The following is a 144,179-nucleotide window of genomic DNA, read 5'->3' as shown; positions in this document are numbered from 1 at the left end:
AGTTAATGATAGTAGTGTACTACTTAGAGGAGCCACATGCATGCTAGTTCACAATGGCATGTTGCTGATCTTCTCAATAGGATGTCTGACTCTTTCCATGGTAAGTGGGGAAGGTTTACAAATTCAGACAGGCTTATCATCATTACTTTCTTTAGGCCTCATGTACAAACATTTGTGTTCATTCATCTGTAAAATGATGCGCAAAATATGGAATATGGCCACTAACCACGTGACATTAACTTATTTGCTGTTTTTAAATGTGACAGTCATGGTGGCCTCACTGGAAATGGCTTATTACACCAGAAAAAGGTCTTTTACAGATTTTATGTGAGTGTGTGTGTATGTGTGTGTTCATCCAGGATTTTATGACATTGGCAGTGTGTTTGGGATCCTTGCCATACTAACAAAGAAGTCCTTGCCAATTAGGTGTTTCCAGATGGTAGTGTATGGTGGATCAAATGCTGATGGTACTTTTCTGTGGTCATAATTCAATTAAATTTGACAAGATCTCCAACAGCACAGGCTGATATGGAGCCCCAAACCATGACTAAGTCAGATTTCTGTAGACACTCACTGTATCTCTCTCCTGACATTCTCTGTGCGTACTGATGACAATTTCAAGCATAAATTTCAAATTTGGATTCATTCACAAGACCTGTTATTCCTGATTTTAAGTCCAGTTCTTGTGTAATTTGGCATACTTTAGCCTTTTCTCCCTAAAATATCTCCTTGACTTGCATTTCTGTTGAAGATTAAGTGAACAACAGATGCATTTATCACGTCCTGTGTTGTTCCTGTATCATTCATCTGCTGTAGATAATGTTTTTTTCCCCATTTGATAACAGTTTGCTAGTAACTAAGTGTCTAACACTGGTTCATCTGATGCCTTTGTATTGCTTGATATATTCAGTTAGTCAGGTCACTTAGCAAAAGAAACATTCCTCCAAAATGCTCAGGTACAAGAACTGGCCTGAAAATGGGACAAAAAAGCAACCAATGTCCAGAGAAAACCTTTAGAAAGACCTTCAGCAAGTCTATAGGACTGTTGCTCAAGAAAAAAAAAGTCTGGCTCCCAGAAAGCAGGGTGGATCAAGACTTTGGCACAGTACAGTATCTGTAGCTCATGTACACAATATTTAGTATTAGTGTGTGTTCATACTGCTAACAGTTACAGAGTCTCCTACCTGATGAAGCTTTTGAAAGCAGCTGATTGAGGATTAATGCAGAGTGGTACTCTACTTCCCTTTTGCTGTTCCAAAATGAATTGATGGATAATTTCTGTAAGAGAAACACGCAATCATCATTCATTATTAATGATCCTAATGTAAAGCCATTGTGAAGTTATTATCTTGCTGCAGTCTTGTTACCAGTGTTACCACTCAGAAAAAAGAAAATCATTGCCTTAGCACTGGTATTGGAGTAGAAGAAATAAAACAGGATGCACAGAAGTCAAGGAGTTTCAACGTTTTATCCTGAAAGTCTAATATTTCAAGCTGTAGCAGCATGTCCCTCTTTATATTTGGGAATCTCTGAGCTCCTGCAATGCTTTCTCATCAAAATAGCAGTAAAGCAGCAAATTCAAGGTACACAACAAGCCCAAGGCTAGATTTGCACTATTGTAGAGTCTTTACAATACTAAGCACCTTGGGGCGACAGCTGCGATTTGCTGCTATGCCAATAAAATTGAATTGATAATGATCTCCATTGTTAATATGACAGTTGGGTTAAAATGTTTGTAAGGAAGAAGCAGACTTTCAATTTTTAACCCAAGTGTCTGTCAGTCCTATTAACTTATTTTCATTTATCAAAGCCAGGGCTGCAGGGTTTATTTTTGTTGATGTTTATGCGCCTTGCAAATAGAAACAAAAAGAGCAAACAAATTTACCTTTGACTTGTCTTACAGAGCTCAGATTCTTCTCAAAGCCATCATCAAACTTGGTGTTAGTGATGGGCTCAAAGTCACTGGTGTACACGCGACCCGAGGATGTGGTATAGCAGCATTTGCACATGCACGTGTGGTAGCGAAGTCGACCCTCGTCTAGATAAGGATGAGCCAGGGCATCTTTAGCTGAAATCCTCTTTGACTGGAGACCAGATACAAAAGTTAAATGTGTTAAATTTTAAACTGTTACTCTTCAAATACAGGCAAGAAACAATAAATAAAGGACTGGTGTGAAAATCACTGAATGGCCCTTTTAGAAAAGGCACAGATTAAACTGTCACATCCCTACTGGACTGTGAGAACACTAATACTACCTCTAATAGACTGACATGACCATATCATTATCTAAAAGCAGACTGTGTGTAGCCACAGTAACCTGGTTTCACCAGTGTCAAGGATGGGTTTGATGAAACTGGACAATGATAGAAATTACAGGATCAATGATAATGAAAGTGGGCTTTCATTATTATGGTTCAAACTATGTTTATTATTCCCATGTTATTGCTTCTGTTCATCTGGCCATAGCGTTTTCAGTGAGAGAAACGTTTTGTCACTCATCCAAGTGACTTCTTCAGTCTTACCAGACAGCAGATTTTCCCCAACCTGCAAGTTGAATCAACTTTTTGGGATTTCCTTACCTGAGTAATTGAGTATACATTAAGACATATGTGTATTATTGTACACAAGCTACTTAGTGAAAGGGATTCATTTACAAAACATAATGTAAATCAATATATATCAGAATGCCTCACCGGATCAAACACCAGCATCCTGCAGAGAAGGTGCACTGCTTCGTGGGTTGCTTGGCTGGACAGTGTGTACAGAACAGGAAGGGATGGCTGTAAACGAAACATCACACCATTTAGAATGTTGCCCTCTCTTTCAGCTTCTGGCACATCTTACATTCATATGTTTCTTACAAGTACAAGAGGAAGAAGTGAACAACAAGCCAACAGTACAATTTTAGATTTAACAGCAATGTTACAAATATATTTTCCAGTTTATCATCTATAGCAGGGGTCGGCAACCCTAGGCACGCGTGCCACAGTTGGCATGCGAAGGGTTAACTGATGGCACGGCCATAGCTGGACTGGCCATTGGGCATACCGGGCATTTGCTCGGTGGCCCGATGATTTTTTTTTTTTTGTAACGGTATAAACAATGAAAGGTGTTGGATTGGCCAGAAGCTGGCCAGTGTGTGAAAATAACTCAGTTGTTTGGTGGTGGCATCGCGGAGCTTCCACAGATTCGGTAAAATTAACAAGTGGTGGAGGCCAGCAGGTGGATGAGAGAGATCGGCGGCAGGACGAGGAGAGACCCGAGGCGGCCGCCGAGGAGAGACCTGCAGTCCATCTGGGTCAGATATAAACCAAGTTTAGGTTTAGTTTATTTTCGTTGTGCTGACTTTTTACAGTCAGTTACAATAACTCGTACTGCGTACTAGCTAGCATGAGTTTCTATACAGCTGGGTGGGTGCTATGTTACTGATAATGAACTTTATTTAGTTCATAAGGTTAGTTAGTAGAGTTGCCAACTGTCCCGTAAAAAGACGGAATCCTCCCGCATTCAGAGAAATTATTACGCGTTTGGTGTTGAGCTGAGAGGGGACGCAGTTTGTCCTGGACTTCAGCTAGAATGAAAAAGACACAAAGGTGGAGTTATTCTGTCGTTACGCTGCACAGCTGCCTCTTCTCTCATTCTCTCCCCTCTCTCTCCTGTTGCTACTTCAATCATGAAACTGATCAATGATCAGCTTTTCTCTCTTGTTTGTTTATCGCCCACTTTGCGCCAGAAAGAGGAAACCGCCGGATGTCGCACTAAACAACAGCAGCACGTTTAAGCTTGATCAGCTGTTGTTAGAATTTATTTAATATTCATTTCTAGTATCAGCTGGTTTTTTGTCCCAGTCCAGCCCTGGGCTCTACACGCAGTGAATTAATCTGAGAAGTTGCATCAAAAAATAAATGGCCGCGCCAGCGGTGCACATTGCCAGCGATGCACATCGCCAGCAATGTGCACCACTGGCGCGAGAATCCCCCGCCGCCCTCTCCTCCCTGTGCAGCAAGCAGCAGGTGCACCTCGCAAACGGAGGGCGCCCTTACTCCCAGCAAATGGGCGATAGAAAACCGATCGGTGCCTACGCCATTCCCGATATGCACTGGCATGATGTCGGGGCAGCATGAGTACGAGTAATTATTATTTTTATTTTTTTTTTACGATGCCGTGATACTGCCCTGGGCAACCGCCCGTATCAAAAACCACTACTGCTTCTGTAGCCCCATCCAATACTCTCTGGTATGCACCTAGTTGGTCAAGAGTTCATTCTACAGCAAAATAATGACCCAAAACACAAGTCCAGGCTATGTCAGAGCTACCTCAGAAAAAAAGAACAGGATGGTAAGTGCTACATCCGACTTGTAGAAACATTTGTATCATTAACTAAACCTGGAGTGCACAATAAAATTATTTCCAGATTAAAAACAGAATCCTGTGGTATAAAAATGACAGGACTGCTTCTGTTAAAGTGAAGTGGGAAAAAGTAGGCAATCTGACAATTACGGAGGAGTGTTGGGACCACATATGTAAAACTGCCTGTTTCTATTTAAAAACATAGTAATAACCTATTAAAGCAAACTTAAACTGGCAATTTAAAGTGATCCACACTCACTATTGCCCTAATTAACTTAATTTCATCTAAATTTTCATCATAATGCATAAAAATATTCTGTGTACTTTTTTTTCTTGTTTTTCATTTTTACTGCCATGGAAACAGAGTGAATGCCAGTAGGAGGCAGATTGCTACCTACTGGGAGTCTGCACTTTCAATGTTATCCCTTGATAAAGGCAAAGAAGTGAGGCATCGCCTGCTAACTTTAGCCACCATTTCCCTGCTTTTTGGGTTCTCTCGTAGATCTGTATGTCCTCGTAGATATGCTTGCATAAACCAATGGATTATAACATCCATCTATCCAACCATCCATCCATTTTCTTCCGCTTATCCAGGGCCGGGTCGCGGCGGCAGTAGCCCAAGCAGAGAAGCCCAGACCTCCCTCTCCCCAGCCACCTCTTCCAGCTTGTCCAGGGGAACACCAAGTCATTCCCAGGCCAGCCAAGAGATATAATCTCTCCAGCGTGTCCTGAGTCTGCCCCGGGGCCTCCTCCCGGTGGGACATGCCTGGAAAACCTCACCCAAGAGCAATGTTCCCAAGGGCTGTTCGATATAACGATATATATCGGATGACGATATAAAAACATCTATCGTTTTTATTTTACGCTATCGTTTGTTTTGTGGTGTCGCAAAATAAACTGTTTACGGCAATATTTTTTCACCGTTTTGATGGTCACTGTAGTGGCTATATTAATTTCTTAAGTTCTCTCTTTCTCTTATATTTAATATAGCCACACTACGGACGGACAAGCGCCTGTTTTTATGCGTTGTCATTAGCAACAGCGATGGTAAAACCATTGCGTGTCCGCTTGTTTATTTTCCACATAAACCTTTCACAATAAAGCTCAAGATCCTGTTGAGACTTTTCAAAATAAACTGAATCACGTGAAAGAGCAGATTATTTACAGATGAGAAGCAAAAAAGAGCCGCCAGGTGCTAAAAAAATAAACCATAGACTCAAATGTTAGAATAGGCTTTTCCGCCGTGTAATAAATACTCACAAAGAAAACGGCGGCGGTTACAACTTATGTCTAAAAATGTATAGTTTCATGCATCGGTTAAAACACTCGACTCCAGGTACACGACGCCCAGCAGGAAACACTTCACGCAAGTCGAGCTGCCCGAGATTCACAGAATTTACAAAAAATGTTAAAGTTTTGTGATTTATATCGTTATCGGGACGGTAGATGTCTTATATCGGGATATGAGATTTTGGTCATATCGCACAGCCCTAATGTTCCCTCTAATTTTTCATGTGTCTGAGCAAACACACAAACTCCCTGAGCGTCCCTTGGACCACTGTGAGCGACAGCAGACGTGTGCACTGTGGTCACACCAGCATCGAATCCATCCAAGTTACATGGTTTATTAAAATAATCAAATTACAGCGTTTACATTTATGTTAGACTACTTTTAATTAACTGCTTTAGCCCACTTACAATGAAAATGTAAAAAAATCTTGTTCATGACCTGTGTAGTATGTTAACTACACAGGTCACGTGTAGTTAACATACTACACTTTGTAGTTTCAGAAGTAAAAATAACTTTAACTCCAATTTTGAAAACACAACTTTCTTTTTCTTTCTTTCTTTCTTTCTTTTTTTAAAAATAAAGCTCTGACTTGTATTATGAGTATGAGTCTGTGGTCTGGGAGAGAGTCCTGTAACTCTCTGTCTGCAAAATACAGTATATAATGACCAATGTTGGGCAATTAATTATATAGTTACTTCTCCAAAAAAGTAACTGAGTTATGCAAACAACAAGGTTTTTTGCAGCTGTTTACCTAAAAATGCAGCAAGGGTGTTTTTTTAAATAAACATTTCACACTATTTACAGAACAATCAGCTGTTCTGCATCAAATTTGATGCCACACAAATTATTTGTGCCACTCCAAAAAATAATTTCTGTCCACTATGAGATGAAGGAGAACAACAGCCTGATACCTGCAGGCCTGACAACAGGAGATGTATCACTGCTGTAACTCCTGTAACATTCAGTAGTCGCCTCATTGTTCTGACACACACAACAAAACTATTGACTACACTACACACTAACTACGCAAGATTTGTGCTAAACGTCGCAAATCTCTCACATCTCAAAACACCGCCGTCACTCCTAAAACTTCCCCCTTCCTAAACAACTAAATGCCATGTTGCCATATCATTTTTTGATTGGTTGACATGGTACATTTTTCCACCAATAGGAAAGGGTGGGGTAAGTTACCATAGTTATAAGCAGTAGTAGTATAAGTATTGATTAATAGTAGACACAATATAAGGAATAGTTATAGAAACCAAGGTTGCACGGAAGTAAGGTTGTCTTGAAATAAGCTGACCACTATTATTGCAAATATGGATAGGAACCTGAATGTGGTTAGTTACATATATATATGTTATGATATTTTAGATTATATTTACCAAAATTAGGCCGTTGAGAGGTGTGGTCTACTCAAAATACAGCTATCCACGCCCAGTGAATTTTGTAGTGATTTATTTCTAAGGATAGATACTAAATATTCCAGTGAGTTCCAATATGCTTTTTTGGGCAGAAAAAGAAAAGGATGACTTCATTATTTAACTTTAGACAGAAATCATAATGGTGCCTTTTTTCCTTTTTGGGGGGGAATAGGACAGTCTGTATTTGTGAAATTTGCTGCAGGAGAAGCTGGATCCTTAGATGGTAAGAGATCAGTCAATAATGAAGGCAGTGCAGGACGGTGGTGTTGCCCTCACCACAACTGGACAAGCGAGATAACTAGTAGGATTTTGTACAGTTCCAGTTCATTCCAGACTTCCTAATGCTTGTTTTAATCAGTTATCATTACCATGGTATTAAATTCCTACTCATAACACAGAAACCGCCACAGGTATGTACTGGTAGTCATTAGTTTAAGTTTGTTTTAAAAGGTTATTAACATGGTTATTAATATGTTATTAAACAGGCAGGTTTGCATCGTGAAGCTATTTCCTGCTTATTACACAGAAACCTCCATAGTTGTTTCCAGGTAATAATCACATACTGTTTAAGTTAGCTTTAATAGGTTATTAATATGTTATTAAATAGAAACAGGCAGTTTTGCATTTTGCAGCTCTGTTTCCTGTTTATTAAACAGAAACTACCACAGGCAATTGAGTGGTAATAACTTATTAATTACCACATTATTACATTCTTGTTTCGGCCTTGTTACCCTGCTATTACCACTTCATTACAGAGCTGTGTTTCCACATTATTACCCCTTGTTTTTGGGCCCGTAGTATCCAATAAATAAATATCAGTGCATTACTTGGATATTAGGTGGTATTATTTGTTTGTTTGTTAATTTATTTCGAACATGTAAACAATATACAGGTACATTTAGTAAAGAAAATAAGAGAGAAAAAAAAATACTATACAAAATTAAGTCAATACATTTCAATATTGCTTCTATTCTGATTCATTTACATTTCGAAAGGGAGTGGGAAGAAGTACACACTTATTTAATCCCATCCCTTTGCCATAAGTTATCAGTAAATATTTAGTCACCTTCCTTACCGATATAATCTGTAATGAAAATAGTGAACAGATTTCTGATATAATATATACTATATACTACAATATCACATCCTGAAATTTTCTAAATAGAGACATTCACTTAATTTTAACATTTTGCCTTTCTTTGTAGTTGAAGAAAATCATATCTTTATAACTCTTTTTGAACTGTTTTATGTTTGGACATCGCTTCAATTAATTCCATATTCAAAGTGTTCCACAGTTTCACACAGAAACACAAAAGCTTTTTCTTGTAGTACGTACCTTCCCTGTTTTGAAGTTACAAAAACCCCTTAAATTATAACTTATTTAAAAAAAACACACTCTGAATATTAGCTGGCAGTTCGTTGTTTTTTGCTTTGAATAGAATTTGTGCTGTTTGGAATTTCACTAGATCAGCAATTTTCAATATTTCAGACTGCAAAAAATAGTGAGTTTGTTCACTATTTTTGCATATTCATACATATGTATGAATATGTCTTACGCGAGCTGTTATTAGTTCCAGACTAATAACAGGATAGCGTGTGGCTGTGAGTGCGCAGATTTGTGTGTTTATTGTGCACACATGAAATGGACCAACTTGTAATTGTGATTACAGGCTAGAAACCCTGTCCCTTTTGCAGTCAAGTCCATAGTGTTGTTTCTATGACAGGAGGAATTACAACAAAAAATAAAATTTAATTAACCTGATCTTTCAGTTTCATCTGTATTGTTTTGTCTTTTCACATAGAACAGATGCAAAAAAGCACTATTTGACCTGTTTGTGAGGTCCTCTGAGAATATGTGCACGAGCGCCTTCACATGCCGTCCTCATCGCCTCCATAGAAGGTGTCCCCAACAGGTCAGTGATTAAATCCAGCTACACAAAAGCACACACATCACAGTATACTGAGACACAACAGTTTGTTGCATGACTGTTTTTCTTTTTAAGGAGGAGGTTTTTATTTAATCCTGGTGGTGACTGGTAATGATTCTGTTTTTAACATTTTAACACAAAAAAAGGGAAAAAAGAACACACTGTTACTTTTATGTATCAAAATCTTTCCAGACAAAAAATTTCTCATGCCTTGCAGATTATCTTTTGACATCTTATTTAAATTAAGTAGCAACTACCTGCTGAATAGGACTTTGGGCTTGGAAGAGGATGCGTCGCCCTAGCAACTCAGCAAAGATGCAGCCTACAGACCAGATATCAATTGAGTTGGAGTAGTGGCGGCTCCCCATGAGGATTTCTGGAGCTCGGTAGTACTGTGTCACCACTTCCTGAGTCATGTGTCTTGATTCATCCGACTCCTCCACTCGGGCCAGGCCAAAATCACAGATCTGAAAGACAGCCATTCAGAGATTACTGCAGCTCTTTTTATCTTCTGATTTCTTTTTATTCATCTTTCTTCTGAAACCCATCAATCTTGCCAAGATTTCTTGTCTCCTCTCTGCCTCCCTCACCCACTGTGCTCCAGCATGTACAGTCATGGCCAAAAGATTTGAGAATAACACAAATAATGGTTTTCACAAAGTTTGCTGCTTCAGTTTTAATGAAGCAAAGTCCTTCTTTGCCACGAAAATGAACTTAATCGCCCAAAACCCATTTCAACTGCATTGCATCGCTGCCACAAAAGGACCTACTGAGATCATTTCAATAATCTTCTTGTTAACTCAAATAAGAAAGTTGATGAGCACAAGGCTGGAAATCATTATGATCATTATGTCATGCTGGTTGAGTTAGAACAGCAGACTGGATGTGTTAAAAGGAGGGTGATGCTTGAAATCATTGTCCTTCCTCTTAACCATGGTTAAGAAATGTGCAGCCATCATTATGTTACATAAAAAGGGCTTCACATGCAAGGACGTTGTTGCTATTAAGATTGCACTTAAATCAACCATTTATTGGATCATCAAGAACTTCAAGGAAATATGTTCAATTGTTGTGAAGAACGCTTCAGGGCGCCAGCAAGCACAGGGACTGTCTCCTAAAGATGTTAACTGCAGGATCAGAGTGCCACCAGTGCAGAGCTTGCTCAGGAATGGCAGCAGGCAGGTGTGAGTGCATCTGCACGCACAATGAGGTGAAGACCTTTGGAAGATGGCTTGGTGTCAAGAAGGGCAGTAAAGAAGCCACTTCTCTAAAAACAAAACAAAAACAAAACAAAAAAAAACAAACATCAGGGACAGACTGATATTCTGCAAAAAATACAGCAAGTGGACTGCTGAGGACTGGGGTAAAGTCATTTTCTTTGACAAAGCCTCTTTCCAATTGTTTGGGGCATCAAGAAGAAGGATTGTCCGCAGAAGAAAAGGTGAGTGCTACCATCAGTCTTGTCTCATGCCAACAATGAAGCACACATTCATCTGTGGGGCTGCTTCTCATCCAAGGGAGTGGGCTCACTCACAATTTTGCCAAAAAACACAGCCATGAATAAAGAATGGTACCAAAACATCCTCCAACAGCAACTTCTTCCAACCATCCAAGAACAATTTGGTGGAGAACAATGCCTTTTCCAGCCTCATGGAGCACAGTGCCATAAGGCCAAAGTGATAACTAAGTGGCTTGGAGAACAAAATATTGAAATGTTGGGTCCATGGCCAGGAAACTCCACAGACCTCAATCCAATTGAGAGCTTGTGGTCAATCCTCAAGAGTCGGGTGGACAAACAAAAACCCACTTATTCTGACAAACTCCAAGCATTGATTATGAAAGAATGAGTTGGCATCAGTCAGGATTTGGCTCAGAAGTTGATTGATAGCATACAAAGGTGAATTGCAGAGGTCTGGAAAAGAAGAGCTAACACTGCAAATATTGACTCTTTGTACGAACTTGATGTAATTATCAATAAAAGCCTTTGAAACTTATGAAGTGTTTGTAATTATACTTAAGTACATCACAGATACAACTGACACAAAGATCTAAAAACACTGAAGCAGCAAACTTTGTGAAAACAAATATTTGTGTCATTCTCAAAACTTTTGGCCATGACTGTAGTAGAGTTTCACTGATGTTTTGTTTCTCATGCATAAACATATAATTTCATAGTCTATGTGTGTATATTAATGGTTAACTTTTCTTATTTGGTCCCAAATAAACAATGACAGAAGATTACTTTTGAGGTTTGAAATCATACTTTTTTCTACCCTGAAAAGCACATGCAGTTTCTTCAAATACTCTCAATTAACTTGTATCTTTGTAAACTGAATTGACAGTGAATAAACTCTAACATGTTAGAAACCCCTAACTAAGTTCCACTCTAAATAATTAACGATGACTGAGTGAAGATGGTGGACAGGACCTTTGCCATACACATTTTAATTCACTGGTAGCATTAGATGTGAGAAATGAAATAGTAACATGGAAACTTTGGAAAAAGTACACTAGGTTGAAGCCAGGAATAACACATCTCTTATTCGAAGAGATGTTATCTGGCGAAGAAACGTGTATCTGGCAACTCAGTGCCAGGAACTGTAAACCAACAAAATTAGTAAGTGGGACAGAGAAAATCTAAACTTCCCAGTGCCAGAAACGGGAACCCAAAAATGTTAAAAAAAAGAACTACAGAGAAAAAAGAGTCACTGCCATTTGACGGACAGAGGAAAATGAAACTGGCATCTTGCTGCAAGTATAAATGGAGAAAAGAAGAGCTAATGAGGAAGAAAAGAAATGATGGTGCTGGCAACTTTTGCCTTTTGCAGTTAGAGCTGGAAAGGTTTTCACTGCTCACAAATCAAAGCCCTAATCTTAAACTTTTTAAACAGCCTCTGGAGACTGCAATGACTTGCAGTGAGTTAGCATTCCTGAAAAGTGTTTTGATGCATGCTCAATCAACAAGGTAAGTAAATCCCAAAAGGTTGATTCTGTTCATCTGGACGTAGCATTTGGGAGAACGTTTTGTCACAAGTAACTTCTTCAGTCTCAGCTGACTGCAGGTTTCCCCAAATTTATAGACAGTACCTTTGCACAATGACTGAAACTAGCCCACTGATGAGCAATGGGCTGTGAGGTCAGTTCCTTGATCATTAATTTGCTAATTGTCATGATGGGGATTGGCTGCAATTACAGCATTGTAAGATGGTGAAAGATGTACCCTTAGGCTCCCTCCTTGATTCAAAGATGGTCTTTCCTTTTTCATGTAAATGGCATCCTTGACTCCCCACTCAAACCAGTGTTCCTCCCTGTCCAGGATGTGTACATCCTCATCACTGAAAGAGTGTCCACTGGCCTGTAAGTGTAAATAGACTGCCGAGTCCTCGCCTGATGAGTTACTTCTTCTGTGTTGTGCCATCCGCTTCGCCAGAGGTTGTTTGGTTTCCCCGATATACATCATGGCAAACCTTCTGGCACTTCACAGCATACTCTACATTACTCTGTTTGTGTCAGGGGACCCGATCCTTGGGGTGGACCCATTTTTAGCGCAGCGTGTTTTGAGGTTTAAAAGCCATGGAGTTCAATGATCAGTGGTCTTTGATATGGGCTTTGATCAGTGGTTGTTGAACAATGGTCATGACAACTTGGATATTAATGATCAAGGAACTGACTTCACAGCCCATTGTTCATTTAGTGGGCTAGTTTCAATCACTGTGCAAATATACTGTTTATAAGATTGGGGAAACCTGTAGTCAGCTGAGACTTAAGAAGTCTCAGCTGACTACAGGTCAGTGACGAAACGTTTCTCCCACTGAAAACGCTACATCCAGATGAACAGAATCAACCTGTTAGGATTCCTAAAAAGTCACTTCAGGAAGAGTGAAGATAAAGGAGAAAAAATGAAACAGAGAATGTTTGGGTAGCAGATAGAACTGTCCAACTTAATGGACTGCATGTAATTTTGATACCTTAAGTTTCTGTTCTCCTAGTGGTGAACAGGAACAGGAACTTAAGGTGGCATCTCTGTGGCAACCGGGTCATGGTCTTTGATAAAACCAGGGTTTCGTATAATAGGTCATTGTGAAGAAGATCTGTTGGAGCTTGAATTAAACTATCCTTATTTGAGGTAGACAAGGTTGTCTATGAAGAGACAACTGAAAAAGAATAGAATATGAGGAGGCAGCATTACTGCCTCACAGCAAGAAGGTGCTGCGTTCGAATTCATCATCTTTATGGTGTCTGCTTCTCTCTGGGTACTCTGGCTTCTTCCCAAAGTCTAGATACTTGCTGTAAGTGGACTGGAAGATCCTGTGGTTCTTGCATCAGGAAAGAACTGTGTGGTCCAAGTTCTACTTTGTTTTTCCCTCTGGTCTGTTCTTTCAGGTATCAACTGGGCGATCGTGGCTCAAGAGTTGGGAATTCGCCTTGTAATCGGAAGGTTGCCGGTTCGAGCCCCGGCTCGGACAGTCTCGGTCGTTGTGTCCTTGGGCAAGACACTTCACCCGTTGCCTACTGGTGGTGGTCAGAGGGCCCGGTGGCGCCAGTGTCCGGCAGCCTCGCCTCTGTCAGTGCGCCCCAGGGTGGCTGTGGCTACAATGTAGCTGCCATCACCAGTGTGTGAATGGGTGGATGAATGGATGTGTAAAGCACTTTGGGGTCCTTAGGGACTAGTAAAGCGCTATACAAATACCATTTACCATTTTATTTTTACCATCAACTGTGATCTGTTTTTTGGATTTTTTTTTTTTCCATTCCTCTACAAACATCATCATCTATACTGTCAATAAATATTCATAGTTTTTATTTCTTTATCTGTCACATGCCTGTCATACAACTCACATAAAGAATCCTTGCCATAGAGATAGGGTTAGGATTAATGCTTGCCTGTCCCACACACCTTGAGCACACAGTTGCTGTTGACTAGGAGGTTGCCAGGTTTGATGTCTCGATGTAGAATTCCAGCAGAGTGAAGGTACTTAAGTCCTGGTGATGGTGGAGTAGAAACAGACAAATTCATGAATCATGATATCACTTGTGCAAACAGGCTGAGCTACATGTTCTTACACAGAAATTCACAGGTATCTGCTCATTTACAAATAAGGATGTTTGATATTTAAAAAAATTATACAGTGTTAAAATACTCAAAATTGTTACCACAACAGTTTCATGTAAAAAAATCAATCAATTCCTAACTGGCTGCCTCAGATCAGCTGGGTTTTTTCCCCCCTTAAATTAGTTTAGTATATCGTTAGCTTCATAGCATAAGTGCCTAAGTCATTTTTTGGTCAAATTGAGATTTTTGCCTAACTTTACTCCCCTACCACTGCTGCATCATCCTGTCCGTCTGTTTTCCGAAAACACAAAAAAATGACTTAGGCACTTATGCTATGAAGCTAACGATATTTAAACCTAGCAAAAGTTTTCTTTAGTTTAATAGAAAAAAAGAATACTGTAATCATACATACAGTATATTTTAATGTATAATTATCTTTCAGCCATGTTGGCCTGCCATCTTGAATATAGTGGTTGAGATGGATTTTGTTATTCCATCATGTTTTATGTGGCTAAAGACTGACCACACGTGTATCATGCCAAGAGCCAAAGAGAAAAGAAATTGTAAGCATTCACGTGCATGGAGGCAAATTTTAACTTGTGCCTACACCTTCAGATTCAAGACATGAAGGATCATACCTATGTTTTATCATCTGAGAAGGTGTCCCCTTAACCGTAGAAGCACACACACACAGACACACTTGACTTTCCTATTTTTGTGGGGAGTTTAAAACTCTTCTTAAAACATATTTATTTGCTTAAGCCTTTGGTACTTTTTAAAAGGTTGAATCTATTTTTTTCCTATTTTTCCAATTCTCTATTTTTAACATGTTTGATATTATTTTCTGTTTATGCTTCTTGTATATGTACACTTTGTGAAGCCTGGCTTTATTTTAAAGTGCTTTATAAATAAAGGTGCTATGGTACGGTATATGTCAGGGGTGGGGGAACTCCAGGCCTCAAGGGCCAGTGTCCTACAGGTTTTAGATATCACCCTGGGCCAACACAAATGAAACAAAGGATTAGTTCATTACATCTTGAGAACTTCAAGACACGCTGAAGAGGTAATTTAGCCATTTAAATCAGCTGTGTTGGATCAAGGACGCATCTAAAACCTGCGGGACACTGGCCCTTGCTTAAAGCAAAGAAGAAATTGCATGCAGAAAGTATCAAAGCACTCACACAAATTTATACTCCAATGCATGCATCGGAGAGCAACCTGGGGTTATCCAGCTAATTAGGTTGCTTTTGAAGGTAACATTGCAATGTTTATCCAATTGAATTGAGGTTTGCAAATGTGAAAAGAGTTAAGGCACTGATATGGAGATAAGGCACTGCATGAATGACATTATGATTGGGAGATGAGCTAATAGTTGAAAGTTTGAACCTAGATTTGCCTTAGTCAGTGGCAAAGGCATGCTCATCATCCTCTCGAACATTATCACTGTGAAAGAGCAAAAGTAATGCTGACTTTGTTCTGAGTATGTTAATTAGATAAGTATAATTCAACTGATATGATTTTTTGATGATTATTATCATTATTATTGTTATTCTCATTATTGTCATTATTATTAGATTCTGCTTATACTTGCCTCCTGTTAAATTGGATTTAAAAATATATCCTGCATTCAAAAAAGTCTAAAATGTGGACATTGCCACATTGCCTCATTTACAGTTCCACAAAGGTAAAAATACAAATGTATCCATGATATGGTCCAATCGAATTTTTTGATGTATAATTATTTTTGGAACACCTGACTGTGGGGGAACAGTGACTTAACTTCTGAATCCAGATCTGAGGACTGAGGTGAGTAAGAGTTTCGGGGGACTCACTTCAGTCCTGAAGGATCCCATATGGAAAAGATATATATAAATCTTATAAAGTTTTTATCTGTCTTGTATGAAACTTGTATGAAAAGCATACAAGAGTGAAAACACATATAAGATCCCTTGAAAAATGATATAATGAAACTTGTATGTTTTGTATACTTACTAAAAAAATATATGAAAGTAATGAGAAAGTGGCCACTTTCATGAGTAAATCATGTAAGCCTTATATGATTTATATATGATTTACTCATGAAAGTGGCCACTTTCAAGAGTAAATCATATATAAATCATATATGTTTTTACTATTTCTTTTCCATATGGGATAGTTTTGGAGTGAGCAGGAGTAGACTGGGAACTGTTGCTTGTGGGTGATATTCTGGGCGTGAAGTTTGAAATTTCAAGGCTATAGTGAGAGGCTGAACTCGCTGTACAACTGAATAGAGTGAAGCAAACAGTTCCGAAGAATAGATACGACAGATCGAAGGATGGTGAGAATGATTCTCTGAAAGTTCCTAGGTATGAAGAGGAGTCACTGAAATTGGGCTGTAAAGTTCTTAGCTGGATGAACCGTGGGACAAGATGCCATGGTGATACATGCTGAAAGGGTAAGTATGATTCTGTGTTATCTTGTGGGGGGATTTCCTTGTTTATGGGAATTTACACAAAAGTCAGACCAAAATGACCTATAGTGCGGGACAGCATATACAGAAACAGAACTGGAAAGTATGAAGTATTGTTTTCAGTTCAGTTAAATTCATTTTTTTTAATATAACACCAAATCACAACAACAGTTGCCTCAAGGCACTTTATATTAAGTTAAGTTAAATACCCTACAATAATACAAAGAAAACAGAGAAATCCCCAACATTGACTCCCTATAAGCAAGCACTTTGGTGACAGTGGGAAGGAAAAACCCACTTTTAACAGGAAGAAACCTCCAGCAGAAGCAGGCTCAGGGAGGAGCTGCCATCTGCTGAAGCCACCCTAAACCCTAAACCCTAACCAGTTGGGGGCGAGCGGATGAAGACAGGATAAAAGACATGATGTGGAAGAGAGCCAGATATTAATAATAACTAATGATTAAATGCAAAGAGCTATAAACACATAGTGAGTGAAAAAGGTGACTGAAGAAGAAACACTCAGTGGATTATGGAAATCCCCCAGCAGCCTACACCTATTGCAGCATAATTAAGGGAAGACTCAGGGTTACCTGTTCCAGCCCCTAACTATATGATTTAGCAAAAAAGAAAGTTTTAAGCCTAATCTTATTAGTAGAGAGGGTGCCTGTCTTCTGAATCCAAACTGGAAGCTGGTTCCACAGAAGAGGGGCCTGAAAACTGAAGGCTCTGGCTCCCATTGTACTTTTAAATACTCTAGGAACAACAAGTAAGGCCGCAGTCGGAGAGTGAAGTGCTCTAATAGGTACCATATGGTACTATAGGGTTGTTAAGATAAGATGTGGCCTGACTGTTTAAGACCCTGTATGTGAGGAACAGGATTTTAAATTAGATTTCGGATTTAACAGCGAGCCAATGAAGAGATGCCAATATACGAGAGATATGCTCTCTCTTTCTAGTCCCTGTCAGTACTCTTGCTGCAGCATTTAATTGCCAATTAATTTAAGGCAGGGATTTTTTAGGACATCCCAATAATAATGAATTACAGTAGTCAAGCCTAGAAGTAATAAATGAATGAACAAGCCTTTCCGCACCACTCTATGATATGATGTTTCTAATTTTAAAGATATTCCGCAAATGGAAGAAAGCAGTCCTACATATCTGCTGAATATGCGCATTAAGGAGCATATCCTGGTCAAAAATGACTCCAAGATTCCTGACAGTGTTACTGGAGGCCATTGTAATGCCATCCAGAGTAAGCATCATGATACAGCCTAAGGGAAACAGAATTGGTCCTAGCACAGAACCCTGTAGAACTCCATAATTAACCTGAGTGTGTGAAGAGAACTTTTCATTTACATAAACAAATTTGAGTCTATTAGATAGATATGATTCAAAGCACTGCAGTGTAGCACCTTTAATATCTATAGCATGCTCTAATTGCTGTAATAAAATACTGTTGTAAACAGTATCAAACACTGAGGTCTAGCAGAACAAGCACAGAGATAAGTCCACTGTCAGAGGATATAAAAGATAATTAATAACCTTCACAAAACCTTTCTATACTTTGATGAGCTTTGCAACTTGATTGAAACTCTACTAATTAGCCATTGCTCTGCAGAATATCAATTATCTGTTTTACCACTACTCTTTCAAGAATTTCTCAGATAAAAAGAAGGTTGGAGCCAAGACAGCTTTGTTAAGTAATGGCTTTTTAAGTAATGGTTAACCACTGCCAGCGTTAAGGCCTGTGGTAAATAGCCGATTAATAGAGATAGGTTGATCATATTTAAGATTTAAACATTGATTTTGATTTTAAGCAGTCTTGTAAGAATGAGGTGTAAAAGACACCTTTATGGTTTGGAGGAAATAATTGCTGAAGTTAAAGATTGAATTAAAATATCAATTGGAGAAAAAGAGTCTAAATAAATATCAAAGCAGTTGTACGTCTGTAAAATGGTTATGAGTAATTTTTTTAATGGTTAAAATTTGATTTGTGAAGAAGTTATGAAGTAGTTAATGTTAAAGGAATGTTTGGCTCAAATATGGCCAGATTTTTAGAAATGAGAGCTGTTCCATCCAAAGTGGGATGAATGTCTTCTCTCTTAATAAAACTAGGTTTCCCCTAAAAGGTTATCCAATTATCTATAAAGCCTACGTCTTTTTTGGACACCTCTCAGGCAGCCGTCAGTTTAAGACGAACGTGCTAAACATGTAATTCCAATTGGGGAGGGAACCACAAAAAATTAATAGTTCGACATTGTTTTGCAAAGTTACACACGGACTCAATATTAATTTTAGTGACCTCCGATTGATGTAACTGGGTGTTATTGTCGACATGAAGTATAATTTTATGGAATTTACATTTACCCTTAGCCAGCAGTTTTAAATTTCCTTCACTGTTGCCTTCTCTGGACGCTGGAAGACAATTGGGTGTGTCATTGAGTGGGGAACAGCAATTAGACACATGAATGGGTGATGTCACCCAGATAACCCGTTTTCCCGGCTGCTTGGAATAATCTACCAAGGGAGAGCTAACGGGGCCTACACTACCTTCGGCTGAACCGACTACAGGGCCCTGGCTAGCTATTTGTTTTTCAAGGTTGTGAAGCCGGGTCTCCAATTCAGTGATCCTGGCCTCCAGAGCTGCAAAAAGGCTATATTTATTACAAGGATCGTTATTACCAAAGGAGACTGAATAGTAACTAAACATCTGACACAATGAGAAGGAAAGTGTAGGAGGGACAGGTGAAGAGGCCATGCTGCTAACGAGTCCACTGCAAGCTAAGCTAAGCTAAGCAATCCTTAAAGACATAGTGAGTAAATACTGTGAAAACAATTAGAGAATGAATCAAAAGAGTGATATAAACGAAAATACCACTGTGCACTGGAACAGGAACAAGAAGTGATACTCTATCAGAGAAAGAGCCAACACCAAGTGCGAGCGCCACCCAAAGGATGGTGATTATTGTTCTGAAAAACTTGCTAAAGTTTTAAGAGAAATATAACAATGTGGGATAGATGTTTATTTGTTTTTTAATTCATTATAGCATATGAAAAACCTTTATATTACCTATATTTTATAATTGCCAGCCAGAATTCCTTCTGATATCGATAATATCAATGCTCAACGTTGCTTACAGAAAAATCATTAAGACAAAGCAATGTCTTGGCTTTAGATTGTGACACTTGGACTGGGTGTTAAAAAAAACAAAATTGCAAAAATACTGAAAGCTTTCAGGCTCCTAGTAGATTGACCTATGTTATAAATGTGAAAAGGCTTCTTAAGCTATCAAATTCACAAGTTTTGTCATCTGAGATTCAAACTCATCTGCGACTTTTTGGAGATGTACCTATGGTATCAATTTCAAAATGCTAGGCGATGTCTTATTTGAGTTATGTCAAAACTATTTAAAAAGTAAAATATGCAATTATTTGCAACTTGGAAACACATTTTATTCACAATAGAACAGCAAATATTTAAAAAGACATACATGCACAATTTTATGAAAATATTACCAAATTTTGAATTTGATGGCAGCAACTTCCCTCAAAAGCTGCAACAGTAAGGAACAAAAAGCTGGAAAAGTATCTGATACTAAAAAAAATAGCTTGAGAAAAATTTTACAATTAATTAGGTCAACTAGCAACTGGTTAGTAACATGAAAGACTAGCAGAGTTTCTGAGAAGTAAAGAAATATGTGCTTAAGGGACATGGCTAAACACCGACACTGGATGCTTTTTGGAATTCTTTTTGGAGAATATGCACACCGCATCCTCCAGACTAAAGAGGGAAGAGGCTGACCGGCTTTTAACACACAGAAGAAGAAAAAAAAAAAAAATCACTCCTCAGTTCACAGTCTACATCTCTGATGGCATTAGTGCCTATGAGATGGGAAGCATCTAAAAACCTGAAAGATATACAGGTTTTAAAGCAACATATAATTGTGGTCAAAAGTGTACATGTGGACTGGTCCTTCTATAGTACTTTATGTGAGCACTCAAAACTTTTTTATATGCTTAAGTGGGTTTTTTTTTAAATCTAACATTCACACTCTGGTGGATGCATCAAAGAGTAAGTTTGCATCTTGCCCAAGGGTATTTGGCACGCAGATTGGACCAGCCAGGGATCAAACCAACAACCTTCCGAGTAGATGACTTGCTCCATGTCCTGAGCCACATAAACTCATTTTGATGACTCCAGTGAACTGTTTATTTTAAAGGATGGAATGTGTACATAGCAAACATTTTTACTTGACTTGGGGTGGGGTGTGAATTGATCTGTTTTTTTTTTTCTCTAATCCACACAAAGTCAAAAGCAATTTTATACACATATACGCGCGCACACACACACACACACACACACAGTTAGGTCCATATATTTGGACACTGACACAAACTTTGTTTTTTAACCAGTTTATTGAAATATATTTCAAATATAGGTATATGATAGAGATGGACATAATGTGTAGCCTCTGAGCTTTTATTTGAGGGCATCCATATTGAAATTGGATGATTTTTGGATGATTTGCTGTGAACAGACAACATGTGGTCAAATGAACTCTCCATGCATTTGAAACAAGCCGTCCCTTAAGGTGCAAAGAGGAAAGAAAAAATAAATAAATAAAAACATTAAAAAATTGCTACAATATTACGAGTGACAAAATCTATAGATTGGTACATCCTGAAAACCAAAGAAAGCACTGGTGAACTCAGCAAGCAAAAAGTATCGGACGTCCACGGAAGACAACAGTGATGGATGATCACAGAATCATTTCCATGGTGAAGAGAAACCCCTTTACAACAGCCAAAAAAGTGAACAACACTAAACGAGATAGGAGTATCCGAGTCTACTGTAAAGAGAAGACTGCATGAAAGTAAATGCAGAGGGTTCACCTCCAAGGTGCAAGCCATTTATTAGCCTCAAGAATAGAAAGGTTAGATTTCACTTTGCTATAAACAACACCCAAAATAAAAAAGCTAAAAAAAAAAAAAAAAGTAGCCAGACAAAACCTGCCAAAGTTTTAGAACACTACAATTTTTCTATTTTTTTTTAATTGAAAATTATGCCGCTTAATGTGTCATTGCACTCTGAAATAAAAGCATAGTACAAATAGCAGTTGGAGTCAAAAAAAAGAATGAATTTATAGACCAAAATGTGTTCTAAACTTTTGACTCATCTAATTAGCCACCTTTGGGGGCTGCAAAATGCTGTGGTAGCCGTTTTGTTTCAGGGTGCCTCTCACCCTGTACAGGTCACAGACCTTGGATTCAGCAAAACAGCACCAGATCATCACACCTTCCCCCTCCATGTTTGACAGTTGATGCTACACACTGTGGAACCATCCTTTTGCCTACTCAATGATGTGCAAAGATCATGCATTTAAAGTTTTGATTCATCAATACCTTCTTTCATTCTTCAGTAATCAGTAATGGCGGTGTTTCATGGCCCAGGCAAGCCTCTTTGTCTTATTCTGACATCTTAGCAACAGCTTTCTTGCCTCAACTCGTCCTGTCAAACCTGCAGCTCGAAGTCTTCTCTTCATGGTTGAAACTGAGACTTGTTTACTACGACCACTATTAAGCTGTGCTTGAAGCTGTTGTCCTATGAGCCACCAGTCATGCAAGCTGTTAACTCTCAGAAACTTGTCCTGTGATTCAGTTGTGGCTTTGGGGTTGCCAGACCTCTTCCTGTCAGAATTGCCCCAGCTTCCGAGTGCCTTTTGAAGGAAACTGTACTTACTGACGCCTTGACTTTCTGTGCACTTTCTGTGTAGGAAAGACCTACATTTTTAACTGTTATGATGTTGTGTCTCTCTTCCATTGTTAATTGCCTTTTTCGCAACATTTTTGTAGCAACACACTACTTTCTGAAGTACAATTTTGCTCAAATGATGGTCACAACGGTATGGTACCACAGTGTGTTCCAACACTGCTTTTAAGCAGACAGAGGGGGTTGCACGTTATCTAAAAAAAGCTGGAAAACATGTACGAATTAGTAGCACCAGCTTTCAAGGTTTGATCAACCTCCACTGCTGCAGAACACCTTTAAATTGTGAACCGATTTTGTGTTCCATGAAAAAGGCAATAAGTGGCAATGAGTCTTTTACAGTGCTGTGGAGGAATTTTGGCCCACTCATCTTTGCAGAATTGTTGTAACTGAGCCACACTGGGGGGTATTCAAGCATGAAGTGCCTTTTTAAGGTCATTCCTCAGCATTTCAATCAGATTCAGGTCAAGACTTTGACTAGGCCGCTCTGCATTTTGTTTTTCTTAAGCTATTCGGAGGTGAACTTGCTGATGTGTTCTGGATCATTGTCCCACTGCATAACCCAAGTCCACTTCAGCCTGAGGTCAAGAATAGATAGCTGGACATTCTCCTTCAGTTTGTTTTGGTACACAGCAGAATTCATGGTTTATTTACTGCAGCAGGTTTTCCAGGTACTAAGGCAGCAAAACAGCCCCAGGCCATTATACTATGACCAACACATTTTACTGTTGCTATGAAGTTCTTTTTCTAAAATGCTGTGTTTTTTTATTACAGATGTAATGGGACTCAAACGTTCCAAAACGTTCAACTTTTACTTTGTCAGTCCACAGAGTAATTTCCCAAAAGTCCTGGGGATCAATAAGATGTTTTTGGCAAATAAAAGACGAGTATTTGTGTTGTTTTTGGGCAGCAGTGGTTTTCTCCTTGAACTCTCCCAATTCCATTTTGCCCAGTCTTTTTTTTCCTGAATCATGAACTCTGACCTTAGTTGAGACATGTAAAGCCTGCGTTTTGTTTTTGTTTTTTAATTGTTGTTCAATAAAAAAATAAAAATAAATAAATAAATAAATAAAAAAATAAAATAAAATAAAAAAAAGAATCTCAGTTGTTGTGGCCTGGACCTCGTCAATGTGCTCTTGGACTAATTTTGGTAGGCCAGTAACTCCTGGGAAACTTTGCCACCATTCCAAGTTTTCTCCATTTGGTATAATGGCTCTCACTACGGCATACTGGAGTCCCATAGCCTTAGAAATGGCTTTGTAACCCTTTCCAGACGTCAGTAACTTTGTACCTCAGGTGTTTCGTTAGATCATGGCACAATGGTCTAACGAAGGCTAAAACACTTTTTGAAATGTTTTAGCCTTCTTCACTTTGTCAGACACATTCTATATAAGTGATTTCTTCATTCTTCATTCAATCACACCTGAGTGTGCTTTGTGAAGCTGAGCTCAGCTTTCCAAAACGTGGTGTGGTGGGGGTGTGGTCTTTGGCCTGCTGCAGAGAAGGGGTGACGCAGTGAGCTCACAGGGCGGCACGGAGGCGGGGAGGGAACAGGTGCACAGGACTGTTTAATGAGGTAGACCTGTCTTATGTCTTTGGCAGTGAGGAGAAGAGGACACACACACTGGGAGCGACGGAATGACAGCGCCTGAGGCTGGTGCCAGAAACCGCAGGAGAAGAGACATTGTTTTGAATAAAGCACAATTATAAGCACAACCCAGAAGTGTCTGTATGTGGGTCCTGTGTCACAGTAGTTAATAACAGTTATTTAATGATTTAACAAGAGGGGCAATTTTTTTTTTTTTTTTTTTTTTTTTTTTAAAAACAGGACCAAGTAGGTTTGAATAACTTTCCTCCCTTAATCAATGAAATCATCATTTAAAAACTGCATTTTGTATTACCCTGGGTTATGTTTGTCTAATATTAACATTTGTTTGATGATCTGAAACATGTAAGTGTGACAAATATGCAAAACTCTAGCATATCACGAAGGGGGCAAACACTTTTTCACCAACTGTACATATATATTCGTACATGTACGTGTGCCTCCACTCCTTTTTATAGTGGTGCCATACCCAACCAGGCATGGTAGAGCCAAAGTCTCTGCAGCCAACCCAGCTGCTGGCACAGTTGTTGGCGGAGGCAGCCGAGACACTTGCGTCAGTATGCTTGCTAAGAGGTGGTACAGGTGTTCTATATTGCTAACCCTCAAACACCTTTCCCCGGTCCAGAACGGATAGTGCCGCTACAACTAAAATATAACAGAGTCAAAGTCGGGATTAGCTCTCGCCTAACGCATCCCTTAACTGGGAAGACAGATTGGCCAGGGTTTAATAATCTGTTGGGGCAGTGTGTGGAGATACGTTCACCACTGATAGGGGTGTGTAGTGTCTGCAATGCGCTCAGTGGTGACGCTAGGTGTACGTTGCCGACTCTGGGGAGGATGAGACAGCGGGGGCTTCTCAGGAGGCCCCACTGGCTCCAATAGTTCACTCCAAGAGAGATTTTCTACTAGAGCAATATTGTGATGACACTCTGGTCAGCCAACGACCAAATGATGAAAACTGTCAAGAACATGACCCTGACATAACACTGATCTACTTGCATTTTGTGTTTATTAGAGACTAAATGTATCAAGTGAGTCGTGACACTCACACAGAAGAAGAACACACCCAGTTCCTGGTGTCAAAAAGCCAGCTCAGAACTCCAAGGTGGGGCATATGAGATATGGAAAAACTGAGGTGACTAGTGCTCCGATTTTATTGGCCGGGGGGGGGGGGGACGTGTGCTGATGGTGTGTCCTGCCCTGAGTATCAGCTGGTGAACCAGCTGGCCATTTCAAAAGCACTGTTGCATAGTTTTTTGGATTCACAAAATCTTGAATGGTTTTTGAAACATAATTTCTTTTCGAAACTGGTTGGCACCCTTTCACCTCTTACAGTGCCACCACTGCTGACCCACACACACTGAAGCATGCTGAATTGGTTCATCTCCTGTTTTTACCCTGTCTGTCAGCTGTTTGCTGCCCTCAAGCTATGGTCATTGCCTACCAGCATACTTACAGTTACAAAAGGATATCTGGCGACTGAAGCAGGAACTTATGAAGGATGAGCTTCACAGATTTCATCTGTGGCCACCACACAAGCAAAGCACTGGCTTCCCTATGGATCTCCTGCTGTGCCAACATCGACAGGTGCAACTCCACCCAGTGCTCTGTCTCGGGAGCTCCCTGTGATGCCACATTCCCCTGGTCTGGTTCTGCCACCACTGGAGGACAGCCAGTCATAACAGCCAATCTCCTGGCTCTGGCTGATGAAATGTAGCATGTCCTTGGGGCAAAGCTAAAGTCTGAAGTCTGCTTCACACACTGCAAGTCGCAGTCGTGGTTCCTGGTAAAGGGCTGCAGCTGACTAGATGTCCAGTCTGTCTACACCCAGAGGTTATTCAGCTGGTGAACAAATTTTACCCGCTGGAAAATGTGCAGGACCCGGCAGTGCCCTGGGTTTCCTTGCCACTACTCCTCCAGGCTGCCTGGCTCCAGCACAGACACCTAGATGTCTCCCTCTTCTAGAATTCAGGCATCAGCATTTTTCACTGCCAGGTGCTGCTGATGCTGCTCCTGCTGCCCCCACAGCTGCATCTCAGAGCCCACATATGGTCATGCAACCAAGCTACCCATCACCACCTCCTCAAGGCCGTGTCTACCTCAAGTGATCGTTGTTGGCACCTTTATGGTTCAACACTTGGCGACCATATCTTTTGCTATCCTAAGAGCCGGTATGAAGGATATTACTCCGACCTCTCTTCAGCCGTTGAAACTCACCACAGCGTCTCTTCAATGTCGGCACTAATGACTTGAAACAACGTCAGTCAGAGACCCTCAAACAAGACTTTATGCACCTTGTGGAAAGTCTGCAGAACACCAGAAAGCAATCCATTAACTGTGGTCCGCTGCTGCCTCCCTGTTATGGTGACATAAAGTTCAACAGTCTGGGTCAGCTACACATTGACTTTTTAAACAAGATCACCTTCATCCAGAACCACTGAGGTTCAAGTACTGAATTAATCCTTCACGCATGTAGGACTCCTAAAGCATGAGGGAAAATCTCACTATCTGCGACTCCGTCACTAGAACTGATATTTTCTTGCCATCACTACTAAACTGCATAAACACTATTATACTGCTACTTCACCCGTTTTCTCAGTTCTAAAGTATTCATCTTTACCAATTCCATTGATTATAATGCATAAATTAAAAAAAAAAAAAAAAAGTCTGTCAGTATTTGTACAACCAGACTCAGTAATCTAATTACTATGCGCTGTAAGCCTCTTCCTCTTAAGCCTGTCTCTCCTGCAATTATTACCCCCTCAAACCAGGCAACTGTTGCCTGTTACCCCTCAAAACTTTGTCCACCAAGTTAGCACCATTTAGATAATTATAAGAATTATCTATATTGTGTGCAGTTTAATCCTGGTTATTTTAATTCCTTTGAATTACTATCTTATAAAATTCGATGTGAATATCCAGGTTGCTATATTGTAATTTATCGACCTCCAAATCCTGCAATAATTTCTTGAATTAATGAATTCCCTAATCTCCTCTCATCTGTTACTGTTAATTTAGATAAAATCAATTTGGTGGGTGACTTTAATTTACATATTGATGATCCCTCTAACTGCACTGTGACAGAATTTCTTAACATTGCAAAGGCATTTAATTTAGTGTAACATGTTACCGGCCCACACATAATGGTGGCCACACACCGGATTTAGTTTTTACTCTCGGCTTATCTAAAAACTTTTTTGTCTAATCTACTACTGATCACTAGGGGTGGGTTTTGATTATCGATTAAAATCAATTCTAGCTTGCATAACGTGAAATAGATTCATTAAAATCCTGAATCGATCGATCGATAAATATAAATTTATTTTGCCCGAAACACCAGAATCTCAGGTTAAACCTCACAAAATTTCAACAACCACTAAACATCTAAAACAATAAATGAGAGCAGGTACACAGATTCTGCACAAAGACATAAACACAAAGCGCGAAGATGTGGCTTTCTCGCCCAACGGCACGGACACGGTCAGGGCTGAAAGCCGACAGCTCACTGATTCTGATCCGTCAGCAGGTCGGCACTTTGTGTTTACGCCCCTTTTGCACTAGATTCAGAAGCTGCAGGTTTTTAATCTCTCTCCAAACAATATTGACTGAACCAGCAACAAGAGAAGATCCAAACTACACTTCACATTTTGCATCACATAAACATCGTCATGAATGCCCTCTTAGTTTGCTGTTTTGCTTCCACCACGATAAAAATCACACTTCATGCAGAGCTCGCGGTCTCTCGCTCTCTGTACTTCAAGAACAGGTTCCCATCCAAAAATCTTTTTTCTGCATTATTCGCTTGCTTATTACGCGCAAGTCAACTGTTGTTTCTTTTCCCTTTTACTTACTTCTGAAAAGAAAGCCTCATTTCTGCCGTTCAATAGGCTACTGAACAAATTTAAACTTTTTAAAATTATGCAAAATTGCAAAACGATTAGCTGCGTCTCTAATAAAACCTCTGTAACTTTGCTCTGCTTCACTTCAGCAGCATCAGGTAATATTCATATTTTGATTAATGACTTTCTTTCATTTTTGATCTACTGCAGAACATTTTTAAGGTTATCTGCTATAAAAGTCGCCTTCATGTTTTTCTGTGTTTTATCCTCCGTTACTTTGACACAACGGCATCGACTGTGATGCTTACACTTTTGATAGAGTCTTGCAAGTGTCAGCTTTCTTTTTATAGATATAAAAATATGGAAATGTACTGATATGTGATCAAAATTATAGTATTTCTGACTGAGACAAAATTTCCCAGATTAAAATCGAATCAAACCGAATCGTGGATCGAATCGATTCGGGACCTTGTGAATCTGAATCGATTCTAGAAATCAGTGACGTTACCCAGCCCTACTGATCACAAGCATGTAATCTTAGACACAGTTCTGCATCTAGTGTTGTCTTCCCAGAGAAAAACTGCTCATATTCGGAAGATGCAACTGCTATCATCATCACCCATCCATCCTTCTTCCACTTAAGGGCCAGGTCGCGGGGGCAGCAGCCTAAGCAGAGAAGCCCAGACCTCCCTCTCCCCAGCCACCTCCTCTAGCTTATGCGGGGGAACACCAAGGCATTCCCAGGCCAGCCCGAGAGATATAACCTCTCCAGCGTGTCCTAGGTCTACCCCAGGGCCTCCTCCCTATCATCATCACCCCGACCCAAAATTACATACCAAGCCCCAAAAAAATGACTGAAGGTGCATTGAGTGCGAGAGCAGCTGACCTGAGAGATAGGATCATGGCGAACCTGGAAAACCTGACCTTTGATGGCCAATTACCAAGACTATATGAAATAGCCTCTGAAGGTCTACTAGAAGATGTGAATGCAGCATTACAGAAAATCCCTAAAATGGCCATTACCAAAACGAATCAGCAGATCTACACCACGACAACAGTGATCACTTTTTTGTTTGGCTATAAGATGAACAGCCACAAGGATCACCATCCCCTATGGAGAAGGAGACTAGGGGCGAAGATCAATGTAGTGCAGAGGGAAGTTAGCAAAACTATTGGAGCTGCAGAAAGGTGTTATGACTCGATGCCCCACACATGGATCCTGGAATGCCTAGAACTATACAATATCAGGAATTCAATGGGGATGTGGCAAACAACACTAGAGGCCAACCCACGGAACATGTCAACATCACGTGTAGGAGCTACCAAGGAGATGATCTGTCCCAACTGCTGTTCTACATAGGCAAGACCCCTTAGTGAGATCATTTACAAGACCTACAAGCTACAGACACTGACTTCGGAACTGAGCAATCATCAGCCACCTGCTCCAAATGAATGACATCAAGCTGCATCCCAGGAGTAAGCAAGACAAAGGGGGTGTCCAAATTCATCTGCTGCATCCTCCTGAGGCCGCATTTGTAGACCGATTACCTCACAGTGACGCGCCAAGGCTGTCCAAATTTGTAGACTCCTCCGAATGCAGCCGACAAACACGGGTGTATCCTTTGTGGCCCACCATATCCCAGAATTCATAGAAATTCCAGTTTCTAACAATGGCAGTTGCTACTAAGTTTTAATATTACTCTTTCTGGGTCACAAATTAAACTTTTATGATATTTCAGGCAAGAATGTGGCTGTGCAAACTTCAAATATCTGCTGGGTTTATCAAGACATCACATATTTGCAAAAGTGCTCTGACATTTTCGGAGACGTCTGTTACCCAGCAGCTCGATAGCTAGCCGGGGCGATAACAGCGAACTCCCTGCACAACCCACCTTTCACTACTCAGGTTAAACATGATATATAAGTCACTTAGATAACTTAACAGTGTTATTGTTTGGCTTTTTCAGTGTTTTATTTGTTCATGAGTAAGTCGGTTTGGCTGAGATTAAAGTTAGTGTTTTCACACAGATAAATAAACGCCAAACAGAGAACTGATTAATCAGAAGTGTGAGATGATCGAGAATTTATGCCAGTGTCCTGTTATATTATAGACAGAAAGGAGCAGACAGCCAAGTTTATTAAACTCCACCGAGACAGCTGGTGATGCAAAACTGAAGGCTAGACCGTCCAATTTCACAGCCGCTCACTTCCGACCTAGCCGGCCTTTGGAGGACGACCGCGAAGGCCGGGTCCTCAGGAGGACTATGAATTTGGACACCCCTATAGATACACTGATTCATACCAGTAGGATCTACAGCAACGAAATTCTAATGCCGTTAGGACTGGGAAAAGTGTAGTCAGTTCTGACTACTATCCCCTTATTTGTTACAGAGAGAATTGTACTACCAGGAGGCAACATTGCAGACATCAAGGACAGCTACAAGTACCTAATCCCACAGGCAAATGGGAGCCATAAAGAGGCCGCTAGGAAATCTGCAACCTCCAAATACCTGCAGAAAGTAAAGCAAGTCCTGAGGAGTCAGCAGAATGGGAAGAACAAGATCCGGGGCAATTAACACCAATGTCCTGCCTCTGATCAGATACCCTGTTGGGAAAATAAGCTGACCAAAGGAGGAGATAGAAGCCAAGGAAAAAGACAAAAGAAAGTTTCTTACCATGCATGGAGCGTTTTACTCCAAGTCCAGGACCCTGAGACTGTATGCTAAGTGGAAAGAAGGAGGCTGAGGCCTAGTGAATGTCACAACCACTATCCAGGACAAAACAACAAAGATCAAAAGATCGAAAGTCAGGAAGATGGGCAAAATTGCTCATGTGCTTAGGAAATACCTGAGCCAATAGAAATCCGAGAAAGAAGAGGAAAAATCATCATGGAGGTACACTAGTACTAGGCTGCTAATGTACCACGGGCAGATCAGATTCCTGGATGAAAAAGCTGGTCTGAAAGACAGCAGAGAGGCACTAATAATGGCAGCATGGGAATAAGCTAAGATCCTTAGGGACTTCCAGGTACAGAGAGACAAACTGGTGATGGGTAACCAGACACTCTAGCGGTGTACAAGCAGATTAATACAGCCATAGTGATAGATATAGCTACGCTGAGTGATAGCAACATCAGGAAAAAGGAACACGAGAAGCTCAAGAAGTACCAAGGGCTGAGAAGATGTGGAAGGTGAAGTGAATAGCTGTCCCTGTGGTACTCTGAGCACTCGGTGCAGTGACACCCAAGTTGGATGAGTGGCTCTAGGTCATATTTTTCAGATCTCAGAAACAACACCTGAGACATCTGTCCAGAAGAGCACAGTTCTCGGAACAGGAAAGATACTGTGAAGTATATACGTGCATGCTCAAATATATACATACACTCAAAAATTTTAATACGTTCCACTGAAGGTTCTAAAATGTCTTAACTTTAACAGTCAAGGCATACCAACTTGTTCCTCTACATTGTATGTGGATTAGAGAAAATCAAAAATAAAGTCAAACTTGTGCACCCAGGTTGTATTTCTTTTTTTAAATTCAAAAAAGATGTATAGTGTATATTCACTTCACCCTGCAAAAAACACAAAAGATGTTTACAGAAATCAATATCAGAATTCTCCATCCTCATGAGTGCATGTAAACATTTGACCACAACTGTCAAATTTAAAATGAGCTAATATTTTTTGTCAAAATTGTACATTTTCTGCAGTTTTGCATGTGATATTTTCCGTGTTCCATTGTGAATAAAATATAAATTTATAAGGTTTGTAAGTCATTGCATTTTACATAACATCTCAACTTTTTTGGAAATAGGTTTGTAGCTTTTATTGCAGTTTTTAAACAGATGGTAAATGTACTTTTTTCCTCAACTGTGAAATATTAATGTGAATATCCCCAGTACTCATTCTTAAGCTATGAGACCCAAAAAACCTATAAAAAAAAATGGTAAACCCACCCCTATGTAATTTGAGTGCCTTAAACTCTTTAGGGTGTAAAGGTTTTCCTTTTATTATGGAATTTCCTAGTGTAAACCCAATCCTCAAACTCCAAAAGTCTTTACCAACAAATCCTACTCACAAATTTATCACCAAGTGAAATACAGAGCACCTCGATATTTCATGAAATAACAAGGCCAAACTGTTTCCATTCATGATTAGACTTTGATAATTTTTTCAGCCATGTAAAAACAGCTATAACGGTTAAAAATACAATATAAAGATTTCCCATATAAAAATCTTAAATTAAAACTGAAGGTCATTGAATTAGTCACATTTCATTACTAATTTAGTTTTCAAATCTGTTGTTGTCAAGAGATGCAGAATTCTGAAGAGTCCTGTATTATTGTTCAACCTTGAGTATAATCTGTATAACTTCATCAGTACCAACGCTTGAGACCAGTCTATGGGCTGAACTTGGATAAATGTAATCATAGAGATATCTGAAAGAAAAGAAGACCTACCTCGCAGAATCTGATAAAGAAAAACTTTGGCATGGTCTGAGCTCAGAGGCTGCGGTGATACAATGATCTTATGGAGGTCACTTTGCATCAGTTCAGTTACTACATAGCTGATCAAGAGGAATTAAGGTTAAAAGAAAAACAAATATGTGCAAGAACATAAACAGTAAATCTCAATGAGAACCTGAGAAAGACAGTATAGTTATAATAAAGATGTGCTTTGTTTTCTAAGATAGAGTTTAGGCATCAGCATCACTGCATTGTTTTCTTACCTTTCCAGTTATCTTATGTTAATCACTAGCAGCATTCTAGAAATGAAAATGTAAACTGGCATCTTCTTTCACATAAAGTATGGGTATTTGGAATGAAAAAGCATTACACAACAGATCATTGCAGAGTGTAAATACCTGCAGTTACCAAAACTTGTTAAAATTCACTAAACTTAATTCACACTTTTGTTTTCTGCGTAGCCTTAAGGCCTTACCATATTTCCATCTTGGGCAGATGGGCAAAAAGAATTCCCATGAATTCCAGAAATCAGAATCACCACAAAAAAAAAAAAAAAAAATTAAAGGGGGTTACCACAGGTATTTTGATTTAGTAGATTTTTACGCTGGATACCTTTCTTGGTGCAAGCCTCCTAGGAATTGTGTCTCCTCCTAATTTCAAACGTACAAGTTGATTGATGATGACGTATCCTGTAACACACCTTTACAGAGTCTTTTAACGTTAGGGAACATGTTAATGGCCCCACACATACAGGGTCTGACACTGGTTTAAATATAAATAAGATGCAGAAAATTATTATGAAGAAAGGGATGCTTAAGAAGTACTGCAAGCTGCCCATAACTCAGGCCTTAGAACCTGCCAAACAAAGACTCACGGGCTTTGGCCTGCTGCTGGCAAGGTATACTGTCTCTTCAAGGTGCATTTGAAGTGGCATACCAGAGAGCTAGAAGCCAGGAGAATAAACCAGCTGTACTCCACTCCATGGAGTACAGCTGGTATACCTCCACTCCATCCAAGGTGTATTCTCAGTAGCAGGGTAACAATATGAGAACAGCCCCACTGAGGCTGGAGACAGTAACTCTGAAAATGCATGTGGGAGAAAGACGTAACCCATATCAACAATGCTCAGAGGCTGGTGGAGCCAAGAGTAGACTACAGCACCCCCCAATGAACAACATCCAGTAACAGTGGCAGACGGCATAGAAAGGGCCTCTGAGCGTCTGGCAACATAAATTAAGCAGCTGCAAATGGGCGAAATGCACTCAGAATGGCTAACTGAAGCCTGGACAATCCTGATGCCCAAGCATCCCCAGAAGGCACCGGTCTAGTACAACTATCAGCCAATAACCTGCCTCGGTACAACATGGAAGCAACTGTCAGGCATCATAGCGGCTAAGATAAACAGGCACATAGTTCAATACATGAGTGGGGCACAGAATGGAACTGGCAGGAACATCAGAGGGGTAAAACAACAGCTACTGGTAGATGGAGCAGTCACTCAAGATTGTAAGACTAGACTGAACAATCTGTGCACCTCCTGGACTCATTACAAGAAAGCCTATGATTCAATGCCCTACACATGGATCCCAGAATGCCTAGAAATATATAAGATCAACAAAACCCTAAGAACGTTCATCAAGAAGTGGCAAACAACACAATAGCACAAGAGATGATCTGTCACCACTGCTGTTCTACATACGCCTGAAACCCCTCAGTGCGATATTTGACAAGACTGGCTATGGATACTGATTAAGAAATTGAGCAATCATGAACCACCTGCTCCACATGGATGACCTCAAGCTGCATGCCAGGAGTGAACAAGATATCGATTCACTGATCCATACCACTAGGATCTGCAGCAACGAAATTCCAGTGTCATTAGGACTGGAGAAGTGTAGTCAGTGAAACAAAATGTAACAAAGAAAGGGATAGTAGTCAAAACTGAGGGGATTGTACTACCAGGAGGCAACATTGCAGACATCAAGGACAGCTACAAGTACCTAATCCCACAGGCAAATGGGAGCCATGAAGAGGCCGCTACAAAATCTGCAACCACCAAGTACCTGCAGAAAGTAAGACAAGTCCTGAGGAGTCAGCAGAATGGCAAGAACAAGAGCCTGCCTTTGATCAGATACCCCAATTGGGAAAATAAGCTAGCCAAAGAAAGAGATAGAAGCCAAGGGCAAAGGCAAAAGAAAGCTCCTTACCATGCATGGAGCATTTTACCCCAAGTCCAGCACCCTGAGACTATATGCTAAGCGTAAGGAAGGAGGCTGAGGCTTAGTGAATGTCAGAACCACTATCCAGGATGAAACAACAAAGATCCATGAGTCAGGAAGATGGGCAAAACTGCTCATGTGAGTCAGTATCTGAGACAACAGAAACCTGAAAAAGAAGAGGAGCAAGAAGTGGGACCATCAAAGAAGGACAGGCAAGCACAGCATGTACCACTGTAAAATAGAAAAAGTGGCTGATATCAAGTAACATCAATGCCTTGACAAAGCTGGACTGAAAGACAGCACAGAGGCACTAATAATGGCAGCACAGGAATAAGCTCTGAGCACAAGATCCACAGTGTTGGTGCTCTACCACACCAGGCAAGACACTAGGTGCAGGCAGTGCAAAGAGATTTTCCAGCACATAACAGCATGGTACAAGATGCTAGTACGCAGGGCATATATGCTGACATGGTATACAGGAATATCTGTACTTAGTATGGCCTGGGAGTCCCAAAGTCCAAATGGAATATGCCCCTGAGATTGGTTGAGAATGGGCAAGCTAAGATCCTGTGTGACTTTATGTGCCCGTTCATCTTAGCCACTATGAGGACCAGCACATCTTGTGCTGAGGCTGGTTATTGGCCAGTAGTTTGACAGGACCAGTCCCTTCTGGGGATCCCTGAGATTCAGGACTGTCAGACCTTCAATTAGCCATTCTGGGTGTGTGCCATTATTAGCAGCTGGTTCATTTGTGCTGTTAACAGCTTATGGTGTACAGTTAGCTTCTTTAGCCTGTAGGCACTAATCATGTCAGGGCCCGGTGCAGTCCGACTCGCCATGATTTTTCTTTGCTCTTTTTCTGTAAGTGCTTTCTAACACTCAAACACTTTCATACTCCTATGAGAGCAACTTGCGGTTAGTATCTTGCCCAAAATAATTTGGCAGGCAGACTGGAGCAGATGGGAATCGAACCACCACCCTTCGAGTTAATATGCTCTTCCACTGCTGCTGTCTGCTCTTAGCTCCACTAGCCACTGAGCATTGCTGTTATGGATTGCATCCTCCTCTCATATGCTCTTCCAGTATTGCTGCTTTTCCAGACTTGGTCGGGCTTTCCCCCTGCCACTGAGAATGCACCTTGGATGGTTTAGGGGAGTACAGCTGATTTTATCTCTCTGGTATACCTCTTCAAGTGGCTTTCGAAGGCTGAGAGTCGTTACTTGGCATCTCAGTGACCACTGTGATTGTGATTCCCCTCTCACCCTCTGGACGGTCATTATCCTTCAAACTCAGGTCTTCTACCAGAGGCCTGGGAGCTTCAGAGTCCTCTACAGTTCCTTGCTGTTCCTAGGACTGCGCTATTGTAGACAGAGATCATGGATGTTGTTCCTGTGATTTGCTGGAGCCTCCCGCCCAGTGTGGGGGTCACTGCAATGAGTGCTCCAGTTACCACTGGGACCACTGTTTCCTTCACATCTTCTCAAGTCCTTCGCTCAACCTTTAGTACTTTGAGCTTCTCGTGTTGCCTGTTCCTGATGTTACCATTATTCGATATAGCTACATCTATCACTATGGCCATCTTCTTCTGCTTTTCCACCACTACTATATCTGGTTAGTTAACCATCACCAGTTTGTCTGTCCATACCTGGCATAAAGGTTGATGTCATCCATGCAGCGGAGGTACCTGGTGACTGGTGGATTGTGTAGTTGGTATCCATAGCCAGTCTTGTCAGTGATCTCACTGAGGGGCTTCAAGCCTATGCAGAACAGCAATAGGGACAGAGCATCTCCTTTGTAAATCCCGCACTTAATGTTGACTTGTGCCACTGGCTTGAAGTTGGCCTCTAGTGTTTGCCACATCCCCATTGAATTCCTGACGAAGGCTCGTATGGCCCTGTTGATTTTATATAGTTCCGTGATTCATTTGTCGGGCGTTGAGTCATAGGCTTTCTTGTAAAATATCCAACTGTGGGGATCAGGACTGACTGGGCTTCAGTTAGCCAATCCACATATCTCATCTACTAGCAGCTGGTCCATTAGTGCTGTCAGATGCTCATGCAGTGCAGTCAGCTTCTTCAGCCAGTAGGTATGAATCATGTCAGGACCAGGTGCTGTTCATATCTACATACTGGAGACCCTTTCCTGTGATGACTACCAGACCCTGTTCAAGGAGATTGCTGTGGTCAGCTTTAAGATTCACTATCAACTGAGCCTTATTGTTATGGGTTGCATCCTTCTCCCATATGCTCTTCCAGTCTTGCTCCGTCTCCACTCTTGGTGGGCCTGTTCTCACATTGTTACACTGCCACTTGGATGGTTCAGTACAGTACAGCTGGTTTATTCTCCTGCCTTCTGTTTCTCTGGTATACCTCTACTTGGCAGTTTCCAAGACAGCTTGTTGTACTTCTTAGGCACCCCTTTCTTTACAGGCCCTGTGCTACCTTATTCTTGGCTTCTAGTCACCTTCTCCACAGAGAGTAATGCTCCTTGTAACTGTTCATTTTATAGCCAAGCAGCTCAGTGATCACTGCAGCTGTGGTGTAGATCAGCTGATTCAGTGATGGTTGCAGTAGGGATTGTGCTACATTCACACCTTCTACTAGACCTACAGAGGTTATCTCACGTAGTCTTGGCAATCGGCCATGGAGGGTCCAGGTTTCCAGTTTAGCCATGATGCTATCTATCAGGCCAGCACTCAATACACCCTCAGTCATACTTTGTTTTATTTAATGGTAAATGGACTGGTTCTTATAGAGCACTTCTCTACTATGAGCAATCAAAGTGCTTTCTATAACTTTTCACAACTTGTCTTATTCACCCATTTACATTTTTTTCTTTGCTCTTTTTCTGCAAGTGCTTTCTAACACTCACACGCATTCATACTCTTATGGGTGCATCACAGAGCAATTTGGGGTTAGTATCTTGCCCAAAATAATTTGGCAGGCAGACAGGAATCGAACCACCAACCTTCCGGTTAGTAAGTGACCTGCCCTACCTGAGCTACAGCCACCCCCAATGTGACCTAAAGAAAATTTCTTATGCAATTCTCTGCAATTTCATACACCTGATTTTAAAATGTAATTCCTGTAGGCCCTGCATCTTGTTATAATCTTTGAATAAATCAATAGTAAAGGATACATTTCTTCAAAGTAGTCAATGTGTGGAGGTTGTAGTATATCCAGCGCAGAGAGCACCTGAGAACAGAGGTAAAGCTGTGGTCTGTTTTCAGGCTGAATGCAATCATGCAGGCAAACACATTTCTTTTTCCTTTCTAGAGGAAACTATAAGCTCCATTGTGACATTGTCATGTACTTACATTCTCATGTTTGAAGAAGCACAGCATCTTCAGCTCACGAAATACCCTCTTACAAGAAACAAGGTTTTGGAAGACATTAGGCATCTTTTTGAGAGCAACTCGCTTTCCGTCTCTGGGGTCTGTCACTGACCTGGGTGAATATGAAAAAGAAATTCACAAAAATTATAACATTGGATGAAAAGTTAGATAAATAGATCAGCAGAACAAATCATGTCATGGATTGGACTAAGTTATAAAAATATTTCAGTATTTTTTCATCACATTTTTGAGATTTGGTTTGTTTTTGTTTTTTTAAAGGACTATTTCCCATGACCAACTTTAAGCATCACTATTATCAAATCTCAAAAAGTGCATTTTGTGTATACATGCAAGGGTTATATCATCTGAGACAAGTGGCTGGTCAAAACAAGTTACACTATATGAAAGGCGTCCTTTTAATCTAAATTTACGACCACCATCTTCCAGGCTCATCTTCCACTTGTAATTTCTGCAGTCAAACAAACTTTTTAATGTAGTTGTTTTTTTTTGTTTTTTTTTTAAAACAACACAGAATTAATGGGCAGCACGGTTGCACAGTGATTAGCACTGTTGCCTCACAGCAAGAAGGTCCCGAGTTTGATTCCACCACCTGCCTGAGGGCTTTGCATGTTCTCCCCATGCTGGTGTAGTTTCTCTCTATGCGGGTGTGAATGTGAATGGTTGTCTGTCTCTATGTGTTAGTCCTGCAACAGACTGGCGACCTGTACAGTGTATCCTGCCTCTCACCCTATGGTAGCTGGGTTAGGCTCCAGACCCGGGGCACTGACAAGGATAAGCGGGAGAGAATGGATGGATGGAACAAAGAATGAAGTTGATGTGAAAGGAGTGGCCAGAGAAGAGATTAGGAGAAATTCCAGACAACGAGAGAACTTGGCAAAAGTGTGAAAGAAACCATGATATGTTGGGATGTGGCCGGATTCGGTGATGAAGAGAGGGTCTGAAGGTAATGCGTGATGGGATTTTCTAAGGTAGAGGAAATGGGTCAGCAAGTCAAAGTGGCTTAAAGGCAAGATTATTTTGAATTAAAATATCGAAAGGGGGCTGCCCAATTGGTTGGTTTTCCTCTGTTTGAGGAGAAGATGAGCCAGTCTTCAAAGACTGGGTGGAAGTCGCTTAAGCAGGGATGACAATCTCCTTGAAGAAGAGGTCAATTCTGAATAGCACAGGAACCTGAAGAAGGCTAAAAGGTTAAAATGGGAGCCTGATGTTAGAGACCTTTAATGAGAACAGAAGAACAGCAGAACTTTGAAGGCACTTGTGATGTCGGCTTTTGAAAGACATGCACCTCTGCATTTTAACAAGGGAAATGGCATGGTTCACTGTTGAGCATTTAAGAGAAAAATCGGGGAATGAGGCAATTTATGTTCGAATAAGACTACCTTGAGTTGCAGACAAATCTATGATGATGTGCTTTTTCCCTGAATGCTCAGTGATGCCCAGTGGGCTGATACAAAAAAAGGGGGAAAGGCGTTATAGGGAAGTGTCCAATTATGAAACCCTCCCAGACTTCTTTGGCGAGCAGGTTGTCAACAGCATCTGGGTCTTTGAGAGCTGACTAGAGATTTTACAGGTACAAGAGACTGATGGCTGGGTGACAATCCTGGGTGAAAACCTGAAAAATCTTTTACTAAAAAGTTGACAAAATCTGGGTTAGGGTGATTTACTAAGGCTTCTTGTGTACCATATGGCAAAGGCATGCAAGGAATAGATGCTATAGGTTTAGAAATTTCTGGTGTGGAGGCTGAAGCCAACCAGGTAAGAGCAGATGTACCGTTTATGGGCTGTGAAGTATTTTGATTGCAGCAATGATTTGTTGCCGAAGGTGAGCGGATACTGGGGAAGGTTTTGGAGCTGGTGGGTTAGGAGGAGGAATTGCTGAGGCCAGCAAAACTGAGCAATAGTAGAGTGGAAGAGAAAAGAAGGGGCCTGGGCTATAAAACTTGGCCATGTGCTGCTCCGACAAGGAGGAAGAAAAGGTTCTGGGTTAGAAGCATGAATAGTTGAATACCCAGTTGCATGAATGTTAGCTAAAGTATTGTAAAGAGAAGCCGAGGTGAGTGGAACTGTGCAACCCGGTGCCATGAAGATTTGCTGAGCTGCAAAGGAAGGATGGAAGACCGCAGAACTGGCAACCCAGTGCCTAGCGCGGAGAAGCACTAAATAGGAGGAACAGCTGAAGAGAGAGCTGGCATTTCCCTTCCGGGAACATGCGAAATGGTGGCTGGATGTGGCTTTTGCTGGCTGATGGGTGGGAGTGCAAGGTGCGGAAAGCTTCACTGTTGGAGGCGTTGTCTTCATTTATGCCCGAAAGTGGATTATTTATGTTTGTTGTATCGATGTTTGAGCATTGAGAAGTTAAAAAGAATTGTAATAAGCTTTGTCTTCTTGTCGGACCAGTGAAATTGAATACCTTTCTCTTTAAAACTTATTTAAGACAGGCTACAGTCCAGCCTGAAATCTGGGGGGAGGATGTCTTCGGGAGACCCTTCTGGGGTGTGGAAACAGCCGCATATCTTTGGAGTTAGGCTTTGTGATGGATCAGATTTTCGGGAAGCTCTACAAGCCCCATCTTAGAGTGATAAAGAGTGGAGCTGCGCCGTGAAGTTTTGCTGGTGGTTGATCTTCCTCTAATCGAAGTTGGGAGGTTATGATTTCACAGGGATAGCGAGCGACCAGAGTTTCTGTATTGCTAAATGGAGCGGAGAGAGGAATTCTGAGGTTTGGATATACAGGGAGTGCAGAATTATTAGGCAAGTTGTATTTTTGAGGAATAATGTTATTATTGAACAACAACCATGTTCTCAACGAACCCAAAAAACTCATTAATATCAAAGCTGAATGTTTTTGGAAGTAGTTTCTAGTTTGTTTTTAGTTTTAGCTATTTTAGGGGGATATCTGTGTGTGCAGGTGACTATTACTGTGCATAATTATTAGGCAACTTAACAAAAAACAAATATATACCCATTTCAATTATTTATTTTTACCAGTGAAACCAATATAACATCTCCACATTCACAAATATACATTTCTGACATTCAAAAACAAAACAAAAACAAATCAGCGACCAATATAGCCACCTTTCTTTGCAAGGACACTCAAAAGCCTGCCATCCATGGATTCTGTCAGTGTTTTGATCTGTTCACCATCAACATTGCGTGCAGCAGCAACCACAGCCTCCCAGACACTGTTCAGAGAGGTGTACTGTTTTCCCTCCTTGTAAATCTCACATTTGATGATGGACCACAGGTTCTCAATGGGGTTCAGATCAGGTGAACAAGGAGGCCATGTCATTAGTTTTTCTTCTTTTATACCCTTTCTTGCCAGCCACGCTGTGGAGTACTTGGACGCGTGTGATGGAGCATTGTCCTGCATGAAAATCATGTTTTTCTTGAAGGATGCAGACTTCTTCCTGTACCACTGCTTGAAGGTGTCTTCCAGAAACTGGCAGTAGGACTGGGAGTTGAGCTTGACTCCATCCTCGACCTGAAAAGGCCCCACAAGCTCATCTTTGATGATACCAGCCCAAACCAGTACTCCACCTCCACCTTGCTGGCGTCTGAGTCAGACTGGAGCTCTCTGCCCTTTACCAATCCAGCCACGGGCCCATCCATCTGGCCCATCAAGACTCACTCTCATTTCATCAGTCCATAAAACCTTAGAAAAACCAGTCTTGAGATATTTCTTGGCCCAGTCTTGACGTTTCAGCTTGTGTGTCTTGTTCAGTGGTGGTCGTCTTTCAGCCTTTCTTACCTTGGCCATGTCTCTGAGTATTGCACACCTTGTGCTTTTGGGCACTCCAGTGATGTTGCAGCTCTGAAATATGGCCAAACTGGTGGCAAGTGGCATCTTGGCAGCTGCACGCTTGACTTTTCTCAGTTCATGGGCAGTTATTTTGCGCCTTGGTTTTTCCACACGCTTCTTGCGACCCTGTTGACTATTTTGAATGAAACGCTTGATTGTTCGATGATCACGCTTCAGAAGCTTTGCAATTTTGAGACTGCTGCATCCCTCTGCAAGATATCTCACTATTTTTGACTTTTCTGAGCCTGTCAAGTCCTTCTTTTGACCCATTTTGCCAAAGGAAAGGACGTTGCCTAATAATTATGCACACCTGATATAGGGTGTTGATGTCATTAGACCACACCCCTTCTCATTACAGAGATGCACATCACCTAATATGCTTAATTGGTAGTAGGTTTTCGAGCCTATACAGCTTGGAGTAAGACAACATGCATGAAGAGGATGATGTGGACAAAATACTCATTTGCCTAATAATTCTGCACTCCCTGTAGTAGACCGGATAGCCAAGTGGCAAGAATGACTACTGGAAGGTTCCCTATGCAGCGAGCGGCGATCAGTCTCTCTGCGGTGGCTCCACTATGACATTTAGAAATGGGAGTTTGGGATTCCTGGACTGCTTGAAAGATATCTGATAAATAGAATAGAATAGAATAGAATTCAACTTTATTGTCATTGCACGTGCACAGGTACAGGGCAACGAAATGCAGTTTGCATCCATCCAGAAGTGCTTTAGTGATATAGATATATTACAATATATATTAGCAATAATATAGATATGCGAGTATATTACAGAAATGGGTCTATTATGGTATGTTATAATGTACACGGTATGAAGTATGTTGTGAATATTCTATAACTATAAGTATGTACAGGCTGTAGTGAGTACAAGCTATGTACAGGATATGAACAGGATATAAATATGAAAAACTATACAGAATATGAAATAAATAACTTTACAGAATCTGAGATATACAGCTATACAGAAATGGGAACTATGCAAGTTGTAAACAGTTGTAGGATTAAAGATTATCGAATGTACAGAGTGATTATTTACACAGAGCTATACAGTAGTGCAGTTAAGATAAGTGAGGGTGTAGATAGTTTCTACAGAGGTGCTAGTGCTAGTGGTTGTGAGTGGTGGTTCAGTCCATGTTATTATTGTGTGTTTGAGGGTACAGTTGTCCATTGTGTGTGTGTGTAGGTGGTTGTGGGTGTGTGTATGTTCAGTCCATGAGTTTAACGTGGGTCAGATGTCAGGAGGCAGAGTTCAGGAGTCTGACAGCTGTGGGGAAGAAGCTGTTCCGGTACCTGGTGGTCTTAGTCCGGAGGCTCCTGTGGCGCCTCCCAGAGGGCAGGAGGGTGAAGAGTCCATGTGATGGGTGACTGGGGTCTTTGATGATTTTCCCAGCCCTTTTCAGACACCGCTTCCTGTAGATGTCTTTTATGGCAGGAAGTGGTGCTCCGGCGATGCGCTGGGCAGTTTTCACGACCCTCTGCAACGCCTTCCGGTCCGAGGCAGAGCAGTTCCCGTACCAGACTGTTATACAGTTGGTCAGGATGCTCTCGATGGTGCAGCGATAGAAGTTCACCAGGATGTCTGAGGACAGGTGGTTCTTCCTCAGAGTCCTCAAGAAGAAGAGGCGCTGGTGAGCCTTCTTGACCAGCTTGGAGCAGTTGGTCGTCCAGGTGAGATCTTCGGAGATGTGGACTCCCAGGAACTTGAAGCTGCTCACACGCTCCACAGCCGTCCCCTTAATGTGGATGGGTGGATGTGGGTCAGCATTCCTCCTGTAGTCCACGATGAGCTCCTTGGTCTTCTCGGTGTTAAGCAGCAGGTTGTTTGTGTCGCACCACTCAGCCAGACGATCCACCTCTTCCCTGTAGGCGGCCTCATCGTTGTCACTGATGAGGCCAATCACCGTGGTGTCATCTGCAAACTTAATGATGGTGTTGGAACCATCAGCAGGTCTGCAGTCGTGGGTGAAGAGGGAGTAGAGGAAAGGGCTCATCACACAGCCTTGTGGTACACCGGTGTTCATTGTGATGGTAGATGAGCAGTGGTTATCCAGCCGGACATGTTGGGGGCGGTTGGTCAGGAAGTCCAGTAACCATTTGCAGATGAGGGAACTGATGCCCAGGTCTGTCAGTTTCCTGATGAGTTGTGAGGGGTGGATTGTATTGAATGCTGAACTGAAGTCTATAAACAGCATTCTGGCGTAGGTGTTGTTGTTGTCCAGGTGTGAGAGGACAGAGTGCAGTGCGATGGAGACTGCATCCTCTGTGCTCCTGTTCTGGCGGTATGCGAATTGGTGGGGGTCCAGGGTGGGGGGGAGACAGGATTTGAAGTGTGCTAGGACCAGCTGCTCTAAGCACTTAGTGATGATGGGGGTGAGTGCTACTGGGCGGTAATCATTGAGGCAAGATGGGTTGGAGTTTTTGGGTATCGGGACGATGGAGGTGGATTTGAAGCAGGCCGGTACCACAGCGTGGGCCAAGGACAGATTGAATATGTCTGTGAGCACTCCTGCAAGCTCCCCAGAACACGCTCTGAGAACACGCCCGGGGATGCCATCAGGGCCTGCAGCCTTGTGGACATTGATCCTGCTCAGCACCGCTCCTACATCGGTGGGGGAGAGAGTCAGAGGTTGGTGGTCTGGCGTCATGTCTGCTTTGGTTGTGGTTGTGGGGTTCCCTCGCTCAAAACGAGCATAAAAGTTGTTGAGCTCGTTGAGGAAGGAGACATCAGAGGATGCGGGGGAGGGTTTGGTGGTCCTGTAGTCTGTGATGGTCTGGAGTCCTTGCCACATGCGTCGGGGGTTGGAGTTGGAGAAGTGTTCTTCTACCTTCTTTTTGTAATGGTGTTTGGCTTTTTTGATGCCCTTCTTTAGATTAGCCCTGGCTGTACTGTAGGCGTGTGCATCTCCTGACCTAAAGGCAGTGTTGCGGGCCTTCAGGAGGAGACGAACATCCCGGTTCATCCAAGGCTTCTGGTTGGGGTACATGGTGATCCGTTTCTGGGTGGTGACACTGTCTGTGGTTTTGGAGATGTAATCCAGTACAGATGAGGCGTACTGGTCCAGGTCTGTGTGGGTGAACATATTCCAGTCTGTGTTTTTAAATCTGTCCTGGAGCACTGCGTCTGTCCCCTCTGGCCACACTTTAATTGTCCTCACAGCAGGTTTCACACGTTGGATGAGTGGTGAATACCGAGGGACTGAGATCTTAGTCTGATGGGGTGAGGGACAAGAAATTCATGATGACCAGCTGAACAGGTGAGTAGGATCTATGCTCTTAGAAACTCTTTTAGAGTTGTTTGACATCGTATAGTGTTCGCATGAAAATGAGAACAGCAGGTATTAGTGAAGGGGGCATATATATATATATACACACTGAAGACTAAAAGGGGCGTGAATGAGGAGTGAGTGAAATTCAGATAAAATATCTCCGCTTATAGAAAAAGCATATAATTTAGTTGACACTCAATCCTTAGTTGTGCTGCAATAAACCTAGGGTCCTGGGGGACTTCCCATGATGCACTGATTGCTTCTGTTTCACTCACTGTTTGGTTACACACTTCTCTGCATTTAGTTATTAGTTATCATTAATCTCTGGCTCTCTTCCATAGCATATCTTTGTCCTGTCTCCCTTCCTATAGCACCAACCGGTCATGGTAGATGGCTGCCCCTGACTCAGCCTGGTTCTGCCAGAGGTTTCTTCAGGTTAAAACTGAATTTAACTGAAATTGAGGAATAATAATAATAATAATAATAATAATAATAGATTGCATTTATATAGCGCTTTTCGAGACCCTCAAAGCACTTTACAATTCCACTATTTATTCACTCTCACACACTTGTGGAGGCAAGCTATAGTTGTAGCTGTGTAGCTGTAGGCAGACTGACAGAAGCAAGGCTGCCATATCGCACCATCGGCCCCCTCTGGCGATCAGGTAGGTGGTAGATGAAGTGTCTTGCCCAAGGACACAATGACCAAGAGAGAAAGAGCTGGGGATCGAACCGGCAACCTTCCGGTTACAAGATGAGCTTCCCAACCCCCTGAACCACGGTCACCCCGCAAATGAAAGCATTCAGAGTCTAACAGTATGCTAAAAAAAAACAAAAACAAAAACCAACAGTTATGAGCCACAAATATGAACCAGCACATGGGACACTGCACCAACCGATTTCTTTCTAGACTTTAGTACAACGAGTACAAAAGAGGCATGTGTTCTTATGCCAAAAGGAATCATCTCAAGCCAATGAAACAATGAAGAAAAAAAATAAAATAAAAATAGACACTTCTGTGATCCAGTCATGTCCGCATGCTCAACTTGCAAGGACTTTGACAAACTTATCCATCATAGATATTACACTATTGCAGACAGCACCAGGGAGAGAAAACTGTCTGGGTAAAACTTTTCCCTTGGTGGATTGGGCCATTGCACTACCTCCCCCTACTCACTCATTTTGATGGAAGAGGAGACAAAGAGTGGCAATAACACAATAATACCCTCGGGCAAGATACTAACCCCAAGTTGCTCTCTAGTCCATATACCATTTAACTGAGTTTGTGTCGAAAATTATTATTATCAGAATAATCAGATTTTTTTTTTTCTTAGCAGAGATAGCCTAAATCAAAGTACTGCAATGCACAGCATGCCTAACATTCATAGTTACTTATGATTGGCTAGGGAAGTAGCTCTAAATTTCTTTTAAATTGTTAGTGCAATCAATTAGAAAATTTTCAATTAGAAAAACCCTCTCGATTTAAGCAAACTCAGAACTTCCAATGTGTTTACCCACTGACTTGACCTCTGGTTTAACTCAGTTTAACAAAAATATATTGTTTTTCTATTTGCTACTATTGTTATTTTTATATAATGCAAGTACGCCATTTTCGTATGGAGTACTTGCATTAAAGAAAACTGTTGAGTATGACATTGCTGGAAATAGCGTTATAAATAAAATGTACATAAATTTACATTTACTGCACAATATGAACTACTGCATTATTTGAATGTTAACTTCAAGGGTTAGTGGTGAGCACACACACACACACACACACACACTAAAAATACTCACTCCATCTTCACACTCAGATTTTCAGATGCAGTACTCCAAGTCTTTTCATTCCTTCAATACTAATTCCTACATTTTCTAAAGTCACTACAGCAGACACGCAAAGTCAGGGGTCCTGTGACTCAGGAAGTAGAGCAGGTCACAGCAAGGTTGGTGGTTCGATCCCTGTCTGCTCCAGTCCATGTGGCCATATATCTAACTGCTCTATGATGCATCCATCTGAGTATGAATGTGGGTAAAGTTAGAAAGCATTTACGTTGAAAAAGCATAGAAAAAAAAGTGCTGGGAAAATGACTTTCTACCAGTGGACTGGCAGCAAACACAGTGGAACTGTAGAAATTGTTGTAGAATTTAAGGCTAATTGATACGAAAACAATTTGTTATCACAACAGACTACAATTATGCTGTATTGTTGTGACGTAGCATGGCTTCTCAAAAAAAAAAAAAGTGGCTTGCAAAGCTCTTGCACGAGTGCTATGTATGCAAAATAATTTATCGCACAGACACTTTTTTCATCGCAGCCCTGGCCTACAGCACTGCAGCCAGGGCTGACAAAAAGTCAGAGCACTGTTTAGCCAACCATTCCTTTAATGTTAACTAGTAATGACTTCATGAATATCGCGCACAAATAAAATTTTAGCCATTAGAGAAAAAAATATTCATAATCATCTCACATATGTAACATCTACAGCTACTTTCAGTGCCATTGATATTTATTTAGAGTCTTTAACTCAAACTGATCTTTCTGAGTTGAGGAGGTAATTGCTTCCTCCAAACCAAAGTGTCAAAGTGTCTTTTAAACCCTATTCATACAAGACTGTTCAAAGAAGTCCTACCAATAATTAATGCTTCAGTCTTAACTATGTGACCCAATGTCTGGACAGCCATTTAAATCAGCTGTGTTGAATCAAGGACACATTTAAAACCTGCAGGACACCGGCCCTCAAGGCCTGGAGTTTGACACCTGAGTCTTAATTCTTATTCTGTAGTATGAGACTCCAACATCTAAGGCAGGGGTGGGGGAACTCCAGGCCTCCAGGGCCAGTGTCCTGCAAGTTTTAGATATCACCCTGGGCCAACACACCTGAATAAAATGATTAGTTCATTAGCCATTTAATTCAGTCAATTCTGTGCCATTTTTTTTTTTTTTTTTAAAACACTTAACACCAGTGTAGAATATTGTTGACACTGCTTAGTATTAGTCAGGGTTAATCTTTAACTCTGTACAGCGTTAAAATAACACTTTGAAAAGTGTTACATTTAACACAGTGTCAATTTCAAATTGGTGATTTTGTGTACAGCTATGAAATTTTCTGACTGGTCTTGACTACATTCTCTCTCGTTCTCTCAGACTGTGTACTGTTCACCCAAAAGTAAAATACTCTGTTTCACTTCAGCTCATTTTATGTTAGGACACTGCTCTCCTTCGCGGCTCACAGACTAACAACTACACAAGCAAGTGTGGCCCTGATACTTTGTTCACTGCCTCCATTTTACAACTTCCTGCTGGTAGGACATGCCCGGCCAGAACACCTTACCAGGGAGGTGACTGCTTCAGAGGCTCATTTCGATGTGGAGGAGTAGCGGCTCTACTCTGACCCTCCTAAATGACTGAACTCCTCACCCTATTGCTAATAAAGAGCACATCCACCCTTTGCGGATGCAAACGGTGGAATGGAAATAAGCTTTTTCCATTCCACAGTTTGCATCCGGAATCTCATTCTTTCGCCTTTATTAAAAAAAAAAAAAAAAAAAAAAAAAAAAAAAAAAAAAAAAAAAACTAACAGCTGAGACTGAAGAAGTCACTTGGATGAGTGACAAAACGTTTCTCCCACAAAACGCTACGTCCAGATGAACAGAATCAACTTTTGGAGAGTTACTTTCCTGGATGATTGAGAATGCATCAAGACATTTTAACCCACTTTGGCAAGGACTGCCTAAAGCATGTACGTCAGTATGAGCAAACAGCACGTAAGATGGCGGACTACAGGAACCACCTGAGATTCAGCCTCAGATGCCGACAAAACAGGATTACTCCTAAAAGTCTGCAAATGAGCTCTTCAGTTAAAGGCTTCCGGGCAACAAAAATTCTCCAGAAGGCACAGCATCAGTTACTTAATGAACAGGTGAAGCAAACAAATGTTACCATCGACATGCTAAAATGTCAAGAGGAGCGGATCCGACAGAGACTGACTATGCTTTTAGATGAGAATACTCTTAAAAAGGTGTTTGACTTTATTGAGAAGGCTCATCTAGCACAGCACAAGAAGTCTAAGACCAGGCAACAAAGGAAGTTTGACTTACTTGTTGTACGTCGGAAACCACCACAAAATACCGAGAGTGTCCTCAGTGACCAGAAGAGACAAGGATGCGACACAGAAGATGTGGACAAGTGGGTGAAGAATTTGTCTGACAGACAGCTCACCCAAACAGAGAAAAACATCCTTGCTAAAGGGTTGAATTTTGCTGTCACACCGAGACAAATCCTGCTAGTGGAGCTGATCACAGCCACAGAAACAGCAATTCGTAACAACAATATTGCAGAAGTGGAAGCAGAGCAACTACGGACGAAAGTTTCGGCCTGTCTCAGCAATGCAAAGCCCCCAGCATCCAACATCACCATGGATAAGAGGAAGGCACTCACATCACTTAGTGATGACAACAACATTATCATCCTTCCAGCAGACAAGGGTAGGTGCACAGTATTGCTAAACCAAAAAGACTATCATGAGAAGATTTTGTCACTACTCAGTGATGAAAATACTTATGAGCCCCTGAAACGAGACCCAGGAAGTGGCTACAGGAAGAGGGTGATAGACTGTCTGAAGATTTTATTAACAATGATGGTTATGAAAGCTATTTACCCCCATTGGGCATCAGTTAAAATGTACAACATTGGCTAGTACATCTGGTACAGACTAATGAAAATATCAAAGATTAGTCACATACATCCCTGGCAGACGTATTTTCTTTTTAAAAAAAATAAAAGATGAGGCTTAGTTAAACTTTTATTTTTTTTTGTTCTACATCAGCTACAGTTTAAACACTGCATGGCTAATGCATCGTAAGTGTACATACACAACTGAAGTACCATTTTTGTTCAGTGAACTCAACATGTCAGCATGTTCGGATAAAAGACGAGATCTTAGTTTATTACTATTAAGTCCACCATCATAGTCGGGGATAAACTTTTATTTTGGTGATGGTGGGGAGGTTAACAATCACATGTCTACAAGTGTCTAGTACATACACACATATCAGCTGAAGACAGTGAAATCAATCCACAGAATGTCAGGCTAAATTGAAGAAGCAGATGATTATTTTTTTTATTATTATTTTTGCTAAATTGCAAAAAAAACAAAACAAAAAACTATATGCATATTACCACTACTCAATTTGAGCACTCAAAGCGCGTTCAATTACATGCGCCATTCACATATTTCACATTCATAAAAGCGCTTCCTAACATTTACACACGCACTCACACTTCAGTGGATGCCTCGGGGAAAATGACTAACGTTCCAGTTAGTAGACGACCTGCTGTACTACAGCCACCCACAGTTATCACTGCCAACGTCAGGCTTCTCTTCAGTGCAGAATGCAGGTGAAATTATTACGTTGGTGTTCTGGGCCAAGACATTCTGACGTTAGTGATAAATTTAAGTCCATAATGCTGCTTACGATCTTCCATGGGACAAACATTCACATTATTAAAAACTCAAGAAGCCCATTTTCTGACACTTTTATCGAGTCAAACTAAGATTACTAACACCAAGAGACCAACTGGAAATTTCCTCGAATTATCTCTGGACTTCAGGACATGTGTTGTCTTTGATCATTAGTACTCATTAGGCATAATACAATTAGTCTTTGTAAACGATATACAAAAAGTCAGGAAAAAAAAAAACTGTAAACATTTACTCACGTGCAAATGTTTACAAAACTAAAACACTTAGCAGAAGTCAGTGCAAACGTCTTCAGTATGACAACAGGCTCAAGTTTAGAGACTATGGGTTGAGACAGAGAAGAAAAAAGAAAAGAAAAAAAAACTGTTGCTGGAGAGGGATGCGAAACACTAATGAACGACTTTAAGCCATGGCCTGTTAGTAGTATTAGTGGATACAGAGATGCATTATGAGCGCGCAGTGCACTGCACTTACCAGACAACTCCAAACGCCCCATAGCCGATGGGTCTGTCAGGCTCAATATCCAGCTGCTGCTGTAAATGGTGCGTGTGTTGCTGCTGCTGATGGTGGTGGTGGTGGTGGTGGTGAGCTTTGACAGCGGCTGCTGCAGCCGCTTGGACCTGTGCGGGAGCCGCGGCCGCCGCCGGCCCGGGAGCTTGCCCGGGGGCTGGAGAGGGAAAGTAGGGCTGCTGCTGTCCGGGGTTTAGCATCACCGCCGCAGCGGCAGCCGTTGATGTGTGCTGCTGGACCGTGTGCACAGCAGCGGCTGAGCCTGGGTGCTGTAAGTGGTGCTGGCCCGCGTGGTGGTGGTGGTGATGCATGTGGGGAGGCGGTAGGTGCTGGAGCTGGTGGTGGTGGTGATGGGGGTGATGGGCAGCTACTGCTGAGGAGCCACCGTTGTAAGCAGCCATCATTTTTGTAACATTTGCAGCAGTTGTACCGCAAAGAGCCATCCAATGATACTTAAATGCCTCCTTTTCAAACTGCTTCTCAAAATGATACTAATGGCAACCAGACAGCAACCCCACGGTTAATACAACTTATGGCAAACATAGAGAAAATATATTTTGTCCTTTAAGCGTCCAAAGTCAATCACTTTGACAGAAATTATCCGATATCTGGTATGGCGTTTTAGCATAATACTAACTAGGCTCTGCCCCACTTCCCCTAAATTAATTTTCTATTAGGTACACCATTAGACTACTGAAGTCTGAAACTAGTGACGGAGAGCATATTATGGGCAATGGACCACCCAAACATACAATCTATGCAGCTTTAACAGTGCCACTGCTGTCAGTGACAAACCGAAAATATTCAATAGAAAAAAAAAACTTATATGCACTTCACAGAGACTGTTCAACCTCTCCTCCTGGGAAAAATTCACCTTCCCCTCTTAATAAAATAGTGCGATCTAAAGCAGGTCACATGGGAAGCAGAGCATTCATCTTATAAGTGTTCCAAGTTTGCCACACACTCGGGTCTGGCGCCGTTGCTTTTCTCACCACACGGCTTAAAATCGCATCTGTTATTCCAAACTGAATTCTCCTTCAGATGTGTGCACAGGCCAAACAGCTACTCTGATGGCAGAGGTAATCTCAGAGTCGTAATTAACGCTGCTGATTCGGTGCAGAGGAGGTGTAACCCAGCCAAGGCTACAATACAGCAGCGCAAAGAGGCAGGCAGGCCCGGGCCTCGGCAATCCACCCTATTCACATATTATTATAGAAATCCAGCGAGCCGCGTGCTTCCAAAGAAACCCCCATCAGTTTGACAGGGTGACGAAGCTTCGACCATGACTCAAAACACGAGAAGAGAAATCCTCACAGACGGCTGGCAGACAAAGTAATTCCCCCATCGACAGCTTTGTGTGTGTATCTGTATTCTACTCTGTCCTAATACGGCTCAGAAGCGCGCATCCAAACAGACTAACAAGTTAAATCCGTTTGTTGTGGGACAAAATCTACCGCCAGGAGCTAGACAGCCTTATTCAATCTGACAACTCAGAGCTAGCTAATGGGTATCTGTATCTCCACATAAAAACAGCAGTCCCTCCGTTGGTTCCGCTGGGCCTTGACGCTGTCAGTTGAGGAAAAAAACGTCACTCGGCTGATCCTCTACACTTCAAGCTCACGACGCTTATGTGACATGATAAAAGTATTGGTCACGAGGTAACTGAAATGAGCTGTTCATCCAACATGGTGAACAAAACCTTAGCCGCTCAGCGCTGAGATTAGGCAGGGTCGCCAACCAATCGTCTTCCGCACGGCAATGACGTAATTGTAACCTCCTTGATTGTCACAACGAGCAGCCAGTGGCGCGTGTTAGCTGGGGTGACAGCGGGGTTGATAGCTGACCGAAAAGCCCAATGATCTCCACATAGATGCAGAGAAAAACACCGCTCACTTCATTGCAGGAAAATATTCAGAATCCAGACCAGGGATTAAAATTAAATGATTGAATTGAAAATAATTTTAAAATAATAAAATATGATATGACTTCAGACTTACTACTTCTCTATACAAAGGACACTGTTCCGTAAAAGAAAAGAAAAAAAGTGGATTTCTAGTTGCTGATGCATTATATGCCTGAAAGCAGCTTCACAGGTTCTGTACCCTTGCCCAGATCTGTCTTGACCTGTGGTCAATTTTGAATGTCATGTCAAAGGACGTGAATACTGGATGTAAGATGTGCATACACATATGATGATAGATATAGATATCATAATAATATCTAATATTTGCAAGAATAGTAAACTTTTTGTCTTCATTTTCTTGGGGGGGGGGGGGGGGCGTATTATTTGTAGAATTTTTAGGTGAAAAATAAATTAAATACATTTTGGACTAAGGCTGTAACAAACAAAAAATTGAAGCACTCTATATTCTATGAGACACTATCCACAATGAACTTATTAAGAACCCAGCTGTGAATAAACATTCATTTACTTTGTAATGCAGTTCTTTTCTCACACCCAACAATCAAATGACCCCTTTGAACAACTGCTGACAGTGGGAAGGAAAAACTCATTTTTAACAGGAAGAAACCCCAAGAAGAACCAGACTTGGCGGCTAACTGCTGTGACTGATGAGGGGAGGAAGACAGGACAAAGACAACTCGAGTTTTTTACTGCACTGTACAGGCAAGTAATTCTTTTAACTGGTTATATGTGATTAGGAAGCAGCTAACTTTCAAAAATAAAAGCATGCAAACATAAACAGTCTTACTAACAGCACTCTCTGCAGCTTCTCTCCTCCTGCTACCCCACCCCCCCCAAAAAAAAAACCCATCTCCATAGACTGTGTCAGCTCCCAAACAGACAAAAAACAAACTAAAAACCAGCAATAAACAAATTAAACATAAAAAATCAAAAAGAAAGAACAATACAGTATCCACATCTGAACCAAAGAGTAAAACAGTGAAATGTGGATTATTAAATATTAGGTCTCTCTCCTCCAAGTCTCTGTTAGTACATGACTTAATAATTGATCAACAAATCGATTTACTCTGCCTTACAGAAACCTGGTTGCAGCCGGGTGATTATGTTAGTTTAAATGAATCAACACCCCCGAGTCATTCTAACTACCAGAAATCTTGAAGCACAGGCCGAGGGGGCGGTGTGGCAGCAATTTTTCACACCAGCCTATTAATTAACGAAAGACCAAGACAGACTTTTAATTCATTTGAAAGTCTGATGCTTAGCCTTGTCCTCCCCAGTTGTAAAACTCAGAAACCAGTGTTGTTATCATCTACCGTCCACCTGGGCCTTACACAGAGTTTCTGTCTGATTTCTCAGACTTTTTATCTGATTTAGTTCTCAGCTCAGATAAAATAATTATTGTGGGTGATTTTAACATTCATGTAGATGCTAAAAATGACAGCCTCAACATGGCATTTAATCTGTTATTAGACTCAATTGGTTTCTCTCAAACTGTAAAAGAACCCACCCACCACTTTAATCACACTCTAGATCTTGTTTTAACATATGGCATAGAAACTGAACATTTAACAGTGTTTCCTGAAAACCCTCTCCTGTCTGATCATTTCCTGATAACATTTACATTTACAATAACTGATTACACAGCAGTGGAGAGTAGACTTCATCACAGTAGATGTCTTTCTGAAAGCGCTGTAACTAAGTTTAAGAATATAATCCACCCACTGTTATCATCTTCAATGCCCTGTACCAACATAGAGCAGAGCAGCTATCTGAACACTACTCCAACAGAGGTCAATTATCTTGTTAATAATTTTACCTCCTCACTACGTACGACTCTGGATACTGTAGCTCCTGTGAAAACTAAGGTCTCATATCAGAAGTACCTGACTCCGTGGTATAATTCTCAAACACGTACCCTAAAGCAGATGACTCGTAATCTGGAGAGGAAATGGCGTGTTACAAATTTAGAGGATCATCATTTAGCCTGGAGAAATAGTTTGCTGCTTTATAAGAAAGCCCTCTGCAAAGCCAGAACATCTTACAATTCATCACTGATTGAAGAAAATAAGAACAACCCCAGGTTTCTCTTCAGCACTGTAGCCAAGGCTGACAAAAGGTTAGAGTACTGTTGAGCCAACCATCCCTTTAACATTAACTAGTAATGACTTCATGAACTTCTTCACAAATAAAATTATTATCATTAGAGAAAAAATTACTAATAATCATCCTACAGATGTAATATTATCTACAGCTACTCTTAGTACCATTGATGTTAAGTTAGACTCTTTTTCTCCAATTGATCTTTCTGAGTTAACTTCAATAATTTCTTCCTCCAAACAATCAACGTGTCTTTTAGACCCCATTCCTACAAAACTGCTCAAAGAAGTCCTGCCATTAATTAATTCTTCGATCTTAAATATGATCAACCTATCTCTAATAATTGGCTATGTACCACAGGCCTTCAAGGTGGCTGCAGTTAAACCTTTACTCAAAAAGCCATCTCTAGACCCAGCAGTCTTAGCTAATTATAGGCCAATCTCCAACCTTCCTTTCATATCAAACATCCTTGAAAGAGTAGTTGTCAAACAGCTAACAGATCATCTGCAGAGGAATGGTTTATTTGAAGAGTTTCAGTCAGGTTTCAGAGCTCATCACAGCACAGAAACAGCTTTAGTGAAGGTTACAAATGATCTTCTTATGGCCTCTGACAGTGGACTCATCTCTGTGCTTGTCCTGCTAGACCTCAGTGCAGCGTTCGATACTGTCGACCATAATATCCTATTAGAGCGATTAGAACATGCTGTAGGTATTACAGGTACTGTGCTGCAGTGGTTTGTATCATATCTATCTAATAGACTCCAATTTGTTCATGTAAATGGAGAGTCCTCTTCACACACTGAGGTTAATTATGGAGTTCCACAGGGTTCAGTGCTAGGACCAATTCTGTTTACATTATACATGCTTCCCTTAGGCAGCATCATTAGAAGACATAGCATACATTTTCACTGCTATGCAGATGACACCCAGCTCTATCTGTCCATGAAGCCAGATAACACACACCAATTAGTTAAACTGCAGGAATGTCTTAAAGATATAAAGACCTGGATGGCCGCTAACTTTCTGCTTCTTAATTCAGATCAAACTGAGGTTATTGTACTCGGCCCTGAAAATCTTAGAAATATGGTATCTAAGCAGATTCTTACTCTGGATGGCATTACCTTGGCCTCCAGTAACGCGGTGAGGAACCTTGGAGTCATTTTTGACCAGGACATGTCCTTCAACGCACATATTAAACAAATATGTAAGACTGCTTTCTTCCATTTGCGCAACATCTCTAAAATTAGAAATATCCTGTCTCAGAGTGACGCTGAAAAACTAGTTCATGCATTTATTACTTCCAGGCTGGACTACTGTAATTCATTATTATCAGGATGTCCAAAAAACTCGCTGAAAAGCCTTCAGCTAATCCAAAATGTTGCAGCAAGAGTCCTGACAGGGACTAGAAAGAGAGAGCATATTTCTCCTGTTTTGGCTTCCCTTCATTGGCTTCCTGTTAAATCCAGAATTGAATTCAAAATCCTGCTCCTCACATACAAGGTCTTAAATAATCAGGCCCCATCTTATCTTAATGACCTTGTAGTACCATATCACCCTATTAGAGCGCTTCGCTCTCGCTCTGCAGGCCTACTTCAGTGTATGAATGTGAGAGTGAATGAATAGTGGCATTGTAAAGCGCTTTGGGTGCCTTGAAAAGCGCTATATAAATCCAATCCATTATTATTATTATTATTATTACTTGTTGTTCCTAGAGTATTTAAAAGTAGAATGGGAGGCAGAGCCTTCAGTTTTCAGGCCCCTCTTCTGTGGAACCAGCTTCCAGTTTGGATTCGGGAGACAGACACTATCTCTACTTTCAAGATTAGGCTTCAAACTTTCCTTTTTGCTAAAGCATATAGTTAGGGCTGGACCAGGTGACCCTGAATCCTCCCTTAGTTATGCTGCAATAGACGTAGGCTGCCGGGGGATTCCCATGATGCATTGAGTTTTTCCTTTCCAGTCACCTTTCTCACTCACTATGTATTAATAGACCTCTCTGCATTGAATCATATCTGTTATTAACCTCTGTCTCTCTTCCACAGCATGTCTTTATCCTGTCTTCCTTCTCTCACCCCAACCGGTCGCAGCAGATGGCCGCCCCTCCCTGAGCCTGGTTCTGCCGGAGGTTTCTTCCTGTTAAAAGGGAGTTTTTCCTTCCCACTGTCGCCAAAGTGCTTGCTCATAGGGGGTCATATGATTGTTGGGTTTTTCTCTGTATCTATGAAGCGCCTTGAGGCGACTTTTGTTGTGATTTGGCGCTATATAAATAAAATTGAATTGAATTGAATTGAACTCTCGCGGCCCGGTACCAAACGACTCACAGACCGGTCCGGGGGTTGGGGACTGCTGCTATGGAGCTGGAGCCAGAGATGTAAATATGGGAAAAGAAAGGGGAAACTGTCATGATTTGGGTGAGTGGATATTTTTCCATAGAGCTGGAGTTTCCACCCCTGGGTGGAGCTACTTCATTCAATTCACGATCTATCTTCTGCTAACCTGTGTTAGTGTGAAGCCACCAATTTGTTTCTATGCATCTTAGTTTTTGGCGTATGCTTACCTGATGTTCTTCTCCCTGTGGTTTTCAGGAATCCTCCGGTCCACCATTTCACTCTCGGCCACTTCAGAATAGAATAGAATAGAATAGAATAGAATAGAATTCAACTTTATTGTCATTGCACGTGCACAGGTACAGGGCAACGAAATGCAGTTTGCATCCATCCAGAAGTGCTTTAGTGATATAGATATATTACAATATATATTAGCAATAATATAGATATGTGAGTATATTACAGAAATGGGTCTATTATGGTATGTTATAATGTACACGGTATGAAGTATGTTGTGAATATTCTATAACTATAAGTATGTACAGGCTGTAGTGAGTACAAGCTATGTACAGGCTATGAACAGGATATAAATATGAAAAACTATACAGAATATGAAATAAATAACTTTACAGAAATCTGAGATATACAGTTATACAGAAATGGGAACTATGAGAGTTGTAAACAGTTGTAGGATTAAAAATTATCAAATGTACAGAATGATTATTTACACAGAGCTATACAGTAGTGCAGTTAAGATAAGTGAGATATAATTCCTACAGAGGCTATATAAAGTGCTAGTGGTTGTGAGTGGTGGTTCAGTCCATGTTATTATTGTGTGTTTGAGGGTACAGTTGTCCATTGTGTGTGTGTGTGTAGGTGGTTGTGGGTGTGTGTATGTTCAGTCCATGTGTTAACGTGGGTCAGATGTCAGGAGGCAGAGTTCAGGAGTCTGATGGCTGTGGGGAAGAAGCTGTTCCGGTACCTGGTGGTCTTAGTCCGGAGGCTCCTGTAGCGCCTCCCAGAGGGCAGGAGGGTGAAGAGTCCATGTGATGGGTGACTGGGGTCTTTGATGATTTTCCCAGCCCTTTTCAGACACCGCTTCCTGTAGATGTCTTTTATGGCAGGAAGTGGTGCTCCGGCGATGCGCTGGGCAGTTTTCATGACCCTCTGCAACGCCTTCCGGTCCGAGGTAGAGCAGTTCCCGTACCAGACTGTTATACAGTTGGTCAGGATGCTCTCGATGGTGCAACGATAGAAGTTCACCAGGATGTCTGAGGACAGGTGGTTCTTCCTCAGAGTCCTCAAGAAGAAGAGGCGCTGGTGAGCCTTCTTGACCAGCTTGGAGCAGTTGGTCGTCCAGGTGAGATCCTCGGAGATGTGGACTCCCAGGAACTTGAAGCTGCTCACACGCTCCACAGCCGTCCCCTTAATGTGGATGGGTGGATGTGGGTCAGCATTCCTCCTGTAGTCCACGATGAGCTCCTTGGTCTTCTCGGTGTTAAGCAGCAGGTTGTTTGTGTCGCACCACTCAGCCAGACGATCCACCTCCTCCCTGTAGGCGGCCTCATCGTTGTCACTGATGAGGCCAATCACCATGGTGTCATCTGCAAACTTAATGATGGTGTTAGAACCATCAGCAGGTCTGCAGTCGTGGGTGAAGAGGGAGTAGAGGAAAGGGCTCATCACACAGCCTTGTGGTACACCGGTGTTCATTGTGATGGTAGATGAGCAGTGGTTATCCAGCCGGACATGTTGGGGGCGGTTGGTCAGGAAGTCCAGTAACCATTTGCAGATGAGGGAACTGATGCCCAGGTCTGTCAGTTTCCTGATGAGTTGTGAGGGGTGGATTGTATTGAATGCTGAACTGAAGTCTATAAACAGCATTCTGGCGTAGGTGTTTTTGTTGTCCAGGTGTGAGAGGACAGAGTGCAGTGCGATGGAGACTGCATCCTCTGTGCTCCTGTTCTGGCGGTATGCGAATTGGTGGGGGTCCAGGGTGGGGGGGAGACAGGATTTGAAGTGTGCTAGGACCAGCTGCTCTAAGCACTTAGTGATGATGGGGGTGAGTGCTACTGGGCGGTAGTCATTGAGGCAAGATGGGTTGGAGTTTTGGGGTATCGGGACGATGGAGGTGGATTTGAAGCAGGCCGGTACCACAGCGTGGGCCAAGGACAGATTGAATATGTCTGTGAGCACTCCTGCAAGCTCCCCAGAACATGCTCTGAGAACACGCCCGGGGATGCCATCAGGACCTGCAGCCTTGTGGACATTGATCCTGCTCAGCACCGCTCCTACATCGGTGGGGGAGAGAGTCAGAGGTTGGTGGTCTGGCGTCACGTCTGCTTCGGTTGTGGTTGTGGGGTTCCCTCGCTCAAAACGAGCATAAAAGTTGTTGAGCTCGTTGAGGAAGGAGACATCAGAGGATGCGGGGGAGGGTTTGGTGGTCCTGTAGTCTGTAATGGTCTGGAGTCCTTGCCACATGCGTCGGGGGTTGGAGTTGGAGAAGTGTTCTTCTACCTTCTTTTTGTAATGGTGTTTGGCTTTTTTGATGCCCTTCTTTAGATTAGCCCTGGCTGTGCTGTAGGCGTGTGCATCTCCTGACCTAAAGGCAGTGTTGCGGGCCTTCAGGAGGAGACGAACATCCCGGTTCGTCCAAGGCTTCTGGTTGGGGTACATGGTGATCCGTTTCTGGGTGGTGACACTGTCTGTGGTTTCGGAGATATAATCCAGTACAGATGAGGCGTACTGGTCCAGGTCTGTGTGGGTGAACATATTCCAGTCTGTGTTTTTAAATCTGTCCTGGAGCACTGCGTCTGTCCCCTCTGGCCACACTTTAATTGTCCTCACAGCAGGCTTCACATGCTGTGGATGTGGATACTGGTCTACTTGGTAATCACAGTCACAGCCAAGCTCTGTTGGGTTTTCATTCACCTGCCTGCCTCCCTGCTGCTGCTCAAAGGGGCCCTCAGCTTCTGGACACTCACCCGGACCACTTTGACTGCCTTCCACTAACGCCAGCCTCCACCTGCAAAACCTGTAAAACACTTCCTGTTTACTTACTCCTCTTACATGAAAAATCGCTGCCATCACTTATATTTCTCTTTTTGTGTTCCAGTGCCACTGACCTCCGCTGCCTGAGCCACCATTCTCTCCCTGAGTTGTCTCCATAGCTTATGTGTTCACTTAATAGTTTATAGTTCATGTTCCATTTCTTAGTTCAGAGCTCATGTTCAGACATATTGCTCACATTCGAGATTGTGTAGTTCATAGCCATCACCTGACTGTCAGAGTGATTTCTAAATAAAAGTTTGGTTATCACTTTTGAACCTTTTGCCTCCGTTGTTTCTGTGTTTGGGTCCAATGAACTGGTTTTAGCCAACCGGCCATAATAGAAAGACCGAACACAGAGCATGTGGGGAGGACGCAACAAAGATGACACAGGAGATTAGGACAACACAGCTGAACAAAACATAACTAGGAAGGCAGAGGAAGCTACCTGAACACAACACGCACACAAAAAAGCTAAACGGGAAGAAACAGAACTCGGAAACACAAACGCACCTTGACAGAGTAAAGAGATGGTACAGGATACACAGGGATAAGATGCAGGAATCTCTGAAGATGACTTGGGGGACAGAGGTCATTGACCCAGGACATGTTTGAGTTTTGTTTTTTGCCTTTTTTGCCTAAACCAAGTGTAATGTTTCTAAAACAACCGAAAATAAAGCTGTTTCGTTTGTGGGCAAACAACTGAGTATTCTGTTTATGACCAGTGATAAAAAAAATAGTCTCCTTTGTGCGTCCAGAAATGCACATTTCTGAGTTTGAGCTTGCGGGTTTTTTTTGTTTGTTTGTTTGTTTTGTTTTTGCCAGCTAAAGCAAAAACAATCGGTGGGGTATCTGAGCTGGTCAAGTATAACATTGCTTACTTTCCAAGACCTTTTTTTTGTGAGTGTTGTATGTGGGCTGTGATGCTTCTCCTAGGGCCATCCCTGAGCTTGTCCTTGCACCTGTTTCTGTTCCTCGGGTGAGCCTGGGTTGTCAGAAGAAATGGCTCCGAGGCCCACCTGCCTGAACTGTTGCAGTCCACACCACCATAATCTGGGCCAGAGCTTGGACCAGCTTTCCCACCACCGGAGTCTGTGCTGGGGCCAGAGGTCTCCGCTCTGCACCTTTGACCAAGTCTAGCCCAGCTCAGTCTAGTCCTGAGCCAGAGCCAGTGCCAGACGGTCCTGTGTTTTCTGAGCCAGCTCCACCTCAGCCAAAGGGTCTCGGGTTGCCTGAGCCAGAGATCTTGGCCCAAGATAACCCCTTTGAAAATATGTTCCAGTAGAACAAATACTAAAGAAAATCATCAATCAACATATGGACATTACCAATGCATGACTGATGCTGTTGAAGTGAAACACAGCATAGCTTGATGTTTTTCAGTTTGGCACAATTCAGCACCATCTCTGAAAGATGAAATTGCTTAGGTATTGAATAGCAGAAATTAGGCTTTCCTGTTGGTAATTCTAGCAAAACAAAAAAAATACAAAAGCAGACAGCCATGCTTTAAACAACGGCGGACTGGGGCTTTAAGTGTAAACCACTGAGCAGAAAAATAATGTTTTCAATGGGAAACTGCTCTTCAAGCACAATAGGAGATATATTTTCTTTGGAGCAAGACAGTAAAGATAAGACAGAATTCATGCTAACGTTCTTCAAATGTAAAAGGTAATTTTGGTCTCTTGTTTCTTGTCTAATGAATATCTGCTGGAGCGGACAAAACTGATATCTGTGAGATCTGTGCATTCAGCAGAGACATTGTTTGTCCATTTTTATATGCCATCTTTTGAACGTAGAAATCGGCACTTTGTGTTTAGATCTTTTTGCAGAATCTGTTTACCTGCTCTTTAATTATTTGTTGTTTTAGCTGTGTTTAGTAATCAGGAAATTGTTTCCTAAGCTTTTAGCTGATATTCTGGCATTTCTGTAAATACCATAAACACCTATATTTAAATAACGGAACTCGTGGCACAGCCTGTGAAACCAGATGTTCCCCATCTGCCCTGGTACAGGGGGCATTGGGGTTCAACAGGTTAACAATCATAGGAAGTGCTGGCTTGGAAACAAAAACAGGATGATTAGATTAGCAGCAGAAGACATTGTCTCTTTCCTAATAGTTAGCATAGCAATAGAAATGTCAAAGACTGGTTTGTAGTCTACACACACACTGGTGGGCAAAGAAAAAATAAACCTCTTTTTACTTTCTCAGAGACACCAAACATTGTTTTATTAGAGGGGCTCTCTGACATGCCAAACAATGTTTTTTTAATTGGAGATGTATCTGAATTTCAGGAGCGGGACCACGCCTCCAAACACGCTCCTTTCAGTTGCCATCTATATAGGTTCCCCCCAGTTCTGCAACTGTTCATTCTCGTTTACGTGCCCCACCCTCCCTCCTTGTTCTCAATTCTTTAACTTCTTCACTTCTATTTAGTACATGGGGATCTGCCAGGCCCGGGAGCCGTCGCCAGTCCCCTTCGAGGCCTTCCCCAAACCGCAGCTCAATTCATGTCCAAGCATTCAGCTAGTGTATCTTTTCACAAACACATGAAAAGATGTTGCTGTAGCTCAGGAGACAGAGCAGATTATCTGCAAATCAGAAGGTTGTTCGTTTGATCCCTGGCTGCGCCAGTCCCCATGCCAAATATCACTGGCAAGATACTAACCTCAAGATACTCTCTGATGCATCAGAGTATGAATGTGTGTGAATGTTATATAGAAAACACTTGCACAGAAAAAGTGCTTGTATGAATGTGTGAATGAGGCAAGTTGTGTAAAGTGCTTTGAGTACTCAGAATAGGAAAGCGCTATGTAAGAAACAGTCCATTTACCATTACAAAAATCTGCTTCTTTAGTTTGGAAAAAGTCCACAGAAACAAAGCAAACAGTCTTTGAAATAGTGGCACACTATCAGTTCTTGTTTTACTTTTTGTACGATGACAGCAGCGACAGTCTTCCCTGGGAAGAGGGGACTTCCGGTGTGAACATCCAACATGCTGCATGGGACTGTTGTGGCAGAGTTGATGGGCAACGACGAGGTGGAGGAGTAGACCCTGAGGTTCCTTGCCTTGTTACTGCCTTACAGCTCTCCAGGTGTCACCTTGCTGCAATAGCGGGCCATCAGACTAGTCCTCCCCAGCTGCGTTTATGGCCAGAATGTGGGGTGAGGATGAGGAGTCAGCTGACCCAGTGGCTTCCTCTACACCCTTGGCAAGAAAGAAGCGGTGCCTCCGCTGTCGGCTCACCCCATCGCCATAGGAAACCACAGCCTCTCTGAATAGAGTGGACATCAAGCCGTTGGATCAAGTAGTGGGGTAGAGTAATGGCGGCTTCTCGCCATCAGCTCTCTCTAGAAGTGAGAGAGCTGGGATTAAGACAATACTGACTTCAGATTCTGTCTGTCCCATGCACCGCCGATCCAGCGGAACTTGATTCACTAGGTTTTGTTTTCAGGTCGGCAAATAGAGAGATTGTGTTGCTTTCCTCCGTGTTGACAGAGTCGTAGGCTGTAAATGAAAGACTAAAGTCAGATTTTGGGAATATCAGGGCTGAGGGGGAAAAGGCTGCCTTTCTAATAAATGAGACTGCTGTCTCAGAGTGTGAGCTTAAGAACAACTTTGCATCTTGGAATCTGTTCGTGATACCTTACCTTATGTTTCCAAGTTTGCCAGTGTTAATTTGTCCAATTCTGAATCAAATGTCATGTCTGTATGTAACATGTTGGGGCCTGTCATGTTTCCTTCTGAACCAGAGAGATCGGTTAAGAAGTAGAAAAACAATTAAGCAAAGCAGCAAACAATTAATTTGTGTTAAATATCCTGCCAAGTTAAAGATAATTTTACCTTCCAAATTAGCATTTCCAAAGACTTTTAGTTCATTACAGTCTGCTGTGAATGAAACAGTTTGTCGGAGAGCACATTCCAGGACTGAATATTATACTTCTGAAGGGTCAAAGTTAGCTTTCATGGAACTAGGACTTGTGTGTTTAGAGACTGGCTCTGGTGTTTGTGCAACCTTGGCAATGTCTAGGGAGACAAGTAGTTTTGCTGTTAACTTGGTGTCCTCAGAGACTAAGGCTCAGCCCAGGCCCTGTGCAGAAACTGAACTGGCAGCTTAATTTCTCGGTCTCAGCTCGGTGCTCAGGAGAGTCCACCAAGCATCTTGTTGTGTCAGCTGGGAGTTTAGGGCCCGACCAGCAGCTTCCTGTGTCATGTTGGGGTTCAGGAGAGCCCAGCCAGCAGGGGGACAGGATTTTTGTCATGTTGGATGTCTGTTATGATGTAATGTTTGTACATTTAAGACACAACACCCCAAACACTGGATGAAAACAAACCCACATACACATAGAAATTAGGGGTGCAACGATATTCGTATCGATATTGAACCGTTCGATACAGTGGTTTCGGTTCGGTACGCATATGTATCGAACAATACAACATTTGTAATTTATTTTATCAATTTTCCTTCTGACGATGCTGTCTGTGTTGAGCGCTCAGTGAATCTGTGTTCGACTACTCCGCCTAGGCTGCACTGTCGAGCGCAGATCCACTGAGCGCTCAACACAGACAGCATAGTCAGAAGGAAGAGCGCAGGGCAAGCTAGCGAGACAGAAGTTAAGCTCTACTTGCAACATTCAGATCTGGCGTTTGGAATTATTTTGGTTTTCATGTGACGTATGACCCTGAAGGTAAGCGAGTCATGGACTAAAGTAAAACAGTATGTTGGATGTGCCACGCAATGCTCAATTACATTGGTGTGAACTAGTGTGTTAGCGCAGTTAGCTCGTTAACGTGTTTGCCGTCTAGCCCCATGCACGGAGCGATCGGTGGTAGCTCGTTAACGGAGATTTGCCGTGTTGTGGCAAGGTCATTTCAACGAGATTAACCTGAAAGCACTAGTGGGAACACAACGAATATGACTGCACATTTACGCCGACATCATCCTAGTGCAAAGACAAAAACAACAAGCATGCTACTAACTTTAGCCGAGTCATTTAGACAGCTGTTAGCACATGATTATCCTTATGCTGCTGAGAATATAGCCCAGAAGAAGCGGATAGTATAGCTTTTATTTTGGAAAGAGCCATTTCTCTGTAATAAACTCTCTTTTCCAAAGATGAGTGATTCCTCAATCAGATACAGGGCTTGCAATATCGCTAGCCTGACGTCCCGGAGCTAGCGATTTTTTCAGTCGGGCTACCAAAATCTATCTCTTCCCTGCCCGTCGGGCTATTGTAGGAAAAATATATGTCAATGCTTTTGCATTCTTTCAGAAATGTAGCTGGGTAATTATGTCATTGGCATCGGTGAGCCACTGTCAATATGTGACATATTGAAGTCGCGTTTGAATTTGCGCTTGTTTTTTTGCTTTCACTTTGCAATCGTGCGAACTGTGTATAGAGAGCGACAGCACTGATCTGTGAGTGATGATAATTTGTGCACCAATTCCTCTGACATCGTCTTATTAATCGTTAGCTTACTATGCAAACATGACAAGTGAAATCTCCCGCAGCAAGCTTAAACATGTGAGAGGTTGATCGCGCAGAGAATCGCTGAGCTTATGTGAGTGAGCGTGTAAAAGCATTTCAGTTCTGCTGAGCCAAATAAGACAGGTCAGGGTGAAGAAGTGACAGCCAAAGAAAAGCTTACCACAAAACGGAGAAGTTATGACAAATCAGACTATAAGGTAAAAAGAAAGTGCAGCTTTATGGTTTCATGGACAAAAGAATTTCTGTGGCTGCAATATGATGAGCTAAATAACCAGGGCTGCACATAAGTGGTCCGCAGGTGCGCATTCGCTGTCAAAATAAAAAAACACGCACAAGGGTTAGGGTTAAATTTAAAAACTGTACTTTTGAGTTAAAATATATATTTATAATTTTAATAAATGACAAATTAAAAATGCATGAACATTTTTTTGTATCGAAAAAATATCGAACCGTGACACCAAAGTATCGAACCGAACCGAACCGTGAATTTTGTGTATCGTTGCACCCCTAATAGAAATATATACAAAACAACAGCTTATGTCACTACAGAAAAGAATATAGCCCATATGGTTTTCACTGCCCTATGCATAGCCAAGAAAACTGTCCTCATGAACTGGAAAAATAAAAACAATCTTAATTCTAACCAATATAGAAATTATCTAATAGATTACATTAGTCTTGATACAGCCTCTGCCACCACATCAGATCAATTGCTCTGGACTCCATCACCTAGTGGGGGTGGGGGGTCATAGTTTGGTCCCACCTTCGCTGTTGTGATTGGTGTGGGGGTAGGGACAGGCTTGGGGCATCGGGGGATTCATCTTGCAGGAGGTCTCCTCTCTCCAGGAACTGATTCTGCAGGTGGGGAGAGATATAGGAGAGGTGGAGGAAGATCCTAGCCTGGGCGTCTATGTCTGGAAGATAAGTGGATGACGGGGTGGGTGCAGTTTTCTCTGTGGTGGGGTTGGGTGGGCTACCCCGGGCTCTGTGGGGCCGGGCGGCGCTGCTGAACTGGGCCCCGGTCCGGATGGGCCTGGGCCCCCTTTCCCTGGTGGGTTGCAGAGTGTGGGGGTGCCTACTGGGGTCAGCGGGGGAGCTGGCCCCAGGGAGGGGCCACTTGCCCCTCCCTTCTTTCCCTCCCCATCTCCTGCTGCCTCCCTCTTCCCGCTCCACCACAATCACCCACACATGCAGGGCCTTGGGGTAAAGGTGTGTCACCAGGGTGCAGGGGAGGCATCCCCCCCCCCCCTGTCCCCTTCTGGCTGCCTGTGCCTCAATTTTATCCCAACTTAGACATTCACATTACTCACACTCTCATTACACATACATATAGGAACTTGGGGGTGGGCACGATACACGGAATCCAAAAGACCATCAGGGTGTACAACCTCACCCCTGGCATCATTGCCCACCTCTCAATTTTAAATACACGTATACATTGAGGGCTATCAGGAGGGGCTATGCCCTTAACTGCTGCTCTCTGGCAGGTAGCTCCATGCCCTCCTGGGTTTTAAATGCACCTTGGAACATCCGATTGGCCATCCGATTGGGGTCTGGAATGTGGGGCCTCCCTGCTGCTGGGGCTTAGAGTACGCTTGGGGAGTGTGATTGTGTGTACAGTGTCTCTTTATATCTGTCTCCACGTTGGGTGAGTGCTGAGTAACTGCATATGAGAGCATGAGGGTGGGAATGGATGTCTGTATCTGTGTGTGCCTGTTTGTTTGTGTCTATATGTCAGGTTGGGTATCAGATGTATGGAGGCCTATCTCCCCCCACCACTCCCCCTGCCAGTGGCAGACGCCCTCAGACATCGGTGCATTGGTGGTTCTTTGTGTCCGGGGATGGGCGTCCAGGTACCCACCGGCTCACTCCTGGTGGCTGCTTGTCGGGGCCTGGAGCCTGGGGCTCGCTCGGGCTCGCTTGGGCGTGGGGTGCCCTCGGCCTCTCAGCCTGGGGCTCGGTCACTCTGGCACAGCTGGCTGCAACCCCCCCTGGCTTCTGCTCCACGGCTGCTGAGTGACCCCTCATCTGGGGCTCTCCTCAGCTCTTTCCGGGTTAGTGGCACGGTTTCCCCTCCGTTGGTCTTCCTTGGTCTCCTTTGCTCTTACGGCCTCTGGACGTCTGGAGCCTTGATCTCCTCCATACCTGCTTCATGCCCTGGAGGACGGGGCTATGGCCCCCCCACACCCTCTAGCAGATCATTATATGAAGGAACCTTTTAAATACAAGCGCGGTCACGCTCACAGGTGTACACACAGGTACTCACACACACAAACTACACCCTTTTCGGCTCCTACCTCAAAGCACACTGTGCGCTGTGGATCTTACGTGCTGCACAATAATATTTAATATTTAGTATTTACTGTTATATTCACATAGATCATCGCGATGTTGTTGTTTATTATATTGCTCTTTTTTTTTCTTCTGCTTGTTTTCTCTTTTTTCTTTCTCAACAGGTGATCCAGGTGACTGATATATGGATTTTTTGTCTGTTTGTTTTGTTGGTTTTTGGTTTTTGCCCCTTATCCCCGTCTCCCCTTTCTTTTCCCCAGTCAAGTCTGTCCCATGTTCAGCAAATGAAAATAAAATAAACAATAAAAGCAAAGGTGAATCAAATAGACCAATACGGCAAGGCTGGGATGGTCCATTTGGTCAAGTAAATCCGTTGGGCATCTTTCTTTGCCTTTAGACAACAATTCTGATGGCAAAAGAACCAAACGGGACAGGCAAAAAGAACATTTTTTTTAATATTTATACAGATATATATATATATAAACACCCAGCACGCCCCTGCGGGCGGTTTTATCCTTCAAGCTCGGGTCCTACCAGAGGCCTGGGAGCTTGAGGGTCCTGCGCAGTATCTTAGCTGTTCCCAGGACTGCGCTCTTCTGGACAGAGATCTCCGATGTTGTTCTCGGGATCTGCTGGAGCCACTCGCCTAGCTTGGGAGTCACCACACCTAGTGCTCCGATTACCACGGGGACCACCGTTACCTTCACCCTCCACATCCTCTCGAGCTCTTCTCTGAGCCCTTGGTATTTCTCCAGCTTCTCGTGTTCCTTCTTCCTGATATTGCTGTCATTCGGAACCGCTACATCGATCACTACGGCCGTCTTCTTCTGTTTGTCTACCACCACTATGTCCGGTTGGTTAGCCACCACCATTTTGTCCGTCTGTATCTGGAAGTCCCACAGGATCTTAGCTCGGTCATTCTCCACCACCCTTGGGGGCATCTCCCATTTTGACCTCGGGACTTCCAGGTTATACTCGGCACAGATGTTCCTGTACACTATGCCGGCCACTTGGTTATGGCGTTCCATGTATGCCTTGCCTGCTAGCATCTTGCACCCTGCTGTTATGTGCTGGATTGTCTCTGGGGCATCTTTACACAGCCTGCACCTGGGGTCTTGCCTGGTGTGATAGACCCCAGCCTCTATGGATCTTGTGCTTAATGTTCCTGTGCTGCCATGATTAGTGCCTCTGTGCTGTCTTTCAGTCCAGCTTTGTCCAGCCACTGGTAGGATTTCTGGATATCAGCCACCTCCTCTATCTGCCGGTGGTACATACCGTGCAGGGGCCTGTCCTTCTATGATGGTTCCTCGTCTCCCTCCTCTTTCTTGGGTTTCTGCTGCCTGAGGTATTCACTGAGCACTCGGTCAGTTGGGGCCATCTTCCCAATGTATTCTTGGATGTTCGTTGTCTCATCCTGGACTGTGGTGCTGACACTCACCAGTCCCCGGCCCCCTTCCTTCCGCTTAGCCTCAGGGTGCTGGACTTGGGGTGAAACCCTCCATGCATGGTAAGGAGCTTTCTTGTCTTTATGTCAGTGGCTTCTATCTCCTCCAAAGGAGGAGATAGAAGATATATATATACACAAAACACCCAAAAACAATACAAAATCCCATCAACCAGTAAATTGAGTCCACTATCGAACTCAAGTTACTCCTATGAGCTATAATCCCAGGAGTTGCTTGAGTTCATTCACAAAAAAAAGACAAAGAATCCACTCCAGGGTTTTTTTTCTCATTTCCTTTCCTGTTCGTTCAAAACAGTCACACACATGCAACCCTTTACTTTGGGTTTCCAGCCACCATAAAGCAAAACAAGGAAGTGAGCCCAGTTAAGGCCCAGTTAGGTTAACTGGTTTGTTTACATATTCCCCTCTCTGTGGTGCAGATGTTACATCTGCAGATTTGTCATTTTCACTGAATGGTGTCATGTGGTTTGACAAAATTAAAAACCTCCGCAACAAATAATATTAGCCTCAGATAACAATTAAATTATTTTAATAAAAAAATGTGACTATCAAGTTATCCATCTGGTCTCTTACCCCTGTCTTTCTATAACATAAATAACGAGCTGACATTTTCACCAATCAGCTAGACCAGGGGTGGGCAATTCCAGGCCTCGAGGGCCGGTGTCCTGCAGGTTTTAGATCTCACCTTGGGTCAACACACCTGAATCACATGATTAGTTCATTACCAGGCCTCTGGAGAACTTCAGGACATGTTGAGGAGCTAATTTAGCCATTTAAATCAGCTGTGTTGGTTCAAGGACATGTCTAAAACCTGCAGGGACACCGGACCTCGAGGCCTGGAGTTGCCCACCCCTGAGCTAGAGAAACCCTGAAGTTTAATGTATACATCGTGTTCACCTGTCAGCTGTTTAACACCTACTGCTGATTTGGAAACCACACCCACAGTCGATGGTCATTGTGAAAAATAAGTCATCTATAAATAATCAATCCCAGGTGTTATGGGGAACATCACGGGAAAATGTCAACCATCGCCATTGCTGAATAAGTGTATTTGTAATATTTTATTATAAGTTTATTCAATAAATGAGTTCAGGTTACTGAGAATTTAATTTGGAGAATAAGAGTTGTTTTAGCAAATCTCTACAGCCCCCTCAGACAATAAATGTTTTTTGTTTGTTTGTTTTTAAAATAATCCTAATCTTCTAATAATCTTTAGCCCTTTATTTATTTATTACCTGGAAATAATCATAGGAAAAAAAAGACTTGGTCTGAATAGTGTCAGCCAATGATTTTTGGGAAGTGTTTATTACCCTCTGCGTAGCTTACCTGTTCTCACTAGTGGCCCCTAAGTACACTGCACCCAGGCAGTAGGAGAGCATGCTCTCCACTGAGGAGCAGTGCTGCCAGCAGCAGCTTCCATCCAGGTTATTTTTCCTCAGGACATGGAGGAAGTGCAGCCACTGCTGGGTTTTCTTTACCAGGGCATTGGTGTTGTGGGTCCAGGTGAGATCAGCAGAGAAGTGGATGACCCGAAACCTGAAGGTGGAGGCAGATTCCACCTTTTCTCCATTTATGATGAGAGTGGATCTGTCTGTGCCTCCTGATATCCATGAGAAGTTCTTTCATTTTAAGGACTTTCAGCTTCAGATTGTTTTCTGGTGACAAATTCTGTACCTCCTCCATACCTGTGCAGAGGGGGTGGCAGAAGGGGTTTGAGCACCTGCCCCTTTCCAGAAGGGTGCCCTAAGTGCCCTTTTCTTGAGACTTTTTTTTTTTTTTTTTAATGTGTGTGTGCGTATGCAGTCCTGCCTGTACCCCTCAACAATAACATTTTATTATTAATTACAATTTTGCTAAATAAAACGATCTGGCTTGTGTTAGTCACATGACGACCATTAACCAATGCTCATCGTTGAGCAAGCGTGCTCTGCCATCAAGGGTGAACAAGCTCACAACGAGCATGCACATTTTTTGCTGTTTTCAAACATGAAAATTGTGAAAAAATTATGATAACTATGAAAAAACTATGATGACTATGAAAAAACTGTGACAACTATGAAGAACTGTGGCAACTATGGTGAGCATAACAGATGACCTGACAGTGAACAAAGGAAAACAGAGGACTTAATACACACAGGAGGTGATCAGGGGAAGTGGGAACACATGGGGAAACAGCTGACTGAAATAAACATAATGACACCACAGGGGAGGTGAACCTCTGGAATATTATCAAGAATTTGGAGACTACTGCTCAATTCCAGGTTCTTAAACATCAGTGTCTCCGGTGTGGGTAGGAGTGTCCCATGAAACGTGTTGTCTTCTCCCTGAAGAATGTCGAGGGCCACTGCCCTCGACATTCTTGGCCTCATGACAGTGCAGTACTCCCTTTAGGACTCATGTTCCTGCTCTGTCATGGCTGTCAACCCAAACTTGGAGAAGATGGTGTTCAGCTCAACCAGAGAAATCTCGCAGATTTTAGCCATGGAATCATAAAACGAATTCCATCTGGTAGTGCAAGGAACTAGCAGTTTCTTTCCAATAATGCCATCCACTGTCTCTGCGGCCACTTTTGAATGACTGGCCTTGTTCCATAACCCTGTGCACTTTGTGGTAGCACTTCTATATACCACTTTTACTTCTGGTCGTGATAGTAACTGCTTGTCAACATCATTTCAAGAAACAAGGTTTAATGTGTGTGATGCACATCTCTGATGTGGTCGCAAAGTGATCACCACACCAACATCATCATCATTGTCATTATCACCAACACGGTTTTTTAAGGCATCGTTCATGTTTGTAAAAGTTACCTCATCCTCATCCTTCTTAGAGTCATCCTCCTCAACTGGCTGGTACTTTTTGAAGGCCTTGACAAAATTAAGGCCATTGTCCATCACAGTTGATGTTATTTTGTGGGATATGCCGTAGTGTGAGTGAATCTTGTCCAACTCAACAGCAATATTATGGTAATTTTACACCAAAATCGCTTTTATTATTTGCTGTACAGATGTTTGGTGACTAGTTTTGTTGAAGCATGTGACGTTGAGAGGTGCTTTATAAGATTCGAATTGCTTACAACTTCTGTGTAGAACTTCAAGGTGAAATAAGTGAACTGAATCCACTCCATGAATAAGGCTGAAACCTGACAAAATCTGGAAGATATGAACTGCTGTGAATATTATAGTTCCCTGTAAGTTCTTGTTTCCTCAGAACCAGGCAGTCAGTGATGGGAATAATGACGTTAAAATAAACGGCATTATTAACACTATTACTTTTTTTAGTAATGGGTAATCTAACTAATTACTTTTTCTATCATTACAAGGCAAATGTGGTGCAGGCACTCAATCAACAGAAGCCCCCAACCTGTTCACATCTCTAATCATTTTGTTCTTCCCCACTCGGTAAAACACCAACCGATATTGTTTTCCACTGTTAGTTTTCTTCCAGGAGCCAGACCAGGTGACACAGAAGGAACCCTGAAACTGCTGCCTAAGGATAAATATGTTTTTTCAGCCACTGTCGTTTCCCTCTCTTCTTAGATTGCCTGAGATCTTCAGCCTGATTAGCTCCTATGCCTTGTTATTTTGCATTGTGATTTACACAACTCTGCGTGTTTCAGTGATATTAGGGTGATTATGGTAATCCCAGGCAGTGTCAAGCAGCCCAATGACAACGAAGGTTGGTTAAGAGAAGAGAGAATGATTGAGTGGGATGGCAAAAACAGACATTTTATTGGGCATTTAGGGTTATTTTTATAATGTTTTTTTTTTCTTTTTCTTTTTTTTTTTTTTACTGTTTTGTTTTTGCTGTTTGCTGTGTTGTTTTCTGTGTTACATACCAATATTTGGATATGCACTGTTTACTGTAATGACCCTAATATCACTGAAAAGCACAGGGTTGCTGCCAAAGGTTCAAGATTATGGTACTTTGGCCTAAACGTTTGACCTAAAACCAATGGGAGCACCTGCGCTCCCATCAGATTTAAGCTGTTCTGTTTTTTTGGGTCCATCTCTGTGACACATGACAATGGCTGCAAGTGCAAGAATGCAACCAGAGAGTGGAAAAAAAACAAAAAGGATTTTTAATATTTTCTAAACCAATTATATTTTCTACTCTAAGCACGCCATTAGTTCCACTGGCATATATCAAATCAACAAGGGCTTCTGGAAGTGTGTATTGTTCCTTGCACTGGGTAGACAAAAACAAACTTTCAGATATCTAAATTCAGTTGATATCAGCAAGTTTCACACATCTGTTTTTATTAACATTAGTATACATCTTACAAATTACTAATTGGAATCCTTTAGATCCAAGGATGAAAATGCTTCATTACTGTGCACAAACATTATATTATAACAGAATTTTGGAGTCATGCATAGTGAATAGCTGTTCATAGTTACATTCTAGACAGTTAATTTAAAATTAATTGCTTTTGCTTTTTTTTTTACCCTTTTGTGTTTGTTTTCATGAAATTTTGTGTTTTATGTGCTATTTCATTCCGAATAGTTTTTTCTTTGACAGCAAACAAGAGTTGCAGCTTGAGGTTATTGTGGTAGACCAGAAATCAGGAGAAAATCAGGAGAACTGTGTGTGTTCAACACACACTAGAAACAAAATAGCCCCTTTTTGTACAACAAAAGCCATGCATGTGGTTTTAATTACTTGTATTTGTACATATATTTGTACATATATATATTTTATATATATATATATATATATATATATATATATATATATATATATATATAAAATTGTACATACGTACACATTTAAAGTGCAGAAAATGTTTATCACAATTATAGTACAGGTCTGCAACGTATCAAGCAGATAATGATGGCTATAGAGAAATGGAGAGCAGCAGAGTGGTCTTGACATACAAATCACTGGCAATGTTGTAATCAGAAGTTGTCAAATTTCTTTTTCATTAGTTGTCAGTCTAAAGAGGGTAGAGCTTATTGTATGTGAAACTTGAGACAAAACAGAGTGAGTTTAAATGAACACTAGGAATCTTATTTCTGAGTACATTTTAGTTCTTGAATGTATTCTGTTGAACTCATTAAACTTAAGTCAGCATTAGGTCCTCCTTCTTGGTTGCTGATACAAGATTTAATGTAATAATTGAAAACTTCATTACTTTATAATATACAGTGATAGATAGCTTGACCGCCAAAGAGAAACAAAACAAAGCGTTCTTTGTTTTTATTGTTATAGTTTCCGTAAATTCTGTAAATTGATGAAGATCTTTTCATCATTTTGTCCATTTGTAGTGTGTTGGGTCTTTTTATGTAAGTGTAATGAAAGTAACTTTATAATGAAATGACTACAGCTTTACAGTTTTAAAACCTTCTCAATAAGGGGGTTTGACAACATTTAACTTATTAATCCATTGCACACAAATGTGCGGTCCTGCAAACACATGTAAACATTTATGCAATATGAAGCATTTCTTGCACCAGTTGTGCATGGTGACTTTTAGTTTTAGTTTTATCTGCCTTGCTTGCCCTGAAAGAATATCACTGGTTTGAGTTTTTGACTCAAGTACTATATTTTTTTTCCCTTTTCACGCTACAATTGTGGAGTTTCAAAAAGATTTTTTGTTGTGAGGGCATACGATGCAATTGTCTAAAAATAAAGTTACATTACTGTTATAAATTAACTGCTATTCTTCACTGCTGCCCCCATTTGATTACTTCATGATTTGGAGAAGATGGAGCCTTTTGGTGCATGTCTTCCTGCCCTTATGCCAATCTTGGCTCCAGCATGAAGGCCACCTTCATGGGCCTGTTGGATCCTGATGGCTTCTCTCAGGTTCTGAGCTCGGACTTCCTTGTTCTGGATTTCCTCTGCTACTCGACTAGGGAACCATCCCCTTTCACCATCATGGAGCCGTTCACCCATCATCCAGCCTGGAATAAAGAAGACCAGACCCAAGGTGACCAAAGACAAAATTACAGAAAATAATGCAGAAACCAAAACATATTAGGTAGAAAAAGCAATTGTTTTTGATAACAAACATAAGCAGATTTTGTATCTACATACCATCATCTGTTCTCTCTAGGAGGTTCAGAACATCAGCCATTTCAGTAGAGAGTTCATCTGGTTCCTGAGCTGAGTATGACTGAATACACTGCACCTGTGGAGAATCTGATAAAAGTCATAGACAACTTAAATTCATGTCTACACAGACAAAGAAATTTACTTGTGGGTTCCGTATTCTGTCTCACCTGGTTGGTGGGCACTAGTAGACATAAAGCGTGTGCGCCGGTTAGGAGTGAGTGCACATATCCATCGAAGCTTATCACTCCTGCCCACATGATAGTACTGATTAATAATCATTTAAAGAAAACCGACTACCACGTTGCTTTATGGTATTTTCACCTTTTTTTGCAAGCAGACAGTCCATACAAAACAATTTAAACCTGTAAGATCCAAGCCAATGCCATGACTCCTTCCATAGAGGGAATTGTAGAACATGTGATCTTGGACCATACTTGGAGCATGATTATTCCTGCTCCCCACTGACCTGCACTTACTCTGCATTTAATGATCCAGGCAAATGTACACTTTAGTTTGTCTCAGTAGTTCAGCTTATCAATATCATGCGCAGACTTGTTTCCTACATGAACTTATGGAAATTTCTTTACAAACTACAATGAAGTTCATGATTTCACCCATTCTGTGGCATAACTGGAGACATTTCAGAAGTGGTAAAAAGCTTCAGAAGGACTAAATTGCTTTACTTAAACAATTTTGCAAAGTTTGCTCACATACAAAGGAAGGCCCAGTCCTTTAGGTTTCTTGACTGTTGCAATATTTTTCTTGCCTTGTCATCTTTTTCCTGTCTTTACACTGTATTTTACAAATAATGGAAATAGAAGACATGATAGAAACTGCTTAATGGAGTCCTAAGAGGATTCTTCTCTGAATACTCACATACTGGAGGTCTTGAGCATATAGTTGACCTCACGCTCATCTTGGTTCTCAAGCAGCTTAAGATTAAAAACATTGGCCAGCTGCTGACCTTGGTCTTCAAGATCTTCTGTTCTCAACATGGCCCGTGTACAGGAGTCAATAACCTGGAACTTGTCCCCACTGGTAACAGTGTAACAGAATTAATATCCCCTGTTTTACAGAGCAACAGTAAAATGATCTGTTGTAATCTAAACATTTCGCAGTTTCCACTTTATTTGGCACACTTTAGTAAAGTAGTCTAAACAGTAATCCTTAGTAAAGATTGCTTTTAGTTTTTAGTGAAGCTGTTTTAAACACATTATTTAATTTATCGTCAGTACAGTAGGAGGGAATATCAGTTTATTATATAATTATATAATTGACTAAACTAGCAAAAAAGGTAGACTAATTGACTAGTCTAAAACTAAGAAACTAAGAAAATTTGAAAACCATTTATGAATAATGCAAGCTGTTCAAAAATTCATAAAAATCACTTAAATAAGAGTTAAAATCTAAAATAACAAAACAATAACTCATCGATACATTTTCTTCCGCTTATCTGAAGTCTAGACTAGCTAATCTTAAGCTAGCGTGTTGTAGGTTCGACCCTCCTGTTCCAGAAAGAAATTAGCAGGAACACCAGAGGGGCAAAATACAAGCTACAACACAACGGTCCAGTGGACATCAACATATATGCCCTACCAAGCACGGCCAAACAATTTACTACATGTATATCACACCAAAAACATAACTAAGTGTCTTACTGAACATGATCCGGAATCAGAATTAGATTACCATAATAATCCCTAAGGAAATTATGTTATGTTATGTTATGTTATGTTATGTTATGTTATGTTATGTTATGTTATGTTATGTTATGAATCCTACCATCCATGAGCAGGAAAAAGATCTCCATGTTACACTGTTCTTCACTTACATTTGGGATTTGCTTTTCCTCACTTCTAATAAGAAGTAATGCAGTGAGTGACTTGATATAAGAAAAAAGATCTCTAAAAAGTATTCCATCTCTTCCTTTTCTTTTTTTTTCCAATGGGAGAAATGTCCAGATGAACAGAAGCCCTCTCTCATGCTGACATTTTGGTGTTCAATCTGTTCACTGTGTCTTGCAATTGCATAGCTCTTGCTGCAGTTTCTCAAACACATCTTCATCTCATTTGCCAATAACAATTCTATCAATTCAATCTAAACATTTGGATATATGTTGGATATGTGTGTAAAATAATATTAAGCATGTAACATGTAATGTATTTGTATGGTAATAAGGAGAGGCTCCACCAATCAGTAGAAAAAAATCAAATCGGGCAATTGGAAAACCTAATTAATTAACTTTAAAAATGTATAGATGTTCCCAATTAGGAAATTGAAGGACACACTTAATGTGTATATATTGTATAATTATTTATAGATTTTATAGACTTTATATATTGGTCTGGCTTGATGGGGGTCCGGGGTATACCCACACTCGGCTGTAGGTATACCCCCGATGTTTAGTTTGGTTGATGAGATTTTTAAGAAGTGTTATATTTGACCAAGCAAATAAAGGTTTTTGTCAAAAGACTGAAATTCAGAACTGAACCTAAATCAATGTCAGGTGCCAATTAAATATCTATTCAAAAAATTTACAAAACTATTGTGTTAGAGTACTTTACTAAATGCTTACCTGCGTTTGGTGACCAGCAACAGATTATTGAAAAGGAACAGGTAGACAGGCTGGTAGAGCTTACGGCTTCGCATGGTCCTAGTACTCTTTGGTCCACCCATTTGCTGTACGTCGCCCTTCTTTAGCAACCAGCGTGAGTGGGAAATGATGGGCACAGACTACAAGGTTAAGAGAAATAACAAACAAAAAGGGGTACAGACTTACTGAATTGTTCCAAAACAGAATACATTTGGAAATTCAATGAACCTAGCAGTGACCATTTACCCACAAGCAAAGAGCAAGCAGGTGCTTTGGGTGATATGGAAAACATCTCAGTCACAGAGATAAACACAACTGTTTATTAATTAATGTTTAATTAACAATGAGAATAATAGCCAGCTCAAGATGTCCATAAATCTAAATCAATTATCTGAAACAATACATTTTCTCTGTGTGTCAAAAAGAAACAGGTACATGTTGGAACCAGAACTTGACCAGAATTCTCCTTAGACTTCTCATTTGCTGCATGTCTTGCAACAAATTAACAAATGAAGGTCAAACAGTTCTTGATCTCCGTTAGGTGTTTTCTTTGCTGCAATTTGAGCAAGAAAACCTAACTCCCGATGTTAAAAGGAGTCTGCTACTTGACCTCTGTGAAGCATTGATGATTAGGATGGTAATTGTATCCTCATTACCAGAAGTACCCTACCATTAAGACCATGTCTGATGAGGCTTTAGTGGACATGCATCTCTCTTCTCCTGTGTCAGGTCTCTGCTGAATGTTTTTTGTTTCCTATTTTTAAGGACATGACTTTTAGGTACTTTCAGGTACTGTTCATCTACTGCAGATCAGTTTTTATGCCACTTCTTCTTTTACCATCCACTTGCTAGTTTCCTCAAATTTCAAATGTGTTCCACATAATGCCAAAATATCCCAAGTTTTCAGCTAATAGCTATTTGGTAATCACCTTTTGGGAGAAAAAATATTCTATTCTATGCCCTTCAAACTGTGTTATCATTGATAAATATGTGATGATCATAGATTCAACTAAAAATATTGGGGGGGAAAGTGTTTTTCACAGTCCCCTGGTCCTCCCTTGCTATCAAACCTGTAGCCCATGCCGTCATTCACAGCTGTCATCTTAAGGCTGACGTTTCTCCACAGTCACAACCAGATTGTTACAGTCCCAGTCCCAATTTAATGGTCTAAAACAGTTCTTAGTTTTGTGTCTGGTTCCTGGTATGAAATCTTTTTATCTTAGTGCAGACTGACCCTTAATGCTGACCTTTTGTGTCCAGCAAGTGCATCTTGGCCTAGCATTGGCTTGGTGACAGAATGATTATGGCCATTATGAACTCACTGGATTCAGACTCCCTCCAGAAACCCCTCTCCACACATGGAGCTCAGCTGGAAAAGCAGAGATGATGGTTCTCTACCACCTCACTTCCAAACAGGAAGTAATTATCATTTCCACGTATCCCATTAGAGTCCTATTGTGTTTCAGTCTGGTGAGAGGCAGAGCACTCAATGTGGCCCAAGCAATAATTAACTCCAATGATGATTGCTGCTATGCTTTGACTCAACAGAACTCTGACTTTTTGTCATCCTGGCTATAATGCTAAAGAGAACCCTTAGCTACAGCACTTTCAGAAAGACATCTACTGTTGATGAAATGTGTTCCTCATTATTGTAAATTTAAATATTATTATGAAATAATACACATAAACAGCTCCATTCAAAGTGCGATGGATGTCTCTTCTAACAAGACCAGGTTTTCCCCAGAAAGTTTCTCAATTAACTTTAAAGTCCACATCAGTTTTGGACACCACTCAGACAGACAGAGAGTGACTGAAGGGGAACTGGGAAGGGGAGCAGAGAAAACTATAGAGTCCGGCATTGTTTTGGCCAAGTTACACACCAATTGACTAAAAGTGATACTGTACTGCAGAAAGTCAACACCAAGTGAGAGTGCCACCTAAACGAGGATCTCAATCCTAAAGAAAACCTGTGGAGTTAGCTGAACCTTTGAGTTGCCAAGAGGCAGGCAAGAAAGTCATTGTGCTGTGAGTTTCTATAAAAAGACATGGGCCAGCATCCTTCCTGAGATGTGTGCAAACCTGGTGACCAACTACAAAAAAAAAGTTATTTTTTGTTTATTCACTCTGTCTAATGAGTCTGCACTTCGGTCTAAAAACCAACATACTCCCCCTTGATTGAAAAAGCTTGTTACAATAACATGTATTTTACCTTGGATTTAAACTCAAGTGTCTTTTCAATGCTGATAAGCTCCTCGGTGCGACTCATTTTCCGCACCCCTTCATTACACTCTTTTACAATCTGAGAAAGAAACAAAAATTAGAGACAAAGAAAAAAATGCTTTACCCCATAAAACAGGAAAAGACTAAACACAAATTCAAACTGTCCATAGTGTTATATTATTATGTATGTTGTATATATTGCAACCCCAACTCTATAACATTTTAATGGAATTAAACAGAATTCAAATACCTGCAGATCTCATAAACCAATATTTTAGCTACAATACAACACAAGGAATGAAATAAGTATAAAATAAAACATTTGACTATTTCATGAAAATATTTAATCACTTTGAATTTGTTACATTCTCTAAAAAGTTGACAAAAGCCTGAAAAAGTAATGCTAAAAAGAAACAAGGGGAGGAACATTTTGCAGCTAATTGGTTTAACTTGCTGTAGACAAGTTAGCAAAAGTAAAGATGTGATTCACCAGTTTCCACAAAACTGGCCGTCCAAAAAATACAGTTTAATACTCTAAAGCCTAACATGTTGCTGGTGTCAGACAGTTATTTTGCAACATTTTTTTAAAACATCTGTAATGATTTTAATGTGGCACCTTGACTGGGATTACTGTAATGACCCAAATATCAGTGAAAAGCACAGAGTTGTTGCTTTCAGGAACCATTGGAATTTTACTATTGCACCAGTGGTACAAAAGTTACCGTACTAGTTTGGCCTAAAAGTTCTATTGTGCAAAGAGCATTATGAATCAAAATTTGAAATTTGTTTTTTAAATGATATTCATTGTATCCTTCAGTCTAAAAACAAGAGTGATCATCTGACTAATGGGAGCTTGCTTCAAAAGCCTGCATCTCTGACAATATGAGGCCTCATTAGTGATACTGGCAACCTTGCACACCAAGGTATATACAACAACATATGCGCTCATCCAGATAATGCCTTATGTGAATTGCATTTTAAAAATGCTGAACTGCTTACTGTAGATATTTTTAAAAATCAAGGTTTCATCGTATAAGAGTCTAGATTTACCTGCCTGCAGTCAAGACTTCTCACTAACTGAAAACACTAAACATAATGAAACAAAATGGGAAATAAGACCTTTTGATTGTATCTCTTAGGATTTTATATCAGACAAGATTGGGAAAGCATTCTTCTCCTCAGTTCCCATACATTTCCAGACTGTTGTTAAAAGAAAAGTCGATGCAGGCAGATGTTGTTTTATTACAAGAAACTCACAGACCTGTCACAGGTTTAAACAAACTTAAAACACCTGAGTTTCCTAACGTGTTTGCAGCCTGTTATAATTCTAGACAACGGGGAGTAGCAATTTTAATACATAAAAATGTTAATTTTACAGTACTCGATACAGTTATAGATCCAGAGGGTAGATTTCTAATTATTAAACTATCAATATTGAACAAAAAACTATGTATTGTAAGTATATATGGTCCAAATGTTGATGAACCCTCATTCTTCCACGGATTTTTTAGTGCACTCTCTGAACACCTCGATTGCAAACTCATTCTTGGCGGTGACCTCAACCTTGGACTAAATGAAGAAATGGATAGGCTCAACACAACAGGAACTCAGCGCAATTGGCAATCCACAAATATAATCAAACAGTATATGAGCGACTTTGGCCTTCGCGATGCATGGCGCTCCCTTCACCCCAACAGTAAGGAATATACTTTTTTCTCGCATGTTCATCACTCTTACTCTCGTCTGGATTATTTTCTGGTCAGCAGCTCACTGCTGAGTGACATTTCAGACACTGAGATTCATCCTATAGCTGTCAGCGATCATGCTCCTGTATCTTTAACACTAATGCACAAGAATAATACTACGCCAAGTAAAAACTGGAGATTTAATACATCATTGCTTAAAGATGAAGACTTTATTAAATATTTTAAAAAGGAATGGACTTCATATTTAGACTTTAATGACACTCCCGGAATATCTGCTTCTGTTCTATGGGAAGCAGGGAAAGCTGTGATGAGAGGTAAAATAATTTCTTTCTCATCACACAAAAAGAAAGAAGAAAACAAAAATATTCAGGAATTAGAAAAAACCATCAAATCACTAGAAGAAGCCTACGCGTGCGACCAAGATCAGGAAACATTGAACAAAATACGCAAGACAAAACTAGAATTAAATGAAACTATTAATGAAAAAACAAAATTCCTTATACAAAGATTTCGCTTGCAGAATTTTGAACACAGTAATAAATCAGGTCTATTTCTAGCTAACCAGTTAAAAATAAATAAAGAAAAAACAACTATATGTGCTGCTAAAGATTTATCGGGGAACACAATATATGACCCTGGAAGAATAAACAACATTTTTAGGGATTTCTATGAAACTTTATACTCACCACAAATAAAGCCATCTAAAAATGAAATTGATCTGTTTCTTGACAACGTAACTCTTCCAAAATTACTAGACAGTCAAGCAATGGAACTGGATTCGCCACTGACGCCAGGTGAACTCCAGGAAGCCCTGATGCCCAATAATAAGGTTCCAGGTCCAGACGGCTTCCCTGCAGAATTCTACAAAGAATTCTGGACAATTCTGGCACCAGTATTCCACGGAATGTTGCAGGAAATCAAGGAAAATGGCAGACTACCACCAAATATGAATTCTGCCAACATTAATCTCCTGCTAAAACCAGGCAAAGACCCTTTATTTCCCTCAAGCTATCGTCCAATTTCTCTTTTAAATGTAGACCTTAAAATAATCTGCAAAGCTCTATCAAAGAGATTAGAGAAAATAACCCCCCTCTTAATTCATCCTGACCAAACTGGTTTCATAAAAGGTCGGCACTCCTCAACAAACACTCGTAGATTACTTAATTTAATAGACTACTCATACAATAAAAACATCGAAACCATAATATTATCTCTAGATGCAGAAAAAGCATTTGACAGAGTTAACTGGAAATTTTTATTCGCAACTCTACACAAATTTGGTTTTGGAAACTCTTTCATAAACTGGATAAGAATATTATACAATTCCCCAACAGCTCGTATCAGAACAAATGACCAGACATCCTCCAGCTTCTGTCTCCTGAGGGGCACCAGACAGGGATGCCCACTCTCCCCTTCACTTTTTGCAATTTTTATCGAACCTCTAGCAGCAGCATTTAGACAGGCTACAACAATTAAGGGCATAAAATGTAAGAACATAGAACATAAAATCAGTCTCTATGCGGATGATGTGTTGCTTTTTCTGCAAAACACACAAACCAACCTCTCTGAGGTAATTACTCTAATAAACTGGTTTTCAAGAGTTTCAGATTATTCAATTAACTGGCCAAAATCTACAGTTCTCCCCATTAACTGCTCCTTCCATAATTCTTCCTCTGCCCCACTGCAATCCGGAAATATTAAATATTTAGGTATTAATGTTTCTCCTAAGCTTTCAGACTTAACTAAATTAAACCACATCCCACTTCTAAAGAAAGTAGAAGGCGATCTGACTAGATGGAAATCTTTACCCATATCACTCATGGGAAGGGTTGCCACTATAAAAATGATGATCTTGCCAAAAATAAATTACTTATTTTTGATGATCCCTAACAAACCATCACAAGATTGGTTCAGATCTCTGGATTCATATATTTCCAAATTCCTTTGGAAAGATAAACCCCCGCGTATCAGCTTAAAAACGCTACAAAGAACCAAGGATAGAGGAGGATTAGATCTGCCTAATTTTCAACAATACTTCTTAGCCAACAGGCTTCAGTTCATCTCAGAATGGTCAAAACATACCTCCTTAGATGAACCCTGGCTAGATGTTGAACAGGCACTATGCAAGGATCTAGAGATTTCAGACCTACCATTTATTAGCTCAAACATCAAAAGACATGAATGCTTTAAAAGTATCAACATCAGCTTCTCTCTGACAGCATGGTGGGAGTTTCTAAAATTGACGGAGTCTTCATTAATCCCATGCAAACGTACACCTATCTGGAATAACCCTGACATATTACAAAACAATAATATGATTAATTTCCCAGAATGGAGTTGTAAAGGAATTAAATACTTAGAACATATATTAGAGGGAACAGAATTTATTCCATTTGACAGACTAGTTGCACAATATGGGATCAACAAGAAAAGATTTTTAGAATATCAACAAATTAAATCCATAGTAAAAAAGAAATTTAACCTCAGTCAAGTTGAATTACAAACACCACCAAGTGCGGCACATTTCCTTACTCTTAAATCCCCCAAATTATTATCTAAAATATACAGAACACTTTCTAAATTAGATGAATCAATATCCCTTCCTATTGCAAAGTGGGAAGCAGATTTATCAGTCAGCTTAGACCAAAACTTCTGGTCTCAGGTATGCTTAAAAACCTTTAAATTGATTAAAAATCCCAGTCTGCAATTAATACAATACAAAATACTACATAGAGTGCACTATACAGGTCATCGGATGTTCAAGATGGGCTTTACATCTTCCAACAACTGCTCACACTGTCAAGGCAATACACCAGACAATTATATCCACGCTCTTTGGTTCTGTCCACCAGTGCAGAAGTTTTGACGCGAGATATGTGAAGACTTATCAAAGTGTCTGAAATGTAACATTCCAACTTCCCCCTTAGTGTGTTTGTTGGGCAGCTTAGATAATGTCACTTCAGAAAAGAATATAGCCCATATGGTTTTCACTGCCCTATGCATAGCCAAGAAAACAGTCCTCATGAACTGGAAAAATAAAAACAATCTTAATTCTAACCAATATAGAAATTATCTATTAGATTACATTAGTCTTGATACAGCCTCTGCCACCACATCAGATCAATTGCTCTGGGCTCCTTTGATCAGCTCCATCACCTAGTGGGGGTGGGGGGTCATAGTTTGGTCCCGCCTTCACTGTTGTGATTGGTGTGGGGGTAGGGACAGGCTTAGGGCGTCGGGGGGTTCCCCGGAGGCATCTTCCTTGGGGGGCTCAACCCGGGGTAGCGGTCATGTCCAGTTGGGGGCTCTTTTGGCTCTCGGGTGACTGTTTCCTCGTGGCTGCGTGCAGCAGGGCTAGGGGAGGGTCTGTGCTGACGGACGTGGGTTACTGACCTGGTAGCCTGTCTGCCCCTGGGTGGGTCCGGGATGGGCGTGAGGTTCTGGGGGTGCTCCGTCTCTGGGCTGGGGCCCTGACCGGGCCTCGGGGCCTTGGGTCCTGGTTTGTGTGTTGCCGGGGTTGTGGGCGGGTGGGTGCATGGGGACCCATCCCTGGCGCAGGGTGCCGCCGGTGCGTCGAGCCACCTGGGGGGCTCTTCAACTGGTGGGGGAGATTGTCACACCTTGCAGGAGCTTTCCTCTCCTCAGGAACTCTCTGCAGGAGGGGGAGATACAGGAGAGGTGGAGGAAGATCTCAGCCTGGGCGTCTATTGTCTCATGTAGTCTGGAAGATGAGTGGATGGTGGGGTGGGTGCAGTTTTCTCTGTGGTGGGGTTAGGTGGACTGTCCCGGGCTCTGTGGGGCCGGGGGGCGCTGCTGCGCTGGGCCCCGGTCTGGATGGGCCTGGGCCCCCTTTCCCTGGCGGGTCGCGGAGTATGGGAGTGCCTACTGGGGTCAGCGGGGGAGCTGGCCCCAGGGAGGGGTCACCTGCCCCTCCCTTCCTTCCCTCCCCATCTCCAGCTGCCTCCCTCTCCCCGCTCCACCACAACCACCCACACATGCAGGGCCTTGGAGTAGGGGTATGTCACCAGGGTGCAGAGGAGGCTACCCCCCCCCCCCCCCCTCTGTCCCCTTCTGGCTGCCTCTGCCTCAATTTTATCCCACAACTTAGACATTCACATTACTCACACTCTCATTACACATACATATAGGATCTTGGGGGTGGGCACGATACACGGAGTCCAAATTACCATCAGGGTGTACACCTCACCCCTGGCGTCGTTGCCCACCTCTCAATTTTGAATACACGTAGACATTGAGGGCTAGCAGGAGGGACTATGCGCCTACCTGCTGCTCTCTGGCAGGTAGCTCCATGCCCTCCTGGGTTTTAATTGCACCTTAGAACACACATGCATCAACACTACAATGAGCGGGTGGAGGGAGGTTTGGAGTCTTCTCTCACCCCCGTTCTCTGCGGCCTGCTGGAGCGGGGGGGCTAGGAGGAGTTGGCCGTCCGACTGCGGTCTGGAGTGTGGGGCCTCCCTGCTGCTGCGGAGTCGGGGCGGTCTGCCTCGCCCCACCGCAGGGAAAAGGGTAACACCACCTGGGTCTGGGTGCAGTTCCCCCTCCAGGGGCAAGGGTACCTAGACCCGGTTCGTAGAGTACGCTTGGGGAGTGTGATCGTGTGTACAGCGTCTCTTTATGTCTGTCTCCACGTTGGTTGAGTGTGGAGTAAGTGCATATGAGAGCATGAGGGTGGGAATGGATGTTTGTGTCTGTGTGTGCCTGTTTGTCTGTGTCTATATGTCAGGTTGGGTGTCAGGAGCCACCTCTCTGGGGACATCTCAGGCCCTCCAAGGTTTGGAGGCCTATCTCCACCCACCACCACTACCCCTGCCAGTGGCGGACTCCCTCAGGTGTTGGTGCGTTGGTGGTTCTTTGTGTCTGGGGGTGGGCGTCCGGGTACACACCGGCTCACTCCTTGGCCCCGCTTATCGGGGCCTGGAGCCTGGGGCTCGCTCGGGCCACTTCGGAGGTGGGGTGCCCCCGGCCTCTCGGCCTGGGGCTCGGTCACTCAGGCACGGCTGGCTGCCGGCGGAGCTCACGGGCGCGTCACTGCAACTCCCCCTGGCTTCTGCTCCGCGGCTGCTGAGTGAGCCCTCATCTGGGACTCTCCTCAGCTCTTACTGGGACAGTGGCGCGGCTGCTCCTCTGTTGGTCTTCCTTGGTCTCTTGTGTTCTGGGGGCCTCTGGATGTCTGGAGTTTTGATCTCCTCCATACCTGCTTCATACCCTGGAGGACGGGGCTGTGGCTCCCCACACTCCCTAGCAGATCGTTACATGGAGAAACCTTTGGAATGCAAGCATGCTGATCCACACAGGTGTACACACGGGTATTCACAGACGCGGACTACAGCTTTCTTGGCTGCTGCCTCAAAGCACATTGTGCGCTGTCTATCTTGCGTGCTGCACAATATCGTTTATTATTTAGTATCTACTGATATCTACTGCTAGCTAGTTTATTGTGATGGTGCCGTTTTTTTTATTATGTTGCTCTTTGTTGTTTGCTTTCTCTTCTGTTTTTTTTCTCCATACAGGTGACCCAGGTGTTTTGTTTTTTTTTGTTTGTTTGTTTTTTTTCTTTCTTCCCCCCCTTCTCACCGTCTCTTCTCCCCTTTGGTTTTCTTTCTCTCCCTCTCTTTCTTTCATTCTTTCTCCCTGTCCTATCCCCCAGTCATGTCTGTCCCGTTTGTAGCAACTGAAAATAAAATAAATTCATAATTATAATAAAGGTCAATCAAATGGACCAATATGGCAAGGCCATGATGATCCACTTGGTAAAATAAATCCGCTTGGCATCTTTCTTGGCCTTAGGACAACAATTCTGATGGCTAAAGATCCAAACAGGACACAAAAAAAAAAAAAAAAAAAAAAAGAAAAGTCGATGACGCTACACAGTAATAAACCTTGTCAAAACTTTTTCGAGACATGTTGCTGCCACCAAGTTCAAGTTCAACTAAAAATGTTTTTAAAATGGGGCAGTAGTAATAGTGTCATAAATCAATTAATTATTAGAAAATCAAACGCTGAAAAAGGAAATAAAAATAAAAATGTTGCTCACCTTCTCCAGTTCATGATGTGCTTTTATGGCATTTGCTTCCCTCTCTGAGTTTTCTTCAGCTTTTTTCAGAATGTTCTGTCAAAGACAAAGTGGTCATCATCATCATCATCATCATATACATTTTCTTTGCAAACGTTCACTGCTTAAAACGCTAAAGGAACACTTCAAAATCACATCAGATTTCACTGGAAAAAAACAGCATGGTAGATAATGTTGAAATTTAAAGTTAGTTAGGATAGAAAGGACCACATCATTTGATGGAATGTAAAACTATTCACCTATAAAAAGTCAAACTGAAACAAAAAAACAGCAGGCTACTTGTGATGGTCCGTTTTGAGTTTTGGGGATGCTTAGTGGTTTCTAGTTTTGATTATCTTTGTATTATAGTTTTTACATTTTGTACTGTTGTAATTCTGACTTTTTATTATAGTGTCATTGTTATGTCCCAGTTATTTCTGCATTGAGTTACCGCAAGGTTGTTTTTATTTCCTTTTTGTATCCCCATTCTGTCCCCTCAGTCTTGTCTCTTAGTCTTGGTCTCTGTGTTCATTACTTCCTGTTTTATTTTGACATCCCTTGTTCTGTGTGCATTCAAAATGAAAGATTCTGAGGTCTAACCTGGAGGCATTGGATGGAGTGAAAGATAATGTCCTAGAGGTGTTCTACTGTATTCAAGTAAGTGTGGGGGCCAGTCAATAGTATCAATTCCTTCATCCTCCAGGAACTGCCCGCATACTCTAGCATCATAAGACGAGGCATTGTTGTGCATCAGGAGAAACCCATGAACCACTTCACTAGTGTAGAGTCTGACAATGGGTCCAAGGATCCTGATAACCCTGGACCTCAAGGTGCTTTTGCCTAGCCTGTAGGGGTCTGTACGTCCCTTCAATGATATGCCACCCCAGACCATCATTGACCCATCAAAGTGGTCATACTGAATGATGTTATAGACAGTATAATGTTCTCCCTAGCTTCTCCAGACCCTTTCACATCTGTAACATGTGCTCTGAACAAACCTGTTCTCATATGTAAAAACCACAGGGCACCAGTGGTTTGGCAATACCAACTGGGATCCAGAATTCTGGGTAGAGAGTAGAAGGGTCTACTACAGGATGTGGGGCCATCAGGCCACATTCATGAAGTCTGTTTCTGATTGTTTAGAGACATTCAAACCACTGGCTTGCTGGCTTATCCTTGAACTCATCCTGTGCCTCCTTGCACAGAGGAGCAGATACCGGTCCTGCTGATAGGTTGAAGACCTAGAGCAGGGGTGGCCAACTCCAGGCCTCGAGAGCCGGTGTCCTGCAGGTTTTAGATATCACCCTGGATCAACAAACCTGAATCAAATGATTAGTTCATTACTAGGCCTCTGGAGAACTTCAAGAAATGTTGAGGAGGCAATTTAGTCATTTAAATCAGCTATGATGGATCAAGGACACATCTAAAACCTGCAGGACACCGGCTCTCGAGGCCCGGAGTTGACCACCCCTGACCTAGAGTAACTTTCTGTTTTCTTATGCTACAAGTAGTGGCACTGACAAAATGCAAAAAATAGTGAAAAAACAATCAGGAAAAAAATGTCAGTGGCTTTCACCTTTTGAGGAATTGTCTTGTTACACATCTAGTGAACCTGTTGTTAATTTGATTAACACCAAAGCAGCTTAAACTGTTTAAGAACCCCTTGTTTGTGTGTTTGTTTGTTTGTTTGTTTGAGGTGTGTGTTTATGCAACACTGTCTTTGGAACAAAATCATGGTCCCCCATGGTACCTAAGCCTACCTCAAAGTATGAACAAGAGACAAATAACTGAAGTCTAACTGACTCAGATATTGCCCAGATTAACAAGGTCCACGTCAAGTTTTCAGGAAACAGGACATACTGATGAGTAGTGGGATAGGGATACTGGAACAAACCATACATAACTGATAACACAGAATGAATTGGTTGTTACTATGCCAGCAAACACACTGAGGGAGGTTATTTACAACGCATATGGGAACTGTGGATGAAGTGAGAACCAGCATTCCTCACTGCCACCTGCTCTTGGATCACTGTTTGGTTAGAAATAACCAAACAGCGTCAATCAGTCCAACTCAGTGTGTTCCTTCTTCCTAATGTTGCTCTCACTTGGTATTACTACGTCTATCACTACAGCCGTCTTATTCTGCATGTCTACCACTACTATGTCCAGTGGTTAGCCACCACCATTTTGTCCGCCTGTATCTGGAAGTCCCACGGGATCTTAGTTCGGCAATTCTCCACCACCCCTGGGGTGTCTCACATTTTGACCTCGGGACTTCCAGGCCATATTCGGCACAGACACTTCTGTATACTATGCCGGCCACTTGGTTATGTCGTTCCATGTATGCCTTGCCTGCTAGCATCTTGGACCCTGCTGTTATGTGCTGGATTGTCTCAGGAGCATCTTTACACAGCCTGCACCTGGGTTCTTGCCTGGTGTGATAGACCCCAGCCTCTATGGATCTTGTGCTCAGAACTTGTTCCTCTCCTGCCATGATTAGTGCCTCTGTGCACTACATCACTCCGTCTCCTTCACTCCAGGCATACAGCTTGATTTCGTCTAGCACTCCAGCTTTGTCCAGCCACTGGTGGGATTTCTGGATGTCAGCCAATTCCTCTATCTGCTGGTGGTACATACTGTGCAGGGGCCTATCCTTCCATGATGGTTCCTCCTCTTTAGGGATGGGTATCGAAAACCGGTTCTTGTTGAGAACCGGTTCCCACTGTTTCAATTCCTTGGAATTGTTTGCCATTTTTGCAAACGATTAAATAAATAAATAGAAGTAAATAAATATAGGCTTTTTTATAGTCCATCCAGGCAGTGCACAGGTTGGTCTGGTTTTATGGTCTCGAGTGACTGCTTTATCTACCAGTAGATATAGCTTTGCCCCTCTGGTTTTTCTGTCTATTCCTTTCTGAGCCATATAGCTGTTCATCTTAGCTGCTACAATGACAGGATCTTTCATGTAGTGTTGAAGCAGGTCTTTAGGGTTTAGGACTGTCCTGCCTTCACTTAGCCAGTCTGGGTATGTCTCATCCATTAACAGCTGGTTCATTTGTGCTGCCAGGTGCAGTTAACTTCTTTAGACCGTAGATGTACATGTAAGAACTGTCCAACTCTTCAAGCTGTCCAGCTCTTCATGCTTGAGTCTATTTCTTGGATGTCTTCTCATTATGATGGTTACTTAATCCTGTTTAGGGAGGTTACTTTGGTCTGTTATTAGCTCCACGGGCCACTGAGCATTGTTATTATAAGTTGCCGCCTTCCTCGATATGCTCTGTCACCACCCTTGGTGGGGCTGTTCTCATATTGTTCCCCTGCCACTGAGAGCACATCTTGGATGGTTCAGTGGAGTACAGCTGGTTTATGCTCCTGGCTCCTGGAAACAGCCTACATACCAAATGAAAAGGATGGGCATGGCTCCAGACAGTTCTGTGATATAAAGGTCATTTGAGGTCAGCTTCAGTCTGAGATTTGATTTAGCATTCAACATGCTTGTCACAAATGGAAAAAGAAAGTGCATGGCTTTCCCTAAAGTATTTACTGGGCAGCTGTGTCCAAAAGTCCAACCATGTCTGATTTCTGAAAGGGGACTTCAGTGTCTCGTCACAAGACAGTTCTATTAAACTCTCCTGCTGAACAACTGTGAAATCTTCAGACATGTCAGATGCTTTGATGCTGATGCCGTTTCTCATCCAGCTATTCACTTCTGCTGTCCCTGGAAAATATTTACTGAACTGTTGTCTGAAAGAGACAAAGTATGCAACAATGTTGTCTATGACTCCATTGGCAAGGTTTAGGTTGTTGTCAGACAGGAAACTCTCCAAACTGGGGACAGCTGCCTTTTGCTGCTCTACACACCCCAGTTCCTGCATCCTACTTAAATTCAGATATTCAAATAACCTGTCTTAGGAAATCAGCCACAACCACCTGCGCCCATGGCCTATGGATCACCTTGAACTTAAAAGACTGGAGAGCCAGATATCACTGGTTGATCCAGGTATTGGCATTCTTCATGCGATGGAGTGAATTCAGCCGGGATCTGAACAGAGGGTAAAAGGGTTGCCCAGGAGGCAATAACGAAGATAGTCGACTGCCCATTGCATGGCCAAGCACTCCTTTTCCACTGTACTGCCCCCAGCCCCTTATTCAGGCATCAGTAGGCAGAATGAAAGGTAGGGAAACATTAGGACTGTGGAGCAGGCGTTCCCCATAAAGAGCCTTCTTTACTTGCACAAACCCTGCCTGCCACTGCTCTGTTCACTGGACCAGATCTGTGAGGGGCTGGTCAACTAAGTCGGGCATGAACCACCAGTAGTAACCAGCCAGTCCCAAGAGCCATCTCACCTCTTTTTTGGTCTTGGGATGCAGGCAGAATGTGAAGGCTGCTGTTATTTCTATCTGAGGGTGTATCTGACCACTTCTTAAGTGGTACTCCAGATACTATAAATCTGGCCGTCCTACTGCACTCTTCTTTGGGTTGGCTGCGAGCCTCAGAGACTCCAGGACTGTGGCTACTCACATACTCTGGTCAGATTCCACTGGTGATGATAACGTCATCCAAGTAGATGGAAGGATATGCAGCATGACACAACAGCCATAAGGCATTGAAGGGTGGTTGGGGCTTCAAACGAGCCGAACAGAACTGTGACTTATTTTTACAAACCGTACAGAGTGCAGAAGGCTGGTTTTTCCTTGAACTATAGAGGCAAGGTAATCTACCAGTAGTCCTTAGTTAAATCCAATGTTGTGAAAAAACAAGCAGTGCCAAACCGATCCAGGACCTGGGGCATGGAGTAAACGTCAAACTGTGACACTGTCACTGGCTGCAGCTGCTGTCATTGCTATAGTAAGGACCCAACTGCAGACATTCTGAGGGCAAAACTAGGTTTTAAGGCTATTGAGGCTAAATAAAGATGCAAAACAATGACAAGAGGTCACTAGGAAACATTAACTGGGCATGAACTAAATCATTAAGGATGTGACACATGAAGCAAGGAACATGAAACTAGAAACATGAAAACCTGGAACACGTGAGGAAGATGAACAGATGATCTGACAAAGGGGTGAGGAAGACAGAGACAATATATATCACTGGGTGATGAGGGAAGTGGAAATACATGGGAACACAACAGGAACAAATTAGACATAATGAGACAGGGGAAGCATTACTGCACACATTTAGCACAGGACGAGTGACTGTCAAAATAAAACAGGAAGTACATGAACGCACGAACATTGACAAGGACACACAAGCTTGACAGTAGAAATGGGGATCTACAAAACATGGAGGCATATAACAGACTCGGGGAGACAAAGGATGAAACACAAGGTGAGGAAAATGGGAACAGGTGAGGGAGATGAAACACAGAGACACAATTAAGGAACCGAGAAACAAATAGGGAACACAAACATGAGACGGAGAGGGAATAAACAGAGACATGACAGGGAAAACATACACATAGGACATGACAGACTCTCAGAGGAGACACAGGGATGAGACAAAGACATGAAAACATGAACCAGAAATAAAAATAATCTCTGAGGGATGAAAGAACTAACTCAAGACTAATCTGTATAAACTTGAACTTAAAACATCTTCATGATGCAACGGAAAGAATCACGAATACAAAATAAACTAAAAATGCTGGGTCAAAGACCCAACACCCTGACTGACGCCTCATTCACCTACCAGTAGTCTACACAGAACTGTATAGACGTATCTGTCTTCACCACAAGAACTATGGGGGCTACACAACATGCTATGTGACTTGTTTTACTCCCAATTTTAGCATTTCAGCCAATTCTTTCTGACGCTTTGTCTAGCAGGCTAATAATTCCAAGGAACTGAACTACTGGAACCAATTCTCGATTTCCATCCCTACGTATGGATGGATGGATGGATGGATGGATGGATAGATAGATATAACAGTGTTGGTAAACTCACCTGAACAAGAAGCTTGAGCCTTGTAATCCTTTGAAAAGGAAGGATGAGGAAAGATGTAAAGGACAGGCCCTTGACACATGAATGGTTTTCTAGTGTAGCCATAGTGTCCCGAAATTGCTGGTTTCCGTCTCTGGACAGACAGTCATAATCAGAACTTGGACATTCAAACACATTGATTATTTGAATACTATATGTTCTCCATATACTATATGTTCTTCTCCTTATCTCTATATGTGTTGAGAGATAAGGAAAGTGGCAGTGCAGCAGTATGTCTATGACATGTCTTTGGCCTGTACATATTTAATGGTAGGTTAAAAGGAGGTTCTTTAGGGAGATTCATACTAGAATCAAGAGCAATCAGCTGCACCCTTTAGGGTTCATAAAAGCAAATCATTAGCCTCCATCTCAATCTGTTCCTAGTATCCTTTTTTGCATACCCACTTTCTGCATATCCTTCTTTACTACATACATATATCTCCTCTCTCGTCTTCTGCTTTTCACCCTTCCTCATTGCAAAGCATCTTTCCAAATCATTCGATCTGAGGTGCCCCTCTGATGTATTCATTTCCAATCTTGTCCATTCTCATCACTCCCAATAAAAATTTTAACATCTCTGCCACCTCTAGCTCTTTCTTCTGTCTCTTTTTAGTCATATATAACCAAAAGAAATATGGCCCTACCAAAGAACTAAAGACATCAAACCTTTAGTGTCCACCTACATAAAATCAATAACTGCAGCCTTTAAATGCAAAATACTAAACATTTGAACAAGAATGCAAAATAAAAAATAAAAATACATAGCTAACACCAAACATTGTGAAGAAAAAAAGCAGTCTTACATGAAATTAAATATGAACTGCCTTTTGCATGAATAAAGCAAATAAAATTATTTTCCCATGAAACTTGTATATGAAATGAAACCAAAATTAGATATGAGATAGGCAGAAAAGCTACAATACAAACAACCCACAATCATTACCTATCCAAACTGACAACATTTGGAGAGCACATTTTGAAAATCACTACAATGACATACGTATGAACCCCATTAATTAAGACAATGTAAAAACACTTTCAAAAAAGCAAGAAAGAAACCAGAATCCCCTTAAAAATTTCCCAATTACCAGGAAAGAAGTGAAAACAAAGGAAAAAAATTAGAAGCTAGAAAGGGATTAAGCCAATAATCTGGGTTTTATAAATTGGGTTAGGGGTTAGGTTAGGTTAGGTTAAATTGAGTTTATTAAAGACTTTCCTTAAAGACGTGTAAGCCAAAATCCCTCCTGAAACCTGGTGACCAACTACAAGAAATGTCTTTCTGGTGTACTTGGCAACCAAAGTTGACCCAGTCATGTTTTGCTTAGAGATTAAATACTTATTTCAGTCAATGCGTGCAAATAAATGTATAACTTTTATGTAAAAGCATCTTTTTTTTGTTGATATTTTGTCTGTCTCTATTAAAAATTTATTAACAGATTTCATTTATAAGCAAACTTACAAAATTCATCAGGCATCAAATAATTATTTCTTCCATTGTACTGGTCATACCCAACAACACTGTGCATTTTCTCAACATTTGTCATTACAAAAACTTGCTTAACAGAGACTTAAAACATTAACAGATGATATTTATTTTAAAACTTTCTCTAATTCCAAGCATGTATTTATCATTAACAGCAATGCTTACAAAAATAGCAGGAACTATATTGTGTTGTTTTAACAGAAACAAAAACACTATGAAAAATGAATTTTTAAAAAATATAAGTGTAAATAAATATAAATTACGATCATTCATATTTTTCTAACAACAACAAAAAAAATGACTCATACAACACTCCATAATTTAACTATTTGTGTATGAAGAAGGCATATAAAATATAATACTCACAAAATGCGTCTGTAGTTCTTCTCCTGGTACGCCTGATTAATGACGTATGTGATAAACACATTGAAGTGTTTTGCTGCATGGTAATAAACAATGTCACACACATCAGGAATCAAAATAGACTTCTCAATTCGGTGTTCAAGATCCATCAGGAACCTGAAAAAATTATGAGATTTCTATAACTCAAGGATATTGTGTGGCTAAACTTCACAGTTAAGACTTAATAAAGTGATTTTGGTTAACATATACTGTCCCACCTTTCACTGGCTTTCATCACTTCCTCGATGTTGGAAAACAGAAAATGCATGTCGGACTGGCTTAGAGTGTTCACTAAAACAGGGTTACGTAGGAAATGTGTCTCTAAAATTTCCAGACTCTTGTAGTAGGATGCCTCTGAAGTGACCAGCTCAAACATGGCCTAGGGACAAAAGGAAATTTCAATACAGTATAAACAAATCACTACCAGGGCAGCTGTCTTTTAATTTGTTTCTCAGCAGCATTGTCAGTCTGTCTACCAGTTGGGCAAATAGTCTTTACTTAGTCCTTTCTAACCATTGCACTTTACAGTGTGTTTTTACTATCTAACCATTCACACACCAGTTCTAGTGGTTTGCTTGGGAGCAACTTTTGGGTTCAGTGTCTTGCCCAGGGCAATTTTAACTTGTAGAAGGATCAAATACCAAATGACCAACACCACAATTAATTGATTATCCACCTTATCACATAAGCTATGGTCTACACTGAAATATTTTAGTATCACTTGGTACATTCGTCTATTTGTATGCCATTTATATGTTTTGCATGCACACATATGCTAAGATCTCTTTATTAAGTGCCTGTTGTGATTGAGTCTGCTAAGGTCAAACGTACATATCGTTACACTTCCTGGAGCTTAGTGTATTTTTTCTAAAGGATTTCCCAAATTTATGATTAATAAAGTACACTAAACATAGTGGGCCAGTCCTTTTAAATTTTAAATGCAGGTGTTTTCAGTCCCATTGCCACAGGTGAATAAAATCAAAACCTTGGATTAATATAGCGGGTTCATAACCAGCTTCATGTGACTGTTTATCCTGATTGTCATTGTAGGGTAAGTGAATTCAGATAACAGAGACATAATCTAGTTACACTTAACCCACTTTGCAATAAAGGACCCTCGCCATACAGTCTGCCTTTACAAACATTTGTGAAACAAGGAGTTGTTCTAAAGACGTCATTGAAATCAAACATGTTACTGTAATAAATAACGTTACTCAATCCAAATAACTTTTTGGCCTCACAAAATTGCTCACCTCTTGCATTATAATTTCTTTGTGCGGTAACTGAGTAAGCAGACCGCTTGCCTGCACAGCTTCCAGGTTCTGCCACAAGGTCAGTGACTGAGCACTATTCCTCAGCTGCAGCTGTAACACTGGTGGAGACATTACACCAGAGTCTGTCCCCACAGTCCCTGCCTTGACCCCAGGAAAAAGGTTGTCACGCTGACGCCGCTGCTCAATCTCCTGCTGCTTGGAGGTGTCTCGGTATTCCTGGTACAGGAAGGCTAAAGAGTCAAAAAATGATTAGTGCGCGTTAAGTATGCATATACAACTTATTTTTTCAGTGGCTTCAATTACCATTCTTTCATACGGTGTCTAGACAGAAGGCATACACTATTGTATATGGATAAAAGTTCTGGGTTAGTCAGTTAAACTGAAAATGTACTTGTTTCTTTAGTCTCATTGCCACAAGTGTATAAAATCAAGCACCTAACCATTAGTCTGCCTTCACAAACATTTGTTATAGGGTTGTTTTAAAGAGTTCACTGAATTTGAGTGTGGTGCTATAATAGTATGCCACTGTTAGAACAAGTTAAAATTCCATCACTTCTAGATGTCATTGTAAAATGAAATTGGTTAGAAACCACAAAACCTATATTATAATTCAGTTTTAGCTCAACTGACCACTAAATCAGATAAAAGGTCTGCGAAATCAGATAGAAACAGTGAGGATAGATAGCAACAAATAAAACTGACTTTAGAGTTTTCCATTTAGGGTGGACAAGGGTAAGTGTGTTAATTCAGGATCAAATGAGTTAACACTTGGGAGTTTGGGGGCATTTATATAATTTACAAACAGTCATTTAGAAGAGAGACCTTGTGTTTAATAATCCACATTTCACTTTTAGGTACAGTTGAGGATAGGGATGGGTATCAAAACCCGGTTCTTGTTGAGAACCGGTTCCCACTGTTTCAATCCCTTGGAATTGTTTGCCATTTTTGCAAACATTCCCTTATCGATTCCAGTCGCCCCGAATGACATCACCACGTTGCGGAGCGTCATTTACCTGGCAGGAAACATGGCGGCTCAAACGCTCAAAAGTTTGATTATACTTTACGAGAACGGATGACAACAGGGCAACTTGCAATACTTGCAAAGTAGATATTTCATTTAAGGGAGGAAACACTACGAATATGCAAAAGCATTTGCTCACAAAACACACGATGACCTTAAATGAATGTCGTGTTTTTAATTCTGGACTCGTGAATCTCAGCCCAGCAGCAGCGGTAACGTTTGCACGTCCTCTCCCGTTAATGCGGCAGGTAAATAATCAACTACAGTGCATATTATGTTAGCGCGATCTGCCTTATTACAAAACCTGCCATTACTGCGCATTTAGGTGACCATGATGAGACAGAGTCTGGCTCAGATGCTGGCAGTTCTCGCTGCAGTCTACCGGCAGCGTCTCCTTTCAGACCAGGATAGACGAATGTCACCGAGCAGAGACTCAGTTTGTGGTCAAAGGCTTGCACCCATTTGCCACAGCAGATGCCCCCGATTTTCGGTAAGTGTTTAATTGTAGGCAGGGACATTACTGGATATTCTTGTGTAATTGCTACAGAATAATTTATGTTATACTTTGTTATTCCTACAGAAGAATATTTATTTTATTATTTTACATTTACATTTTTTTTCCTGGGGACCCTGTGACACCACATTGAAGAGCCGTAGGCTGTGGATCTCTTAAGATCTCACTGTTGGGTTTGTAAGGCCATGTTACTCCTAAATTTCTATCTTGTTCAAAGAGAAGATATAAAACAAAGTTCTAAGCTATTCGACCTTAGTGTTCTCCTTTTTAAAAAAGAATCGATAAAGAATCGAATCGTTAAACAGAATCGAAAATGGAATCGGAATTGTGAAAATCTTATCAATACCCATCCCTAGCTGAGGATACTGTATTGTTCTTCCTGATTACATTTTTAAGCTTAAATCAATTTTTGCTCATTTTTGGTTTGTTTGTTATGGTAAGGGAGCACACAAAATCTCTATGGGGATATAGTCTTGGGAAATGGCAGGAGGGGAGAAGCTGCATGCAAGACTGAAACTCAATTCTTGATGGTCATGTTTTGGAGGTTTTAATAAACCATCTATCAATTTTCTTTTGCTTATGTGTGGTCGGGTCACAAGGGCAGCTACCTAAGCAGAGAAGCCCAGACCTTCCTGTCCCTTGTCACCTCCTCCAGTTTACTGGGAGAAACACAGAGGCGTCCCGATGCAAAGAACATGCCCAGAACACCTCACCCAGGAGGCATCCTTGTAAGATGCTTGAACTACCTCACCTGGCCCCTTTTTGACGTAGAGACGGCCGCTTTTTGACGGCCACTCTTTTGATAAAGCTCATTTCCTCTGCTTCTGTCTGCGATCTCATTCTTTCAGTCACTACCCAAAGCTTGTGACCATAGGTGAGGGTAAATTGGGAGCTTCACGTTTACCCAATCCAGCTGTCAATCTTCCGCTCCCCACACTCTTGAGCAAGACCCCAAAAAGTCCATGTCACTTTCTGGACACCACTCGGGTACCTGAGTGGTGTCCAGAAAGTCCAGAATGCTGTTTATAGAAAACATGTGCTAAAGAGTTTTTTCCTCAGCAGATGTGTGAATGGGGAAAATCAATTTGAAATGTGCAGAGACTGGTGGTGTACCAGGGGCTTTTGCTTAGGGCTACACTTCACTGTCACCCAGCTGGCCTAATGTCCCATCTGCTTGGGATGGCTAACAGTGGCTAATTTACAGTAAGTTGTTCCCCTGTGGTAATTTGTAATTTTTTTGGAAAAGTCGATTTTAGCAGTTATCTCAAAATTAACTGTCATATAGTCTATCAATCAATTCACTGGTTGTGAGGTGCCAGTGCTAATCACCATTCCACCAAAGATACTTACAGATTAAATAAAAATAAAACCAAAATATACAGGAATTGTTTTTGGTATTAGTATGTGTCGGTGTTTCCAAATAATCAATAGAACCACGATCCAGAATTTAGGCAAATATTTATTGAGAATGGGGTGTCTAAATTACTTTGTGTGCATGCTCTTTGTATTGTTATATTATCAAACTCTCATGACATTTTTTAATTTCTGTGTAGGTTCTCAGTCATCCGGGCCTTGATAGTCTAAGGAGTTTGGAAGAAAGTGACTGGACTTCTTTAAGTTTTGAGAAGACACCTCTCATCCAGGAGGCTTATTCAGTTCTAAATCAAATGGTGGAGAGTCCCAGGTATTTAAACTCATACTGGGTGTTGTCCCTTAAGAGGGTCGTTGACCCGCTATCCTAATCATATGCCTCATCAGACGAGCCAATGTGTGAAAAACGGCACGGGTCATTATCACCAGAAGTTTCAAGTGAAACCATTGTGAGATATTGTCTTCACCTTTTTTGTGACCTATTGAGGACACCTGACCTAAGATGTGAGTGCGGTTTGAGGCGCCTGGGAAATGATCTCAAAACTGCATTGTAGGTGGCTGACAGTTGGTGTCATAGCAAACCCTCGCTGTTTAATGATGGTTGTTCACAGTGGACATAGATGGCTCCTTTTAGTTTTCAGTCCAAAATGTGAACACTGGCATCCTCAAAAGAATGACCTTTATCCTTTAGTTGCAGATGTACAGCTAAGTCTTGTCCTATTGAGGTGGCTCTTCTATGTTACATCATGCATTTATAGAGTGGCTGTTTGGTTTCTGCATTAAAGAAATGTAGTGCAAATGTGCTGCACTGCACAGAATACGTTATGTTGCTTAGTTCGTATTTTGTAGTTTTGTCTTTGGATTGAACCAGTTTTTCTCTGAGAGTGTGGCTGGATCAGTTTGTCTGAGTATCCTGCTACATGAGTGACAACAGTGTTATGTTATGTCATGTTATATTATGTTATTCTGTTTTTCTCCCTGCTTGGGGTCTGACCTTTTTTCCTGTGCATCTTTTCTGATTCATCACAAGTTGTTGTTCCTGGTGGTGATGGGAGTGAAACACTAGATACCAGACTGTGTGGGGGGGCTTCTGGTAAACTCGTTAAACAGTGTTAAGGCTTATATGCTCCTCAGTGCATTATCTTTTGAGTCTTCCCTGTATCTTTCCTGGTGAACTATGTTTCTATCTACTGAGTTGATATGATATGTGGTGATACCTGGGTCAAAATCAAAACCGAAGAAGTAGAAAAACTGGTTCATTCCATGGATAAGTTTTAGAATTGAAGAAAACGTTTAGAGGTGAGACGTCTTCACAAAACATAAAGAAGTCCATTTACTTACTTTTCAAGCTCCTTAGAAAAACTTAAATATATACTAACAAAATATTAATAGAAACTCTGGATAATTACAATTTGTTATTAATAATTGGACTGGTTGGTTCTTATATAGCTTGTTTCTATTCTGCTTGAGCATTCAAAGCCCTTTACAAATTCACACATTCACACACAATCAATCCCAAACCCAAACAATCATTCAAGCACTATTTTTCCTACACCCAAGTGCTTTCTATCTAACATTCACACACATTTATACTTGAGGAGCATATCTTCAGAGACCACCTTGAGATTAAGTATCTTGCCCAAGTATACTTAGGCATGCAGACTGGAGACTGGAGCAGCCAGGGATATAAACTACCAACCTTCAAATTATAAGATGAACCTCTCCACATCCTGAGCTACAGACACCCCAACACAGCTAAACTGTGCTTCTCACAGGTGGGCTGAAAGTTTGCTGGTGCAGAAATTGGAACATGTTGTGTAATCTTCCTCAGTCATATACTGCAGATTACTTTTGTGGGTGTAGAACTGGACTTGAATTACATAAGAGCAGGGTGAAAGTACAGTCTCACACATAGCAAAAATAAATGCACAGACTTTGGAGAAACATATGGTCTATGTGTACTGTATTGTTCCACTTCTTAGTCAATTTTCAGGCTTCCTCTTCTTCATTTAAGATTTAGAATTGTTTATTATATTCTTAAATGCTGCCATCATGAGTAAGTTTCTACTAATCCCTGTAAAAATCATCCAAATTAGACTGTGTGGAGTAGTCTATCAATCCAGGAAACTCTATATGAGGCACAAAATTGCTTAACCAGTCAGCGATCTGAATCTACATACAGGAAGATTTTATCATGCATATTATTGAGTTAGTAAAGTGCTAGAGAGCTTACATGAATGGTGTGACTTACCACTGCTTATATTAGCCATAATATAGAAACAAATACAAAAGGGTTTTCTAGCAATAGCTCTGATGGTGGGTGTAATATATGCACTACTCTCACCCTTTGTCAAACTCACCAATATTTTTGATGATTTTGAGACTGTGGCAGATTGTCTGTGAGCATTCTCCATTTCTCAGCACCCTACGAAGAAAAAAAAGGACATACCTTTGTGAAGAGAGCGCTTATCTCTCGCTTTCTCTGGGTGTGTGTGTGTGTGTGTGTCATCACTACTAAATTTCAAATCTTTTCATAAGATAATATAATATAATTCATAATATACATTCTTACAATGTGTGATTTTATTTTGTGAAAAAACAACAAGCATTTTTATCTTATTTATTTGTCTAATTTCTCGTCATATTATTTGCTTTCATCAGAATTCAAATGATTTTTAATTTTTTTTATAAATTTATATCTCTATTTCTAAAATATTTATATCTCTATTTCTAAAGTAATTTGATCTGACCTGTGGTTCACGTGGATATCCTGGTCTCCTTCAGAATTAGGCTGTTGTGAGTTCATGGTCTTCCTTCTGGTATCCTTCACAGTGCAAGCTTTAGCTGTTTGCTCAGAAAGCTCTTCTATGGCTTCACTGTCACTGTTGTGAGTCCAGTCCGTGCTCATTTCTGCTGTAAAATCTCTTTGCTGGCTGTATGAAGCAGCTGATATTTCCACAGTCCTCTTTCCTCCCACTCCTCCTCTTCTCTTATCCGCAGCATTCTGGTTGTACAGAGCATGTGTGCTACTGAACTCACCATTGCTTGGCAACAAATCTCTGGAATGATGAGGCTGCCGCGAGAGCTGAGGACTACATCTGACAGTAGAAAAACAAGAAACACACCTTGGAAATACATATACAGAAGCCATTCACATCACCTAAAGCTTAACTGACAACAGCAAATTCTTAAATTTGTGTGCATATTTACTGGATATTTTAATTAGGTTTTTACATTATCACAGGAAAATATGTTGCCTTTGTGCATGAGAAATCTTTAAATTAGCTGCTAGTTTATATGTAGATGTACAGTGGGGCAAAAAAGTATTTAGTCAGCCACCGATTGTGCAAGTTCCCCCACTTAAAATGATGACAGAGGTCAGTAATTTGCACCAGAGGTACACTTCAACTGTGAGAGACAGAATGTGAAAGAAAAATCCATGAATTCACATGGTAGGATTTGTAAAGAATTTATTCGTAAATTAGGGTGGAAAATAAGTATTTGGTCACCTCGAACAAGGAAAATCTCTGGCTCTCACAGACCTGTAACGTCTTCCGTAAGAAGCTTTTCTGTCCCCCACTCGTTACCTGTATGAATGGCACCTGTTTGAACTCATCATCTGTATAAAAGACACCTGTCCACAGCCTCAAACGGTCAGACTCCAAACTCCGCCATGGCCAAGACCAAAGAGCTTTCGAAGGACACCAGGAAAAGTATTGTAGACCTGCACCAGACTGGGAAGAGTGAATCTACAATAGGCAAGCAGCTTGGTGTGAAAAAATCAACTGTGGGAGCAATCATCAGAAAATGGAAGACATACAAGACCACTGATCATCTCCCTCGATCTGGGGCTCCACGCAAGATCTCATCCCGTGGGGTCAAAATGATCATGAGAACGGTGAGCAAAGATCCCAGAACCACACGGGGGGACCTGGTGAATGACCTGCAGAGAGCTGGGACCAAAGTAACAAAGGTCACCATCAGTAACACACTACAACGGCAGGGAATCAAATCCCGCAGTGCCAGACGTGTTCCGCTGCTGAAGCCAGTGCATGTCCAGGCCCGTCTGAAGTTTGCCAGAGAGCACATGGATGATACAGCAGAGGATTGGGAGAATGTCATGTGGTCAGATGAAACCAAAGTAGAACTTTTTGGTATAAACTCAACTCGTCGTGTTTGGAGGAAGAGGAATACTGAGTTGCATCCCAAGAACACCATACCTACTGTGAAGCATGGGGGTGGAAACATCATGCTATGGGGCTGTTTTTCTGCCAAGGGGACAGGACGACTGATCCGTGTTAAGGACAGAATGAATGGGGCCATGTATCGTGAGATTTTGAGCCAAAACCTCCTTCCATCAGTGAGAACTTTGAAGATGAAACGAGGCTGGGTCTTCCAACATGACAATGATCCAAAACACACCGCCCGGGCAACAAAGGAGTGGCTCCGTAAGAAGCATTTGAAAGTCCTGGAGTGGCCTAGCCAGTCTCCAGACCTCAACCCCATAGAAAATCTGTGGCGGGAGTTGAAAGTCCGTGTTGCTCGGCGACAGCCCCAAAACATCACTGCTCTCGAGAAGATCTGCATGGAGGAATGGGCCAAAATACCAGCTACTGTGTGTGCAAACCTGGTAAAGACCTATAGTAAACGTTTGACCTCTGTTATTGCCAACAAAGGTTATGTTACAAAGTATTGAGTTGTATTTTTGTTATTGACCAAATACTTATTTTCCACCCTGATTTACGAATAAATTCTTTACAAATCCTACCATGTGGATTCATGGATTTTTTTTTCACATTCTGTCTCTCACAGTTGAAGTGTACCTCTGGTGCAAATTACTGACCTCTGTCATCATTTTGGGTGGGGGAACTTGCACAATCGGTGGCTGACTAAATACTTTTTTGCCCCACTGTAAGTGAAGAAACTTGGAGAAAGACTTGGATTAACTTGGTCAACGTATTGTTAATTAATTAGCGAGGTGAGAATGGTTCAGGCATTATTGAAGGGCAAGATGAGAGAGGCTAAGGACGATTACTGGAGAAAGCTGGAGTGGAAACTCCAGCAGAATAGCATGACAGAGGTGTGGAGTAGCATGACGACAATCACTGCATCCAGGTCATCCAACAGCAAAGAAGCTGGGGCAGTGAGGACAAAGCCAATGAGCTGAATGTGTTTTTTAGCAGTTTCAAAACTGAGGTAAATGCTCACCCCTCTGACCTGACCTATAGTCAGCCTGCAATCCACTCTCCCTCTGTCTCCACATTCCACCATAGCCTCCTGTAAAAGTCCTGACACCCCTCCCCCGCCTGTCACTTTCACTCATGACCAGGTTCAGAGACAGATGAGAAGACTCCACTCGGGCAAGTCTGCTGGACCAGACAGGGTGAGTCCCTGTGCCCTCCAGCTTTGTGGAGTCTTTCATAAACTGTTCGTGATGAGTCTAAGTCCGCAGAGGGTCCAGTGTTGTCATCATCCCTTATTTCTGTACCAAAAACGCCATGTCCCAGTGCCCCCCATGGTTAGAGACCTGTGGCACTGACTTCCCACATCATGAAGACCCTGGAAAGACTTATCCTTGACCAGCCCCGACCTATCCGGTCTGTAAGTCTGATGTCATTAGCCATGTCTGGGCCCAAACTCCGCTGCAGGTCCATAAGTCAAACGAACACTGCAGCATTACTGAGAGTTAAAAACTGTCTAAATTCTTTCATCTGTAATAAAATGATCAACGTTCTGCTCTATCAGGTGTAACAATTAAGTTTAACATCCAGGCATCCATGAAAACGGAATTTATGACATTTAACAGAGTTAGAAGTTAGCAGGGAGTTCGCTTGCTAGCTTCCCTCTAAATATAATATACAATGAGGGATTTATAAAACAAATTAAAACATACAGCTCTACTATCACTTCCAACATAAATGAAGACAGGAAAGTAAACAGCAGCAACGTTTGTAGGGTTACTGAAGTTGGGCTAGTTGGTATATAATGATGTGCTACGTGATCGCTAGCGCGACAAAGCTATGCTAGCATAACATAAACAGTAAAGCTGGAGGACGAACGCTAATGAACAGAGGACTTTTTTTCCACTCGATAAAAGTTAATGTGAGGGTTCCCAATGATTAGGAGCAAATGCAATCGCATGGCAGGATGCTGTGAACGGACCAAACGTCAGTCAGGAGAACCACAGAGATAATCCATCCACAATACGAGGTTAGTCATTAATATAGAATAGAATTAGAATAGAATTCAACTTTATTGTCATTGCACATGCACAGGTACAGGGCAACGAAATGCAGTTTGCATCCATCCAGAAGTGCTTTAGTGATATAGATATATTACAATATATATTAGCAATAATATAGATATGTGAGTATATTACAGAAATGGGTCTATTATGGTATGTTATAATGTACACGGTATGAAGTATGTTGTGAATATTCTATAACTATAAGTATGTACAGGCTGTAGTGAGTACAAGCTATGTACAGGATATGAACAGGATATAAATATGAAAAACTATACAGAATATGAAATAAATAACTTTACAGAATCTGAGATATACAGCTATACAGAAATGGGAACTATGCAAGTTGTAAACAGTTGTAGGATTAAAGATTATCGAATGTACAGAATGATTATTTACACAGAGCTATACAGTAGTGCAGTTAAGATAAGTGAGGGTGTAGATAGTTTCTACAGAGGTGCTAGTGCTAGTGGTTGTGAGTGGTGGTTCAGTCCATGTTATTATTGTGTGTTTGAGGGTACAGTTGTCCATTGTGTGTGTGTGTAGGTGGTTGTGGGTGTGTGTATGTTCAGTCCATGAGTTTAACGTGGGTCAGATGTCAGGAGGCAGAGTTCAGGAGTCTGACAGCTGTGGGGAAGAAGCTGTTCCGGTACCTGGTGGTCTTAGTCCGGAGGCTCCTGTGGCGCCTCCCAGAGGGCAGGAGGGTGAAGAGTCCATGCGATGGGTGACTGGGGTCTTTGATGATTTTCCCAGCCCTTTTCAGACACCGCTTCCTGTAGATGTCTTTCATGGCAGGAAGTGGTGCTCCGGCGATGCGCTGGGCAGTTTTCACGACCCTCTGCAACGCCTTCCGGTCCGAGGCAGAGCAGTTCCCGTACCAGACTGTTATACAGTTGGTCAGGATGCTCTCGATGGTGCAGCGATAGAAGTTCACCAGGATGTCTGAGGACAGGTGGTTCTTCCTCAGAGTCCTCAAGAAGAAGAGGCGCTGGTGAGCCTTCTTGACCAGCTTGGAGCAGTTGGTCGTCCAGGTGAGATCCTCGGAGATGTGGACTCCCAGGAACTTGAAGCTGCTCACACGCTCCACAGCCGTCCCCTTAATGTGGATGGGTGGATGTGGGTCAGCATTCCTCCTGTAGTCCACGATGAGCTCCTTGGTCTTCTCGGTGTTAAGCAGCAGGTTGTTTGTGTCGCACCACTCAGCCAGACGATCCACCTCTTCCCTGTAGGCGGCCTCATCGTTGTCACTGATGAGGCCAATCACCGTGGTGTCATCTGCAAACTTAATGATGGTGTTGGAACCATCAGCAGGTCTGCAGTCGTGGGTGAAGAGGGAGTAGAGGAAAGGGCTCATCACACAGCCTTGTGGTACACCGGTGTTCATTGTGATGGTAGATGAGCAGTGGTTATCCAGCCGGACATGTTGGGGGCGGTTGGTCAGGAAGTCCAGTAACCATTTGCAGATGAGGGAACTGATGCCCAGGTCTGTCAGTTTCCTGATGAGTTGTGAGGGGTGGATTGTATTGAATGCTGAACTGAAGTCTATAAACAGCATTCTGGCATAGGTGTTGTTGTTGTCCAGGTGTGAGAGGACAGAGTGCATTGCGATGGAGACTGCATCCTCTGTGCTCCTGTTCTGGCGGTATGCGAATTGGTGGGGGTCCGGGGGGGGGGGGAGACAGGATTTGAAGTGTGCTAGGACCAGTCGCTCTAAGCACTTAGTGATGATGGGGGTGAGTGCTACTGGGCGGTAATCATTGAGGCAAGATGGGTTGGAGTTTTTGGGTATCGGGACGATGGAGGTGGATTTGAAGCAGGCCGGTACCACAGCGTGGGCCAAGGACAGATTGAATATGTCTGTGAGCACTCCTGCAAGCTCCCCAGAACACGCTCTGAGAACACGCCCGGGGATGCCATCAGGGCCTGCAGCCTTGTGGACATTGATCCTGCTCAGCACCGCTCCTACATCGGTGGGGGAGAGAGTCAGAGGTTGGTGGTCTGGCGTCATGTCTGCTTTGGTTGTGGTTGTGGGGTTCCCTCGCTCAAAACGAGCATAAAAGTTGTTGAGCTCGTTGAGGAAGGAGACATCAGAGGATGCGGGGGAGGGTTTGGTGGTCCTGTAGTCTGTGATGGTCTGGAGTCCTTGCCACATGCGTCGGGGGTTGGAGTTGGAGAAGTGTTCTTCTACCTTCTTTTTGTAATGGTGTTTGGCTTTTTTGATGCCCTTCTTTAGATTAATATACTGCTGCTCTCCCCTTTCCTCTTCACCCGCTACACCACATACTTCAGCCACTGCACAGAGACCTGCCATTTTCAGACGTTTTCTGATGACTCTGCAGTGACTGAATGCATCAGAGAGGGTGATGAGACAGAGTACCGGGCTGTGGTTGGCTCCTTTGTAACGTGGTGTGAGCAGAATCATCTGTAGCTCAACGTGACAAAGACCAAAGAACTGATCGTGGACTTTAGGAGGACCAGGAAACCTGTGACCCCTGTTTCAATCCAGGGGGTCGATATTGTAGAGGACCATAAATACCTCGGAGTACACATAGATAATAAACTGGACTGGGTTAAAAAAAAAAATACCACTGCACTGTACAGGAAGGGACAGAGTTCTGTCTATTTTCTAAGGCGGCTGAGACATCTTTGACGTTGGACAATGCTCAGGATTTTCTATTAGTCTGTTGTGGCCAGTGCTGTCCTCTATGCTGTTCCACACTGGGACACCAGGTTAAGGGTCGCAGATGCGAAGAGACTCAATAAACTGATCCGCAAGGCTGGTAATGTTGTGGGGATGGAGATGGACTCCCTTAAGGTGCTGTTGGAGAGGCAGATGATGTCCAAGATAAGTACAATGCTGGACCAACCACTCCATTACGTGCTGACCAGTCAAAGGAGTTCAGTGTGAGACTGAGATTACCCAAATGCACCACTGAATGACACAGGAAATCATTCCTGCCTATGCCTCCCTGTACAACTCCTCCATCTAATGCAAAGTACACACTGCAATAGTTACACCCCTTTGCACTTCATCTACAGTAAAAAATAACAAATAAAGTTTCACAGTTTACTTAAAACAACTGAATTGAAAAGGGGAAAAAGACATATTCTGACAATGTTGAAAGATGAGAAGTGCCCAATGACTGAAACTAGGACCACTGAATGAGATCAGTTCCTTGATCATTAATATGCAAATTATCATGACCATTGATCAACAACTACTGATCAAAGACCACTGATCAATGGCCATGACTACCATTCACAGAGGGTTGGGAAATGGCTGCAATCACAGCATTGTAAGATGGTGAAAGATGTACCCTTAAGCCACCTCCTTGATTCAGAGATGGTCTTTCCTTTTTCCCGTAAATGGCCTCCTTGACTCGACGCTCAAACCAGCATTCCTCCCTGTCCAGGATTTGTACATCCTCATCATTGAAAGACTGCCCGCTGGCCTGTAGGTGCAAATAGACTGCAGAGTTGGTAGGTAGCTCTTCTGTGTTGTGCCATCCGAAGGTTGCTTGGTTTCCCCGATACATAAATCATGGCACTTAACAGCGTACGCTATATTACTCTGTTTGTGTTGGGGGACCCGATCCTTGGGGTGGACCAATTCTTGGTGCAGCGTGTTTTGGGGTTTAAACGCCACAGAGGGATAAATGCATCTCAACTGTTCTGATACTCCTGACACATATGGCATCACCAGGGGTTTTTTTCCGCTTAGGCAGTGGTTGTCCTTCTCCCCTGGATCGACTGGAGCTTTCTTTATGCGCCTTCCCAGCTTCAACAAAAGTCCAGCTGGGATAACCACATATTCTCAGGGCCTTCCTGATGTGACGTTCTTCTGCTTCCCTGGCCACTGTGTCTGTGGGGATGGTGTGCATGCTCCAGTGGATGATGAGAGTCGAACGTTAAATACTAATCCGTATGTGTAGGTTTATGGTACACATCAACTTTTAAATGTCCCCCATTACAGATGGAAATCTCACAGTCTAAGAAGGGTAACCTGGCACTTTTCATATTCTCCCTGGTGAATTTTATGTGTTGGTCCACTGAGTTAATGTGATCAGTGAATTGTGGTAGGTCCTGAGATTTGATTTTCACCCAGGTGCCATTACATACCTGAACCAATGACTTGGTGGTGTTCCAGGGTAAGATAACAAAGCCCTCTTTTTCCACTTCTTCCATGTACAAGTTGGCCACAATGGGTGAGATTGGGAAATCCATGGCACACCCATGTTTCTGTCTGCAGTACTGACCCATGTATGTGAACTACATACAATTTTAACCCACTTTGGCAAGGACTGCCTAAAGCTGGCACATAAGATGGCTAATTGCAGGAACCACCTGAGAATTCAGCCTCAGATGAAGACAAAACAGGATTACTTCTAAAAGTCTGCAAATGAGCTCTTCAGTTAAGGACTTCCAAGCAACAAAAATCCTCCGGAAGGCACAGCACAAGCTGCTCAATGAACAGGTGAGACAAACAAATTTTACCAGAGAAGTGCTAAAGAAGAGCAGATCCGAGACTTTCTATGTCTCGGATTCTCATCTAGAAAGATGAGAATACTCTTAAAAAGGTGTTTGAATTCATGGAGAAGGCTCGTTTAGCACAGCATGAGAAGTCTAAGACTAGGCAACAAAGGAAGTTTGACTTATTTGTTGTGCGTCAGAAACCACAGCAAAATACAGAGAGTGTCTTCAACAGCCAGTAAAGTGAAAGTGGACACTTGTTTTCTTATCATAAAAATCTTTGTTAGTGTCCTTATTTTCTTCTGAGTTATCAATTTTCTCCTTAACTAGCTAGCATAAATTAATTTAAGTCTATTAGCCAACCAACCAAGCACATGACATCACTTATTGACAGAAGATGGCACTAAACATGTTTTTAAAACTTTAACTTTAAGCACTTATTTCTTAAATCCAGCTTCACAGACAGTGTTACATCTCTGTCAGTTTTTTAAGAGCAAGGCTCCATGATGTAAATGACATGTCATGTCATTTCTTTAAGTTTTGTGAAGAAACTTCAAAAGGACCAGTTGCTTTCTTTTCAAGCTCCTTAGATTATTTTACTTTTTATTCACGTTCGTCTTATACATGTTTATATTGCAGGTCCATTTTTAGTCACAAATGTAGGTGAAATGCTCACGTTTACATGGTGACAACTAAGTGTTACAGAGCTGTGCGTTAAACAAAGAATCAGAGTATCTGTGTAGGTTCTCAGTCATCCAGGTTATGGTAATCTAAGGAGAGTACAGATGGGACTGGGACACTTTAGTTTTGGAACTAAAGAAGCTTGTTGGATGAGAGGTGAAACGTCTTCAAGAAATTTAAAGAAGTCCTTTACTTTCCAAGCGCCTTACAAAGAATCAAAGCAAAATAACAAACCAAAAAAAATGCATCAAGAATTATTAAAATAGAGAATTAAGTTTAAGCTGATGATGCTAAGATTCATTCACTGAGTTTCACCTTCATACCAAAGTTATACCACCTACTATTAATACAGTATAAACAGTATGCTGTCAATGTAGGGGAGGGAAATTAGTGAAGACTGCTCATAAATGTGCTCACATCTTGCTGAATGGTCAGCTGATCACAGCCAATACACTGAAAATCCGATGGAGCCCACAAAAGAAATTATTGTGAGTTGTGATTTTTTCCCCACCCTGAGCTGCTACAACTGATTTTAGGATTCTCCCACCTGCTGAATCCCAGTTTAACCCCGGAATGTACTCATGTTTCTGTTTAGGTGTGGAGGCAAAGTCACCATCTACAATGTGTTAGACAGAAAATAAAGCTGTTTTTTAAAGATTCTCCTTCTTTTCCTCTGCTATATATCTGATTCAAGCTGAGTGCATTTATTAGAAATAAAATTTACACGGAAACAAAGTTTGTATTCCCATGTACATATAGTTTATTATATTAATATATTGCAATGTTCAGTTAGCTTTGCATAAAAATAGCTGGTTAAAATGTCCTCTGAAGAGCTATTTTTTTATTTTCTTACTTTGAGTACATTTCAGAAACTTTTTTTTTCAGTTTTACTTAAGTAAAGAAATTGAATCAGAACTTCAATTTTTACCAAAGTATTTTTTAACAGTACCTTTACTTTTGCCACATCTACTTGTCTGGTATTTTGGCTGGTCCAGCCTCAAACAATGTTTTGTAAACGTGACTAATCCCATGGTTTAGCTAGAGCTTGCCAATGGCTGAGGAGATGATTCCTTGGAAGCCAGAGTCAATGGTACACGTCAGCAACCCTCAGGTGGGTTGGACAGAGGTAGCCGATGAAAAAGGATGCCCTCTTGCCCCTGCATGACCCCTCTGATGATTTAGCGCGGCGCTGTGGGGCAGCGAGGGTGACCCTTTAGAGGCAAGTTACAATTCAGGCCTTTTTACTGTCATATGTATGGTTGTCAAATGTCAAATGTGACTAAAAAGTCAAATGTGACTTTTTAGGTCAAGCCAGCATATCTGGCAGGTAATCTACTAATCAGAAGGTTGGTGATTTGACCCCTGGATGCTCCAGCATGGCAAATATCACTAGGCAAGATACTAATCCCAAGTTGCTCTCTATATGAATGGATGAATGAGGCAAGTTGTATAAAGCACAATGAGTGCTCAGGTAGAGCTCAGAGCTCATTAGAAAAGGGGTATATAAGATCCAGTCAGTTTAACATCTTTGCATTTTCAAATCCTTTCTTAAAATGCACCACTTTAGACATACTTAATCAGATTATCTTACACCTTTCACCACATGAATCCTTTGTTCTTATTAGTAATTTCAAATATTATAAATTTGCTTGACTTAATGGGTATTTTTGTCTCTTATTTTTTAACTCTTCTGTCAACAGAAAACCTACACTGGGAAAGACCACTAAAAAACAAGCACTAAGGAACTTGAAGACAAAAAAAGGGCAAGTGCTCTGACAAAGGACAGAGGGAAACAGAGAGAATATATACACAGGACACTAATTAGGGAGATGGGGAAATACCAGGGAGCAGAGCTGAAGGTAATCAGGGTAAAGAAATTGGGAAAAGTAAAACTGAACATAAAGCACATGAGGCAAGGAACTATCAAAATAAAACAGGAACTAATACCAAGACTAAGACACCTGAGCTTGACACACACAAAAGAGTAAACAGACACAAGACAAGAGCGGCTGAACATGGGAGATAATAAAGGCAAAACACAGAGATGAAACTAAGAGACCAGAAGGGAACTAACAAACCTAAAGTAATTTATGACTATATCAGTTATATAAAATAATACAATTGGAAACAAACAGAGATAGGAAAACTCATAAGTGCAAAGATAATTAATAGAATCTAGAAACAAATCCCACTTCTTCAATCAAAACAATAATGAATTAACACGATTCAAAAGTCAAAACAGAAAACTCTTGGTTAACGACCTAGAACCACGAGAAGAACAAAGACTTAACTTTCACAGAGACTTGTGTGCTTATCACAGATATGATAAGCCACTAAGAGTGCCAGGTGTTAATTATAAAGCAGTGTACCATGTTCAAGCAAGCATTGTTATGTGATTGTTTGTTTTCTGGGTGTGTTTGGTTACAGGGTTGGGCAGTGAAGGCATGCAGACTCACCGTCTAGCCCCTGGCAACAAAGGTGACTTGTGGGGTAAGGGAGAATGAGAGGAGGAAGATCCTGCACTACTGGATGGACTGTGGTCCAAAGTAAGCCTGGTGGAATCTGGAAAGTTAGAAAGGTAGAGAGTGTATTTATAGATATAGTAGGGAGGAATTTGAAAATTACACAGTAGTTAAAATGGCTACATTTTAATCACTTATTTCTAGTGAATAGAATAGAATAGAATTCAACTTTATTGTCATTGCACATGCACAGGTACAGGGCAACGAAATGCAGTTTGCATCCATCCAGAAGTGCTTTAGTGATATAGATATATTACAATAAATATTAGCAATAATATAGATATGTGAGTATATTACAGAAATGGGTCTATTATGGTATGTTATAATGTACACGGTATGAAGTATGTTGTGAATATTCTATAACTATAAGTATGTACAGGCTGTAGTGAGTACAAGCTATGTACAGGATATGAACAGGATATAAATATGAAAAACTATACAGAATATGAAATAAATAATTTTACAGAATCTGAGATATACAGCTATACAGAAATGGGAACTATGCAAGTTGTAAACAGTTGTAGGGTTAAAGATTATCGAATGTACAGAATGATTATTTACACAGAGCTATACAGTAGTGCAGTTAAGATAAGTGAGGGTGTAGATAGTTTCTACAGAGGCTATATAAAGTGCTAGTGGTTGTGAGTGGTGGTTCAGTCCATGTTATTATTGTGTGTTTGAGGGTACAGTTGTCCATTGTGGGTGTGTGTATGTTCAGTCCATGAGTTTAACGTGGGTCAGATGTCAGGAGGCAGAGTTCAGGAGTCTGACAGCTGTGGGGAAGAAGCTGTGGGTTACAAAAAATCTATCTGTTTTTCTGTCTTTCTCTTTCACTCACACCTGTTTCCTATGTGAAGTAGTTTGGGGTTTTTTTTTATGAATTTTTGTAATTAAACTGGCTGAAGTGTTAGATTGTCATTGCTTTTCTAGGCTTTCAAACACTCAGAGCACCTTAAAAAGTTAATTACTCTGTACAGACACAGGTCACTGCCAGCAGCCATGAGATAAACATTTACATTTTGAGGTAAAGTATTTTGTCAGAGTAAAAGGTGTCTACTGGTAATAGGAAATGAAAAGAATACTAAGCCCTCTTTGTTGACCTGTAACTCTGCTATTCAGTTATCACTAAAGTACTTTATCACTTGAATGTAAACATCCCTCCACTATGAGTAACTGTCTTATTATGTTAAAGTGATTTAGGTGCCAAAGTGATCCTAGGACCTATGTCTTCAGAGGCAATTTGTGCCTGATAGGCCCTCCAAAGACAAATTGGTGAGGGGCTAGACTAAGTGTAATTCAACAACAAGGATTCAGGAAATCTCACTGGGACCAGTAGTTGGATGAAGACTGAATGAATCAATCTCCATTTTTTCTTCTGGCTTTATAACATTTCAGCCCTGTGTTAGATTCCAGTCCCCCCGCAACCCTGATAAGGATAAGTGGAAGAGAATGGATGGATTAAAGGCCATTCCACTTGAACATCAGAGATTTGCTATAAAAATTGCAAGAGGAAAGAAACATAGCTTAAGGTAAGAGTGCTTTTAGACATGTTTTGAAGGTTTATATTAAAATTCCATTATCTAGGTCTGTAATTGTTTTTAGGTTAAATAACTGGTACCCAGGTCACCCCTGCGGGCGGTTTATCCTTCAAGCTTGGGTCCTCTACCAGAGGCCTGGGAGCTTGAGGGTCCTGCGCAGTATCTTAGCTGTTCCCAGGACTGCGCTCTTCTGGACAGAGATCTCCGATGTTGTTCCCGGGATCTGCTGGAGCCACTCGCCTAGCTTGGGAGTCACCACACCTAGTGCTCCGATTACCACGGGGACCACTGTTACCTTCACCCTCCACATCCTCTCGAGCTCTTCTCTGAGCCCTTGGTATTTCTCCAGCTTCTCATGTTCCTTCTTTCTGATGTTGCTGTCATTTGGAACCGCTACATCGATCACTACGGCCGTCTTCTTCTGTTTGTCTACCACCACTATGTCCGGTTGGTTAGGATCTTAGCTCGGTCATTCTCCACCACCCTTGGGGGCGTCTCCCATTTTGACCTCGGCACTTCCAGGCCATATTCGGCACAGATGTTTCTGTATACTATGCCGGCCACTTGGTTATGGCGTTCCATGTATGCCCTGCCTGCTAGCATCTTGGACCCTGCTGTTATGTGCTGGATTGTCTCTGGGGCATCTTTACACAGCCTGCACCTGGGGTCTTGCCTGGTGTGATAGACCCCAGCCTCTATGGATCTTGTACTCAGAGCTTGTTCTTGTGCTGCCATGATTAGTGCCTCTGTGCTGTCTTTCAGTCCAGCTTTGTCCAGCCACTGGTAGGATTTCTGGATATCAGCCACCTCCTCTATCTGCCGGTGGTACATACCGTGCAGGGCCCTGTCCTTCCATGATGGTTCCTCGTCTCCCTCCTCTTTCTTGGGTTTCTGCTGCCTGAGGTATTCACTGAGCACTCGGTCAGTTGGGGCCATCTTCCCAATGTATTCTTGGATGTTCGTTGTCTCATCCTGGACTGTGGTGCTGACACTCACCAGTCCCCGGCCCCCTTCCTTCCGCTTAGTGTACAGCCTCAGGGTGCTGGACTTAGGGTGAAACCCTCCATGCATGGTAAGGAGCTTTCTTGTCTTGATGTCAGTGGCTTCTATCTCCTCCTTTGGCCAACTTATTATACCAGCAGGGTACCTGATCACGGGCAGGACGTAGGTGTTGATAGCCCGGATCTTGTTCTCACCGTTCAGCTGACTCCTCAGGACTTGCCTGACCCTCTGCAGGTACTTGGTGGTTGCAGCTTTCCTAGCGCCCTCTTCATGGTTCCCATTCGCCTGCGGGATCCCCAGGTACTTGTAACTGTCCTCTATGTCTGCAATGTTGCCTTCTGGTAGTTCGATCCCCTCAGTTCTGACTACCTTCCCTCTCTTTGTTACCATCCGACTACACTTCTCCAGTCCGAATGACATCCCGATGTCATTGCTGTATATCCTGGTAGTGTGGATCAGTGAATCGATGTCTCGTTCACTCTTGGCATACAGCTTGATGTCATCCATGTACAGGAGTCTCGGCTGACTGTTCTGTCTACCAGTAGCTGGTGTTTTGTGCCTCTGGTATTCTTGCCAATCCCTTTCTGTGCTCCGCTCATGTATTGACCCATGTGCCTGTTCATCTTAGCCGATATGATGCCTGACAGGAGCTTCCATGTAGTATTGAGGCAGGTTATTGGTCGGTAGTTGGATGGGACTGGTCCCTTCTTGGGGTCCTTGAGGATCAGGACCGTCCGACCTTCGGTTAGCCATTCCGGGTGTCTCTCGTCAACTAGCAGCTGGTTCATTTGTGCTGCCAGACGCTCGTGGAGTGCAGTCAGCTTCTTCAGCCAGTAGGCGTGAACCATGTCAGGGCCTGGTGCTGTCCAACTCTTCATACTAGAGACCCTTGCTTGGATGTCTCCCACCGTGATTGTTACTGGACCCTGTTCAGGGAGGTTGCTATGGTCTGCCCTCAGATCCACTAGCCACTGAGCATTGCCGTTATGGGTTGCGTCCTTCTCACATATGCTCTTCCAGTATTGCTCCGTCTCTCTCTCTCTCTCTCTCTCTCTCTCTCTCTCTCTCTCTCTCTCTCTCTCTCTACATATATATATATATATATATATATATATATATATGTAGAGAGAGAGAGAGAGAGAGAGATAGATATATAGATAGATATATATATAGATATAGATATATCTATATATAGATATAGATAGATATTAGGATTTTAAAAAGATCCCTGCGTAGGTTTTCATTCATTCTGGTCATTGTAGTCACAAGCCACTAGTAACCATCTTGGCTGTCACATGAGCTGAGATGTGGGGAAAAAATAATTTTGACTGTAAGGGACCAAGGTGTAAAACCTCTGTATGACATTACTCCAACACACAATCATGTGAATTACTGATGGTGACTTGGAGCAAGGTGTAGTAGAAGTAGGAGTATAGCTGACTAATAGCTGGTGTCATAATCCACCCCTTGTGTTCAATAATGGTTGGTCACAGTGGACTTACTTGGCTTCTTTTCTTTTGACAGTGTGACCTTTCTTCTAAAACACAGCTGAGTCTTTTCCTGTTGTGGTCAATACTTAGCCCCAAAATACAGTGAACCTGAACTTTCTAAGAAAGTAGTGACGGTGGTACGTCTTCTGAACAAGGAAGGATGTCTTGTGACTCCAGAAAAGGTCCTCTTAAAGATGTACACTGAGATCCTTACAGCTGGAGTCCTCTTCAACAGCTACTCCCTTGATGTATAGGAGTGTGACGGGGGGGATTCTACACTTCCTGAAATCCACAATCATCTCCTTGGTTTTCTAGAGCACCAGCTTGCTGGTTGTTTTGTAATTCTTGCCTGTAGTCAGACGCATCACTGTTGGTTCTCCATCTCACCACTGTTGTGTCATCTACAAACGTCACAATGTGAGAGCTTTGATATTCTACCGAGCAGTGTATGAGAGGTCTCATACACAACCTAGGGGGATCTAGTGATTAAGAAGTCCAGGAACCAACTGAAGAGGGAGAAGCTCAGGTCAGGTTTTGCAAGTTTTTGCTGCTGAGTTTGTTGAATTATTGTACTGAGGGCATAAGTGGTCCAAGAATAGGAGACATATATACAAGTCCTTATTCTCAAGGTTTGCAGGCTGTATGAAACACTGATGAGATCCCATTATCTGACAGCTGACTGGCACAATCTCTGTGTCCATTCTAGTATACTGTCAGGGCCTGCAACTTCATGTGGGCCACTTCTGCTGAGGTCAAGCTGAGTCGTAGTTCACCTGGTGTTGAAGTGAGTGTAGTCCTAGAGGGGCTCATTGAAGCAGACATGAAAGTCATTGGGGAAATCAGGCAGAGACAAATCCCAGTCTTATTTACATAGCATTTAAACAGCATGCTTGTTTGTTTGTTTGTTCAAAATTGGGGTTATATATTGGGGTTATATATATATATAGCAAGACATTAAGTATATTGTTATCCAGGTAGGTTCATTTTAACATTTAAACTCAAGGTTGTTCTTGCTTTGATGAGGTCATAGGTTGAACGCCAGTCCATTTACCCGTGGGAAATACATTATTCACCGCTGTACGCGGTTCAAACAGAACCAGTTTCTCAGGTTGTATTCATGTAGATTTCTACTGAAGGATAGAAACTGCCTTTGTTCTACTTTCAATAACAACTGCACCATTAACTACAGCAGTCCCTAACACAATGCCTTTGATAACAACGTGTGAGAAATGAATTCATAACCTAGCTTAAGCACAGTTATATATAAATGATTAATTTAAAGTTAACTATACATCTAGCATCTAAGTAAAAAAAAAGATTTTAGCCCAGCTAAAATTAACTTCAAATTAACTGCAAATTCATTGTTAAATTGTGGTCACAGCCAAATTCTGTACTAGTCTTCTTGTCTTACTTTCAGATTGCTCAGATGAGATCAGTCTCTTCTTCCTCATTGACCGGTAAAAGCGGGAGTTTCTGCGAATAGGTTCTCTACTAAATCCAGTGCTGGAGTCATCATCATCATGTTCCTCTTGGCTTGGTTGAACCACAACTGGTTGCTTTTCTGTGACGTCTTTTGGTTTCTGTCCCCACTTACCCCTGAACAGGGTAGCTACAGACATAGTGAAATCTATTGCTCAATTTTCGTGAAAAACTAAGACTGGAAAATGTTGTTTGGTGTTGAGGAAATGAGTGGAAAGAAATTTGCCATAGTTAGCCAGAATCCAGGAATAAATCCATCACTTGGAATCAGAAATTCACGTGAAAAATGAAAAGAAAAAAAAAGAATACAGTTGAAAACAATTTTAAGATCAGAAAAGGGAATCCTCAGCCCTCTCTTGCTCCTATCCGTACAGCAATAATGTTGTTAACTACATGGGTAACCTGTGGAAAGAGTGCTTGACGCTTATTTATGACTACAGTGTAATTATTACATTTATGACTCTCTCCTGTTCTTTGTCCCTCCTCTGTTTGTGTCCCTCCCTCTTTCTCCCTCCTTGCACCACCCTGTTATGTGCCAACATTCCTGAACTCAACCTAGTCTTACCAGCTTATAATGCCTTTCTGCTCTAAAACTTTCTCTGTTGCAGAACCAGAAAAGCCACTTGGAAATGCTTATAAATGTCTGTGCCTTCTACATTTCTCAGATCCCTTCATGAAATCAAGGCATGTTTTGTTCTTGGCCTTTGTTCTTCAAGAGTTTCTGACCCTGTTGATCCGTTGTCCCACATGATAGTTTTATCTCTAGTCAGCTGACAAGGAGAGTTTAAAGTTCATCTTTTCCTTTTTTCAACAGAGCAATAAAGTTGCTTTCTCTGCCTTTGAACAGTACCAACCAAAAAAGGAAGTGCAAAGAATTTGTTTACTGGAATAACCTCTACTGTAAAATAAAGATCCTGCACAGTTTCTACAAACAGAAGATGGTTTACTATGAATTCACTAACCTACATAATTCCTGCTTTATTTACTCTTAAAGGAAAACAGAACGATTATGTTAATAATTATCATATAACTAAATAAAGAATGTGGAATCGACCGAATAGAATGGATGGATGAATGAATAATTATCACCTATCCATCCATTCTCTTATCAGGTTTGCAGGTTGCTGGAGCCTATCCTATAGGGCGAGGGGTGAGCTTCTCCCTGGATAGGTCACCAATCTGACGTAGGGCTAACACATAGAAACATAACCATTCACAACTATGGCAACTTAGAATTACAATCACGTCTTTAGACTGTGGGAGTAAGCTGGAGTACCTGGAGAGAACACACACAAGCATAGGGAGAAAATGCAAACTCCACACAGATGGTGGCATTGAACTCAGGCAACATTGCTAACCAATGCACCATCTCACTTCCTTGGATTAGCTTGAAGTAGCTAAGCTGGCCAATAACCAACATTTGCTCCCACATTTATCTTAACATCAAGGAATATTTTGCTCTTGTACTATTTACTTTGAATTTTTTTTCTATATTTTTCCACCAGGTGGTAGTACTTTTTAACATTTAAAGCATGCAGCAAGATTTCCCACTTTTTATTGTTTTCTGCAAGGGTGTCTTGCTACTGAAATGATAAGTGTGTTGCTACTGATGTTGGACAATGGTAGGTGCGTGTATGTGTGGATTTTAGTTCTCGCTACCTTATAGAGAAGTCTATAAGTTGGGGAGCAGCATTCCCACCATTCAAGTTAACCAAATCTCCATTGCTCACATACAGGGAGTGCAGAATTATTAGGCAAGTTGTATTTTTGAGGAATAATTTTATTATTGAACAACAACCATGTTCTCAATGAACCCAAAAAACTCATTAATATCAAAGCTGAATGTTTGTGGAAGTAGTTTTTAGTTTGTTTTTAGTTTTAGCTATTTTAGGGGGATATCTGTGTGTGCAGGTGACTATTACTGTGCAGAATTATTAGGCAACTTAACAAAAAACAAATATATACCCATTTCAATTATTTATTTTTACCAGTGAAACCAATCTAACATCTCCACATTCACAAATATACATTTCTGACATTCAAAAACAAAACAAAAACAAATCAGCGACCAATATAGCCACCTTTCTTTGCAAGGACACTCAAAAGCCTGCCATCCATGGATTCTGTCAGTGTTTTGATCTGTTCACCATCAACATTGCGTGCAGCAGCAACCACAGCCTCCCAGACACTGTTCAGAGAGGTATACTGTTTTCCCTCCTTGTAAATCTCACATTTGATGATGGACCACAGGTTCTCAATGGGGTTCAGATCAGGTGAACAAGGTGGCCATGTCATTAGTTTTTCTTCTTTTATACCCTTTCTTGCCAGCCACGCTGTGGAGTACTTGGACGCGTGTGATGGAGCATTGTCCTGCATGAAAATCATGTTTTTCTTGAAGGATGCAGACTTCTTCCTGTACCACTGCTTGAAGAAGGTGTCTTCCAGAAACTGGCAGTAGTACTGGGAGTTGAGCTTGACTCCATCCTCGACCCGAAAAGGCCCCACAAGCTCATCTTTGATGATACCAGCCCAAACCAGTACTCCACCTCCACCTTGCTGGCGTCTGAGTGGGACTGGAGCTCTCTGCCCTTTACCAATCCAGCCACGGGCCCATCCATCTGGCCCATCAAGACTCACTCTCATTTCATCAGTCCATAAAACCTTAGAAAAACCAGTCTTGAGATATTTCTTGGCCCAGTCTTGACGTTTCAGCTTGTGTGTCTTGTTCAGTGGTGGTCGTCTTTCAGCCTTTCTTACCTTGGCCATGTCTCTGAGTATTGCACACCTTGTGCTTTTGGGCACTCCAGTGATGTTGCAGCTCTGAAATATGGCCAAACTGGTGGCAAGTGGCATCTTGGCAGCTGCACGCTTGACTTTTCTCAGTTCATGGGCAGTTATTTTGCGCCTTGGTTTTTCCACACGCTTCTTGCGACCCTGTTGACTATTTTGAATGAAACGCTTGATTGTTCGATGATCACGCTTCAGAAGCTTTGCAATTTTGAGACTGCTGCATCCCTCTGCAAGATATCTCACTATTTTTGACTTTTCTGAGCCTGTCAAGTCCTTCTTTTGACCCATTTTGCCAAAGGAAAGGACGTTGCCTAATAATTATGCACACCTGATATAGGGTGTTGATGTCATTAGACCACACCCCTTCTCATTACAGAGATGCACATCACCTAATATGCTTAATTGGTAGTAGGCTTTCGAGCCTATACAGCTTGGAGTAAGACAACATGCATGAAGAGGATGATGTGGACAAAATACTCATTTGCCTAATAATTCTGCACTCCCTGTAGAGGAGCCGTTGGTAAAGCAATACAATCGTGACTTCAATGAGAAAGCAAGAGAATTAACCTCAAATGTCTATAGAAGATCTTGAATTTATGAAAATCATGAATAATTCAGTTGTGCTTATCACTGAACATTACTGTTAGTGTGGCCTGAAAACCTTTAATTTGTTCATCCTACTGATGAACTGATGGTGTGGTCATGACTTTTTGACTGTCCTGAGTGTTTCTGCCACCTCCTTTAAACAACTGAATGCAACCATTGTTACACTTGTCCTTTTGTGCAATTAAAATATGTTATGTCCATATCCATGCTGTAGACTGCACTAGTATTTTGCTCCTCCGACAACTGAAATCAACTAAATGTAATGTAAGAGTATGAACCGATAGGCTGAATCAATAGGCAAGCAGACTTGTGATTACAAGAAATTTAGACTACTAGAAAACATTTCCTGTAGAGAACAGGTTCTCGATTCCAATCCCTATACATGGATGATTAATGCCTTTGACCTGTCTAGTTTGCCTGCACTAGAGATGGCACCAGAAGGTACAAACTTTAATGCTGACTACTAGAGAAAAAGCAGGGCCATAAATCAGGTGTTATGGAATGGGCACTTTTCTCTACAGCCCTGAGCGGAGGATAGGAGCTGGTTGCCATGGTGATGTGAGAAGTGTCATCTCCTTATAGGGAGATATCCAAAAGGTGTAGGAGATGAAACTCGAGTTGGACATGGGGTCTAAGGGCTTCCCTTCAACTTTTTGATCAATCATGTTAACATTCTGTTTTTACCACATGCAATAAAAGTGTTTACTGCCTGGGTGCGCCAGCTTTTGTCTCTGAGCCAGAGAGCTGGAGATCCATCACATCATGTAAAACAATTTGAAATTCTAACCATAATTTATATATGATATAATATTTTCAATTTAAATATAGAAAGTTTAAAGTCCCCTGCCTTAAGGAGAAAAGCGACAACATATGTGTTGAGATTTTCCTCTCAGAAGCACGAGGACCTTATAAACTTTGTATAGCATTTAAAGCAGAAAAGCAACGACTACACATAATCGGCATAAAAGATATGGTATAAAGATGTTTGCAGGGAAAATTGAGGTCCGGTTAAAGCAACAAGTAATCACAGGATTTGAAACTGTGGGAAAAATTGAGGCCGGTAAAATAGTGGTCACTGCTTTTTGAGTCGTTTAATTTAAAAAAAAATGTTATGAAAGCAACATGGTGACAATTGTGTTGATATATCCACATGGTTTTTAAGTCATTTGGGTAACATACTTCCAATTTTTTAAAAAGAAAGTGGTGTAAATGTTTGTTATTGTTCTATGTCGTGTCTTTGTTTTGTTTAAAAGGTGCACGACTTCGTGTAAGCACGGGTCTATTCAACAGAGTGTGACATTGTGTGTTCAAAAGAGGGTATTACACATAAAAAAATGCAACAGTGCTAACTAGTAGTAGGACTGAGCTAAAGCGCCACCATCCAGTAGAAGGAGGGTGATACTGCAGGCCACTCCCCAGCCCCTGGTAGACATGGGTAGAATGGAAAAATAAGATTAATTAATTAAAAAATTAAGAAATATAATTTAAGGATTGAGAAAATAAGAAATTAATTAACGGATTAACAACGACCACAGTAATAACTAAGCATAAACTAAAACAGACAAATAAAAAAAAATAAAAAATAAAAAAAAAAGTAATGAGAGAAAGAAACTGATGATGATGATGATGACGAAGTTGAAATAAATAACATAAAAATTAAACTTATAATTTGAGCAAATTTGTCTTCTCTCATTTAAAAAAAACCCAAGATATATAAACATAAATCCGTAAAGTGAATAAAACCCCTAAATCTAGTCTAAAATATTTATTTAAATCTAATTTGTCTGCAAATGAGCTCTTGAGTTAGGGGAACTCCAAGCAACAAAAATCCTCCAGAACACACAGCTAGCTGCTCAATGAATGGGTCAGACAAACAAATTGTGTGCTAAAATCAAAAGAGGGGCAGATCAAGACAGAGACTTACAACTCTTTCAGATGAGAATACTCTGAAAAGAGTTCTGAATTCACTGACAAGGTTCATGTACCACAACATGAAAAGTCTAATACCAGGCAACAAAAGACATTTGACCTACTTGTTGTGCGTTGGAAACACCAACAAAATACAGAGTGTGTCCTCAGTGGCCAGAGACAGGATGTCACACCAGGGACATGGACAAGTGGGGGGGAAATTTGTCTGACTAACTCACCCAAGCAGAGAAAAACATCCTTGCAAAAGGGATGAACTTTACTGTGATGCTGAGACAAATCCTGGTGGTTTTCTAAAGGGAGACTATCTTGAGAATTTTGTCACTGCTCAGTGACAAAATCAGTGACATCTCTCTTACTTGTGTTCCAGTCACCGAAGCAGTGGAGGTCGTTTAAGAGTTTACAGGATGACCCCAACCTCAGCAACAGGACCACTGTCAGCACCAACCAAGTGTTTCACATACAAGGGTCAGCACTATAAGCAGCAACATGGGTGCACCAAGGGTTCCCCAAAACCGTTCCACGGGTTTCCTCCTCTTTTTGGCTCTCGGAGGAGGCGGACGCACTTTTTCTCCTCTCCTCTCCCTTATCTTCCCTGCTTAGCTCTTATGTCCTTGTCTAGTCTCGTGTTTTTTGTATTACTTTTTCCCTGGAACACTCTCTCACAGTCTGTTTCTAAAACCTAAAAGAGAATTATGGATTCAACTGGTCTCTGAATGCTATTGACACCCTTTTCTCAACGAGAAGTTTGGGCTCGGGAGAGCCTGAGTGCCCTGGAGGGACTTTCCCTGCCGGATACACGATGGACGGGTGGCAGACATGGAGGATCGTGTGCTTGGCGGGACTGTCGATCGAGGACGCTGAAGATATCTACCTATTCGGAACCATGATAACAGGGTTCTTGCTGATCGGAGCTGGCTTGGCCCTGGCTTATCGGAGAATTAAGAAAGCAGAACCGGCTGTTCAAACCCCCCCAAGGCTGCCCGCTGGGATTGAAACGATGGGACGAGGCGCGACTTCTCAGAATGCGCTCACTGAATGCAGCATGGTTAAGAGCTTGGAGGAGCTAACGGCTGCAGTGAATACTCAGAATAACACCTCTGAGCGGAAGTTGGATTACATCTTGGAGCAGTTCACTGCGGTCGTGAGGTCCCAGAATCTGCTCTTCGAGCACAAGAATGACAAGACCACCGAGCGGAAATTTGATAACATCATGGAGAAGCTCGCAGCTCTCCAACGGGAGATTGAGAGTCCAGTGACGGAGTGTTAAAGAACAGCTTTGAAATTCTCATGAGTTGTTGCAAAAGAAAAGAAAAATCACCATCATAATGCAGTTACCCCTTCGGCGCCAGCCGTGGGCTCAAGGCTGGAGCTGAACAAAAACACCCTGTTAACGACTGTGTTTAGTCTGTTCCCTCCCATTCCATGCAAGGCCACCTGGGTTGGCTGGAAGACTGTTTACTTAGCCTGGCAGGGCGAAGGACACTGTCTCAGCTGAACTATGGACATGCACACACATACATATACTGATACTGATAAGCACTCACTGACGCATCACCCTCACTACCCCAGATCCAACACCTCCTCCAATGCTTACCTACCATCCGATGTGGACACCGGATCAGCTGGAGGCGTAATCGAAGATTGCAGCGGTCCCAGATCAGTTGTACACACTGGAACACTTTCCCATGTTGCTTGTCTGTGTTTACTGTGCTATGGTGTGTTGATATCTGTGCATTCCTGTATTATTCTTTTTGTGTTACACATTTTGATGTTTTTTTCCTTGCTACCTAGCCTGACCTGTCTCCCCAATGTGATTTTTGTGTATTGTATGTACAGTCGGCAAGGTCTGTCATCTTGGTTGTGGGCAAAAAAACTGCAACTGACAAATAAAGGCTATCTCATCTCATCTTATCTCTTAACAAAGAAAATAAAGGTAAATTTTCTTTCACAGATTCACCGGCCAGAATCACTTTACACACAATAATAATAATAATAATAATAATAATAATAAAAATAATACATTTTATTTGGAGGGTGCTCTTCTAAAAACCAAGGTTACCTTACAAAGAGAGAAAAACATATCAATAAAACAGTAGATTAAAATAAATTAAGATACAAAAAACAAATAAACAAGATTTGACAACAAGATCTGTATTAAAGTGAGTAAGCCAGGTTAAACAAGTATGTTTTGAGCTATGACTTAAATAAGGGAAGGGAATCTATATTTCTTATGACTGGAGGAAAGGGCAGTTGACTGGTCCAGACCACTTTGAGCTGGGAGGCATGAAAAGAGAAAAAGAGAAAAAGACTAGGTGCAAGCTTTTTAGATTCTGTTCATAGAGGGATATTTATTGGACAACCACTCTCTGGTCTGGTTCATAGCATGGCAGTCAGCAATGCATTTATTCTGTTCCTTATACTGTTCTGGCACAGGTGCACCTTCATAGACAGTGGCAACAACAAATGTGGTGCTGGACAGAGGGAACAGAGTACTTTTGAGTTTGTAGGTCATGGAGTTATGGGCATATTCCACCCAGAAAAGCTAGAAAATCCAAAGAGATAGCTTAGTAGATGTAATACAGCAAAGAGTGGCCTCATGCTCTAGATTAGCCAGCGCCACCTGTCGATTAGTCTGCAGTTGAAAACCAGAAGAGAGGCTGACCTGGGCCCCAAGTTTGGAACACAACTCCTTCCAGACACGAGCTTTGAACTGAGGCTCCTGGTCGGAGACAATATGCTCGGCGAATGCATGCAAGCGAAAAACACTTTGAAGTTGAGCAGTCTCAAGTTTTAAGGAGAACTATGAAATGGACAGCTTTGGAAAAAATATCAATAATAGTTAATATTACAGTATTACATGAGGGTGGTAGTTGTGTGACAAAATGAAACACAATATGTTCCTAAGAATGACCCAATGTGGGTAATAGCTTTAATAACCTGGTAGGTGGAGAACTGGAGGTTTTGTAGAACAAGAAGAAACATACTCTTTGACATCTTTGGCCAAAGATCACCACCAAAACCCATGTTGCATGAAAGAAGCAGTTAGATTCTCAACCTGATAGCAAGTGAATCTGGCAGTATGAGCCCAGTGAATCACTTTCCTCTGACCTTGGAAGGACCATACAGGAGTGGCGAGGGTCGTGCAGAGATGTTTGAAGGGGCGGGTGCTCAAAGTTAAAAAGGGGCACATAGAACCAGGCTGAATAACAACAACCGACATGCATGAAGAGTCTAATATGGAATCGCATCATACTATATCTTTGTGATCACGTGGAGACAATGCAAAGCAAACCTAGCCTATGTTTTAGCTGATGGCATACAATGTTGCTGTTAAAGGGTTGCTGGTGGTGCTCATGCTGATAGTGCTGGAGGGCGGGACTGTGTTGATCTGAGACTGTAGACATTAAAAAGTCCATAGGAGAGATGGTAGCTGATTAAACAACTGTTATGAGATAAAAAAAAATGTAATGCAAAGATTGGTGACAGCACTTGGAACCATATGGTGATGAAACTGATGAAAAAAACTGTGGAAAATAAACTTGTGACTCACTCTCTTCCTCCTTCCATCTCCTCATCTGATCTGTCACTCTCCACTTGTGGTCCATCTGAGAACAAGGCACAATTTGCTGTTGCATTAATCTATTATTTAATTGTCCACACTTAACAGCTCTTGCACCTAATCCTTAATAAAGTAATGATAGAAACATGTTATAGAACCATAACATTGCAGTTGTGTTTATTATTGATTTCATTCTTGAATACCTCTGCAATTCAACAACTGGTACATGTGTTAATGTTACCTGTGCTCTTTTAATCCAGCTGGAGAGGTGATCCAATACCTTTAGCAGCCTCACATAGCTCCTTTTGTAGCTGTTTCCTCCCCCTGTCCTTACAGGGCATATCTGGTCAATGAGTAATAATTTTAAAAAAAATCTATACACATAAAACACACACATGCACACACAATGACATTTTTACCTTCTCCAGAAGACTATATGTACTATGGCCACAGGTTTGCATCATAGCGCTGATCCACATCCCTCCCTTATTATTTATTCCTAGTGCTATAATAATTAAGTAATGAGAAATTTAATAAAAAGTAATAAATATAAAATACTGTATTTATAATGATTCAATTAGTTTCACTATCCACTCTGTGCTAGGCAGATGGGTGAGCTTATTACACATTTAAACTGTAGAGATACAATAATTTTGCTGCTGTAAAATCAGCATTTTTGTCATATTTGAAATATAAACCTAATATATTTAATCGCCATCTTAATGTATTTTCTTTAAAACTGTGTTGTTTTTAAATAGCATTATTATAATAATCCATAATTATGTCAAAATTCATTCTGGATAGTTTGTTTGTTGTTGTTATTGTTAATAGTGAAATATAAGCCCCCCAGAAAGGCAGGGAACAGCCCTGTATCTTACTGTAAAACTAAATATGTTCCCTAAAACAGTGGACAGTGCTACAGGCCCATGACACCCTTACCCAGTTAGTTAGCGGCTAATGATCACCACTATTGCAGTTAATAAAAGGACAGGTAATGTTTGTCGCACTGTTGTGCACACAGCACACTCATTTGTTTCAATCCGTCAGTTCCCACAAGACACCTTACCACCATGTACATAATAATGGAAGAGGACGGTTTCTTTCTTCTCTGGCAACAGTTAAGAGAGAATTTTGTGTCTGTCCAAACAACCAGTGGATACCCTGTCCCCTCCAACCAATGCCTCAATTCTTCCATTGCCAGCTAAATAGAGAGCAATTCCTGTTTACCAAAATCATAGTTTCCTTCTGGAGCACACAGATTTATTTTACCTTCAGACTGCTGAGAAACCACAGCCCTGGCCCCAGGATCCAAGGCATCCACCTCCATAATGAATGGTTGTGTGGTGGCCCACCAAAGGGCTCCACTCACACCCAGGTCGGGGGGAGGGGTTCTGCTGGTTTTTGGCGCAATGTGTCCAGTTGTAGTTTGGAGATGAATAAAGTCGGAATGGAAAGTTACAGCTCCTGTGTCGTCTGTACAATACCTCCACAGTTGGAGAGATCAGGCTGGAAAAGGATCCAGCATTGTTGGGATCCAATACCAAGTAAAATTCAGGCTGGTATCGATACCAATACTTTGCATAAGTACAATGTTTTCGATAGAGAGTTGTTGGCATTGGTCAGAGGACCCGGTGGCGCCAGTCTCCGGCAGCCTCGCCTCTGTCAGTGCGCCCCAGGGCAGCTGTGGCTACAACACCAGTGTGTGAATGGGTGGATGGCTGTATGTAGTGTAAAGCGCTTTGGGGTCCATAGGGACTAAGTGCGCTATACAAATTCAGGTCATTTACCATTTGCGTAAAAACTTGATGTGTTTGGTAAATAAAAATGAAAAGTACTGTATTTCAAACCGTATTCGGAAATACAACTGTATAATGACTACAAGACATCAGACTATTGTTCTTCTTGCTTAATTATGAAGAATTCACACAAGAACTAAAAAAAAAAAAAAAAAACAACAACCCTGAAATCTATACCTACATTTTAAATATTCCCTTTCCATTCCAAAACAAATGTGACTGATTGAAAATAGTAAAGCTGAGAAAAAACATTATAGATACATGTCATTGTCTTATGTATGAAATATTTTGAGTTTTTTAAAGCATACAATGACCGTTTTACTGTATATTTTATATATACATAGTCTATATAATACACTGTAAATACTCTGCAATTTGAACAAATGGGATTCTGCAGTTTTAAGAATGCGGCGAATTCCCGTCATTTGAACACAATGCCTAGACACAAAGTCTCTCCTCCTCCTCCAGTTCGCCTCATCATATTCTGTTACAATTTACTTTTGTTTGTGTTTGACAAGGTTTGTGGCCTTGCCACATGTGTCACAAACCGCATCTTTGCTTTTTGTGGAGCTCAAATAGCCCCATACGCAACTCTGCTTATGATAGAAAACTGAACTAGCGCGCACACGTGAGCCGTGATGCATTTATACAGTCGTATTTCCCAACTCACTGTGATAGGCAGAAGAAGTAGTTCCCATTCAGACAATCCAATAATATAGTTACTTTCCACTGTGTTCTTGTAAATTATAAGCTACAAATTTACCCTAAATTACTATAATATCGATAATGTAATACGAAAGTAGATTCTGGAACATAAATGTCTGGTATCGGAAGAACCAATATTTCAGTATCAATGCGCACAATTTGACCATTCAAGGCACCCGTACTATAATCGCATGACAGCATCCGAACGGGTTGTTTCGACAGTGTTGCAAACAATGGTCAACTTTAATGCAGATTTTTTCTAGAAAAGGGGAATTATATAGCTAGATCTGTCGACGAAAAGCTCCACATGGCAGGTAGTAGACTAGAGAGATTTGGAACGGTATTCACAAGGTAAGACCAATGTTTACGCTTTTTATTCAAGTAATGATGAAGCTAATGTGGCTTTTAGCTGTATCCACAATGTCGATGATGGTGATACTATTTCCGGCACTATAAAGAGTCTTTAGTTGGTACAGTATATGTGCTAGCCTTGGGCAGTAATACGTGTTTTATTCAGGCAACACGTGGGTTTACAACTATTAAAATAATTTAATTAATTAAGAAACATTATTCACGGGAACTGTGACCCTTTAAAAAGGGGGCGACGTGATGACGTCATCGGCATGCGACCAGTTTTGCGACATTAAAAGCTCTGCTCTTTATCTGATGCGCCGAAACAGCGCTTGCTGGATCCTGATAAATATTGCAAATACGTGTACCTAGTTAGCGTTAAAATTCTTACAAACATATTTATTACATTCTTGAAATAATGTGATCATTAAATAGTAATGTGGGAGTTTGAGTTTTTAACAAATAAATAACAAACAAACAAAATAACAAATATAAATAAATGAAGATAGATAGGGAGACAAAATATGGAGATTTGAAACAGGGATGTGTGCAAACGAGCTATAGCTTAATATGCTGGCTTAATATGATATATATATATATATATTAGGGGTGCAACGATACACAAAATTCACGGTTCGGTTCGATACTTTGGTGTCACGGTTCGATATTTTTTCGATACAAAAAAAATGTTCATGCCTTTTTAATTTGTCATTTATTAAAATTCTAAATATATATTTTAACTCAAAAGTACAGTTTTTAAATTTAACCCTAACCCTTGTGCGTGTTTTTTTTTTTTATTTTGACAGCGAATGCGCACCTGCGGACCACTTACGTGCAGCCCTGGTTATTTAGCTCGTCATATATCAGCCACAGAAATTCTTTTGTCCATGAAACCATAAAGCTGCACTTTCTTTTTGCCTTATAGTCTGATTTGTCATAACTTCTCCGTTTTGTGGTAAGCTTTTCTTTGGCTGTCACTTCTTCACCCTGACCTGTCTTATTTGGCTCAGCAGAACTGAAATATATATCCTGCTACTTTTACACAGGCACTCACATAAGCTCAGCGATTCTCTGCGCGATCAACCTCTCACATGTTTAAGCTGCGGGAGATTTCACTTGTCATGTTTGCATAGTAAGCTAACGATTAATAAGACGATGTCAGAGGAATTGGTGCACAAATTATCATCACTCACAGATCAGTGCTGTCGCTCTCTATACACAGTTCGCACGATTGCAAAGTGAAAGCAAAAAAACAAGCGCAAATTCAAACGCGATTTCAATATGTCACATATTGACAGTGGCTCACCGATGCCAATGACATAATTACCCAGCTACATTTCTGAAAGAATGCAAAAGCATTGACATATATTTTTCCTACAATAGCCCGACGGGCAGGGCAGAGATAGATTTTGGTAGCCCGACTGAAAAAATCACTAGCTCCGGGACGTCGGGCTAGCGATATTGCAAGCCCTGTATCTGATTGAGGAATCACTCATCTTTGGAAAAGAGAGTTTATTACAGAGAAATGTCTCTTTCCAAAATAAAAGCTATACTATCCGCTTCTTCTGGGCTATATTCTCAGCAGCATAAGGAGAATCATGTGCTAACAGCTGTCTAAATGACTCGGCTAAAGTTAGTAGCATGCTTGTTGTTTTTGTCTTTGCACTAGGATGATGTCGGCGTAAATGTGCAGTCATATTTGTTGTGTTCCCACTAGTGCTTTCAGGTTAATCTCGTTGAAATGACCTTAACACCACAACACGGCAAATCTCCGTTAACGAGCTACCGCCGATCGCCCCGTGCATGGGGCTAGACGGCAAACACGTTAACGAGCTAACTGCGCTAACACACTAGTTCCCACCCATGTAATTGAGCATTGCATGGCACATCCAACATACTGTCTTACTTTAGTCCATGACTCGCTTACCTTCAGGGTCATACGTCACATGAAAACCAAAATAATTCCAAACGCCAGATCTGAATGTTGCAAGGAGAGCTTAACTTCTGTCTCGCTAGCTTGCCCTGCGCTCTTCCTTCTGACTATGCTGTCTGTGTTGAGCGCTCAGTGGATCTGCGCTCGACAGTGCAGCCTAGGCGGAGTAGTCGAACGCAGATTCACTGAGCGCTCAACACAGACAGCATCGTCAGAAGGAAAGTTGATAAAATAAATTACAAATGTTGTATTGTTCGATACATATGCGTACCGAACCGAAAGCACTGTATCGAACGGTTCAATATCGATACGAATATCGTTGCACCCCTAATATATATATATATATATATAAATAATAATAATTATTATTATTATTACTACTGTCAAAAATAGGTCAGCTGTTCAGGAGTCTGATGGCAGTGGGGAACAAGGGGTTGTTGACTCTGGATGTTCTGGATCTCTCTCTGCCCCGAGAGCAGAAGTGTGAACAGTCTGTGTTCGGGGTGTGTGGGGTCTTTGAGGATGGAGGCAGCTCTCCTCTGGACTCTGCGATGGTAGATGCTCTGCAGAGAGGACAGCGGAGTCCTGATGAACTTCTCCACAGTTGTTATCACTCTCTGCAGGCGTTTGCAGTCCATAGCAGTAGTGCTGCCATACCATGCAATGATGCAGCTGGTCAGTATGCTCAATACAATGCAGCTGTAGAACCTGCTGAGGATCTTGGCCAACATACCAAAATTCCTCAGCCTTCTCAGGAAATACAGCTGCTGCTGAGCATTCTTGACCAGCTGTGTGGTGTTCAGTGACCAGGTGAGGTCCTCAGAGATGTAGACGCCCAGGTACCTAAAGCTGCTCACCCTCTCCACTTCAAGGCCCCCTGATAAACAGCGGCTGGTGAGGCCTCCTCTTCTTCCCCGTGTCCACTATTATCTCCTTTGTCTTGTCAGTGTTGAGTGTGAGGTTGTTGTCCTCACACCATGACACCAGACCGGTGTCTCTCCTGTAAGCCGCTTCGTCCCCCCCAGTGATGCGACTGATCACTGCAGTGTTGTCTGCGAACTTCAAAATGATGTTACTTTGTTGGAGGTGACAAAGTCGTGGGTGTACAGGGTGTAGAGGATGAGACTGAGGACGCAACCTTGTGGAATGCCAGCGTTTGTAATAATGCTGGCTTTAGTCCTGTTGCCAATCCTGATGGACTGGGGCCTGCCAGTCAAAGTCCTGTAGCCAGTCACAAGCAGCAAACATTAAAAATTATGGGATGTGAGAGATGACTTGGTAAAAAATATCAGACTTTATTTTATTTTTAAAGCATAAACAACTTGTGCAAAAAGAGTTTCAGTATTAGAAGTTGTAATGCCATCCTACAGCATTCTCCTGTACAGTTAAATTGTGTGTTTTCACATTATCAACAGGGTTAGAGACCTGATACGCTCTGGAGTCATAAAGCCAAAGGAAAAACCTCTCTGGTATGATGTGTACAAGACTTTTCCACCAAAGAGGGCCCCACTTCATGTGAAACCAGTTACCAGCCCTTCTGCTAAGAAACAGGAAACTGTGCCTGAAATCTTCTACAGTGAGGATAAAATTAGAACGTAAGTTCATGGCACACTCATGGCAACGAAAATAACTTTTTCCCTATATCTGAAGGCTCCTTTATAAATATTGTGAAAACGGCACCTTAGCACACACATAATATACATTTCTGGCTTTATCAGTCTCTCAGATTGATAGCATTCATTTAAAAGTCGGAAGCGGAGCATCTAAGAGACTGGTATTCAGATACTCTATTTGAATTCTTTGAGAATAAGTTTCAGTTCACAGTAACAACATGCAAAGTATTATACTTCATACATTATCCTGAAATGCATGTTACATTATTCCATATGCAACTTGGTCCATGGGCTAGGTTCATTTATATTATTATAATTAAAAATTTATTTCATTTTGATTACATATAGCTCCTTCAAGTGCAAGATGAGCCAGTTCACTGAAGATTGATAAGTCATCAAATTACGCAACAAGAAAGGGAAAAAAAATCACCTGAAACATTGCTAATACCTACTTGTTGCCTTTTGAATGGGCGCTGTAAAAAAAGAAGAAAAAAAAAAACTCTGTTCTGTAAAATAAAACGTTAAATGTCTCGACTGAGAGAGGAGAAATGAATGGTTATTTGTCACAAAAAATGAATATGAATATGCCATAGGTCCACTTTGTTTCCTAAATAAATAACACTACACAGAAATGGGAGAAATATTCTTCAGATGTTAACCCAGATTTTTTTTCTTATATAAATACAGGAATATAGACAAAATACATGTAGTTTGCATATTCTTCTTCCTTTTTTTTTTTCTACCAAAACCATAATTCTGATCAGCACAGAGTGGACACATGTTTTGGGCATTTAGTCTTGGTTTGAAACAATTTTACATTTTAAACAGTGATAACTAAGTGTTGATACTAAGTGAAATATTTGTGTAGACCTCACTAACTTCTAACTTGTGTTGTTTTTGGGTTTTTTTGTTTGATTTTTGTTTTTGCTAGGGGATTCTATGAGCAGTATGGGAGAGGTTTGCGGGCTCTTGATCTCTCCAAATCAAACTTTGTTTCTACATGTCAGAGGTATGTTTGACTGTGTTCAGAATAGGGCTGGGCGATATGGCCTAAAATCCATATCATGGTATAATTTGAAGCATATGTGGTAACGATATATATATCGCGGTATATTATTTTCTTCTGCATAATGTATTTTACACACTATAAGGCACACTTAAAATCCTTTAATTTTCTCAAAAAACGACAGTGCGCCTTATGTGTGAATTCTGGTTGTGCTTACTGACCTCGAACCAATTTTATGTAGTACATGGCGCGCAGAAATCTGTCAAAAATGCTTTAGTACGACGTGCGGCTTCATAGTAGTAAGCTATGAAGCTGCACCGCTTGATGGATTGCCGGAGCATTACGGCTGCCGTAGTCAGGAGCCTCGCGGAGGAATCTGGGTCCTAAACTCCATCTGCTTCAGGTCCCAAAGTCAAATGAACACTGCGGCATCACTGAGAGTTAGAAAGTGTCTAAATTCTTTCATCTTTAATAAAATGATCAGCGTTGCTGCTTTACCAGGTATAACAATCAAGTTTAACATCCAGGCATCCATGAAAACAGAATTTATTAAATTCAACGGAGTTAGAAGTTAGCAGGAAGTTAACTCGCTAGTTTCCACCTAAACATGATATAGCATGTTCTGACTGAGAGATTTCTGAAAAAATTAAAAAGTACAGCTCTGCTATCACTTCCAACATAAATGAAGACAGAAAACTAAACAGCAGTTGACATTTGTAGGGTTACTGAAGTTGAGCTAGCTGGTATATAACGATATGCTATGTGATTGCTAGCAAAACAGCTACGTTAGCATAACATTAGCACAGTGAAGCTGAAGGATGGCCGCTAACCCTTTTCCACTCGATAAAAGTTAACGTGAGGGTTTCTGGTGGTTAGGGACAAATGCAATTGCATGGCAGGATGCTATAAACGGACCAAACTTCAGTCAGGAGAACAACTGAGATAATCCATCCACAATATGAGGTTAGTCATTAATATACTGCAACTACATGGGAATAGAGCAGCTGCGAGAGAATTCAGCCTTAATGAATCAATGGTAGGGAAGTGGAGGAAGCACAATTTTTGGCTTTCCCCATCTTCCAAAAGTGCTTCGTCTCTTTGCTATTACTGTCGCCCGGCATAATTTGCAGATGATGATGTTGTTTGTAGCCGCTGCGATGCTTTCGACCCAAATAGCCACAGCTTAATGACACCATCAACATGCGCTATCGCGGTAGAGCGCTATAATCAAAATCCAAAATACCGTTGGCCAAATTTATATCGTTTCTACCGTATACCGTTTATACCGCCTACCCCTAGTTCAGAATAACACACACAGTACTCCAGTCTTTCTGAAAACCTTTTAAAATTGTCTCTGGATATTAGATGCTTTTAAACTCATTTTCAATCTATTACTTGCATTTTTGTTTAGCAGTTTATCAATAATCTATGACTCATTCAAGTAGAGCTTGGTGACAAATGGTTCATGGCCAGTAGAAATTCGACATCCATGTTTTGACAGAGAACACAACAAACCAGTGACAATGAAAATAGCACAATGCCAAAGCAATCATGTAGTTGGAATAAAGTGTGATCACATCATGTTAGGTTGATACACAGATCTTAGAAGGGGGGCAGCCACCAGCAGAGCATGAGTTAAAGCTTAGGCTACTGCAGTTGTACACATCAGTACATTGGGAATGTGAGGACAATAAAAGACAAAATGACAACAGAAACTTTTAAGGAATACTTGAGTGACGTTACTGAATATGAGACCCCAACAAACAAGGCTCAAAGACAAGGACATTGTTGAAAAGAAGGGTCAGAGGAATTCAGTAGTGTGAAGAACCAGTTTTAGCATACATTGCAACTGTGTCAAAAGCAAATGGAAGTAATGCCATGAATCATTTTTACTACACATACACCTGCCATTCGTAAGTTAAGTTAAATCTATGAAAAATGCAACGATAACAGTTTGACAGGCAATTTTCACACTCTTCCTCTTATCTTTTTAATCCCGCAGGTTTGTTGACAAGTACAGAGAGTTAAAAAGCCATGGCATGCTGGATAAGTCCTCTTTGTTTGAAGAGACTGGGAAGGCTTTACTTAAAGAAGGTATCATCCTGAGAAGGCGAGGAGCTCCTCCTGTAAGACTCTTGTTATAATTATTACTTTGGGTTCCTACAAAAATGTTGTTTGCCCTGTTTTGACATGGTCACATTTTTGCCAGCTGCAAACTATGTTATGCCAGTCAGCTAAATTATGTAGTCGTGTGAAAACGAAAGGTTTTTACTAAAGAAAAAGGTGCCAAGTACATCCAAAGATTCATCTAACCAGTCAAAAGTTTGGTCACACCATCTCATTTAATAGTTTTTCTTTATTTTTACCACTTTTACATTTTAGAAACATACTAAAGAAATCAAATATATGAAGCAAGATATATAGAATTATGGAGCAAAGGGGAAAAAAGATAAATAACTCTAAATATATGGTATATTTTAGATTCCTGAAAGTAGCCACTCTTTGTTGGCATTGCTGCAAACCCCTGGCATTTTCTCAATGAGCTTCACGATGTAGTCACCTGAAATGGTTTTCACTTCACAGATGTGCCTTGTCAGTGTTCATTTTTGGAATTTCTTGCCTTCTTAATGGGGTTGGGACCATCAGTTGTGTTGTGCAGAGGTCAGGGTCGTACACAGCTCAGAGCCCTATTTGACAACTGTTAGCTGATTGGTTCTTTCCATAATATGAATTCTAAGTAAAGAGAAATGACAGTCCATCATAACTTTTAAGAACTGAAGGTCAGTCAGTCTGGAAAATTGCTAAAACTTTGAACGTGTCCCCAAGTGCAGTCGCAAAAGCCATCAAGCGCTACGACAAAACTGGCTCACATAAGGACCGCCCCAGGAAAGGACAACCAAGAGTCACCTCTGCTGCTGAGGATAAATTAATCAGAGTCAAACGTCACTGTCTCATCTGCTGTTCACAATATTAAATGGTGATCTTAAAGAGGTTATGGACAATTTTGTCCATGCTTGGTGGAAAAAGAAATGCTTAGGAGCCCCTGAAATGATACCCAGGAAGTGACTACAAGAAGAGGGTGAAAGATTGTCTGAAGCAGTTACAACAAGACAAACCCCTTGACCAGACCTCCTACCACAGGCTACACCCAGGGGAAGCTACACCAAGTCTGTATTGTTTACTGAAGAAGGATAAACAGGGTGTGCCTTTAAGACCAATTGTCTGTATGATCAGCTGGGTCACCTATAAAATCACGTTTCTGGCTTCGATCCTCAACCCATTGGTAGGCAGCTCTGAACACCACATCCAGAACAGTTTGGATTTTGTTGAGAAGGTGAGAGATGTCACTATGGAGGCAGATTAAACAATGGTCTGACATGTTACATCTCTCTTACTTGTGTTCCATTCAGTGAAGCAGTGGGGATAGTTTGTCAGAGATTATGGGATGACCACTGTCAGCACTGGCCAAGTGTGTTTGCTCTTGGAACTGTGTCTTCATTCCATGTAATTCATGCATACAGGTCAATGCTACAGCAGAAAAATGGGTGTGCAATGGGTTCCTGAGTGGGTTCTCCTTGACTCCCTGCTCAAACCAGCGTTCGTCCCTGTTTAGCCAGAGGTTGTTTGGTTTCCCCAATGTCTGAATCATATCAATTCTTCTGGCACTGGCAATGGGAGACCCAATCCTTGGGGTAGACCAATCTTTGGTCACTGAAACGCTGTGTTTAGAATAAATGTGTCTTAATTGTTTCGATACTTTTTCTCCTGTGAAAAAGGCCTAACCCAGGGATTTCTCTGGATGAAGGGAAAGTGAGGGGAAGTTAAACTCGTTTTTTGTTTCAGAAATGTCTGAAATTATTTTCTTTGACTAGTTCTTGTCATAAATTACTATAGCCACTTTTTCTTAAACCAGCAACTTTGTCAGGTAATGGATTAAATTCATTTTATTCTTCACCTCAAAACTCACCTCGAAAAGGGAAAAAGTTTGCTTGCTTTTTTGCTTTTATTAAAAAATAAAAACAAAAATATAAACAGAGAGAGAGAGATTACTAATTCACAACAAGTACAAACAGTTTTGTTTTGATTATTGCAAATTATCATTGTGTTGCTTTTATTCTGCAGGTTTTGGCCGAGTCCAGGGATCCTGTGCTTGACCTGAAACTGATAGACATGTTGGCAGAGCAGCAGTCCGCTGGGACTGACACAACGAAGACAACAGAAGATAAAAATTCATAGATCACAGTAGCTCAAGAATCATTTGGTGAACTGCATATTTTCTCTCTTACCAGCTGTTATGATCAATTTATTTCTGTTTTTGTTTCTGACACCCAACAATTGTCTGTTTTTAATTTCTTGAAAGCCCATTGCACACTGCACCAGCGGCAGCATGTTGCCATTAAAGATTCAATGGCGCTATAAATCATGTCAGTGCAGGTGAAAAGTTACAAAAAAAAACCCAGAAAAGAATGTTCTATAAGTATTTAGAGGTCTTATGTCTGGCAATAAAACACATTGTTATAACATGTAGAATTGTTGTGAAATTATTGTAATAGTTTTGAACTTTTCTGATCTGAAATTTCCCAAGTTTTTTTAGTTTTTGTGGTTTGCACCTCATCTATCTTGCCTTCTTGCTGACCTGGAAATTAATTTCTGCGTAACATGTTGAATGATGCCTCAATACCTACAAGCACCACGTGGACAGAGGAGGAAGCGAGTATGCACAGGGTGTATCCTTTGCACATTAACTTTAAATATATAAAATAGTCTTACAGCTTGAATTCGGGAGAACTATGCCAACAGCTACTTTATCATATCTATAAGTTGTTTTGGTTGTTAACATGATCACCTGCCTTTAAACTTTGGCCTTCATTTTGTGTGTGAGAGAAATTATTGGGTCTTTTGTAAGATGGTACTACACTGAGAATTTAATTAAAAGTCGCCCTTAAAATAAAGCATATCATCAGTTCAGTTATGCCAAAGAACACGAAATGCAGAGAAACAATGCAGTAGTGCAGCTGTGCCATTCATCTTTTGACATAATTTAGCTGCAACAAAAGGATGGCATTAATTCCTGTTAACTCTGCCTGTTTCTTATGTCTTCTTTGCACCTTCCAAACCTCGAGGAGAGGGACAAGTTACAAGGAAAGAAATCGAGGATGTACAGACTGAGAAAGAGGAAAACAGTTTGAACTAAACGCACTCACTTGGCCGGACCTGTCTTTATTTGGGGACATAGAATGTTTGTCCACTGTTTGTAAACTACTGCTGGTTTTAGCCTGATATAAACTCAATAGCCACTTTGTTAGATATACCTGTTCAGCTTCTCAGTGGAAAACAGGGCTCTGTTGTCCTATTCTAGAAAACCAAAAAAAACGCATTGGTTTGGGTACGTGGATGACACCTGGGTGAAAATCAAATGTCAGGATGTACCACAATCACTGATCACATCAAAATAGATAAACATCAGGTTGAGCAGGGAGAATATGAAAAATGACAAGCTAGCTTTTCCAAAAGTATTGGTAATATTTAAAAGTCCAAGATGGTGCCATCTCTCGGTTCATTTTTAATTTCTATTTGCCAATTTGTCTGATTGGGACCTGATGAATGTAAAAACAAAGAATTACCAGATTTTTTTTACCTGATTTTTGTTCCTGAGAAAAATTAGATCCACATATGAGGACATTTATTTTAAATTTTGATAGAACAGTGGCAGTATAACGTCCTCATAAGTGGGTACCAGGCCCAAAATGTGATGTCCACATAGGTGGATGCCAGGTCCTAGGAGGTTAATATCCGTGACTCAATGCTGATCCTCCCCTGCATTGCCAGCGATTTGGAGGACTCCCACCACCTCTGGAGTTGGTACCGGAGGAACTGCATCGACGTGATCCACCTTGGAATCTTTTGAAACAGAAGGGCTGTAGAAGTGGTTAAAATACGTGGCATGTGTGTACGGGTTAGATCTTAGATGTGGTGGATCCTTGCCATCGGTGATCCTGCCTTTTTAGACCTTTTTCTGCCCTCAGACAGCGCTGCCAGGGGAGGAAGACAGGACAAAGATATACTGTGGAAGAGAGCCAGAGATAAATAATAACATAATCAAGTACAGAGCGGTGTATAAACAAATGCATATCGAGTGAAAAAGGGGACTGAAGAAGAAACAGTGTATCATGGGAATCCCCCAGCAGCCTAGACCTATTGCGTAACTAAGGGTGGGTTTAGGGTCCCCTGATCCAACCCTAACTATATGCTTCAGCAAAAAGGAAAGTTTAAAGGTAAATCTTAAAAGTAGAGAGGGTGTCTGTCTCCTAAACCCAAACTTGAAGCTGATACTACTACTACTACCTTCTAATGATACTACCTAAGAGAAGCACATATAATGTAAACAGACCTAGTCCTGGGCGCCTACCATACAGATCAGAATGTAACGTTTGAATCTAATGATCCACTGGTGCAGAAATTGGGTGTCATCAGGACGCTATAACATAGAGCTAACAAAATTCCCACAGCGACAGCGGCCAGGGAAGTAGAAGAACATCATATCTGAGTAAGTGTAGTTATCCCAGCCAGACAAAGCTGGAAAGGTACCTAAGGAATGCTCCAGGAGAGAACAACAATCTAAACAAAAACTTTTAGTGATCCCTTATGTGCCAGGGGAATTGGAACAGAGACATAATTTTCTCAAAACACTGCATCTCTGTGGATTTCAAACCAAACAACCTTTGGCTAAAGAGCACAATATAGAAGAGACTCTGCAGTCTAGTTAAACCTACAGACCAGTGGCAACTCTTTCAATGATGACAGGCAAGAAGCAGGCACTTTGTTCCAGAGTGGAGGCCATTTATTTAGGCCATTCATTTAGTCCAGGGCCCTGTTTCAGGAAGCCGGTTTAGTGGAAAAACTGAGTAAGTATACCCTGAGTTAACGAAAACTCTGGGTTTTCGGTTTCACAAAGCGAGTTCAGATGAAGCCTCAGTGAGTCACCATGACGACACACTCCGTGAAGCTAACCTGCCCCCTAGCAGGTTTACTACAACTAACCCTGACTGTCTCCGCCCCTTTGTCGGAAACCTGACAGTAGGAAGTGTCGGACATGGCGTGCCCCTGCCTTGAAGAGCCAGTAGATCGTGAAGCCCGAATTCTCTGCAGAGCTCTCCGCCGGGAGAGAGTGATTAGAACGTGTTTGGACATTTTATCATTTCCTGATGATTTTCTGTGCGAACGTTACCGTTTCTCAGCACAATCTATAAGTTATTTGAATAACATCCTCAGGCCTAATATTACGCATGTGACACATCGCGGACATGCTCTCAGTTCATTACATATTATTTGTATTGCACTTCGGTTTTTTGCAAACGGGAGCTTTCTGTATAATATTGGTGACGCTGAGCACGTTTCCAAGGCTACCGTCTGTCGGGCAGTCAGGAATGTTACAGTTGCACTGAAACGTCTCCTGTACTCGTCTGTGGTGTTCCCCGGTCACAGACCCACAAGATTTATCAAAGAGGGATTCCACAAAATTGCAGGTATCAGGATGAACAAAACTTAATTTATGATGTGGTGATACTTGGACTACTACTTAAATTTTACATTTATTTTCAGGGTTCCCAGGCGTGATTGGCTGTATAGATGGCACTCACATTCCAATCATTGCTCCTTCAGTAAATGAAGGAGACTATGTGAACAGGAAGTCTTTCCACAGCATTAATGTACAGGTACATAGTTCCCTGTAGCATTTCAAACTAACATATTATTTCATTATAGTAATGGATGCTAATTTGTGTTCTCTGCACTGTGAAGATCATATATGATGCTGCCAACATTATCACAAATGTGGAAGCCAAGTGGCCAGGCTCTGTCCATGACTCACAAATATTCCGTGAATGTACACTGAGCACAAAATTTGGACATGGTGAGTTGAGAATACTTTAAAATATATAAAGACCAATTGCTTCAGGGACATTTGAACTGAAGTGTATCCTTCTGTCTTAGGAGAGTTCACTGGCTACTTGCTTGGTGATAGGGGGTATCCATGTTTACCCTATTTGCTTACCCCTTACCCTGACCCTGAACCGGGCCCACAGCAGCGATATAATCTGGCTAATTGCAGGACAAGAGCCAGAATTGAAATGACTATCGGAATGCTTAAGGCCCGGTTCCAGTGCCTGCAAAGACTCAGGGTCACCCCAGAAAGGGCATGTGACATTATTGTGGCATGTGTGATTCTTCACAACATTGCCACAATTAGAGGAGAACACTGTCCTTCTGAACCAAACATCAGCAGTGATCCAAACCATGAACA

At 41.5% G+C, this 144,179-nt stretch overlaps 3 protein-coding genes across 5 annotated transcripts in view; 1 reads left to right on the top strand and 2 right to left on the bottom strand.

Moving 5' to 3' along the window:
* Positions 1-52,565, bottom strand: part of nlk2 (nemo-like kinase, type 2) — a 54,781-nt gene extending 2,216 nt beyond the window's left edge. The window contains exons 1-10 of the mRNA XM_040036450.1: positions 50,787-52,565; positions 37,709-37,838; positions 37,531-37,586; positions 32,168-32,274; positions 13,892-13,977; positions 9,252-9,461; positions 8,896-8,997; positions 2,695-2,781; positions 1,886-2,084; positions 1,185-1,278 (exon numbers count right to left, since the gene is read on the bottom strand). Coding sequence (XP_039892384.1) covers positions 1,185-1,278; positions 1,886-2,084; positions 2,695-2,781; positions 8,896-8,997; positions 9,252-9,461; positions 13,892-13,977; positions 32,168-32,274; positions 37,531-37,586; positions 37,709-37,838; positions 50,787-51,265 — 1,550 coding nt within the window. The 5' untranslated portion in view covers positions 51,266-52,565. The remainder of the gene's footprint in view (positions 1-1,184; positions 1,279-1,885; positions 2,085-2,694; positions 2,782-8,895; positions 8,998-9,251; positions 9,462-13,891; positions 13,978-32,167; positions 32,275-37,530; positions 37,587-37,708; positions 37,839-50,786) is intronic.
* A 21,853-nt stretch (positions 52,566-74,418) lies between these two features.
* ngef (neuronal guanine nucleotide exchange factor) lies at positions 74,419-120,017 on the bottom strand. Of its 2 annotated transcripts, XM_040036474.1 has the most exons (15): positions 119,522-120,017; positions 114,015-114,120; positions 102,914-103,261; positions 102,524-102,588; positions 97,237-97,487; positions 96,202-96,362; positions 95,948-96,100; positions 94,063-94,192; positions 88,095-88,169; positions 80,320-80,409; positions 78,093-78,250; positions 76,394-76,552; positions 75,685-75,764; positions 75,500-75,604; positions 74,419-75,366 (listed from the first exon to the last, which is right to left on the bottom strand). In XM_040036474.1, exons 1-15 carry the CDS (start codon positions 119,727-119,729, stop codon positions 75,152-75,154), a joined length of 2,304 nt encoding a protein of 767 aa, XP_039892408.1. In that variant the 5' UTR covers positions 119,730-120,017; the 3' UTR covers positions 74,419-75,151. The 2 variants fall into 2 exon arrangements, with proteins under 2 accessions (XP_039892408.1, XP_039892409.1); XM_040036475.1 differs by lacking the exon at positions 80,320-80,409.
* An 11,127-nt stretch (positions 120,018-131,144) lies between these two features.
* On the top strand, positions 131,145-140,404 carry mrps23 (mitochondrial ribosomal protein S23). Of its 2 annotated transcripts, XM_040036476.1 has the most exons (5): positions 131,147-131,325; positions 134,674-134,853; positions 135,803-135,880; positions 137,880-138,003; positions 140,000-140,404. In XM_040036476.1, the coding sequence occupies exons 1-5, from the start codon at positions 131,282-131,284 to the stop codon at positions 140,111-140,113; spliced, it is 540 nt and encodes a 179-aa protein (XP_039892410.1). In that variant the 5' UTR covers positions 131,147-131,281; the 3' UTR covers positions 140,114-140,404. The 2 variants fall into 2 exon arrangements, with proteins under 2 accessions (XP_039892411.1, XP_039892410.1); XM_040036477.1 differs by lacking the exon at positions 135,803-135,880 and having other exon boundaries at positions 131,145-131,325.
* The last annotated feature ends 3,775 nt before the right edge of the window (positions 140,405-144,179 follow it).

Source organism: Simochromis diagramma, unplaced genomic scaffold, assembly GCF_900408965.1.
Source record: "Simochromis diagramma unplaced genomic scaffold, fSimDia1.1 OVJJ01000324.1, whole genome shotgun sequence".
In the NCBI taxonomy this organism is placed as follows: Eukaryota; Metazoa; Chordata; class Actinopteri; order Cichliformes; family Cichlidae; genus Simochromis; species Simochromis diagramma.
Note: the sequence above shows the minus strand (reverse complement) of the source record. Positions and strands in the feature narration are given on the sequence as shown.

Coding starts and splice junctions, on each gene's coding strand:
- ngef (XM_040036474.1), bottom strand. CDS start 119,729: ATGTCTGTAGCTACCCTGTTCAGGGGTAAGTGGGGACAGAAACCAAAA. Junction 103,262..114,014: donor TTGTTGCCAGGGGCTAGACG/GTGAGTCTGCAT, acceptor TTCTACTGTCAG/ATGTAGTCCTCAGCTCTCGC. Junction 76,553..78,092: donor TTGCTGGTCACCAAACGCAG/GTAAGCATTTAG, acceptor CACTGTTACCAG/TGGGGACAAGTTCCAGGTTA.
- mrps23 (XM_040036476.1), top strand. CDS start 131,282: ATGGCAGGTAGTAGACTAGAGAGATTTGGAACGGTATTCACAAG. Junction 134,854..135,802: donor AGTGAGGATAAAATTAGAAC/GTAAGTTCATGG, acceptor TGTTTTTGCTAG/GGGATTCTATGAGCAGTATG. Junction 138,004..139,999: donor GAAGGCGAGGAGCTCCTCCT/GTAAGACTCTTG, acceptor TTTATTCTGCAG/GTTTTGGCCGAGTCCAGGGA.